We start from the raw sequence: 123559 nt of genomic DNA, 5'->3' as shown, positions 1-123559 counted from the left end.
GATCCCCGAGCAATCATGTTACGTTCACAGGAAGCAAAGATCTACAAAAACGCCAAGGAGAAGGATATTAAGGTAATTATTTTGAATAATCATGTAATGACTCTAATGATTATGCAGTCTGTGGAGTGCACTATCAGTAATACCACAATCATATTTTTATATACCCTGACGATGTTAGGCATTCAGAATACTGAAACTGAATTTCTTCTAGTGCGATATAAAGTTTTTGCTTCAAAGACAAATACCAATTACACGGACATGTTACATTAAACCACTAAACACATTTTTTGCACCTAGTGTATCAAAACTATTTGAATTTACCGACTGTCAAGCCAAAGTGAACGCAATGTGCGAGTGCGATGCGACGCGACTCAAAAGAATAACAATAACTCGGGTACTTATTCAAAAGGACGTATGTGATTTTGTAAACAAAAACTCAAACGTCGATTTATCCAATCTGATGCCACTCCCACGACTCCTACACTCAACTAAACTATATTAGATACATCATAAGACTCATCTTATGAAATGCGGGAAAATAATATTTTTCTATTTTCATTGAGTCTCTTATGATAATTAGTAGCCTACTTGGTAGCCTATTATAAAATTCATTGATATATCTTATGAAGTTCACAGAAGCTATCTATAGAAAAAATAAATCATAAGAGTTGTCTTATGATTTTCATCATTACTCTTGATGTGAAAAACTCATAAGACAAATCTTATGAAATCAGAAGTCAACATGGCGGAATATACGTATAGTGGACGAATTAGTTCTCATCGCAGATTTATAGAGTGCGGACAAGTATTTTATAAGCAGACTTGCAAACAGCAGACTTATTGACCAACAACCACCAAGGATAATTTTAAATATCCTTTGTCTCTGTTTCCTCACGATGTCCAGATCGGTCAGCTATGAGCTATGTCGAATTTCGGTTATTAAATGGATGATCAAAAATGTAAGTAAATGTATCCTCTTGTTAAAGTTTTATATATAAATCAGTTGAATCATAATTCACATATTACAGAACTTAGATGACGTCTGTATTATCAATAATACAAGAAATCTACAAGAATGCCGACGGTAATTCAACTCTCGAGTCTCCCATTTGGTGCGATGCAACCATCTCGACTAAATATCAATTAGATGGCTCCGGCGCGAGTCTTCAGAAGCAAATGTCGTTGATGAGTAAATAGTAAATATCACTTTACTGCTGCTAACCGCAAGTCGAGCACATCTGTATATGGACGCCATATACATATGTGCTCGACTTGGGGTCTGCGGCAGTTTAGGTTAGCTTATGTTCCATTTAACAAAATGTAATTGTACCAAAACGACCATTTGTACCAATTGTTTCAAGAGGAAAATAAAATATTATTATGTTGTAAAATGATTTGTGGCGATTTTTTTAGTATTCCCTTCTCTTTTGATCTCATGCGTGAGCACAACATATATAAAAATCGTACTTAAAATATCATGATCCTCATATGCAAGAATGTTTAACTTTCATAAGATTCACTGATGAATGTCTGTATGGGCTTTGGAAAACTTAATATTTTCATAAGACAACTTATGAAAATCATTCTCTGTTGAAGAACTCAAGTTCATAAGAAAATTGTAAAAAGTTTATAAGAAATTCTTATAGCAAAAAAACATAAGATATTCTTTTGATTATCAATAGTTTTCTTGGTTGAGTGTACGCAAACCATCACCACGGACAGGTAGGGAAAGACTTCGGCTACTTGTTGCTGATGTTGGTTTCCGTGGGAGTGCCATCCGATTGGACAAATCGGCGTTTGAATATTTGTTTACAAAATCACATACGTCCTTTTGAATAAGTACCCGAGAATTATTGCACACAAATTGCACTGTCGCATCCGTCCGTGGCCTCCCCCTTTTTGAGTAAATAACATTCGATTGCTTCGATTGCGATTGTCAAAAAAAGCCAACCTGTCTGGTGCGTCTGGTGAAAATACATAAATATAAACATTGCGCATGAAAATTGATTCTAACTTTCAAATTGAGGTGGAATCTAGTCGACCAACAGGTAAGTGAACCCATTAATTACAAACTAACTTGGTGGTCAACGTGAATTTACGTGTTTTTTTTACTTTGAAGGTGGAGAAATTTGCGGCTTCAAGTGGTCCACCGATGATAAACCTTTTCAGTGGAGACATTGGAGAGCTGCAGAAGGCAATGTTTTTCGGTGAAAGCACGCACAGTGGGCACTAAGTTGCCAGGAAGGATATGGATAATACGCTACTGTTCCCATTTCCAATGGACAGATACTCTGCTGACCGAAACCGAAAATTATATCGAAAGAAGAAAACAGAGCCTTGGAGTATCTGGTGAGTGTCTTGCTTTTTGCTTCTATACTTGTATTAAAGCCTATCAGTTACTTACCGTTACAGTTACCGTTTTCAGTCCAATTCCAAACATTGATTATTTGAAAACCAATGAAGGAAGCACACATTCTATTTCTTTTGTTAAATTAGCAAATGTAGCTGTAATTCGATTCCACTGATTTCACTATGACTGGAATTGGACAGAAAAACTACTACGGTAACCATATTTGATTTGTTTTTTTTTTGCCTTTTCACACAACTAAGATGTACCGGAGGCTATAATTTCCCTCCACAAAATAATTTTTAATTATTACTAACTAACATTTGGCGGTTTCCCCTACATATTTCGATACTTCGTTTTAAATTTGAATTAATGCAATGCTTTTTGCAGATATCATCACAAATATGGATATGAATAGAGATGAAGCGACGAGAATGAAACTTAAAGAGATGAAACATTATGTATTTACTCGTGCACATATTGGTATGAGAAATAAATATGAAAAACTCAACTGAAAATTTAACAGACTTGTTAAACTACATAACGATTGAGGAAGAATATGATGCTACCAACATCTGTTTCCAATTCCTTGCATATTCACAGCGATATTGCAGATTTATAACAATATCTACGATGCTTCAAACTATTCTTGAGTTCAGATCATTAAAGTCCTAATGCCAGGCCTAATGCTTAACGCAGCAAATTACGTATTTTTGCATTTATTCGTTCAGCCCGTGGTTTGGAAAACTTGGAACATCTTAGGGCATCTTTAGTATAAATTGTATGGGAGTTAGGAAATGAAATTGAAACTGTTAAAATGCCATCTTCAACAGACGTTATTAGTTCTAAAATTCGAACAGTTTCGTCGGGAAATTTATAACTGGAATACTGCTTAGTTGCATTTTTGCACGAATTTGCAACAGAATTTACTCGAGTTTTATTTTGTTCAAAACAATAGAAGACGACGTCATCAGCTACAAAAAATACTATTCCATCAACATCATAACAGCTTGACATTTGAATTGGCTTCGGAAGATTATTTTTTCGTTTTCCAGTATAAAACATGTGCAGCTTATAACTGCTACTGAAGATGCATTTGTTGTTTTATTTCTTTGATAGTTATAAAATGTAAAACTCGGGAAAGATGCCCTAAGCCAATACTGAATAGAAAATTATACGCATGGCCGCTAAGTGCCGGTATAGCAACACTGGGTTTTTATTGGTTTTGCACAGACCTGGTACAACAATTGGTTTGATATGCATGCATTGTTGATATCGGTTTTGTACCAAGCATAGTTGATGAGGTAATTCATTTGGTCTGAACTCCATGATGATTAGGAGAACCAAGAACATCTACAGAAGTATTCAATGCATCATGTTTTCCACCATCTCAGAAATAGCTTTCAGCACATTTTGAGGTCAGTTCAGGGAAATGTTTGAGCTAACAGTTATTTTGGGTATATAAACATGTGGATTTGGCGGCGGAGTGCCTGAGATATTGCTTATAGTCAAATCCGGGTCAATATGACCTGAACACCCTTAATTTGAATTATTTTGAGAATAGCAGGTAACTTTAAACACATATTTATTTACAGATATTCGAAAGTTTCCAATACGTGCCAATCATCGATTCTTTGAAGATGTTCTTGAGGGATAAACAGAACCGATCGATGGTGGCTAATGCTCACGTTGTTGAAGTGGTAGATAATTTGAATCCGAAAGTATACAGTTCGTATACTAGTGGGCAGTGTTTCGAAAACAGTCCCTATTTTCAAGTGAATCCTGAGGCATTACGAATTATTCTTTATGAGGATGATGCTGAGCCGTGCAATGCTCTGAGTTCTAGAGCTGGAAACAACAAGATTGCAGCAATGTACTTCAAGATTCAGAACATACCAACTCAATTCAATTCATCACAGAAAGCCGTGTTCCCTTTGATTTATGCCAAATCATCTGACGTCAAGCGGCATGGTTTCGGTAAAATATTAAACCCTCTCGTTGATGACCTAAAACGGTTGGAGCAAGGAGTATCAGTTTTCTTTGGATCTGAAAATACGTAATTAAAGCAGTTGTCATTGCAATGGCTGGGGATACGCTGGCAGTCCACGATCTGTTTGGCTTATTGGGACCATCTTCAAGTTTATTTTGTCGGCAATGCACCATCTCTCGAAACCTGTTCAAAGAAAATCCGTTCGAGCACAGGTTTCCACCAAAGGACAAACAGTGGTACAATTCAAACCTTGAGAAACTGAGAAAGAAAGAAATAAGTTCAAAGGATTGCGGATTGAAAATGGCGGGATGTGTTCTTAACGAACTGTCAATATTTCATGTATCGGAGAACCACACTTTTGACGTGATGCACGATTTGGCTGAAGGGATAATTCCTGTAACAATTCAGCTTGTCTTATCGTACTATTTGCGAGAGAAGAATCTAGGAATCAGTGTCGATTACATCAACCATCGCATCGCAACATTCAGTTATGGATTCCGAGACCGGAAAAATAAGCCGTCATCAAACATAACTGCACAAATGCTACTTCAACCAAATACTCATAGAATGAGGCAAACAGCATCCCAATATTTATTATTGCTGAGGGTATTCCCTTTCCTATTTGGACATAAAGTGGATGAAAACTGTCAATATATGAATTTGATCAGCGTTCTTATCAACATCACCAGAATAGCGTTTTCAACTTTTATTCCGGATTATCTATTGGCCGAGTTAGAAATGGATATACATGTATTCCATAATGTGTTTTTCCAGTTATTTAGTCGACGTCCAAACAAATTTCATCATCTGTACCATTATCCTGACTGCATCAAAAAGGATGACCTCTTGTACAATTTGACTGCCGAGTATTCGAAGGAAAGAATAAAAATATAAAAAATCAAATGAACAACGCTCGCAACTATAAAAATGTTTGCTTGAGCTTAGCCAAGCGTCAAGTATTTGCACAAGCTGTTGATATAGCGGAACGACCATTCCAAAACCGCTTGGAATACAAAACTGGAAAAATGATTCTTGTAAACGCATTGAAGTGCGCACGTTTGTTAGAAAATGATACAGATCTGGTTTTCTCGTGTAAAGGGATCGACTACAATGGTGTTCACTTCCGTCCCAACTGTATCATATCTATGAAAAACAAGATTTCGGAATTTCCATCTTTGGACTTATTCAAGAAATAATTCTAATCGACAAAAATCTTCTGTTTTATGTACAAGTCTGGGAAGTAGTTGGTTTCAATGACATTCTACAAGCATATGAAGTTCAGAAAACCAAAGAATATGTCTTGGCTGGTATGGACGAAGTCCATTGTTATACTACATTTTCATTTTGGAAGCAATATAATCAAGAACAGCGCTACATCTCCAGGAGGATATACAATAATGATTACTAAACACAGAATTAAACATTACTTGCAACAGACATTTATAGAGAAACAAACGTTAATATAAACTCAATTTTGTATGTATAGTCCACGAAGGCATTGCGGATATGGAAACTTTCATCGCATTGGACAACAATGATTTCTGTCGACTACAATTGAACACAGGCCAACGAAAAAAAATTCAAAAATACCAAACTCAGCTGCTTGAGAAATACAATGCTGTTCCTGTTGAAGAAGACACAGAAAAGCTAGAAGATATTATTGAAGAGGATTATCTGTCAGATTTTGAACAAGCTGGACCTTCTATTTCGTTAGAAAAGGTAACACAATATTAATTTCACTATAAGCTATTTTATTATCAAATAATTTTCTTTCTATTTCGCAGGAATTCGATATCGATTTAATTTTCAGGCAGTCTGCTGAAGGCTTGCGCATAATGGAGTTGCTCAGACAAGAAAATTCGGTCGACTCCAAATTGATCAAGTCTATTACAACGATTCTAAGTGAATACTTGGTCAAAAGATTCGGATAGTGAGTGAAATCATTTCAATTATCATCTTCATTATCATTATCATTATTTCAATTATCATCTAATTGCATATTGGAACTGTTTTAGTTCGTTTCAAGATTTTGAACAGTGTACCCTAATGACATTTCTATACCGTTTGTCACAGATCTAATTTAAGAATAGACCTATGTAGCCTTTGATATGCTTGTTCCCTTAGGGGCGATGTCCACATAGCGGTTTTTTAAGCTGCGTATACGCCGCGTCCACGCAAGGTACCCAGCATCAAATGTAGTAATGCACACGTATACGTGTGCACGACTACATTTGTTGCTGGGGACCTTGCGTGGATGCAGCGTGCACGCAGCTTGAAAAAAAAACGCTACGTGGGCATCGGCCCTTATCCATATACACAGATCTAAACTGATATGTACAGTATATTTAAGAGTTATATAGTTATATGACATTATGTACACTATTCAGTCTTCGATAATTCGGCACCAACATTTCAAAAGGGCGAAACTGCTATTGTAAACAAGAGCTTCTCACGTCCGTGGTAGACCGAGTTTGTGCCTATCCACATAATCCAGCCCCATTTAATGAAAGAAGGGGAATCGCTGCTTCTATCAGTGGTGTTGGATTGCGTGGGTGGGCTCATATTAGCCCATCAGGGACGTGAGCTCTTGTTTACAAAAGCAGTTTTGCCCTTTTGAAATGTTGGTACTGAATTGAGCTATTTAAACTAAAATGAATTAACTGATGTGCTTCAATTATCATTCTTGAAAAAGCTTTGTGCTCAAAAACAACAATTTTGTGTTAATGTATGTCTTTATGGATACATTCTCGATTGTTTAATTTATTCACACCAACACTGCCGTAATCTGAAAAAGTGACGTATACGCCATTTTCCAAAAAATGGTGTTAACGAGTACTACTCATCGAGCTCTTCAACAGAAAAATGGAAAACATGCATGTTGTCACTTTTCCAGATTACGGCAGAAAAGGCGCATTACCATTTAAAGTAATTTTGATTTTGTTTCAGCCACCCTAATGCGCATTACAAAGATGTAATTGCCAAATCCTTGGTACGAAGATATGAAATGTTGTCCACCAGTGCCGCCTGTCCTCAGGCATTATGGTTCTACCCTAACGGCCGAGGACCAGGCAAACATAGTGGGAAAATTCACTATCACATTGAGTACATGGTGAAAAAAGACAAACAACAAATTCATCAACCAAGGCGTCTCGGTGACGTGCATGATGGTGATGACATCGATGAGGCACAGGGCACTGCAAATCAGGATGACTCTTCAATAGTAAGAATACAACATAGATTAACAGACATAACACAACTCTTCGTACATTAATCTACCGGCAAATCCGATACCATTTTGACTCAAATTCCGAACATGACTCATATTCCAATCACTCACTTTTAAATGGCCAAATGGCTTTATTCGAGCAATCTTGAATTCATTTGTAGTCTTGATCCTCAGAACGGAAAACCGATGGAATTTTTAGTTTTAGGGTGCCAAAACGCCAGTGTTCGAAATATGAGTCGTTTTTGGGATTTGAGCCAGAAATGGTATATTATTTAGGCTTATTCTACGAGTGGAGTGACGTGAGATTGCTCGAATGACGTGAGAAGATAGCACCATTTGAATAACATGGTCACCTCACGTGAGAATTACTAAAATCGACTCACCTCACGTCACTCGACTCGTAGAATAAGCCCAATTATTTGGTTGAACTACCACTCTTAGCACACGACTTTTACTTCGCTTTGCCGAGTTATAAATGCCGATGTGATTCGTTGGCAATATGTCCATGTGTTGTGTTTAGTTTTCTAATAAAATAGCATTATTGTCTCACCATACATAATACTAAATCATTTATTTAATTTCAGATTGACAAGCTAAAGTACATTGTTCCAACTGACGCATCGCTGAATGCAATTATGAGCGACTGGGTAAAAACATTCGAAACCAGGAAGAAAATCAGGGACAGCGGTGACGATAGTAACATTGTTGACCAACTACTTGATGCTTTTCCTTTGATGACTGAATATAACGGATCGCTGGTAAACAATTTCAACCCATTTAAAAACATTTCAAACTAAACTGCACTAAATTTCATTTGGGGCGAATTTAATTTTCTTCACCAATTCTAATACAGTAGTAGAGTATATCATTATTATTGAACGTCGTAATCATTATTTCCAATGAAAACTCGATATACAAACATTGTTATTAATGTATGTGATGTTTAATATAAAGATACTGTTATCGTTAGTAATTACTTGTTTAATGTAGAATCAGAAAAGAAACTTTTTTGAAACGTATGAGCACATAGATTACTGCAACATGTAGGTAGTTTAGTAGGTGAATATACTATACTTATCGATATTATTTTCAACTTACAGATCACGGTGGATTTTGAACTGATGTTTCCCAAAGCTGTGGACTTCCATGAAACATGGGACAATTTTGAAACCAAAATTGTCACTAAACACCATAATCTGCACCCATACATCAAATCTCGTAAGTTAATTATAAATGAATCGCATAAATGTCGTTAAACAATCTTGAAATATTTTTATCATTACAGAATTTGTTCGAACACTTGTCATTGTGAAAAAGAAAAGTCCTTTACGTGGGGCCAAGTGATCAATCAAAGGACCACAGAGAAATCCGAACTTGCTTGATCATATCGCCGAAAGGATAAATGTATGTTCATAACGTACTATTGTGGAATTTAAGATATTTAGTATTTATGTGTTATTAAAATGAAGACGACATCGAACAATTTGCTTCCGGGTATTCGAAGACAAAGCAACCGATACTCGTCATCAAGGCACCAAAGTATGAAAATGGAGCATCATACTTCTTGTTCAACAGGTGTGTGTTTCCGACGGGGCATGACTTGCAGCGAGCTTTCTTGCTGATGGTCCAAACATACAGCATTGTTTTCAGTTTGAGCCTTCTTTGACCAATTATTAATTTTTTTTTGTCGAGGCCGTATTGGCCATCAATAACCTTACGACCACCGTGCATAACTTTATGTTTGCACTGAAGTGAATGTTTGATTTATAAATTCATTGTTTGGCTGTTTCTAATAAAAGATAAAGATTATAAATAATTGTTTTTTTTTACCATGAAAGAATAGCAATAATAATAACAATATGATCAATTATAATCAGCTGGTATTTCAGCAGTTTGGTATGTTTTGCTGAATTGATCCAGCTAAGTGCTGTCAATTAATACTACAATCCGAAATGCGGAATTTTCAGCACATGCTAGCAAAATACTGATAACTCAGTAAACATCTGTCAGATATGACAGCAGTTCAGATTGCTGAACACTTCGTTAATTTTATTTTGCTGAAAAGATTGCTGAGGTTTCAGTTCGGCAAAATTCAGTGAAACTTTGCTGAGTTTCAGTAGAAAAAAATTAGTGTGTATGGATTTTATTGTCAATAAAAAACAAAATTTCAAATATGCGAATGCCCAATTTTTAAAGCTTACATATTCATTGTGGGGAACAGCTCCTGGATTCCATCTCATGGCTTCGATGTTTATCTCATCTAAAACAAAGGAATGGAAAGGTATTCGATTTGTTTCTTATTTTTGTGATTTTTAGCAGTGAGCACGCATTTTGACAAAAACAAGCGATGAAATTGGTGCCGTTTTTCTTTGTTTCACGATGAGATGAAAATATGGTCAGTGAGATGGAGATCGGGTCATTTCCCTATTTATTGATTTCTTTGTTTAAGTGTTCGAGAAACTTGTAGCGGAAACATTATAATAGAAACATTTGTTTTTAGCCATTCGGTTGGCCATAGTGCGAAGTTCAACATAAACATTATGTTCTTGTATAATCCTATTATAAACCTATGAAAAAAAACACTAAGTTTTATGGAGGTTATGCGTAAGACAACTCTATGACCAAAATATCCGGTTTTATTACAGTTTTCAGAATTGGTTTTATTGGAGTCCTCAAGATAATCATTAGCCCACTCATAAGTTTATGAAGCTTTTGACATTTGCGGTTTTATTAGACGTTTTATTATGGGTTTGGAGATAACTATAAGTCTTCAAACAAAGCTAATCTTGCAGCATTGAACAAAGCAGCGATAGAACCGTAAAAAAACTTAAATAAATCCATGAAGCCTTGAAATTGTTACGTGGGAACCTACGCTGTTAAGTGAATACATACTCCTATTATTTTGCTAAAAAAGATAAAAACGTCCAAAGCTAAATAAGTTCAAATGAAATAAAATATATACAGAAATATAAAATAATAAAATAATTTACAATAATTAAGCTTTAATTCAATCTAAATCAGTGTTTCCCAACCGGTGAGACCGCCCTAATAAAAATTCCCAAAAGAATTACAATAGAAGTTATTGTGACAGTACGCTGAAATTAATAGTAATTACATTAAACTCTATTGTGGCTCACAATAGAATTACATTGAAGCCTATTGTTTTCCACCATAAAGTCTATTGTAAATGGCAGTTTTACAATAGAAAATAGGGGTTGTTATGTATCTTTACAATAAAAAAATCGATTTTTCTCGAACAAATTTTTGCCATTACAATTGAATTTATTGTAATTCTATTGCCGAAATTTCACTGGCAATAGAATTTATTGTACGTCTATTTGAATAACAAAATGGCACTTTAATTGGTATGATATAAAAACAATAGAATTTAATGCTCATCAATAAAATCTATTGTATTTTTATGATATTTTATTGCAACTCTATTGTATTTTTTATCCGGGCGTATCAAGGGGTCCGTGAGACATTTGCTCCAAATTTACTCATTTTGTGGTTTCACTATCATAAACATGTTTTTTTGTACAAAAATATGAGTTTCTTTGCTTTACTCAGAATCGGACTTTTTTTTGGACTTTTTCGGACCGCAACCATTACAAACTGGGCTGGATAATTTGAAAGAATCTTGAGCTATATCGAATCTATAGATCTCAACATACGTTTGTTTAAAGATCTCTTGTAAGAAAGTAGATGCTTAAAAAGATAAAAACGTCTAAAGCTTTTGAATTTCTTTTCAAATTTAATTCAAAATATTCGCCCAACGTTACAAGATACACCCAATTCTTTTTTTACACGGGTGGGTTTTAGTTGATTAAGACCTTTAGCGTTAATGCAACTATGAGTTAACCCCATGAAAAAATTCACAAAAAAATCAAAGAAAATTCAGGTGGTATTTAAAAAGCTGTGAAAGATCAGGGTAACCGGGAAATTAAAGAATACCCTGTAAACAAAATTGGATATAGTCAATTTGGTACGGCGGTGAACTTTATTTTATTGGAGCGTCAGCCACCTCGATTTCGTCGCCACCAATACAAACTCATGGTGGGTGGCTTACGTTGTTCTCTCAAGAGCCTCTTCCTATCATGTACTTTGACTTCGACGTGACGTGTTGATGACTAGTCCAATCCGTTTAGCTTCGCTTTTCAGTCGGATATAGGATTCCTCCATCCTCTTAAAGTTACTAACCATAATATCAATGTCGAAATCAAATAACTCAACGGACTTCATGAAAATCATACCGCTCGAGTCAATCCTTGCCCTTCGAATTACTCCCTCCAAAGCGATGTTGAATGGCAGCCACGGCATCACCTTGCCGTAACCCTCTGCGCGTTTGAAGGGACTCGAGAATTCCCTGAAGCTTGAACTACGCACATCACCCGATCGATGGAGGTAGAGAGTGACTTCCAAGTTCCTTGAATTGGGGCTTCCAAGCTTCCTGAAAGGCGGCTTTCGAGTCATTTAAGGGAGGCCTCTGACTATCTTGAAAAGACAATTCTAAGCCTCTTGAAAGAAGAATTCCGAGCCTTTTGAAGGAAAGCTTAAAAGCCTTTTTAAAAGTCTTCCGAGCCTCCTGAAAGGAGCCTTCCGAGCCTCTTGAAAGGCGCCTTTCGAGCCTCTTCAAAAGAGCCTACAGAGCCTCTTCAAAAGAGTCTACAGAGCCTTATTAAAGAAGCATACCAAGCAAGAGGCTTTTCCAAGCCTCTTAGAAGGAGGCTTCTGGGCCTCTTTATAGGAGGCTTCCAAGCCTCTTAGAAGGAGGCTTCTGGGCCTCTTTAAAGGAGGCTTCCGGGCCTCTTGAAAGGAGGCTTCCGGGCCTCTTGAAAGGAGGCTTCCGGGCCTCTTGAAAGGAGGCTTCCGGGCCTCTTGAAAGGAGGCTTCCGGGCCTCTTTAAAGGAAGCTCCCCGGCCTCTTGAAAGGAGGCTTTCGGGCCTCTTGAAAGGAGGCTTCCGGGCCTCTTGAAAGGAGGCTTCCGGGCCTCTTGAAAGGAGGCTTCCGGGCCTCTTGAAAGGAGGCTTCCGGGCCTCTTGGACGGGGCTTTCCGGGCCTCTTGAAAGGAGGCTTCCGGGCCTCTTGAAAGGAGGCTTCCGGGCCTCTTGAAAGGAGGCTTCCGGGCCTCTTGAATGGAGGCTTCCGGGCCTCTTGAAAGCAGTAATGCAATTTATCAACAATGCCTGCTGAGTGTGATTCTTTTGTTTTGTATTTTTCTATGCTCCTCTTTGTCTATGACGGTGCCTTTCAGTCAGAACGACAAAGCAGGAATAGCTTAGCAAACTCGGTTTGCCAACAGCGGGCTGAAGCTGATGATCATTCGGCGCAAATCTCCTGTCATTGTCTTTCAAGTGATAGTATTCATCCATGCATTTATATAGGGCCGTCGCATTCACACAGCAGCGTGTGAACTGAATAGACTGTCATTGCGGGCTGCGTGTGCAATGAGAAGAGAGGTCTTTTGTTTACTTTATCTTTGATTGTTGCTGCTCAGTTCTCACTGCTAGGAAGTGAGTGTGAAGAGGGAATGGTATCAATATCCAACAAATTTCAGTCACTGAGATTGAGAATTCGCACCTCTGCTTGAAAGGAGGCTTCCGGGCCTCTTCAAAGGAGGCTTTCGGGCCTCTCGTAAGTGAAGTAGGAGACACTGAGGACAGCCTTACTGTTGAGGTCGGAATACATATTTGTCAAAGGTACAATAAAGTGGTGGAATCAAATGGAATTGTACGAACTCGACTTATGACAAGTTTATCAATAAGTTATGATTGGAATTGTAATACATTCGCCGCCATTACGCATTATTATCCGAGGTACCCCCTGGGGCCAGCGAAGGTACCCGCAGGGGTACATGTACCCCAGGTTGAGAAACGCTGGTTTAGACGATTGACGTCGCTAGCTCCACGGCCAAGAATTCTCCTTCTATGAATCGGGAGGAATTAGGGACAAGTACGTGGCACTGATTTTTGACGCTCTTAGAATCATTCGTTCAACTTCGGTTGAACCAGAGAGGCATTCTCAGCAGCTGGCAATATTGCCAACGAAATCCGATATGGATTGGGAGATTATTCATTTAGTATGCTATGTCTACCTATGTTTTATTTTGCCCGAATCAACAAGCAATATTTTCTTCTTCTTCTTCTTCTTCTTCTTCTTCTTCTTCTTCTTCTTATTGGCATTACATCCCCACACTGGAGCAGAGCTTCCTCGCAGCTTAGTGTTCATTAAGCACTTCCACAGTTATTAACCGCGAGGTTTCTAAGTCAAGTTACCATTTTTGCATTTGTATATCATGAGGCTAGCACGATGATACTTTTATGCCCAGGGAAGTCGAGACAATTTCCAATCCGAAAATTGTCTAGACCGGCACCGGGAATCGAACCGAGCCACCCTCAGCATGGTTTTGCTTTGTAGCCGAATGTTATGTAACCAATGTTATGAAAACTCATATGTGAATATGTACATTATGTAGAAGATATTGATTTGAAAAATGTATTGGAGGTAACCACTTTCACTTCGATGGGACTCGAACCCATGACCCTACAGTACGCTAGACTGGTGCTTTAACCAACTAAGCTACGAAGGACCTCCGTCGGCCTTCGCAACCTAGCGGCTACTGAACGAGCTCGAGATTCCCAAATTGGACGCATAGTCAAATCACTCGCAATCCATTTCTCAAGCCAATACTTCCACATGTGTATAGTACACGTCCACATTAAAGGAGCGTGAGTATTTAGAATGTCTGTCTGTTATTACTGAAATTTTCACAAATACCGGTATTTCGCCGGTACTAACGGTATTGACTCCGCCAAATACCACATACCGGTATTTGTCAAAAATGGTCAATACCGACCACCGAAGTTGGTTCACAACAAATGAAAATGTTAAATAAATCCCAACAACTTATGTGGATCATCTAAGATTTATTCTATATCATTTAAAACTCATTATCAAAGTTCGAAGCAAAAAAAACAGCTTTGTAGAACAAAGAAACCAAACCCGTTTTTCTCAAAAAACTGGACTAGTTTTACCGGAGGACCATTCCCCCTTAAATTCTAGAGCTCCATGGTGCATAGTTTTGCATAGAGTTCCTCGCTGACACTCGGACGATGATCAGTCGCTTTTACCCTGGGGAACCAACGCTGTTTTGAGACGCACCTCCTTGTTGGATAGACCCTCAATCAGATTTGCATTTGCGAAGGAGCAAACACCCCCTGTCAGCATACGACCAAAATTTCCACTGGGGTTGGTGACCCAAATTTTCCTGAGATTACCCTTACCCCGGCTTGCACCACGAGGAGGTAGATTTAGGAGGTACTAGCCTAGAAGTTAAGGACTCAATAGGTCTTTTTAATTTCTTACGTTACACGAAGTATCAATGGTAGCTACAGAAAAGCTACATAGAAAAATCTACTTCTCCACTCATCGCAATCGAAAAACTCGGTCGCAACGAAAATTACGCGCCATTCATTCAAATAGCACGTGCTCTTTGTACTGCGGAGAAAATTTGCACATCTATGAGAGCCTTGGAACATGATCACGAAAGTTGTCATTTTGTTACAAGGCACAATACATGTAGATTTTTAAAGAAGTTCAGCAGAGGCCACTGTCAAATCTCATACCACATCCTAGGCAGGAATTACACTTTACAGCAAAAATTTTACACACGCCTTCTGCAAATGTCCACCAAGGTATGTAGTTAACAAGGTTTTGAGTACCAACTGGATCATCCACATAATGTGCATATCATCGTTCAATCATAAACTGTCCACCACCTGCAGTCAGTAGGCGCACAGCTGTAAACATGAAGAGCCAACCAACCTCGTCTAGCCTGTTTTCAAGTTCAATGCTGCTGGCGTTATGTACATTAGGGTGTTTCAGAAACAGACAAGAAACATTCCTAAAGAGATAAGAATAAGATGACTATTCCGGATTTCATCTCATATTATTTTAAGGTATTTAAGGATTAATTTTGAAGCCATAATTTTTTCCTACCTTTGATTTTCAAGAACATTGAAGCTCTCCAACTCTCCCGCAACAGCATGGGAAAAAGTAGTCGGTTGTCGGAACTTGACGTAAATTTTGATATAAAACAGTTGCGGTCAAAAGTTACGTCGATCCTTTTGTGTCGTTTATCACCGAAGCAAACAAACGTGTCTGTTTTACTTTACAAATAAGGTACACTGGGGGAAGTGGAAAAGGAAAAATCGATAGTGCATGTTTGAAATAGTGTAAAACCAGTTTAAATGATCTAAATGCGTTCAATCAAAATGGGCTATCAAAAACAGTCAATTTTGCACCAACTGTGCGGTAATTCATACCATTTTGGTCGCTTGAAATTTATGGAAATAGATTTCAAAATTAGGAGTTGTTTTTCCACTTACCCTAGTGGGATGGGGCAAGTGGAAAACCCATGTTACCTTGACCTTCAATAGTGATGAGTAGTTACACATAACTAAAATCAATACGATAATTACTCTGAGTATCTTTTGTGGAAGAATTTAATTACTTTTACGGAATAGATCCTCAAGGAATTCTCGTAATAGCTAGGGTGGGTTGATTAGGGCTTCTGGAACATCAAGTGTACGTAAAATTTATAGGTTCGCCCCAAAGATGAACTTTTTATTGGAAAAATGGGGCTTACAGGTTTATAAACTAATCAACTTAGTTTAACGAATTGAGATTATGTCTGTATGTGCATATTCGTATGTATGTGTGTGCGCAAAGCACGTACAAAATTATCAGCTATTCTTGAGCACTTGTCCTTAACCAATTTGTTCGCAAAAAAAATACATTCAACGGCGAAACTTGTTATAAATAAAAATAAATGTGAATTATAGAATATATTTACCTATCAGTGCTATTTTTAACTTTCTTATACATTTTTTTCATATGCAAAACATGTGAAAGGCATGAATACCGATAGGTGGATTAATCAGGCATTTTCTCATTTATATTAGTCCAATCACCACTGGAATCACAATGATAACAAAGAAGGAACATATTAAGATTCACAGCTATCGAAATAAACCCTGGAGGGAAGAAAAAAATTGCGTGATCCGAACATTATCCACTTCCCCCGCAGTGTTTCATACCAGGGGTAAGTGTAAAATCTTTGAATTATTTGCTTTCTTGGTACAAACCACTACCAATTAAATGGGATTAGTTTAATTGTATTATAATGGTCACCTGTTGTATAAATTCACTTGAAAAAGGGACAATTGGTGCAAATAAGAATTGATTTTATGAATGCAAAAATCAACTTTTTGCGAAACCTAAAATTATAGCTCAAGCGTTAATCGTGTTAGTGTATGTATTATACAAATTTTCACATAGTATTAGTGTGAGCATCAAAGTATATTCTTGCCTAATGTTATGATGTGGTAAAAACTGTAAAGTATGTACAATTTCAATTTTTCGAGTCGATTTTTACACTTACCCCCTTTTTCCACTTCCCCCAGTGTACCTTACAATATTTATTAATAAGTAAAAAGCTACTAAAGTTTTTTTTTGCATGGAGACCGTCAAGTTGCACATTTGAGCTTGAGCTTGATTGACTGCCCGTAGTTGCTACTCCATTATGACCAGATCAGCTATTCTTGCACAGAGAACCAACAGATATTTGCTTGAGACTAGCATTCATCTTCAATGTACAGTACGGGTGATCTCATTTGTTAGGTCACACTGGCGCCTGCCACGTCAGAATGCAAGTCAATGTAGGGAAAGGGAAGGAAATGATGATGCAATCATTCGCCTACTGCTAGTCGAATATAACTCTGCACTTGCCACGAGTTCATGCGGAATTTGTTGGAATATTTGGGATATGTTTGAGAGGCAGAGGTTCGTCTTGGTTAACGAACTGCCAATGTGACAGATAGGGCAACTGACAGAATTCCTTATTGGATGTAGGAAACGAGCTTTTTCGTTCATTTCCAAAATTCTAGCAGCTACTACTAGAATAGTCAAGTCGAGTATAGTATTGAAATGGAAACGGTATGGAAGTCCATTTCCAGTTCTAGCGATTGCTAGAACATGAGAAATATTGAGAAAGATACAAAGTAGAAGAATGGAACGGACCTGGGATTGAACCCATGACCTCCTGCGTATGAGGCAGAAGCAGTAGCCATATGACTATCAAGCCCGTCCGAGACCGTCAAGTTGCACATTTTTAGACAAACCAGATTGAGATATTTGCATAATTTTCTGTATCGCTAATAGGAAAATTCAGTCAACGGTTGATGATACTTTTCCACGCCAGTGTATATGATTTCCTGGCGGATATGCATTGGTTCCGAAGAATTCTCGATAACCACTTGACAGATTGAGATAAATTCTGTAAGTGAAAACATGTACGACTAACAACTTTCAGTGAAACCCAACATGGATTAAATTAAAACATGCGCTGAGAAGCTATAAACTAATCAATGTGACTTACTTTTTCGTGCGCATAATTTATTGATTGTATTTCATTGATTATTGTTAAACACGAGCACACATTTTTATTTTTCATAATGATGTTAGCAAAAACTATAATTGTTTGATACGTATGCCATCCGTTGCATGAATATCATTTGGCACTCTCAAGAAACCATTCTCGAATCGCAATATCTGGAAGCAATTCAGTAATGTTGTTAATAAGATTCAAAGCTTGAGCAGTATTGAAACACCCTAATCTGCATAAGCAAGTATGTAGCTATGTATCAAACAACTGGTGTAGCTGCTTTTCTATCACGCATTTCTTCACATACTGTACCCTGTGTGCCCGGGCAACTTTAGTCTAGTGCCAGTCAAGTGTGAATTGAAATTATAATGCTGCCGGCATAGTGCCTCACTTGGTTGGCATGACCGGTTTCCGGTATATGCCAAGGCAATGTGTGAGACGCTCTATCGATAACCTCGGCTTGTTAACGTTTGGGTTCCATCGATCTCTCAAATGAACGTCATCCTCAGAATTGTGGTTCCTTAATTGGTCAATATGATGTTTTGTGCAAAATGTCACAACTGTTAACATATATTGATTAAATTAATTGCGGCAGGTTAGTCTGCAGTCAACAGCCTACCAATTGACTTTGATGAGCTTGTATTCTGAATTTTATTTTGAGGTAGCCGCCAAATAGTCCATCATCGACAGAATATTCACTAGTTGAGGTTAGTAATTTTATACTTCTGTTTTGAGCCTGGTCCATTTAAACAAATATTTCGTATCGAAACATAAAATGTATCAATGACAAAGCAAGATTTTTTTTTCGCAATTATTCAAGCATGTTATCACAATGTAACGCTTATAGTGGGGGTGTGGACTCGGGAAGCATCAAAGCTCTTACACAAAAATTAGGAATTTAATTCCAGAAGCATGACAAAGAGGTAGGGGCGGGGGTTGAAAATAGTTATTTTCTATGTGACTTACTTCATGGATCTTTCCATATATTTATATTTCCTGTACAATACAATGCATTTGGAACCCTCAATTCATCGGAGTGCATTTGGAATACTTTATTAAAAGCTTTTGGCATTTTTTATTAAAATCTTTCGAAGGTACGACAATCAAACTATTTGACTCCAGTTCTTTCTGCTAAAATGGTAATAATTTCGGGTTTGAAAAGGTTTTCGGAAACACCATCAATCCTTATTTGCAGATTCCTCCACTTGTGCTGAATCTGCCTTCGTCCACTGTTCCGCCATTTCATATTCCGAGAAAATACCGTCAGGATGGGACTCTATTTTTAGTTTGTTACGTTCTGAAGCTTCTTTGATGTTTGCGTTAATTGGTGTCCAGGGGAACGGGTTCCGCTGGTCTCGGTTGGGGCTTGTTGCTGTTCGAGATCGGCTTCGGTTTGCATCGTCTTTTTGTACATACATACGTGCCTACATATGTCCAGCCCATGTGAGCTGAGCACTCCCTCCTCGCCTGTCACTGTGACTTTGGGCTCTGGTTGCGATCGTTTATTCAGGTTCCACCACGATATGATATTTTTGGGTACGATCGTTATTTTTTTATTCTCTCCACTCGGTCATGATGGGGTGTGCCCGCGTGCGCAAATTTGTGAAAGTTGAAATTAACTTAATAAAAAGTAGAGGGGATTATGGATCCCGCCAATCCGGTACATCGGGTCGATAATTTGGATAGTAAGTGGCAAAGTTCGTTTGTCGTTTCCTGTTTTGAATTTTGTTTTGCCTTGGCTCTTGGATCGAAGTGTTTCGAAAAGTCATTCGGTCAGACCAGGTAACGGTGCACCGTTCAGATTAACATTACGAACTTTAAAGCCCATTTTGACTTCAAATGGCAGTTATTTAATTATAACCAATTTATCAATCTGTAAAGTGACGGCATTACCGGAAGAGACCCCGTTTCCAGTACAGGTTCAAAACCAATGACAGAAATATTATTGGCAAGAACTTCTGCACTATTCAAAATTAAACATCTTTTCCAAAAAAAGAGAAAATCTGACTTCCCTCACAAGTCATCAATCAAGAAAAATTCCATTTAACTCCACTACATTATTGTACCTTTGACAGATACCTATTTCGACCTCAACAGTAAGGCCGTCTTCAATGTCTCGTACTTGACTCATACTAAAGTCGAGTCAAGTACGAGACACTGAAAACGGCCTTACTGTTGAGGTCGAAATAGGTACTTCTGCGTAGTATGGATAGTTTTAATCATTGTGTCAGAATTTGACTCATTTGCCATTAAATTATATTGAAATTGACGCGTTTAGCGCCAGATTGTTTTCGGAGTTGGCAGCACCCTTTCAGATTCCAATGAAACTTTCTGCAAATGTAGACTTTATCCACTTTTCAAAACCACATGAGCACTATTTTCATACATTCTATTTTTAATTTTACAATATTCGACATTTGAAGAGAGACCAGAGTAATTCAATCAAGGCAAATATTTTTAATTCTTATTCAAAATAAGAATACTACTATGCCTCTACTTTGACATCAGGAATAGGCACAAAACTGTGAAATTTCTCAGTATTTGCGTTATACGGGTTCATTCGAACATTGCGTAACGAAAAATTGATCCCTCTCGTACATTTTTGTTTGAATGATTTCCTAAATGTATATGTCAATCCTAAGTCCAATCCAAATCCATTCCAAATCCAATTTAAATCCAATTCCAATGCCAATCCCATCCAAATCCATTTCATTTCCAATTAAAATTCGATCCAAATCAATTCCGAATCCAATCCAAATCCAATCCAGATCCAATCCAAATCCCATCCAAATCAAAATTCAATCGAAATTTAATCCAAATCCAATCCAGACCAAATCACAAATCACAGTCCAATAGAGTACGCTAGACTGGTGCTTTAACCAACTTAGCTACGAAGGACCTCCGTCGGCCTTCGCAACCTAGCGGCTACGGAACGAGCTCGAGATTCCCAAATTGGACACATAGTCAAATCACTCACAATCCATTTCTTAAGTTAACACTTACACATGTGTGTAGTACACTTTCACATTAGAGGAGCGTGAGTATTTAGAATGTCTCACGGCTGTACACATTCTTCATCAGCAACTGTATTGATCCAGTGAGGTTGTGTGAGCTATTTACCAGTCGGTCGTCAAGCTCAGACCCGACCACAATGTTGGCGTTCAGGGTCCGCAGGTCCGATTCCACCGCGTGCAGCCAGCGTGTTCGTGGCCTTCCACGAAGTCGCCTGGTCCTCTGTTGAATATTGTTTTCGCTATTCTTTCTTCCGACATTCGCACTAAGTGACTGGAGTCTGCCGTATTTTATACGATTCACAATACTTTCTTCTTTGTATACTTGATACAGCTCATGATTCATGCGTCTACGCCACACACAATTTTCTAGTTACCCTTCGAGTATTGTATACAGGACTTTTCGCTGGAAACCCCCGAAAGCTCTCCGGTTCGCCTCTTTTAATGTCCATGCTTCATGTCCATAAAGGGCCACTGGTAGAATCAGAGTTTTGTGTAGAGCAAATTTCGTTTCCGTCGTTCCCCATGTACTTTGTCTTGGTAGAGTTAATGGTTAAGCCTATCTTCGCCGTCTCCCTCTTCAGTGGGACAAAAGCCTCCACTACTGCTCTGCGATCGATTCCAATAAGGTCGATGTCGTCAGCAAAACCCAGGAGCATATGCGACCGTGTGATGATAGTGCTTTAATCCGTCTAAGGACACAAACGAGGTTGACACTTCGTCTGCAATCCGAATACAGGTCGGACTCGATTATCCGGGATTCGATTATCCGGAATTTTAGACTCGATTATCCGGAGATTTTTTTTCTCAGATTTCTTTTATTTCAATTTTTTAATTTCGATGCTGTAATATACAATATGATTATTTTCACAATATCGGATGTATCTAGGTTGTGGGAGAGGGGTTGAAAAAGGGGTTGTTTTGTATATTGAAATTTAACTATAGGCTTATATATATATATATATATATATATATATATATATATATATATATATATATATATCAAATTCATGAATTCAAATGAATATATTACTGTTATATTAATACAAAATATGATTATTAGAAGAAATATGAACGTAGCTGGAATGGGAGGGACTGAAGTAGGGATGTTCTATTTATGTAATTTATGGACGTTCCATTCAGGAAAGCTGAGTTTAGGTTGGTTATGACTAAGGCGACCCCTTCCAGCTACCAGAGTAAATCTTCCAAATTTTCTTTATTTTTTTTTCTGAATAGCTTGGAAAAATGTTCTGAATTTCCATTGGAAGATTCTCTAAATTTCCAGGAAAAAAATCCTCATATTTCCTATTAAGAAGTTCGTCTGAATTTCTTGAATTTTTTTTTAATTCCACTGGAGATGTATCTGCATTTTTAAGGAATTTCTTCTGAATTTCTGCAAAATTTTCTTTTGAGTTTCCACCGTAAATATTTTTGAAGCTACACGGAAGTTCTTATGAATTTCCACGGAAAAATCTTCAGCAACAAACGGATACTGGGTTTATTATAAACCGACCCTCTAGGGTCGTCGAATTGAGGTGATGTCTGTGTGTTTGGGTGCAAAAAATCTAATCATTTTCTTTTGTTAATTATCCTTATCGGATTTACTTGCAATTGGTTCAATCCCCCTCCCCCCGTCAAACTTCTTGTATTGAACCTCTAAAAATTTTGTATGAGACGTCATGCTGCTCCGAATATCCCCCCCCCATAGGAGCGTAACGTACCTTGTGGATAGCCCCTAACAAGTTGCATCGAAATGGGAATCCTGTCCTATCATTCCATATTGAAAAATGACTGGATCGGACTATGGGCTCAGAAGCTATGGCAAAAATACTATTTTACCAGAACTATAATACCAGAAAGTCACCGATACCGCTAGGGGGATTAATCAGTGTTTTTCCTAAATAATTTCTTACTACACCACTGCAAACAAAATAAATCTTTTTTTTTTCGTTATTTAATTGTTGATTTTATTTCTTTGTTAGTGGTTCGATTATCCGCAGTGAAATAAAAATCGATACTCCGGATAATCGAGTCCGACCTGTACTTGATTTCGAGCCATCCAGCGTTGCACATATCAGCCTAATCAGTTTCGCCGGTCTGATATACATGGATACAATTGCGTTGCCTGCTCCATGACTAAAGAGTAGACTGGCCCAGGAAACAAAAAGTTGTCTAATTCCACGGGGCACCCCTCAGGATTGTGTCTTTGGGTGAGAAAATCAATCTCTGAAAATTTCAGCTCAATCGCTTGTTGCATAAGCTGGCGCATTTGATTTGAAGTTTGTATGGGGATTTCAGCCAAAATGTATAGGAAAATACACCTCCGTCACTCATTCGAACTGGAAATTGGTTCTGATTGCTCAATTGACCTCAGAATTGCAAAAACGGCAGTTGGTATGCTACAGAACAATTTCACAGAACATTGTATGATTATTGAATGAACTTTTATATGGGTTTCGGCTGATGCGATTCGATCAAAAAACCCAAAAATACACAAATCAGCTCCTAATAATTCAGCCGAAAATTATATAAAAGTTCATTTAATCATCATGCAATGTTCTGTGAAATTGTTCTGTAGCATACCAACTGCCGTTTTTGCAATTCTGAGGTCAATTGAGCAATCAGAACCAATTTCCAGTTCGAATGAGTGACGGAGGTGTATTTTCCTATACATTTTGGCTGAAATCCCCATACAAACTTCAAATCAAATGCGCCAGCTTATGCAACAAGCGATTGAGCTGAAATTTTCAGAGATTGATTTTCTCACCCAAAGACACAATTCTGGGGGGTGCCCCGTGGAATTCGACAACATTTTTTTCTCCCCATAGTAATCTGGGCCAGTCTACTAAAGAGTCATGATTTCATAAAACTTGTTACTTCTTGATATCATGACTACAATTCATGATATCATGACAGAAACTTATAGCATTTTTTCTTGAACTATTGTATTAACCACCAGAGGCGTTATCAAAATGCTATTCGCATTTTAAAAAATAAAATATCACGATTTGAAGCCATGTTTTCATGACTTTGAGTCACGATATCGACATTGAATCTTAAAAACATGATTCAGAGAAATGAAAACATGACTCAAAAACATGAAAATATGTCAAAAAAAATCCGAAATCAGCGCTACGCAAACTTGTTAAATTGTTTTTTTTTTCATATCTGTCTAGTTCTTCGTCGGGTATTTTGGAATGCAGTTGAGTGTCAACGAAGCAGCTAGAAAGAAAAAAGTTTCTTTCGAAAAAAAACCCAGATTAATCCACCTAGCTTTGGTGGTGCCTTTCTCGCATTTAGTTAAGGGCTTATATGATTCGATGTACCATTTTCTTCATAACTTTCAAACGCAATGATCGATCGTTATCAAATTCAATAGTGATCAACTTTGTCCCCTGTCGAATAAAACTTGTTGCGAGAAAATCGGTTAAGGATTACTATACGAAAAGTTGTCTAATGTTTTATTTAGCTTTTGTGCACACACACACACACACATACACACATACATACACACGGAAAAACAGACATGTGCTCAGTTCATCGATCTGAGTCGTTTGGTATATATAACACTATGGGTCTCAGAGGCTTCTATAAAAAGTTCGTTTTCAGAGTGAAATGATAGCCTTTCGGTACAACTTTGTTGTACGAGAAAGGCAAAAAGGTAAAATTTGTGTGCTGGCAATCCGCCGTCGCCATGCAGCCCAGTTTCGCAAAATAAAATTCTCCCGGTGGAATCCGAACCGGATAGGGATTAAAACGTTTTAATTTCACGTTTGTGTAATCAAATTGACTTCCTGTACGTGAATATAAAGTGTGATTATTTTGTCTTCGGTCTGAAATTGAATCGCGGAAGTGTCCGCTCCCGAGCCATCATTTTGTGTTAGTAAAAAGGGAGTGACACAGCAGAAAACGACGGGAAGGATGGTTAGGGAGCTTTCTTCACTGTACAGGGTGTTCAATAAGTTCGAATACACTTTCAAAAAATGTTTAAAAATTGAGATTAAATTATTTCTTTTTCCAGTTGCATTTCATTGAAAGTATTGTTTATAAGGAACGTTTGTAACATTTCTTTTGGAATGACCTCTATGTTGTACTTCTTCACGAGCTTCAAACGTTCCTAAAACCCATCGCAAGCGGCACGCACGGTCTGAATGGGCATTTCGTTCCAGATTTTGAGAATTACGTCTTGAACTGGTCCAAGCTACTGACCTTGTATTCGTACAGCTTTAACATAATAAAGGACCAAACAAAAAAGCTAAGAGGGTTCAAATCCGGGAAGCTGGGTGGTCGCAATCTTTTGTCCAAAAAGTCGATGAAATTGTCCCCACATTAGGCTAAAATCGCAATTTTCCTGTATAAAGAGTTATCGTCCTATTAGAATACGTAGGGCTCATCTCCGTCTTATCACCGGGCCACTGGGGGCATGAATCGTCCACAAAACCTCAGTTTTGAAGTACACAGCAATGATTTTGAACTTCAAAAACGGCTATTTATGATGCCCTAATCCATTTTCAACGCGCGTAATAAACAAACAACAAGTGACAGAATGTCGGCACCACACACACCCGATAGCTTATATATACCGCTAACGCTGACACACATACTTATACAGAATATCTACATTGGGCTTACAAACACAATGATCAAACAGTTGTATTCGAACTTATTGAACACCCTGTACAGTTCCTACTTGCTGACCTATGTACCGAACCTTATTTATTTATTTATCATCAGACTAAGTCGTCTTCCACCTGATCGATCCACCTTGCCCGCTGTGCACCTCGCCTTCTTGTTCCCGTCGGATTGTTGTCGAGAACGTTTTCATCGGTTTACTATCCGACATTCTGGCTACGTGCCCTGCCCACCACAGTCTAATTTTCGCAGTGTGAACGATGAATGGTTCTCCCAACGGCTGATGCAACTTGTAGTTTATTCGCCTCCTCCATGTACCGTCTTCCATCTGCACCCCACCATAGATAGTACGCAACACTTTCCTCTCGAAAACTCCAAGTGCGCGTTGATCCTCCACGAGCATTGTCCAGGTCTCGTGTCCGTAGATAACTACCGGTCTTATAAGCGTTTTGTAGATAGTCAGTTTGGTACGGCGGCGAACTCTATTCGATCGAAGCGTCTTGCGGAGTCCAAAGTACGTACGATTTCCAGCCACTATGCGCCTCCGAATTTCTCTGCTGGCATCGTTATCGGCGGTCACCAGTGAGCCCAAGTACACGAATTCTTCAACCACCTCGATTTCGTCACCACCGCTAGAAACTCGTGGTGAGTGGCTTACATTGACCTCTCTTGAGCCTCTTCCTATCATGTACTTCGTCTTCGACGTGTTGATGACTAGTCCAATCCGTTTAGCTCCGTGCCGAACCTGGATTACACAATTTCTAGAAAAATGAGCACCGTAGTCAATTCACGAATGCTGCCGACGCGACTCGACGGCGTACTGACAAGCGTCTTGGAACAGATGTGCAACCACAATTCACTCAAACATACTCTCGAAGCGTCTCCAAGCAACCAGAAGTTCGGATAAGAAGGGCTATTTTGGCTTAATCAGCTCTCATTTTAAGTAATTTTTTGTATGGTGGGAGCGTAAAAGTGAACTTTAAAGTTTCGTTAAAGATGCTTGGAACTTGATGTGAACCATAGTGAACTTTAAAGTTTCGTTAAGGATGCTTGGAACTTGATGTGAACCATAGTGAACCAATTAGTTCGGTTAAGAGTAAATTTAAGTAAAATCTGAACTTCTGGTTGCTTGGGATATAATCGAAATCAACACCTTACAAATGGTTATCCGACAGGCGTCCCTCAAGCAGATCATGTTCAAGTGCGTTCAAACACTGATGACGGCCCGGGAGCTCGTCGTCAAACTAGTGTGTACTATCAGGAGAACGAGCACGTTCCGGCACTGAAGGAGGCACGCCTGGAGGACTTTCTCGGTGCTCGCGGTAAGGTGTTGCACGTTGAATGGATGGGGTACATCTGCATGGACAGCCGTCAGTTCACGGCTGCCTTTCTCCAACAGGCTGACAATGGCCTTCGGATGGGGTCGTTCCTGTGCAAGTCTGGTTGACAGTGACTGTACGTGTTCAAAACCACACTCGCTGTTGAGGGCGAGCTATTTGCGATCATTACTAGAACTGGATTGATTACAGTGTACTCTTGCTTCAAGGAAGCGAATATCACATGTGCCCTAGCCCTGAACATTATCGATAAGTTGACGCAGGACCGTCAACAGGCAAACAGGTTGCAGAGCTCGGAATAGGACGATGCCAGTGCGAGTAGCAGTAACATAGCAATAGTAGCGGGATAAACTATTGGTGTAGCGGCAGCTTCCTCACGAGTAGCAGCACGTGTGCTCTGGCCGGTGGTGATAACGAGAGGCTTAGTAACATACCAAACAGTTTGCTCGCTAATATTTACCTGCAGATTTCGGTGCTGCACTTCCACCGGAGCGAGTACGACCTGAGCTACCAGAACACTCCTGACAAAATCATCGTAGTTCTCCGACAGGTGGCGAAATCCTGCGTCGTCAAGCGTCAATTCCAACTCGCCAGTATGCTAATGAAGCAAGCGGTCTGTCGAGCACGGACTTGCTTCGGAACGAATCACCAAAAGTACGTCGATGCCTTGCTCCATTATGGGTTCTTCCTGTTGAATCCAGGCTCGATAGCAAAGAGTGTAGCCGTTTACACAGAAGCGCACGGGGAACTGTTCCGACCTCCATCTCACTGAACATATATTCACCTCATCGCGTAACAAAGAAATACGGCACCAATTTCGTCGCTTCTTTATGTTAACATGCGTGTCCAAAGATGTAAAAAAAAATCACAAAAATAAAAAAACAATTCAACTACCTTTCCAATGCTTTGTTTTTGATTGAATGAACATCGGAGCCATGAGATAAGATCTTGGAAAGTTAGGGATTCTTTTTCTGAGATTTGAATATTTGAATATGGAATCGTGAATAACATATACCAGATTCGTAAATTATTTGTCTACTTTCAAGACCTTAGTTCATGATACCAGTAAGCATGCGTCATGATATCATGACCTACAAACTCAGTTTTTATTTCTGCAGCTCGGCAAAATCCGCACAGCCGTTTGCCCAGCAAAATTAAAATCTGATATCCTGGCAAAAATGGCGTTTGTTTGCTGGTTTTCGGCAATTATTTGCTGATTTTCAGTAATTTTGACAGAAATCTCGGCAAAAAACACCTTTGCTGGGGCTCGGCTGTGCGAATTTCGGTAAAAGTTCAATAAATGGCTTAGATCCCGGTAAAAAAAGTATGTAGATGGCAACTTTTCGTCAAATAAATCGGAATCATAACGCCAGATGCCAGATTCATGAATAATGATTTTGTTTTCATAACTTTGACTCATGGTTCCGGAGTGCATGGTTCATGATATCATGGCTCAGTTTGTTACTTTTCGTCATCAAATATCGATGCGTTACAGCAAAAAGAGTCATGATTTCATAACATAAAAACACACACTTTTCTCGAAATCATGACTCATTTGGCCACTTTCCAGTTAGTTCCAGATTTTTCCCGTGTATTTACGGACATTTTAATTAATTTTTGGAAATCTGTTTACTCACACCATGATTTTTTAATGATAATTTTTCATTTTTCAATGGAAAATATCTTATTTCCTATTAGGCTTTTCTATTTTAACCTTTTTCAAAAATCAAAATAACAAAGAACAAATCTGATTACATCTTAAAAAGAAACAATTACAATTACCAAACATTTTCAAAATTGCCAAACAAAGTACGTTAGTAAGAAATTTCAACAACAATTCGCTAATACAGATTGAAAACATATGATGTCAGGCGCAAACATTCAAATGAAAACGAAGGTTATTCTCACATCATACAGCTAAAAACGCCATTACGTTTGAATCGAAGTTACACAATCCTAAGCATTCCTAACAACTTATCGACCTAGTATCATCATCAACCTACAAAACCAAGCGCCACACTACATTGCCAACTGTCTGGAAGTGGACTGACCACATCCAATCTGCATCCACGAAGTTACGGCATCGATCGTGCGCGCGCTTTGACACTTCCTTCTGCAGCGTCATCATCGCTATTCATAGATTTTAGGCTCCGGTTTGGAGCACCTATCAAGTATCATCACCCCATTCGAGGAACCGCAAGCATATCTGCACAATTCAAAGAAGAGGAAGTTAACAAAGTACTACAGTGAAAAGCGTCTTTTGGAGAAATAACAAGTTCTGTTAAAAGAAGCAATGTCTAATTAGCAATAAAGCTTGCAGTTTGTCACCATAAATGAGAAAATATGTAATAAAGTAGCACTTTATAAAGAGGGTTACAATAAGTGACATACGTGGGATAATAAAACCAAATTCACGCGCGTACTTCATTTGACATTTGGAGAAAGTACGAGCTGTGCCCAAATTGGGTCATAATTGAAAAGCACATATGAGGCGCTGAATTTTATGCATCCATAATGTGATGAACCGACAACGCAGGATAAACCGACGAAGGTAGGGCCACAACACAATCGACATTGAAAAATGTGACAAACAGTCTGAGTAAGTTTCAAAGAGAAAACTGGTTGTTATCTATGTTTCTTTCTCTTTGTTGAAGTGACGAATATCCGCTTCGTGACGAATGTCCGCTCAACTGGGAATTCTTCAATATTTACAATATGTCATGGACCGGTGCGCCAAATGACGAAAGTGTCAAGTTCATTTGTCTGTGATAAAAACTTCGTAACTTCAGTTATTAGAATTTCATGAGCTTAATAACCGTATCATATTTCAATAGGTGATATAACACCATTCAAAAGAAATTTTCAGACGTTCAGCTTCGAAATGTTATTCATAGTGGTTTGTCGTATGTCTTCTGAAGATATGTACATATCAACAAGTTGATTCACCAAACAGTTCCTCGAACCACGTCGATCACATCACCCCCAATCTCGTCTAGCGAGCACACGTGATGTCGCCGATTCGCTGCAGGAGAAAGTACTGACGAATGCGCTCGCATCTGGTCTTTCGTTTTCTTGTCTCAGCCCATCCTACGCCTACCTTATCGCTAATAAACACCCTCTGACCACGCGGGCGGCCGCGGTTTCTGCGAGCAGCGAGAGAAAGAAATGAACATGTTTGGAAATCGGCGGAATTCTTCTCGCTTGGCTCGCCACCAGGCATTCGAATGTGCACGCAAGCTTGTTTGCATGCCGGTGTTTTTCGGGGTCTCCTTAATATTCCGTGCACTCACTCTCTGAAGTCTATTTAGTGAAGTTTTTTCATGCTCTCAGATTTTTTTTTCGTCGGTCATTGATTACACCTGATGTTGAATTCAGGGGTTCTCATGTCCGTCGAAAAAAAATTTTACATGCGGTAAATGTTTTGTCATTGCCTGAATACACTGGATTCTGTTTTTACACGATTTACATTGGATTTTCTTTATTTATTAAATTTTCATGAAACAGACTACAACAATATGGTTGGTTTTCACTTCATTGCTTTCAACTGTCTTTTTGGCAAAAGTATGGGATACTTCTTTCGATACTTTTGCCGACTGTTCCTTCAAATCTAACTCGTTCTCCAACACTTGTGGCGTTTCCTTCTCGATTAGGTGAGTTCGATGGATTGACGTCTTTTCGTTACTTTGTTACCTCTGTACAGCCCATGCTCGCATATCAGTCCCATATGTATTCAAGTCAGTTTCGAGTAAAGTTCGCCAAGAATTTGGTTCACATTTTAATATATTGTTACTTATAGAAGAATCGCAGCAAGCATTGAACGCGTGCGGATGTGTTTTTAATTTTTGTCCGTCTAATTTGTTTGTTCCTTTTTTACCATTCGGCTGCAAAAGGACTTGTAGAAATAAAGTTCAGAGTAGGGTATCAGGAAAGTGATAGTTTTAGGTTCCATTAAAGTGATTCGGCTGAAGTAAAGTGAAGTTCGCAAACCGTTAGTGTCCACAAGTGCTCTTTTGTTTGTCCGAAACTTGAATGATCTGTGCTGAAAAGAAACGAGGTATTTCGGTAGAACCGATTCCTTTTTGCTTGGCAACCATTACCAAGAAAGAGTCATCTGACTTTGAATGCTGACCAAAAAGAAACAACATGAATTTGGTGAGATCTTTCAATTATACCTCTAATATTCCGGGCTGAGCCGAGATTCAGAGCGCTCCTGGAGTGGTAATCCTGTTGATGTCGATCAAAAATCGCAGCACGTATTGCTTGTCTTTTTTCAAGGGTCCCTAGTCCAAGCAGATGCCATTTTTTTCGTAGAGAGCAATGTTTATTCGTGTGAGATAACCGAACCAAATTTTAAATAATATTGAACAAACTAGCTTGCAATACAAAAAGTACCAGAACTTTTTTTTTAATTTCGGCCTATTGTTTTACAACATATTTGAACCGTTTGTTTGAGAAACTGCATATGTAACGTTTTTGGCCAAAATGAGATTTCTATATATTCTGAATCCTCTTCCAAAAATACGTATTCTGGCAAAAAATACGAGAAAAAAAATTTGTTCAGGAATGTATGAATTTTTTTTTCGTTTGTTTGAGAAACTACATATGTCCACGTACTTTGAAGAGCAATTATGGAGTACTGCTTACTGTTTTTGCACTGGAAGTGCCCCAGGGTGTTGAGTTTTGCCAAAAACTATTAATCTGTATCGAAGAAATAGAAAGGTTCGGTGCCATTTTGCTCAAAAACAGTTTTTGTTGTTTTCTCTAAATTGTGTTAAATGGACTTATGCAGTTTCTCAAACAAATGATTCATTTAAGCCATGCATGGCAAAAGATGTGTGGAGGGAGGGAACATTTAATATATTTTACTTTTTTTCTAGTTTCAGAGAGCGAACAATGGCGCTTAAACCTAGGCTTATTAGCCAGGGCAAGTTTAATAACTTCGCCCCTTCCCAGACAAATCACCAATGGAGTGACATAATTTTTTTAGCATGGTCACTCCCAACATCTATTTAAACTTGTCATATCATTTGCTTATGATGATACTCCTAAACTATATTCCCTACCAACCATCCAACTCCTTGACATCTATGGGGGCGTCGGTGAGTCGCTGGCCTCCCGTTAACCAGATGTCATATCATCATTTCCTTCCAGGCTTGGCATTGGTCATGACAGTCATTAGTATGCTTAGTTTTTACTCCTGTTGATCCTCGTTACTAAACGTTATGTTAGCAACCAATGCTTCTACCCATAAGCCATCACATCGTGACCAAGAAACTACAGGTAACCATTCTTCTTCTTCTTATTGGCATTACATCCCCACACTGGGACAGAGCCGCCTCGCAGCTTAGTGTTCATTAAGCACTTCCACAGTTATTAACTGCGAGGTTTCTAAGCCAGGTTACCATTTTTGCATTCGTATATCATGAGGCTAGCACGATGATACTTTTATGCCCAGGGAAGTCGAGACAATTTCCAATCCGAAAATTGCCTAGACCGGCACCGGGAATCGAACCCAGCCACCCTCAGCATGGTCTTGCTTTGTAGCCGCGCGTCTTACCGCACGGCTAAGGAGGGCCCTAACACAGGTAACCATAGCAAGTGTTTTCACCCATTGACCTTCAGTGGCTCTAACCGTTGTTAATTTGATGGTCGCGACTCAAATGTTCTCGAGCTTTTATTAATATATTTAAGACGATATGTAATTGCAACAAAAAAAAACTTAATAAAACATATACTGAAGGATCGAACTCAGAACCTTACGATCTGCTGGCGTAAACGCTAACCTTTGCACAAAGTGTGATCCGTGACGATTGTTCCCTAACACACGATGATATGACAGATAAATCACAGGTAACTTTGGCTTCATGCTTCATGTAGGTAACTTGAACACAACAACGAGCTTCATGACTGTCTTTGCTCTATCTAGAGCATCTAGAGCATCTCCGCTAGCAATGATGGTTCGCTGTAGTTGCATGTCCGAAAGATTGTGAAACTATTGAGAACTTGAGCTACAGGTCCTAAGCCCTGGTAAAGGAGGAAGGTTGCGATGGCTGTTATTCATGGCCATCGTGTAAAGCAAAAATGGATAAACCCCAATGCCAAGGTGTCATGCGACCCGTGCCGAGGGCTGAATGGTTGAGGGGGTTCTAAACATGCTCAACCGCGAACGGAGCCTGGGGTGCACCAGGGCGAACACTCCAGTAAGCAGCCCTTACTGCACTACGGCGGGGCACTGGTGCAGCGGACATTTATTTCCCTAGCTACTCGTGGGACCAAAAATGAGTACAAATTCTACAAACAACCCTCAAGGTGACGACTGCCTCTCTCAGTCGTGTGAGAGCGAAGTGGAGAATACTCTGAGTCAGCTTGGCCTTACCGAAGACCAGCTACTCAGTAGTTCGCAGGAGAAGATGGAAATATCCTGCCCCTCAACGCCTATCTCCCGGAGCAGCACATGTTTCGACAAAGCTGATCCAGATCTACAACCCCCCTCATCGACCGACTCCAACCTGTTGGACATGGAAGATAACGAAGATGATGGTATAAGGATCATCATCAACCCCCAAAAATCTTTAGCAAGTAGCAAAGGATCCGAAGATAACAAGGGTTCTACGGAAGCCAAGGGTGCTCCGAGAAAGAAAATCCCCACACTCACACGCTCGCAGAGGAAGCAGCTTAGAACTCTCCGGGAGAAGGGAAAAGACCGGAATGAGGCCTTGTCCATAATCCTGAATAAGGAGAGCGAGCCCACTTCCTCAAAACGCTCGAGAAACGACCTAGACAAATCCGCCACAGAGGACCCCAAACAAAAAAGGGTGAAGCACCATCTGGATCCGAGAGAGCGCGCCCAACAGTCCTCAAACCGCGCGCCTCAGAAAAACGTGTCTGGACAACAAAACCCATGAGGAAAACAGCTGGTATCAGCTACAGTGATATGGCCAAAAGCGTGAAGGTCGGGATAATACCCAAAGACTTTCCCACCGTCCAACTCACTACAGCCCAGCTAGACCTTCTACAAGAAACACTCCTGCTCAGAGTAGTTCAACAGCGAAACGAGCCAATAAAACCCAAATTCAACAACCTCATCTACAAGTCCGGTTACATGGTTCTAATCTGTAAGGATCAAGAGACTGCTGAGTGGTTAAAGAGAATATCCCCATCCATGAAACCCTGGGAAGGTGCAGAGCTGATGGCAATGGACGAAGTGGCGATTCCACGTCCAGAGATGGTCCGAGCATTCTTCCCACAAAGCTCCAGCTATGATGACGACCGAATAAAGGCTCTCATAGAAAGCCAAAATGACATCACAACAACTAATTGGCGTATTGTGAAACGATCCATTCTGAAAGATATTCATGTTGAATGGATCTTCACAGTAGAGGGTGCGTCGATGGAAAAGTTGAAGAAGTCCAAATACACCCTCAACTACCGATTTGGTGAAATCCAACTAAGGAAGATTACAGATCAACCGACTGCCGCTACCGCCAATCCGACTGGAAGGCCGACCCAAGAGCAATCTGAGGAGGCCTCCTGTTCAGGCGAGGTTCGGCTAACTGGAAGGCCGACCCAAGAGAAATCTGAGGAAGCCTCCGGTTCGGGCGAGGTTAGTAAATCTCACCCCAAAAGCACCATAAAGGCTAGTCTGTCCGCCTCGAAAGGAAAAGCTCGAAGCTTACATGCGACCCCTGCTCTAGTGGTACCAAACCAAAGGTATCTAAACAGGGCAAAGGGGGTGCAAAAAGCGACAGTTTGACCACAGAGGCGAAACTGGCGGGCCAGGTTGCTACAGGGAAGAGAGAAAACCCAGACTGTAATACCAAACGACATCCTGATGATCCGCAACATCCAAAGCCGGACAGTCGTCGTCCGGAAAAAAGCGGGAACCCCGGAAATGGCGACTAAAGTTCTGCAAGCTCTGTCGGAGGTTCACCAAAGAGAATTTAACCGTGGCCCTCATTCAAGAGCCATGGGTCAATAAATCCAGAATACAAGGTATTCCACAACACTCATGTAAGTTGGTATATGATGACAGCCAGCTTTCTCCTAGAGCGGCTATTTTATTACATAACAACTGTAAATACTTTCCAATCTCAGAATTCATAAAAGGGACATCATGGCGGTCAGGATGGAGGTACCTTCCGCCAGAGGGAGTAGAGAGATCTTGGTGGTCTCGGCATACTTCCCAGGTGACGTGGACGAAATCCCTCCTCCAGAAATAGCTGCGCTCGTAGCCTACAGCCACCGACACAACATCCCCTTCGTCATAGGGTGCGACGCATATGCACATCACACCGTATGGGGAAGTACCAATATAAACACCAGAGGTGAGTACCTGTTACAGTTTCTCTCTTCCAAGAACATTGACATTTGTAATGTTGGTGACAAGCCCACGTTTGAAAACTCCATTCGTCAGGAAGTTTTGGACTTGACTCTATGTAGTCGGTCTATCTCTGATAAAATAAAAAACTGGCATGTTTCTGAAGAAATATCAATGTCAGACCATAAACACATCATCTTCGAATGGGAAGGGGGTCTAACGATGGAAAAAACGTTTAAAGATCCTAAGAAAACTGATTGGGAATCCTACTCAGCTATCCTACGATCCGAAGAGTACATCATAGAAAGTCACATCAAGTCCATAACACAATTGGAAGATGCGTCCAAATCCATTAAAAACAAAATCCTTAACGCCTACCAAGAGAGCTGTCCAACTAAATCAACTAGTTCGAGTAGAGACGTTCCATGGTGGAATAAAACTCTTGAGAAGCTTAGGAAAACTGCGCGTAGGGAGTTCAATCGTGCTAAGCGAACCGGCGATTGGAGCCTATACAGAAAGGCCCTGACGAACTACAACAAAGAAATAAGGTCAGCCAAACGGAAATCGTGGATTCTAATGTGTGAAAGCATAGAGAATACACCCGTAGTGGCCAGACTCCAAAAACTCTTTCAAAAGACCACTCCAATGGTGTGGGTAGCCTCCGAAAGACGGATGGTTCGCTCACTGTAGAGCCTAGCGATACACTGAGCGAATTGTTAAAGATCCACTTCCTGATTCAATCCCTGAGTCGAGCATCGGCGACCAAGGCACTGGAATTGCTGTCTCAGATCCACAAGAGATCCAATCATGGGTTTCTGGGTCTAAAAAGACGCAATAAAGGTTGCAAAGGAAGCTTTCACTCGGGTCAGGGTTGAGAGGGCTGTGAGATCTTTCGAGCCATTTAAGTCTCCTGGCATGGATGGAATATTTCCAGCGTTGATCCAAAGAGGAGAAAACACTGGTTCCACCCTTGGTTGAGATTTTTAAGGCGAGTCTGATTTTGGGGCACATACCTAACGATTGGCGTCAAATCCGGGCTGTCTTCATTCCGAAGGCAGGCAAGAGAGATAAACGAACCCCAAAGCATTCAGGCCGATAAGTTTATCCTCTGTAATGCTCAAAATTATGGAAAAGGTACTATGCGAGTACATAAATCACAAATTTATGAAAGCAATGCCTTTGTCAAAAAACCAATTCGCTTATCAAAGTGGAAAATCTACGATCTCGGCACTACATACGGTAGTTCAAAAATCGAAAAACACTTAATGCAAAAGAAATTGCTCTTGTAGCATTTCTTGATATTGAGGGCGCATTCGATAACGCTTCTTATTCGTCTATAGGGTCAGCAATGTTGAGGAGAAAATTCGACCCATGCATTGTTACCTGGGTACATGCTATGCTAGCTAATCGGAAAATCTCCTCTGAGCTTAGCGGTTCATACATCACTGTTAAAGCAACAAGGGGGTGTCCGCAAGGCGGAGTGCTTTCTCCTTTGTTGTGGTCACTGGTGGTGGATGAGCTTCTAGACAGCTTAGAGAGAAGAGGCTTCGAAGTGGTTGGATATGCTGATGACGTTGTCATTATTGTACGAGGCAAATTCGAAAGTGTTATCGTGGAAAGAATGCAATCTGCCCTAAATCACACTTTTTCCTGGTGTCAAAAGTATCAACTAGGCATAAATCCTACAAAACTTCCATTATCCCTTTCACCAAACGGAGAAAGGTACAACTGAAACCCTTTTCTTGAATCAAACACAATTAGTTTATTCAAGTGAAGTAAAATATCTAGGTGTCATACTCGACGCAAAGCTTAATTGGAACTCTCATCTCCAATCAGTTGTGCAGAAAGGTCTCAATACACTTTGTGTTTGTTCAAAAACCCTTGGTAAAAGATGGGGCCTAACACCAAGTATGATCATGTGGATATATAAAACCATTGTCCGTCCCAGGACAACTTACGCTTCCCTTGTCTGGTGGCCTAAAACTAATGAGGCTGCTGCAAGGGCTAAGCTCAACAAAATCCAACGCACCGCTTGCATAGCCATCACTGGTGCAGTTTGTAGTACACCCACTTTGGCCCTAGACGCAATGCTTCACCTGCCCCGGTTAGATCAATTCATAAAGCTGGAAGCGGAAAAAAGTGCTCTAAGGTTAAAGAGAACAAAAACACTGCTGTCGGGAGACCTTACGGGTCACCTCAGCATATTAAATGAATTTGCCATAAATCCCGCAATATGAATTTGTAGTGACTGGATGGAAACGGTAGTCAATTATGACTTACCTTACGATGTGTTCATTCCTTCCCGCCAGGAGTGGGAAGGAGGTGGACCCAGCGTTCCAACAGACTCTATAAATTTCTTCACAGATGGTTCGAAAATGAATAATCTGACAGGATCCGGAATCTATGGCCCTACAACAAAATTTCTGTCCACTTAGGACAGTGGCCCTGATATTTCAGGCGGAAATATATGCAATATTAGAATGCGTGTTATTATGCCTGAGGAGAAAGTATAGATTTGCAAAAATATGTATTTTCTCTGACAGCCAAGCAACACTTAAGTCGCTTAATAACTACACTTGTAACTCAAAGCTAGTGTGGGAATGCATTCTGGCTTTGAAAAACTTATCCATACGCAATCGAGTCTACCTATATTGGATCCCAGGACATACGGGTCTAGAGGGAAACGAGATTGCTGATGAGCTAGCCAGGAATGGATCTAATGAAAGGTTCATTGGCCCTGAGCCCTTCTGCGGGATCTCAGACTGCTCTGTAAAATGGAACTGAACAAATATATGGTCAGTCAAATCACATCAAACTGGAATGCACTTCCCCATACGAGCCAATCCAAAAGGCTCGTAACGATTAACCCCAAGAAAACCCAACAACTATTAGGTCTCAACAAAAGGGATCTCAACATCTACACCGGTCTAATAACTGGACACTGCCCCTGCAGATACCATCTACAAAAGATCGGAGCAATCCAAACCTCAAATTGCCGCTTCTGTGACGAGGAGAGAGAAACATCAGAACACATCCTCTGCTATTGCAGTGCACTCACCCAACGTAGGTTCAAAGTTCTCAGCAAGCCCTTTTAGGGCCTGCTGACATATGGATCTTATCCCCCAAGGACGTGGTTGGCTTCATAAAGCTAGTCTCGCCAGAATGGGGGAGTCACATACTGTAACTCAGGATCTCTATTCATCAATAATAGATGGTCTTGAGTTCAGTCGATACCAAGGTATCTCAGTGACAAACATGTTACTGAGATAACTTGCGTATTTCACAGTAAAAGGGTATATCACAATAGTCCTAAAATCTGGACGCAGTGATCTTCACCCGACAAACGAGGATAGGATCTAGAGAGGGTCATTTTCTGGAAAACATCGTTCGCGTTATCCATGGTAACGAGACGTACTCATTCAATGAAAAGTTGTACCCCACATGGCCTTAGATGTAACTAAAATAAATGACAAGCAAATTATGCCCTCGTCCTGACAACGCGGCTTTGCGATTTGATGAGCCTATTACGATTGATTTATACTGCAAGTCAAACGTTGCTCTATATTACTTGACTATGACTATGGACGGTGTGACCAATGACAAGCCTGTTTCCTTTTCCTTTCCTAGTAACGGAGAAGATGGGCGTGCCGGCAACGGTAGCTTTCACGCTTTATCATTTGGACCTCCAATTAGATTGCTAATAAACCCCAAATATAGATCCATAAGCAGTTGAAGTAAGAATGTTAAAGAATATATATCAGTATGCAATCTACGAAATACTCTGTTACAACGCAACGCAACGTAACACATTTTAATATATTGTTATAAAATAAGTCAATTCATATTAGAAAGCATGTAAAAATGTGAGGCCATTTTGTCCCGCTTATGAGTCCATCTAGGAAATGTCCGTATATGAGTATCATCTTTGGGTACCCAGAGCAAAGCAAAAGAGCATAAGCAAAGGACTGCCAATCCGTAGACGACTAGTTTAATTCTCGGTCCGGTCTAGTAATGTAATTTGCTTAACGAATCATATAATCATAGTGAATGTGAAAAGTGTGAAGTGTTTTATGATGATTGAGGCGTGAGAAGTAAGAAAAGAGAAATGAGACGTCTATCCCACTACTGATTTTTCGCTTCTCATTTTTCACTTCGCACTTTCCAAGGTTATAAATGAGAAGCAAAAATGTACAGTGAGAAGTGGGGAGTAGAACGTCTTATTTGTCACTTATTTTATACCTTATTTCCCGCTTCGCACTTTTTACTTTTCACAAAAGTGAGACGCGTTATTCTTCTCTTTTCACTATTCACGCATCATTTCTCACTTCTCAATTATCGCTTCTTATTTCTCACTGCCCACTTCTCACTTTTCACAGTGAGAAGTGAGATGTCTCATTTCTCGCTTTTCTAAACTCAGTTTTTGCTTCTCACTTCTTACTGTGAAGAGTGCGAAGTGGGCAGTGATAAGTGAGAAATAAGAAGCGAGAATTGAGAATGAGTGCATAAAGAAAAAAGAAGCATAACGCTTCTCACTTTTCATTTCTCACTTCTCGCTTCGCACTGTGAAAAGTAAAAAGGGCGAAGCGAGAAATAAGGAATAAGAAGTGAGACGCCCATCATAATTTCTCATTTCTCTCATTTTTTTCGTCCCACTTCCTTTCTGGTGAACAGATGTTTTGGGCCAAACGCTATGTTCGGTCAAACTACTTTTACGACCAAATGACAAGTTCTCGTCTGAAGGACCGTATGCCTGCCTTTGTCGGTCAAATGATATTTTTGGCCGAATGCTTTCGATCAGATGGGTTTCAGACTAATGGTTTGTTCGTCTAAACAATTTTCGGTCTAGTGGCTTTCGGACAAATGACTTTCGGCTGAATGACTTTCGATCAAACGGTTCTTACCCATGTATAAATCTAGGCAAGATTTTGTAGAAATTTAAATTAGCGTAACTTTGTTTGAGATAATCCGATTATAACAAAACTAAGACCATTATTCAGTTAGTTATTTCAGTCAGTCATTTCAGGCGATAATTTGAGTCAGTCTATGATTACCAGAGATGTTTCGGGTTTTTGATGGTATGTTGCGAATGCATTTTGTTTCCTCTGCCTGTCAATGTTTACGATGTGAACTTTTCTTTTATTTCCTCAGAATCTGGAACTTATTTATTACCCATGGTGGCTTCATATCTAGAATTCGTTCAAAGTATGCAAAGATGTTGCCATTTTTGTAAAAATGGTTCCGGAAATATGATCAATAGGGATACCATTTCCTCGGAAACAGACATATCTCTGCGGATTTTTGGTGGTTTATCCTTCAGCAGACAACATTGATCGAAAAATTAGTACTGGATTCTGGGGAAAGCTTGATTAAAGATAAAAGTCCACGCCACAAATAATGTCAAGCACAGGAAAAATGTATTTTCAATCAGAGCATTAGTGATTTATCATAGATATAATCATGATTAATGAATAATGGGTTATTTAATCATTATTCATTAATAATAATCATACACAAAATATGATTTATTCATGATTCATTAATCGTTAATCACAGAATTTTACATTTAATCATTACTCACTAATCATATTTATAATTGTTTTGAATTTATGCATTATTCATCAATCTTAATCATTGAATACATCGTTTTCATTCATTAATCTTTGATCATAATCATATAACTTTTATACATTTGAAAAACCCAATTTGGTGGCCTTAGAGAAAGATTACTTGATTAGCGATCACTAAGCTTACTTATTATTAATCGTATCGGTCATTAATCATTAATCATACACATATTACAATATTAATCACGATTTGTAATCGTTGTTCATATTCCAACCGTTTTATTCATTAATCAGAATCGTTAATCGTTGCAACTAAAATAGCAAAAAGTTAACCGCTCCGTTGGCTGCAGGGTCTATGAACCTCTTTCAAATACCATCAATTGCTAAGAAATATCATTCTTCGTCAAACAACTGCACGGTCAGGTGTTACATTCCGATAGATAAGCGAATTCTTGTTATGTTCAATCTCATGGAGTAGCTGCATAGGCATCTGCGAAAGGTTTGTTTACATCCGATGCACCGCAAGAAGCGGATAGATCGCTGCCCATTTTCCAGAGTCGCAGAGAAAGAGAGTCGCGCACATGATAGGCAAGGAGTGAGAGTCTCGAAAGCCACAAGACCAATTTTTCCTACCCAGCAACCAGTCGATACTGCGAGGCCCCAGTTCCTGGCAAACAGAGATCTACCGCGGAGAAAAGCCCGCTCAGTACCACATTGTCGCTAGAGCGGTTTGGAGTACGTGCGCGCGCGTGTTACGTCGTCTTATCATAGCGCCCAGTTGGTGAACACAAAGTGGTAAAACCTCGTCGTAGGTTTCGATGATCTAAAAGTGATCGGTAATTCGTCGGTATCTTATTACCCAATTTGGGTAGTTCAAAGGTATCGAAAAGTAACGTTGCGAAGAGCTAACAGCGACTCAACTGACGGAGGTAAAAGTGAGTGTGGTTAATTGAATCAGTGGCGGACGAAATCCATAAATGACAAAACTGTAGAAACCCGTTCAGATGTTCCGGTTTGGTGTTTTTTGTTTTGATCCCTCTGGTTGGGTAGCGATGGGCTTAAAGCTTGAGCTGAAGCAGCTGTTCCGCACCATAGATAACCATCACCCCTCTGCAACGTAACTGTGTTTAATATTATGCCCACATCTGTCCACATGGTTGAGATTTGTTAATTCAATGTGCAAAACATTCGGAAGTTTGATAATGGTAGGAGTTGTGAGAAATTTGTTAAATCAGGATTTATCAACATAAAGACAAAATTTACGTAGGACAAGTTGTTGAGCTAATTAATATGCCAACGATCTCTTCGATCGGTACTGGGAGAAATTACTTAAACAAAACTTTTTGAATGGTTCCAAATGACAAATGACATTGACATTAAATGGAGATTATATGCGCCTTTAATGATGTAACAGCAGTTAACATGATATGTACTGAAAATATTCTTTACAAATTAACATTTAATTTGTATTTATTTTCTTTTTTCTGGTGTACAGTTATTTTACATAGATGGTCGGCCACATGGTCCTTCATCTTTGGATTTTTTTTGTAATTAGGTTTAAGTTTTGTACTTGAGAAGTTGATCCTACAAAGTAGCCTGAGCAAATTTTTGTATAATTTGAATGACATATTTAAGTGAACTGCAGTATTTACACTAAAAAGATTCTATAACCGAATTGGGTACTAACGTCCCAACGGATGCCTGTTCACTGTAAAAGCAACGAACCCTGCACTTCTCTTTATACTCACTAATGCGTTCATGTAAGGTTTTTATCCCGGCCCGACGGGGGACCTCAGAAGTTCGTGTCCTGGGAGGAATGTTGAGGATTATCATCAGGAACTTGTTTCGAACTCGTTCACAGGGAAAATGATTTGCTTGTTTACCGCGAGCTTATTTTTCAGGGACAATGACGACCAACGGTTGATCAAGGGTACAGTAGTTTCAACAAAAAGTTACATTTATTCTAGACCTGTGCGCCGGTCATATAATCGACGGATATTTTTCCCAGGCGGCGGCGGCGTGAATCGGCGTGGATGAAAAAATCAATTACTGAAAAAATCAATTTCAACGCGGATTATTGATTTGACACGGTACGAATCACCCGTACAAACATCGACTTCAGTTGAAATTGCCGATCATCAAACAGCACATTCAATAGTCAATTGCTGACGACACTAATCAGAACCTGGATGCAAAATGTAATTTAAATTAAAACTATTTCATTTTCCCTGATTTTGATGAATTACATTTTACAAATACATTTTGCTTCACTTTTCGTAACCTCTGAGCAGTGTTGGGAATGAGATTTCGGTATCACAAGACTAATTTGCTATTACCTTCTTTCAAAAGTTATTTCCAATTCAAGATTTTGATACACTCCAGTCGTTTTACTTCTCAATACATATATCTAAATTTGAAATTCGAACTACTATTTTAAAAAATGGATATAGAATTGGATCCTAAGGCCTTATCTTGTTTATGGTTGTAAACGATAGTGCATCGGTCAAGAATACTTGAACCGATGTTATAAAAAAATCTGGTAAGGTACACTGGGGAAAGTGGAAAAAGGGGGTAAGTGTAACAATCGACTCGAAAAATTGTAATTGTACATACTTTACAATTTTTACCACACCATAACATTGTGCAAGCATATACTTTGATGCTCACACTAATACTATATTAAAATTTGTATAACACAGTTAACGCTTGAGCTGTCATTTGAGGTTTCGAGAAAAGTTAATTTTTGCATTCATAAAATCAATTCTTATTTGCACACATTGTCTTTTTTTCAGTGAATTTACCATGTACCATGAAAGCAAATAATTTAAAGATTTTACACTTACCCCTGGTATCGAACACTGCGGGGGAAGTGGAAAATGTTCTGATCACGCAATTAGTTCCTTCCCTCCAAGGTTTATTTTGATGGCTGTTAATCTTAATATGTTCCTTCTTTTATATCATTGCGATTTCAGTGGTGATTGGACTAATGTACATAAGAAAAAGCCTGATTAGTCCACCTATCAGTATTTCTGCCTTTCACATGTTTTACATGTGAAAAAAATGTATAAGAGAGGAAAAAATAGCACCGGTAAGTGAATATATTCCATAATTCACATTTATTTATATTTATAGCAAGTTTTGCCCTCCTTAGTCGTGCGGTAAGATGCGCGGCTACAAAGCAAGACCATGCTGAGGGTGGCTGGGTTCGATTCCCGGTGCCGGTCTAGACAATTTTCGGATTGGAAATTGTCTCGACTTCCCTGGGCATAAAAGTATCATCGTGTTAGCCTCATGATATACGAATGCAGAAATGGTAACTTGGCTTAGAAACCTCGCAGTTAATAACTGTGGAAGTGCTTAATGAACACTAAGCTGCGAGGCGGCAATGTCCCAATGGGGGATGTAATGCCAACGAAGAAGAAGAAGAAGAGCAAGTTTTGCCGTTGAATGCATTTTTTTGTGCGAACAAATTGGTTAAGGACAAGTGCTTAAAAGTAGGAGATAATTTTGTCCTTGTTTTCCGCACAGACATACATACAAACACGCACACACAGACATGTTATCAATTCGTTAAACTTAGTTGATTAGTTTATAACCCTTTGGGGCGAACCTATAAATTTTACGTACACTTAATGTTCGAGAAGGCAAAACCAGCCCTTCACTAGCTATTACGAGAATTCCTTGGGGATCTATTCCGTTAAGCCAATGAAATTATTCGACGAAAGATACTCAGAGCAATTATCGTTTTGACTTTAGTTATATGTAACTACACATCACAATTGAAGATCAAGGTATCATGGGTTTTCCACTTACCCCATCCCACTGAGTTAAGTGGAAAAACAGCTCCTTATTTTAAAATCTTTTTCCATAAATTTCAAGCAACCAAAATGGTATGAATTACCACACAGTTGGTGCTAAATTGACTGTTTTTGATAGCCCATTTTGATTGAATGCATTTAGATCATTTAAACTGGTTTTACACTAATTCAAACATGCACTATCGATTTTTCCTCTTCCACTTCCCCCAGTGTACCTTAAAAGTTTAAATCAGTAAAAAATAATATTTTTGTGTTTAAGACATTATAAGGCAAAATTTGGGCTGTGCAACATTTCATAACGAATGAACATTCAGCCCAAAACGTCAGGCCCATATATTAACTGTCAAAGGTTGAGTCAAGTGCCCTGCTAGTGCGTTTGAATCATATTATTCCGTACGTCAAACAAGACTGAAAATGTCGTGGAAGCCTTTTTCATCTATTTTTAAATTTCAAATTAAACAATGTTCCTTTCGATTTTTGAGTCGAAAGAAAAACTGACGCGTTCAGGATGACCCAAATGAGCAATGTTTGAGGGGCTGCATATCTAGTTTATTTAGATAATTTGCATAGCTACTTCGCTTAGCTGGTGTGCCCCATGGATCCTGGATTTTTTTCTTTTATTCTTTATTGTTGCTTCTTATTATTTGTTCAGAAAACCGGCAAACAACCTGCATCTTATAAGTAAAATACAACAATTAACATTCAGCGAACACTTAAGTCTAATTAAACGTATACTAAATATTCCTTATTCTATTTCTAATCATTTACTAGTATCTCGAAGAACATTGAATAACTATTGAATCTGGCGTTGTACGGATTCAATGCGAGAAATTCAGGTAGTATAGAACTGGGACCAAACAACAGACGAAAATTCAAGAATAGAACGGACTAAGGACGCAGACAGTAAGGGTTCCGAAAAGATTGACAAACTCTGGAAATGAATCCCAATTGTTGATTTTCCTTGCTGATAATAGTAGTCATATGTTCATTAAAGTTCAATTTAGAATCTAATATAACTCCGAGACCCTCTGTCTGCACGAGTGATAGATCGACCAGATAACGAGTAATCATGTAAGACGGTTATTTTTTTGCGAGAAAACCACTCACACCAGTTATAAAAACAATTAATTAAACATTGGAATTTTGCAGCATCTTGAGGTTTATTTATTGGAAAAAATATCTTCAAAATCGTCTGCGTACAAAAGCCTGCATCGATGAGGTAATCACTTGACTGTATCATTGAAGAATATCGAAAAAAAAATGGAGACCCAAGATTACTGCCTTGGGGAACATCGGAGGTACTGCTAAAAGAGGAGGATGTAGAAGATCCTATCTTAACTTTTAGTGTCCTTCCACGTAAATAAGAATTAAACCAGCTTAAGAACCATGAATTCCAAGCTTTTCTAGTTTTGCCATATGTCCCAGGGGGGATGTAATGCCAATGAAGGAGAAGTTCTTGTACAAATCTCAATAGATGATCAACTGAAAATGAGCACTGGCTCAGTAAGACTGGTACACGATTTCCAACCAAATTGAATATTTTCCCTGTGATTTGGTTGAATATGCCAAAAAAAAATTCTTGGTGGAGTTCCTGAAAGAATTTCTGGAGGAAACTAGGATTTTTTTTCTGAAATTTTTACAGGGATAACTTAGGAAATTTCATTCCTTGATAAAATCCTATGAGACTTTAGCATTAGCATTGGAATAAGCATTGAGCAATCCGCACAAATTCATGGATGGTACAAAAGTAGCTTTTCGTAATGCAACGTACATACCAGTCAAGCAGTTTGACAAACATTGACTGCGCCCCCAAGAAAACGCTTCGGTTGCTGCTTTGTTTGAACGTGTGTGATGTTGTTCGAACAACCATTTGACAGTTGGCGGCTCGGTTGGAAAAAATTAAAACGGTTTGATTTTGGTTTGAGTTGTCGGGGGTGGAGTCAAGATTCGCCGAACATGTTTGAGCATTTGTAGTGAAGTTGCACAAACCGCCATATATTTTTTGATGGTTGGTGCTCAAGTTGGCGCTTCGGTCGTTCGTGTGTGATATTGTTGGTCGAATAAATTGATTGTTCGTGCCGCTGTTGGTAAAACTTGATGGATGTTTGAATAAACGAGAGGTGGAGTCACCGTGTGTACGTTCCATAAGAGAGAAGCATTACTTTCATCCATTACCACAGATATTGATTTGGGACTGATCACTATCTTTTAGATGGAAGCAAGGCACTCTTCAACAGGTGAGATCTGCCCTGGCCACAGTCGTGACCCGGACGAGATATCTAGTCTCGACCGTTCGTCTTAACAATACTCAGCAAACGGAATCTCACTCTGTTTTGACACTGTTTCCATGGAGGCTAAAATCTAAGGTAGCGTATTACACGCTTGAAAGAAATACACTACAATGAGGTATATTTCAAATTGAAATTGAATGATTGCTAATAAATGATTATTTTATTTCCAATATTTCATAGACCTGATCCAATTCTAACTCAATTTAAATCTAATCCATCCGATCCAAATGTTATCCAAAATCCAAACCATATTCAAAACCAATCCGAATCCAATACAATTCCATATTCAAAACCAATCCAAATTCAATTGATCCAATCCAAATCCTTCAAAATCCAATCCAATGCAAATGCAATACAAATCCAATCTAAATCCATTCCAAATCCAAAACAAATTCAATCCATATCCAATCCAAATCGAGTCAAGTGAAATCCAAATCTAATCCAAATTCAATCCAAATCCAAATCCATTCAAACCCAATCCAATTCAAATCCAATCCAAATCAAATCCTAATCTAATCCAATCCAAATCCTATCCAATCCAAATCCATTCCAAATCCAATACGAATCCAATCTAAATCCAATCAAAATCCAATCCATCATAAATCCAAATCCAATCTAAATCCAATTCAAATCTGATCCAAATCCAATCCAAGTCCATTTCAAATCCAATCCAACTCAAATCCAAGCCTAATCCAATTTCAAGTTTCATCCAAATCTTATCTAGTTCCAACCCATTTCCATCTTCTATGCAAATTCAATTCAACTCCAATCCAAATCCTATCCAAATTCAATTCAAATCCAATCCAAATCCAATCATATTCCAATCCTAATCCAATCCAATTTAAATCTAATCCAAATCCAAACGATATACACTCTTAGTTTTTATTTCTGCAGCTCGGCAAAAATCCGCACAGCCGTGCGCCAGCAAAATAAAAAACTGATATTTCAGAAAAAATATATAAAGCTCTTTTAGTGGAATGTATTCAACCGTCCAAGACGAATTAAGTACTCTCCATTTAATTCCACCAATTATTTTCGATATCTTTGCAGATACATATTTCGACCACAACTGTGTGGTCGTCTTCAGTGTCTCGTACTTGACCACACAGTTGTGGTCGAAATACGTATCTGCAAAGATATCAAAAATAATTGGTAAGATTGAATGTGGAGTACATAATTCGTCTTGGACGGTTGATATTTCGGCAAAAATGACGTTTGTTAGCTGATTTTCGGCAAAATATTTGCCGATTTTCAGCAATTTTGACAGAAATCTCGGCAAAAAACATGTTTGCTGGGGCACGGCTGTGCGAATCTCGGTAAAAGTTAAACATTTAGCTGAGATCCCGGTAAAAAAAATTAGGTGTGTACGATCCAAATCCAATCTAAATACAATTGAAATTCAATCATATTCCAATCCTTATCCAGTCCAATCCAAATCCAATCCAGATTCAATTAAACTCCTAATCCAAATCTCATCCAAATCTAGTCTTATCCAACCCATTTTCATCTTCTATGCAAATTCAATTCAAATCCAATCCACATACAATCCAAATCCAATCCTATTGCAATCCAATCCAAATCCAATCTAAATACTATTCAAATCCAATCAAAATCCAATCCAATTCCAGTCCTAATCCAATGCAATTCAAATCCTATTTAAATCCAATCCAAAACCAATCAAAGTCCAATATAAATCCAATCCAAATTCAATCTAATCCAAATCCTATCCAAATTCAAATACCATCCAAAACCAATCCGTCCAATTAAAATTCAATCCAAATCCAGCTCAAATCCAATTCAAATCTGATCCAAATCCAATCCAAGTCCATTTCAAATCCAATCCAACTCATATCCAAGCCAAATCCAATTCCAAATCTCATCCAAATCTAATCTAGTTCCAACCCATTTCCATCTTCTATGCAAATTCAATTCAACACCAATCCAAATCCTATCCAAATCTAACCCAAATACTATCTACATCCTATCCAAATCCAATTCATATACAATCCAAATCCAATCCTATTCCAAACCAATCAAAATCCAATCTAAATCATATTCAAATCCAATCAAAATCCAATCCAAATCTAGTCATAATCCAATCCAATCCAAATCATATTTCAATTATAATCAAGTCCAAACCAAATCCAATCCATATCCAATTCAAACCCAATCCAATCCAGATTCAATCAGAATCCAGTCCAAAACCAATCTAATCCAATCCAAATCTAATCTAAATCAATTCCTATCCAAATTCAAATGCCATCCAAAACCAATCCAAGTCCATTTTTAATCTAATCTAAGTCCATTTTAAATCCAATCCAAGCCCATTTTAAATTCAATCCAATTTGAATCCAAGCCTAATCCAATTCCAAACCTCGTCCAATCCAGTTTCAATCCATTTCCATCTCTTATGCAAATTCAATTTAACTCCAATTTAAAAGTGCAAACACTAAAATCTAAGGTAGCGTGTTACACGCTTGAAAGAAATACACTACAATGAGGTATATTTCAAATCGAAATTGAATGATTGCTAATAACACAAATGATTATTTTATTTCCAATATTTCATAGACCTGATCTTATATACTACAGCCACGTCCTTGTGAATGCTGGGGAAGGAGACGGATTATTATTTGAACACCTACTTAAGAAAGATGCAGAGAACTCTACGATTTCTCATCACAGTAACTTTCGATCACCGAACTAGGTAAAATTTGACTGATTGGGAAAGTTTTTTTTGATCACCGTACATGACTCAATTATTATTGATTTATTGGAATTTATCGGTGAGTACAACATCTAAAGCTCAAAGTAAGAGGGAGCGCAACAATGAAGAACAGTATGGATAGGTGTCACAAGCGAGCGACGAGTATGAAGCGAACAGAAATTGAAATTTTAGTAGAGGGCCAGTTGTGAGAACAACATTGTTGAAATCGCTGTTATTCTGCCTAACGTCCACCCAGGAACGGCTTGGGTAGTAGCATGGTGACTACTCTTACCAAGACAGGCTCTTACTTTGAGCTTTAGATGTTGTACTCACCGATAAATGCCAATAAATCAATAATGATTAAAATTTGACTGAGTTTTTGAACAGCTGACTTAAGTCGGTAATTAGTTCAATTACTGAAAAATGGTCCGGAGTTGTCAAAAAGTATCAAAGTATCAAAAAGTAAAAGTCAGTACATGTTATTACTGAGTTATTCGGTCAACTTTTTGTTTACTTTTCGTTTGCTGAGTTTTTCAGTGAACAATATTTTCTAAGTTATGATCCAAAGCTCTTCGCAGCAATTTTCCGGTGCGCCATTCTAACAGTTTCTACTGGCACATAACTTTTTCCACTTTCTTGGCAAACAATAAGCATATAAATAATCCCAGATCGGCTAAATTTTTCGTTTCAGCAGTGTAGATAAACTGTGAAACATGATGCCGTCGTGATGAACTTCAAAACGCGATAAAAATGTTTTGAAGTTGTCATTCTTTTTTGATGAAAACTCAGTAAAAAATGTATATGTCGAACACTCAGTAATTACTTTTACTGACTCCTGGTGCAATGTCAGTAAACATCAAGCATCACCGAAACCCAGTTTACTAAAAATTACTGTAGAGTGTGAACAATTACAGAAAATCAGTCATATCCAATGGAATTGCTGATGTTCTTGGCTTTTTTCTGATTTATGAGCCCGACTAGAAAAGCATAACTAAAACTTAACACAATTTTAACATATTGTGATCTTTATAACTTATTTTGATACAATTTTGTTCTTAGTAGCCATTATCTTTCAAATGTTGTAACAGGATTTTAACATAATAAGATTTAAAAATGCTTAATACCGAATTGCCCAACAGTAGGCAATTAAAATAGATGTAGCAAAGTCTACTGCCATAGATGTCACAAACGCTGATATAATTTGAAAAAGTTGTCTAATTTGTAATGTTCTTAGTTTCATGTTCTTGAACAATATTTTTGTTCAGAAAAAACTATTATTTCTGAATGTCGATCACAATCTGGAGAGCTATCACGACCTGTAACTGCACAGTAAACAATATATTTTGTATCTGATTCTGTTATAAATTTTTAACAAAATATGATATTTTTATGATAAAATTGTAACAAAATTTGCAAGTTTTTTGTTTTGAGTAGTGTAATTTTTGATAGAAATTTTGATATTTTAACAACATCCTGCACCATATTTCTAACAAATTTTGTTATAAAATTTTTGTGTAACATAATAACATATGATGATATAATTTTGATATGACCTTCTAGTCGTCCTACCTAATTGAGCGTAAAGCGTACGTGCGCATTAACGGAACCTGCTTGGATTTTTTCGCTATCTCATCCGGCGTTCCACAAGGAAGTAACCTATGTCCACTCATATTTGTGCTTTTTGTGAATGATCTTTGCACCATAATTAAATCCCCGAAAGCGATGTTCGCTGATGACTTGAATTTCTTTCGAGTTGTGTCATCATTGGTAGAATCCCGACTAGAATAGCATAACTAAAACTTAACACAATTTTAACATATTGTGATCTTTATGACTTATTTTGATACAATTTTGTTCTTAGTAGCCATTATCTTTCAAATGCTGTAACTGGATTTTAACATAATAAGATTTAAAAAATGCTTAATATCTAATTGCCCAACATTAGGCAATTAAAGTAGATGTAGCAAAGTCTCCTGCAATATATATCACAAACGCTGATATAATTTGGAAAAGTTGTCTAATTTGTAATGTTCTTAGTTTCATGTTCTTGAAAAATATTCTTGTGCAGAAAGAAAGTAATATTTCTGAATGTTGATCACAGTCTGGAGACCTATCACGACCTGTAACTGCACAGTAAACAATATATTTTGTATCTGATTCTGTTTTAAGTTTCTAACAAAATATGTTATTTTTATGATAAAATTGTAACAAAATTTTATAGTTTTTTGTTTCGAGTAGTGTAATTTTTGATAGAAATTTTGATATTTTAACAACATCCTGCACCATATTTCTAACGAATTTTGTTAGAATAATTTTGTATAACATAATAACATATGAGGATATAACTTTGATATGACCTTATAGTCGGGAGGCTAAACCGAAAAAAAATATTAACGAACATAGCAACGAGAATAAGTGTGTAAGTGCCACGGGTGGTTTTGGAATTGTTAGTGTGAAAAGGAATCGTTTTGGTAGAACGTGAAACACAGAAAAAACTAAGATAGAAACACAATGTAGGAAAGGGACGAGTCTGGGATTGAAACCACGATGTCCTCCTTATTAAGGCAGAAGCGATAGCCACTGAACCACCGAGCAAGTTCGGTAATATCCTATGAGAATTTCTACGGAAATTAATATACGTTTTCTTTCGAAAATCTATTCATGTTCTCTTTCGGAAATTCCTTTAGCAAAATCATACAATATTCCTGTTGGAATTCATTCGGAAATTTATTAGGGAATGAAATAGTTTCCGATGGGATTTCTAAAAGAATTTCCGAGGGAATATCTTGAAGAATTTTCAAAGAGATTCCTAAAGAAGTTTCCGTGAGAATTTCCGAAGTAATGTTAATAATGCGAAACAGTTTTTAAAGGCATTTCCGAAAAACGTTTCGAAGAAATTTCCGAAGGAACTTAGGGAATCAAAGGAATTCCCGAAGAAAAATCAGAAGGAACCTTTCAAGGAAACTTCGAAGAAATCCCTACAGACATTTGCAAAAATCCGAATGTATTACTGAAAGATTTTCGGAAAGAACTGAAGGCATTTTTGAAGGAATCCCTGCAGGAAGTCCTGAAGAAATTCCCGGAGAATGTTTCAATGGAATTGCCGGAAAAAGTTCTGAAGAAATTTCTTAGCCATCCCGACTAGAAGGTCATATCAAAATTATATCAACATATGTTACTATCCCGACAAAATTTGTAAGAAACATGGTGCAGGATGTTGCTAAAATATCTAAATTTCTATCAAAAATTACACGCCTGGAAACAAAAAATTATCAAGTTTTGTTACAATTTTAAAAAAAAAAACATATTTTGTTAGAAATTTATAACAGAATCAGATACAAAATATATTGTTTTGTGGAGTTGAAAATTTTCACAGGTCGTGAAAAGGTCCCCGACTAGGAAGGCAAAACAAGATTATAACATGATTGTAACAACATCAGTTATTTATAACAACCTTTGATATAATCGAGTTATGATACATCATTATCACATTTTTTTATTAACAAAATTATAACAGAATTAGTTATGTTTCATTGTTTTGTTAGAAAATTTAGTTATTTTAACAACATCATGAACCAAGTTTATAACAGTCTATGTTAGAAAACTGTTGAACTTAGTAACACAATATGATATAAATATGTTATTCTCCCCTGATTGGGTCTCCAGATCAACTAGTAGAAAATTTGTTTTTGTCTGAACAACAATATTTCTTAAGAACATAAAACTAACAACAATACAAATTAGGCAACCTTTTCAAATTATATCAGCGTTGTGATATCTATGGCTGGGAGAGTTTGCTGCATCTATTTTTATTGCCTATTGTTAGGCAATTCGGTATTGAGCATTTTTTAAATCATATTATGATAAAAACCTGTTACAACATTTGAAAAATAATGGCTACTAAGAACAAAATTGTTTTTTTTTTACCAGTTCATTTATTTGGTAGGCTCAGTCGTGTGTGACACTTTGCGGAGCCGCAGTTCTTAAGTATGATATTTTTACATGGTATATCATCTTATCTTAACAATTAGTTGGGAGGGGACATAGACCATAATACTCGTGGCGACTCAAGGTTAAAAAACTTAATACAGGACGGACGGGGTAGGGATTTGGGTTTAGGTTATTTCAGCTGCTCATCCGGGCGGTTGACGTTGAACGTTGAAAACGATTTTGCGTAGCGTCGTGCTCGATTTTGGTTCGTCAGGGAGCATCTTCCGGATGGCCAGAGCTTCGGAGTACATGGTACAGAGAAACAGAATCGGACAAGAAAAAAAAAACTGAGAAAGAGAAGAATATAGGCTTTGATATCAGCCAAGCAAAGGAAGGCTTAGATGGCCTGCATATATATCACATCGCGATCTCCCAAAACACCTCTTATATCCCGGAAGGGTTGTTTACCTCGGGCCACAAGGGTATCCAATAGTTGCTCTCTGGAGGCGTCATTTTCCGAGCAATACCAAACTACGTGATCGATGTCATCGTAACCGGCTCCGCACCTACATAGGTTGCTATCGACCAGGTTTATTCTGTAGAGATGTGTGTTTAGTGAATAGTGATTGGACATAAGCCTCGACATCGTGCGAATGAAGCCTCGACTTAAGTCTTCACTTCTGAACCACGCTCGCGCAGAAACTTTTGGGAACTATGGAAAATAGCCACCGTCCAAGTTCATTGTGTGACCACAAATTTTTTGCCAATTTTGAAGAGTACTCTGACGGACTAATGGGAAAAACTCGTTCGAGATTTGTCTATCATAAACTTCACCTTCCTGTGCGCCCACCTTTGCTAGCGAGTCCGCCATCTCATTGCCATAGATTAGGCAATGGGATGGGACCCATACAAAGGTAATCTTGAATGATCTTTCGACCATATCACGCATCTGCTCTCTTATAGTTGTAAGAAAGTAAGATGCGTGCTTAACAGGTTTCATCGACCGGAGTGCCTCGATAGAACTAAGACTTTCCGAGAAGATGAAATAATGGTCTACGGGCTGATTGGAAATTATCCCCAAAGCGAAGTTAATTGCTGCCAGCTCAGCAACATAAACCGAACACGGTTCCTGAAGTTTTCGGAAGGTGGTTGAACTTACGTTGAAAACACCGAAGCCAGTGGATCCGTTAATGCGAGAACCATCAGTGAAATATCTGTTATTGCAATTGACATTAGCATTAGCATTGCATTAGCATTGAGCAATTCGCACAAATTCGTAGGTGGTACAAGCCAAGACTATTGTATGAGAGTAGCATCATTTTCATCCGTTACCACAGATATTGATTTGGGACTAATAACTATCTCTTAGATGGAAGCAATGCACTCTCCAATAGTCGAGATCTGTCCTGGCCACGTCCTTGCGAATGCTGAGGAAGGGGAAGGATGGTTTGTTGGACACCTACTTAAAGCAACGTACACACCAGTCAAGCAGTTCGACGAACATTGACTCCGCCCCCAAGAAAACGCTTCGGTTGCTGCTTTGTTTGAACGTGTGTGAAGTTGTTCGAACAACCATTTGACAGAAATGGACAAATTGATATGAAATTTGCGAAAAAGAATCCACGTGTCTTGGAGGGACTCGAACCCTCAACCTCCTACTCTCTAGATAGGCGTGATAACCCCTACACAACAAGACCACTTAAAGGTCACGTTTGCGGAAAAGCCATCAGAATCCGAGTACCAACCTCCACCGCGGTTAGCTCTCTTTTTTGCAAATTGAATATCTTTCGGATGCTTGATTTGCCCAATCTCCACATTTGCTTTACTGTTGTATATCCACAGCCAAGCGAGTGCACATTGTTTATTAAACGAGAGGATCGCACTCCATGCCCCCAGCAACGGACTGGGCAGGACGGTATAGAATGCGAATTCAATCGCACTCTGCTGTGCCAAAGGCTTGCTTGGCTAAAGCATTTGATGAGTTTGATTGCCTTTACGTAAACGGTCGCGTGTACTCAGACGACTAATGACGGTGAAAGACCGACACTTGATTACAATTAATTGCATATTATTCGGCAACTCGGCCGTACGAAAACCATTTTTTGTTAAATATCATGGCTGCGGATATGCACAGAACATGTTTTGTAATGAACAAATTGGAATTTGCGAAAAAGAATCCACGTGTCTTGGAGGGACTCGAACCCTCAACCTCCTACTCACAAGATAATCTCTACACAACAAGATCACAAGGTCACGATTGCGGAAAATCCATCAGAATCCAAGTACCAACCTCCATCGTAGTTAGGTTTTTTTTTGCAAATTGTATATCTTTCGGATGCTTGATCTGCCCAATTATCATATGTGCTTTCCTGTTGTATATCCATTGCCAAGCGAGCACACATTGTTTATTAAACGAGAGGATCGCACTCCATGCCCCCAGCAACGGACTGGGCGGGACGGTATAGAATGCGAATTCAATCGCACTCTGCTGTGCCAAAGGCTTGCTTGGCTAAAGCATTTGATGAGTTTGATTGCCTTTACGTAAACGGTCGCGTGTACTCAGACGACTAATGACGGTGAAAGACCGACACTTGATTACAATTAATTGCATATTATTCGGCAACTCGGCCGTACGAAAACCATTTTTTGTTAAATATCTTGGCTGTGCATATGCACAGCATATGTTTCGAAATGGACAAATTGATATGAAATTTGCGAAAAAGAATCCACGTGTCTTGGAGGGACTCAGACCCTCAACCTCCTACTCTCTAGATAGGCGTGATAACCCCTACACAACAAGACCATAAAGGTCACGTTTGCGGAAAAGCCATCAGAATCCGAGTACCAACCTCCACCGCGGTTAGCTCTCTTTTTGCAAATTGAATATCTTTCGGATGCTTGATTTGCCCAATCTCCACATTTGCTTTACTGTTGTATATCCACAGCCAAGCGAGTGCACATTGTTTATTAAACGAGAGAGGATCGCACTCCATGCCCCCAACAACGGACTGGGCAGGACGGTATAGAATGCGAATTCAATCGCACTCTGCTGTGCCAAAGGCTTGCTTGGCTAAAGCATTTGATGAGTTTGATTGCCTTTACGTAAACGGTCGCGTGTACTCAGACGACTAATGACGGTGAAAGACCGACACTTGATTACAATTAATTGCATATTATTCGGCAACTCGGCCGTACGAAAACCATTTTTTGTTAAATATCTTGGCTGTGCATATGCACAGGCTATGTTTCGAAATGGACAAATTGATATGAGATTTGCGAAAAAGAATCTACGTGCCTTGGAGGACCCTCAACCTCCTACTCTCTAGATAGGCGTGGTAACCCCTACACAACAAGACCACTTAAAGGTCACGTTTGCGGAAAAGCCATCAGAATCCGAGTACCAACCTCCACCGCGGTTAGCTCTCTTTTTTGCAAATTGAATATCTTTCGGATGCTTGAGAGTAGGAGGTTGAGGGTTCGAGTCCCTCCAAGACACGTGGATTCTTTTTCGCAAATTTCATATCAATTTGTCCATTTCGAAACATATGCTGTGCATATGCACAGCCAAGATATTTAACAAAAAAATGGTTTTCGTACGGCCGAGTTGCCGAATAATATGCAATTAATTGTAATCAAGTGTCGGTCTTTCACCGTCATTAGTCGTCTGAGTACACGCGACCGTTTACGTAAAGGCAATCAAACTCATCAAATGCTTTAGCCAAGCAAGCCTTTGGCACAGCAGAGTGCGATTGAATTCGCATTCTATACCGTCCCGCCCAGTCCGTTGCTGGGGCATGGAGTGCGATCCTCTCGTTTAATAAACAATGTGCACTCGCTTGGCTGTGGATATACAACAGTAAAGCAAATGTGGAGATTGGGCAAATCAAGCATCCGAAAGATATTCAATTTGCAAAAAGAGAGCTAACCGCGGTGGAGGTTGGTACTGGATTCTGATGGCTTTTCCGCAAACGTGACCTTTAAGTGGTCTTGTTGTGTAGGGGTTATCACGCCTATCTAGAGAGTAGGAGGTTGAGGGTTCGAGTCCTCCAAGACACGTGGATTCTTTTCGCAAATTTCATATCAATTTGTCCATTTCGAAACATATGCTGTGCATATGCACAGCCAAGATATTTAACAAAAAAATGGTTTTCGTACGGCCGAGTTGCTGAATAATATGCAATTAATTGTAATCAAGTGTCGGTCTTTCACCGTCATTAGTCGTCTGAGTACACGCGACCGTTTACGTAAAGGCAATCAAACTCATCAAATGCTTTAGCCAAGCAAGCCTTTGGCACAGCAGAGTGCGATTGAATTCGCATTCTATACCGTCCCGCCCAGTCCGTTGCTGGGGGGCATGGAGTGCGATCCTCTCGTTTAATAAACAATGTGCACTCGCTTGGCTGTGGATATACAACAGTAAAGCAAATGTGGAGATTGGGCAAATCAAGCATCCGAAAGATATTCAATTTGCAAAAAGAGAGCTAACCGCGGTGGAGGTTGGTACTGGATTCTGATGGCTTTTCCGCAAACGTGACCTTTAAGTGGTCTTGTTGTGTAGGGGTTATCACGCCTATCTAGAGAGTAGGAGGTTGAGGGTTCGAGTCCCTCCAAGACACGTGGATTCTTTTTCGCAAATTTCATATCAATTTGTCCATTTCGAAACATATGCTGTGCATATGCACAGCCAAGATATTTAACAAAAATGGTTTTCGTACGGCCGAGTTGCCGAATAATATGCAATTAATTGTAATCAAGTGTCGGTCTTTCACCGTCATTAGTCGTCTGAGTACACGCGACCGTTTACGTAAAGGCAATCAAACTCATCAAATGCTTTAGCCAAGCAAGCCTTTGGCACAGCAGAGTGCGATTGAATTCGCATTCTATACCGTCCCGCCCAGTCCGTTGCTGGGGGGCATGGAGTGCGATCCTCTCGTTTAATAAACAATGTGCACTCGCTTGGCTGTGGATATACAACAGTAAAGCAAATGTGGAGATTGGGCAAATCAAGCATCCGAAAGATATTCAATTTGCCAAAAAGAGAGCTAACCGCGGTGGAGGTTGGTACTCGGATTCTGATGGCTTTTCCGCAAACGTGACCTTTAAGAGGTCTTGTTGTGTAGGGGGTTATCACGCCTTCCTAGAGAGAAGGAGGTTGAGGGTTCGAGTCCCTCCAAGACACGTGGATTCTTTTTCGCAAATTTCATATCAATTTGTCCATATGCTGTGCATATGCACAGCCAAGATATTTAACAAAAAAAATGGTTTTCGTACGGCCGAGTTGCCGAATAATATGCAATTAATTTTAACCATTTGACAGTTGGCGGCTCGGTTGGAAAAAATTAAAACGTTTTGATTTTGGTTTGAGTTGTGGGGGGTGGAGTCAAGGTTCGCCGAACATGTTTGAGCATTTGTAGTGAAGTTGCACAAACCCCCATATATTTTTTGATGGTTGGTGCTCAAGTTGGCGCTTCGGTCGTTCGTGTGTGATATTGTTGGTCAAATAAATTGATTGTTCGTGCCGCTGTTGGTAAAACTTGATGGATGTTTGAATAAACGAGAGGTGGAGTCAATGTTGGTCAAACTGCTTGACCGTGTGTACGTTCCATAAGAAAGATGCAGAGAACTCTACGACCTCTCATAGGTGCCACGGGAGGTTTTGGGATTGCGTGGAAGGTTATAACAGTAGGAATCGTTTTGGTAGAACGTGAAACACAGAAAGAACTAAGATAGAAATACAAAGCAGGAAAGGGACGAGCCTGGAATTGAACCCACGACCTCCTGCTTATAAGGCAGAAGCGGTAGCCACTAGACCACCGAGCTCGTTATCTGTTATTGCAATTGACATGTTCATATTTTTCAGAAAAAATGGAAGGGATAGATATTTGTCGAAGATGATCTGGTATTCCTTGAATAGCGTGTTTCATGGACAGATCGTATTCAATTGAGGAACTGTCGTTGGTGAAGTGAACTCGAGGTGGATTATAACATGGAAGACAGAGATCTGACGATATGTAGTTGAGATAGACTCGCAGGTATCTTGAACGATGAGCCAGTTCAAGCATATTATCGAAGTTTTCTAATACAAGTGTGCTACTTGTTCCACATTTGATCAGTATTCTAAGTGAGAGCTCCCAGTAACGGTGCTTTAAAGGAGTGACTCCAGCAAGTACCTCCAGGCTCATGTTATGCGTTGAATGCATACAGCCAAGAGCAATACGCAAACAGCGAAACAAAATGGTATTAAAATAAGTTATAAATATCACAATATGTTAAAATTGTGTTTAGTTTCTGTTATGCTCTTCTAGTCGGTTCTCCAGATTGTGAGCAACAATCAGAAATTTTTGGTTTTGTATAAAAAAGAGTATTTTTCAAAGACATGAAAGTAACAACATTACAAATTGAGCAACCTTTTCAAATTTTATATATTGTGTTATATATGGCTTGGAGACTTTACTACATCTATTTTAATTGCCTACTGTTAGGCAATTCGGTGTTAAGCATTATTTAAATCATATTCTGATAAAATCCTTTTACAACCTGTGAGAGATAATGGCTACTACGAACAAAATTATATCAAAATAAGTTATAAATATCACAATATGTTAAAATTGTGTTCAGTTTTTGTTTTGCTCTTCTAGTCGGGATTCCTTATGCAATATCTTGAAGAATTTATTTAAGGAATTCATGGAATAATTGCCAAAGAAATTTCAAAAACGAGGAATTTCGGAGAGAGTCCTCAAAGAAATTTCCAAAGGTAGTGCTTAAAAAGATGAAGGATTTTCTAAGCAATTTTTTGGAGAAACTTCTTACGGAATTTCTTAAGTAATTTCCGGATGAATTGATGGTGCGTTGGGACCAGGTATTCACGGCATTTTTGAAGGATTTGCCGTACAGTAGAGATCTGGTCCGTTGTAAAGCGGCCATCAACGAAGCCGACTTGATAACTTCCCACGAACTCATTCACTAATGGTGACAGAAGACGGAAGATGATCTGGGATATCACTTTTTAGGCGGCATTAAGGATGGTGATCGCTCGAAAGTTCTCACACTCCAGCGACATTCTTGTAGATGAGGCATATAACCCCTTCTTTCCACTCCTCCGGTAGCTGTTCAGTTTCCCAGATTCTGACTATCTGTTTGTGCAGGCAAGTGGCTAGCTTTTCCGGGCCCATCTTGATGAGCTCAGCTCCGATACCATCCTTTTATTTTTTATTTATTATCAGACTAAGGCCGGAGTGGCCTGTGCTGCACATAAAAGTCTTCTCCATTCAGCTCGGTCCATGGCTGCACTTCGCCAACCACGCAGTCTGCGGAGGGTCCGCAAATCGTCCTCCACCTGATCGATCCACCTTGCCCGCTGTGCCTTCTTGTTCCCGTCGGATCGTTGATACCATCGACGGTCGGATCGTTGATCTTCTTCTTCTTCTAATTGGCATTACATCCCCACACTGGGACAGAGCCGCCTCACAGCTTAGTGTTCATTAGGCACTTCCACAGTTATTAACTGCGAGGTTTCTAAGCCAGGTTACAATTTTTGCATTCGTATATCATGAGGCTAGCATAGGGTGGTCTAATAGGTAGTACCGAAACCGGTAATACCGCTATTACCGCCCAATTTTGAGCACCGAAAATACCGATATTAGTAACTGAAAAAACCGGTATTTTCGGTATTTAAAATTTTGCTGTCAGTATAAAAAATCTTGAATAGTTTCTCAGCAACATGTGTCAGCTAAAGACAGCGCGCATGAATGTACCTTTGCACAAGTAAGCATCATTGAAGACGTTCACGCTACAGTAAAAATCTTCATTAATCATACGTGATGCTTCATTCTCTTAGGCATCTGTCAAATTGCCAATGACTTTATTCTTCAACGAACATTGTCGAGAATCGTCGAAATTGTGAAAAAGGTTGGTGTTGTAGTAGTTCTCTAACGGGGAACACTTATGAAAAATGATTTGCAGCAAAAATATGTCCGTTCAGAAGACATGCTGGAATAGCATGTTATCCATGCTCAAACAGCTTCAATCCAAATTCAACTTCAGTGATGACGATTTTTTGGCGGTAAGTGAAGTAATTCAAGCCCTCGAACTTGTTCAAGCTGCTGTGAAACTGCTCTGCCGTGAGTTCTGCACTCTATATGAAGCCGACGTGGCGCTCCAATTTATATTGGAGCAATTTTCAAACCAAGCCACAGAACTTGCCGTCAACTTATTCTATGCTCTTAAAGAACGAATCCAAGGGAAACGATGAGAATACGTCGATCTTTTTCCTTTTTTGGCCGTAAAGCAATTGATCAGACACAATTTGGGCATTTTATTCAAGACATCTAGAGCTATTTTGATTAAGCAAGCGGACGAGATCTTGAAACGTCTAATTATTCCTGATGCGATCGTTGAAACTGAGACAACGACCACACCTGAGATCGATAAGAAAAAGATGGCTTCCGTTTTGAATGGGATTCTCTTGAAAACGCGAGTGCATTTAATTTTGGATTCCGAGAGGCTTGTCCTTAAGAGTCACTTGACAACTCGTCAAACTTCGGTTGATGCGGATTAGGAAATAAATCACACAGCAAGACAAAATTTTCAAAACGACTTATCTGCTTTTGTAAACAAAGATTCAAACGACGATTTGACGAATCTGAAGGCTCTCCCACGCAAACCAACACCATCAACAGGTAGCGGAAACCTTCACCTACCTATTGATGGTGTTAGTTTGCGTGGGAGAGCTATCAGATTCGTCAAATCGTCGTTTGAATCTTTGTTTACAAAAGCAGATAAGTCGTTTTGAAAATTTTGTCTTGACAGTATGTTTTGTCTACTTAAATTTTCTTTTTCCCATCCCTACAAGCAATGACTGACATTTAAAGTTTGTCAAAACATATTGTTTTTCACCCAAAAGTCAAAATAAAAAGATTTTTTTAAACATTTCTGAAATTTTCACAAATACCGGTATTATACCGGTTTTACCGGTATTATACCGGTTTTACCGGTATTGGCTCCACCAAATACCGAAAACCGGTATTCGTTAAAAATGGTCAATACCCTAGGCTAGCACGATGATACTTTTATGGCCAGGGAAGTCGAGACAATTTCCAATCCGAAAATTGCCTAGACCGGCACCGGGAATCGAACCCAGCCACCCTCAGCATGGTCTTGCTTTGTAGCCGCACGGCTAAGGAGGGCCCCGATCGTTGATACCATGACCGATTACCAGCTGCTTTGTTGGTCTGTAGCTGTTGGATGGCATCCTTAACTTCCCTCGAGGTGGGGCTGGTTGGCTTCCATCGTCAGCTGATCTGACGTAGTCATCTCTTCCGCTGCCTTGACTTTCACAGCCTGTACTCTCAGCGCCATTCAAATGTTCCTCGTAGTTCTACTTCCACCTTTCGATCATCACACGTTGGTCCGTCAAGATGCTCCCATCCATATCCGTGCACATTTCGGCTCGCGGCACGAAACCTTTGCGGGATGCGATGAGCTTCTGGTAGAACTTGCGTGTTTCTTGAGAACGGCACAGCTGTTCCATCTCCTCGCACTCCGCTCCTTTCAGGCGACGTTTTCTTCTCCTGAAAAAGGCAGGTCTACTGTCTCCGCTTCCGTCTTTAACGTTCCACGTTCTGCCGGGTACCTTGCTGCAACGCGACCGCCCGCGCTGCGTACTTCTCCTCCAGAATCTGTCTGCACTCTTTGTCGAACCATTCGTTCCGTCGAATTCGCCCCACATACCCGACGTTGTTCTCCGCTGCGTCGTTTCTGGCTGCTTTGACTGTATTCCAGCAGTCCCCAAGAGGGGCCCCATCGAGCTCACCCTCTTCCGGCAACGCTGCCTCGAGATGCTGCGCGTATGCAGTGGCGACATCAGGTTGCTTCAGTCGATTTAGGTCGTACCGCGGCTGTCGTCGGCACCGAACGTTGTTGATCACAAATAGTTTTAAGCGCATTTTAGGCATCACCAGATAGTGGTCAGAGTCGATGTTAGCTGTCGTACTCACGTTCCAGCTGCGCGTAGAATGCGTCCTTATCATCATCAGTGCTTCAGGAGTGTGGGCTATGGACGTTGATTATGCTGAAGTTGAAGAACCGGCCTTTGATTCTCGACCTGCTCATTCTCTCATTGATCGGCCACCACCCGAACACGCGCCTTTGCATATCGCCCATCACTATGATAGCTGTTCCTAGCTCGCGTGTGTTGTCGCAGCTCTGGTAGATGGTATGCTTACCTCTAAACGTTCGCACCATTGATCCTTTCCAACAAACCTCCTGCAGCGCTACGATGCCGGTGTGCATGGTGTGCTCCCAATGAAATTGAGAGATTTGCAGATCCACGAACCGAGTTTTCAATCGCTAGTCCCTTTTCGTCGCGGTGGTCTTCGCCGATGGTTCCGGTCCGTACTCTCTTGTTGATTGTTCGTTACGTGAATTTTTTTAAAGGGCCTTAAAGGGCCTGACAACAAACCATCTCAATTTCCGAAGGACCATTCTTCCTTATTTCCGGTGAACAATGGTGCACAGTTTCACTTAGAGTCCCTCGCTGGCAGTGTTTCAAGAGCATCCTTTCACTCTGAGATTTAATCAAGCGTGCTTTGAAGTCATCCCTTTTTTCAAGATCGTTTTAAATCCTATTATTTTTCAATCTCAGCATGCATGATTGATGCCGGGATTCAATCCCGAAAATCGATCTTTAGAAAACGGTCTTACACAATTGAGTGGAAAAATAAACTGAATACCTATATCTACACAGAAATTGTAAATGTGTTTTGGATAAATCCTACAGTCGGGTCTAGGATATTTTTGAAGCTATTTTTGAGATACTGTAGACGAAAAAGATCCTCTATCCGTTGAATTTCATCGATGAACACACTTAGTTCTGCTCGGCATTTTTTGATTCTTTTGCCGAGATCCGCACAGCCGAGCGCTCGGTTTGTGACTTTCTGCTGTTATCTCAGCTGAAAAAGCAATTTGTTTACTGCGGCACTCAAAGGAGCCACCGTAATCATACGTTCATTCAGCCGTTATTTCAGCTAACGAACTTTAACCGAGATTTGCACAGCCGAGATCGGTGAAAAAATTTAAGTGTGAATAACATGTAGCGCTGCACGATTTGATTAAACTTTATATAAACAAACTAACAGTGCTAAGGAAATCACTTAAATAAGAATTAGTAGAAGCATAAACAAACTTTTTAGTAGTATTTCCGGGAGATACTGTGTCAGATGTTTAGAGAGCGTTATTTGTTTATATTATTTTGTTGTGGTTTTTGAGGCTAACTGAGCTGATCTGAGCTGATCCAGGAAAATGTCAAAAAATACAGTAAGCCCTTAACCCTCTCCCGCCCATGGTGTCTGTGCAGCACCATCAAATTTTGCACCTTCTCACCTTAATCGATTTGTTTCAACAACAAATAGGAATATTTGACACATCTTTATGGTTCTATTAGCCTGCAAATATAATCAATTTCGAATACAAATAGTGATACTATTGAAAACAATCAAATAACTATTGATTTAATCAATCTTTTTTTTTCGTTTTCCACTAATTTTGGCTATGCCAAATAACTTTTGTTTTAGCATTTTTTCAAAGGTGATTCCTTTCTATTGAAATCTTTGAAAAAAGTCGTGGGCGGGAAAGGGTTAACGAGCGTAAGAAGCTTGAGCTTAGCTTAGCTTAGCTTAGACTGACTGTACATATCAATGGTTGCTACTCCGTGATTGATCAGAACTGGTGCAAATTGCACTACGATCCAAGTAAATAGTGGTTGGGATTTACCAACTATTCTCGAAGTGCACGTTTCAGCAGCTAGCAAATATTGATCAATAACGGCGCCGGCCAAGTCCTTACAGTCAGTTGGGAAAGGGAGGGAATGTGAATGTGTGGTAATTGTTGCTACTAGAGACCGAGAATACCTCTGCATCTCCACATTTACCACGGGAAGGAAGTAGTGTTAGTTGGGTGGGTTAATCAGTAACATAGATCGGGATTCACCATGGAAAGTGATGTGACCTATGAAACTTCTACACAGCAGTATTAGCATTTCCTTAATTGTTCAATTGTTCATTCTTCGCGAGAATAAACAATCAATCGCTCAAAGTGAGCGATTGTTCATTTGAATTTCGGATTAGGCGCCCGCGTTATCATTTCATTAACGTAAGAAAAGTAAAAAAGAAACGGGATTGAAAATAATTGATAGTAATCGGAAAGCTAATGTTATTCAGCAACCCTTATTTTATCTCTATTTGACGTTAAGTAAGAATGTAAATTTACGTTCATTTCACATGTCGTTTATTTTGCATTACTTTCGCGCGCGCGTGTGTGTCACTTGCCTTGACCAGTATACCGTTATCAGGATCTCACTGGTATTAATCCTGATGTGCCGGTTGGCACTAGTGTTGGGCTTGTGCGCTTTGAGCGGCACACGGTCGCTTCCCAGTCTACATAAAATCGCACATGGTGCAATACAAGATGCTAAATTGGAGACGATATACATACATGTTGTGTGGAAAAGTACCTCTATCGCCTGCACTTCAGCATCCTACACGACACCATATACGTTCATGTGTTGACTGCGTTTGATAGGGCCTGCTTATGGACACATGCAGCTTTTTGTAGAGGTTTAACAGAGCCCACTGTCAAACCCCACCACATCCTAGACAGGCCCCCTAACTCGCAGTGGCCATGGGGAGGGGTCGTCAAGCCCTTGGACATAGTCCCTGCTGCCCCTATTAACGAGCGTAAGAAGCTTGATAGAATAAACCTGAACAAAACATTAATATAACATATGGTGGTAGAAAAAAAAAATCATTCTGTGATTGAAGTACATTTTCGGAAAGATTTCAACATCGAAAAAAAATCGTCAAATTGCCCACGTCAGGCTTTCAATTTTTAATTTTCTTTACTTTTTTAAACAGCTTTATTAGTGTAATTTTTTATGTGTAATAAGTTCATTGCCATTTTCTAACAAATATTAGTATTTTTTTTAAATAAAATATAATAATGGTTTTCAAGACCGCCAAGTTCTGATTGTTTTCGAAGGCGCAGTATCGTCTTAGGTTGGTTTCACCTTTGAATCGATTGGCTTCTTACCAAGCCTTATTGATAAAGACAGTACTCAACGAAACAGTACGGTGTACGATCCTACGAAAACAAACTTCATATTTTCAGCCCGTGCTTCTTTGGATCTCTATCTGCAACAAATAATAATTGACTATTTTCTAACAAGTTTGTATTTGTAGCTTTGAAGTTACGGAAGCTTTGTACTGTACCTACAAGCTGGACGTAGTAGATTTATATTATTCTCTCAAACTCTTCTTATATGATCACAGCAAAATTCGAGTGCGGTTTTGTGCTGCTTTCGTCTGGATGGAGATATGATTCAAAGCCTTCTTCTAAACCCATTGAGTGTGATATCCTTACGACAGCAACAGACCAACGCTTCGTAAATATAAATATCTATTTGGTGAAAAAAAAAAGTCCCAATTGACACTTTGATGTGAATTACGTCGCATAGATTACTTGATTGTAAAAAAAAACAAATAATTTAGGATTGATTCCTAGGATTCAATCCTCCCATACAATGTGTACAAAGACAATGCATGCCTGGATCGGGATCGTTTGTAAGATTGGGATTCATCTTACTCCCATTTTTTGAATCTCAGCAGCTTTCAGAGTGGGATTTTTTGAAGACTGCTCGCTGGCACTCGGACGATGATCAGCCGCCCCTAACATGGAGAACAGACGTTGTTGTTAGCCGCTCCTAGCCTCCAGAGAGAAGGAAACTCCCCCTTCCCTGTCAGAATACGACCATAGTTCCCACCGGAGTTGATTTCTCGATCTTCCCTAAGGTAACTCGTATCCCGGCCAGCGCTAGGAGGAGGTAGGGATAGGAGTGGCTGGGTAAGAGGCTAAGGACCTCGAGATGGAGTACGCTTTACTAAGCATTTGCCCAACTACACGCAATAAAGGTCAAAATAACTGGCTTGAAAATCGTGCACTTATGAGAAGTACGCATATAACACCTTCACGTAAAAAGCGTTTTCGCGACAGGTAAGCGATGTTTACTACCGGCTTGCCAGGTTTCGATAACATGACCAAACGCTGTTTTTTAGCATATATTCGGGAATGTCCGATCATCCAGGAATTTGTGAACATGTCCTGATTTGTCACCCTCGTCACCTCTTCGTCGTCTGTTTCTACCCTCGCTGCTGACGGCCAACGGGTTGGGCCGTGGTGCGGGAATAGTACTTCAATTATCGGCTTCAGCCTTATTGGACATCGCTCAAGGGAGTCACTGCTCCTTTTGGTTTGGCCATCATCACCTGACAAAGGCTGTCGAACCAGGTTTTCTTGCTCTCTTTGATGGCTAGCCTCGCCGCTTTGAATAGCACGAGGCGTTCATCTCTCACTTCCGCCGAGCGTGCCCTTTGCATCCATCTTCTAGCTCTGAGGCAACTTGTTCCAAGGGCTGCAATTTCGAGGTCGCGCTTTTCTAGTCATGGTAAATGTCTGTTTTTAATTTTGATTTTACGTAATTGAACAAGTTTTTTGAGCATGACTTTATTTCGTTCTCTGTTTTTGTGTTGTGTTCTTCAAATACTTCATCAATTGCTAGTTCTAATTGATCGCAAGTGTCTAAATATTTTTTTCAAATTTTCATTCGTATTGTCTAGCTTGTAAGTTTTATGTAATTTTTGTTTGCGATTCTTTAAATTTTTTATTTGCCTGTTGTACCAAATTGGATATTTTGAATTTCCGCTCCGTCGTTTTCTTTTTTTTTGGAACCTCGTCAATAATAATATCAAAAATGATGTTATAGAAGACATCAACGGAAGATTCAATATTACCTTCATTCTCTAAAATTTGCTTCCAGTTAAATCTACTTAGCTTATGTCTTATGTTGTCATAGTTTGCTTTATGGTATTCAAGGACTTCTTCAAAGTCACAGTCGCTGGGTTTTTGATACTCATGAACGATCAATGAGTATTCGATTGCCGTGTGGAATGATTCGTTTTTCCATAAAGGGATTCAATGATTCAGACACACAGAAATCTTCTTGAATATTCGTTTGTAGGAGATCAAGGTAACAGTTCTATTGATTTTTAATGTTTGATTTGGTTAAGCCCTAAGCTAGCAGTTTGTCAAATATAAACATCAGTGTTTCATTTTCCCCAGCGACTTTAAGTAAAATTTGTTCGTTCTCTGAATCTGGAATAAAGTCAGCGGGTAAGATGTTATTTGCGCATGTTCCGGTGGAAAATACATAGAAGAAATCACATGGGTTTCTCCTGCAATGTTAGATTTCACCCAAACATGCTCAAAGTTTTTATATTTTTAGGTAGTTATTATTTTTGAATCAACATTGGTAGAGATTGCGATTAGAACTCCATCGCCAGACTTTTTTTAGATTCTGAGAAATCGTGGTCGTCTGAATACATTAAAGCTGCTTCCAAAAAGTTCTTCACTATTCACGCTTTCTACTCTCGACCCACCAGGTCTGATGTCAACCATCTGAGTGAAATGATCTATCAGCCATCTTGGTGGAGCATAGCAGCTGCAGTCCATTTATTTTCGCTATAACTGCGCCCTCGGCTCTTGTGTTCACCACTTCCTGGATCTTCTCGTCGTACAAACCTCCACTGATCTGGATCCGTCAGCATTTTTTTCAACTACTGTATATTTTTCCAAAAACTACTACAATGCATTTAAATAAGCACAAATAAATGTAAATGATGGAAATAATTTAATTAATCTCCCTAAAGTACACGAGAAAGGCATCATCACCAATAGATGGATTATTCTGGGTTTTAATTATAAAGACATGCAGCATAAATATATTTTTTTAATTTTTGTCACATTACAAAGAGATAACTGAACACACCTACTCTCATTTTCAATGAGGCAAATGGCATAAGCGTTATTCCTCATCAACGCACGCTAATCATAATTATCAGCTATTTGTCGCAATAACTGTCTTGCTCTAGGTGTATGATCATTACCTGCTATACTAAAAAGTGTGCCTTGTGGAACTCAACGGAAAGGCGGACACGGATAAGAGTGCTAATTGAGCGACGTGAACTTGTTGCCGTCGTCGTCGGTTCGATCGAAGCGGATACACAAGAAAGGTAACATCAACCAACCGCCGTGTGGCATCGACATCACTCATCTCGTCATCACCACTCCATTTCACTTTCGGTGACCTTCATTTAAATCACCAAGTTGGCATTTTCTTGCTTTTGCCGTGCACAATATTTTTCTCTTATTTTGATCCAGAGCACGATGACCCCAGTACTGAGCTCTGTAGAGGCTACCGGGGGCACTTGTATGGCCGACGTTGCTTTTATGCGCATTGATTTGAATTTTTATCATGCTTCGGAAGAAGTTTCCTTTACATTGGCTCCGCACTACGCTGTTTTACAAGTAGTTAAATGGAAATATGTACTCATCAATAACGAAATCGAGAACGATTTCACGCAATACGTGCCTTGAATGTATGATACTGCCGGAACACAAAAAACAAGGCAACGAACCGCGTAGGAGTTGTTTTGGGCTTTCTACCGAAAAGCGTCGAACAAATGGTGGAGCATCGCTCAGTGGTCCCTCGATGAAGCGAAGCGACGTTGAATCAGCCATGGACCCTTATGAAATCCGGCTGCTGAATAGCAATTATAAATAAGTCGCAAAAAGAGTAATTGCTGCTAGCTGCTTTTCTGAGATACGAATTCCTTGGATTTTTGTTGTTCCGTTGCCGTTAGCTGAGTAAATTACATCCAATGTATATGGGTTATCCATTGATCATTGATGGAGACGACGACGAATCGCTTACACAACTGTGGGGAATGATGCTACAGTCTTACGTGGGTGCTCCTCTAGTTTCGGCAGCTGTTGATACAAGAAGACTTCAATAAAGCTATTCAGTCAATGTAGACCGTGTAGACTAGTTGTCAAAAAACATAATGCTATGACGAATTTGAAAATTTTATCTCGTAGCGGAAAGAATTGATTGAAAGGATGGATATCAAATTTATTGGATCGAAAAATTATGCTAATGTAGGTTCTTCCGGTTCTGGTTCTGATCATCTCAATCATGTCTAATGACTACGTAGGTGTAAGCAAAATTATGTACATGTGAAGAATGAAAACAATCTTATGGACCAACTTGAAATTTAAAAGATTGAAAATAGACAAATAAAGCGTTTGTAATAAATTTAACAGTTCAAACTCGTATTCTATATTTAGCAATTAAAACATATTTTACTAGCAAACACTGTTACTGATAGGTGCCTTTCTTAGCCATGCGGTAAGATGCGCGGCTACAAAGCAATTAAGACCATGCTGAAGATGGCTGCGTTGGATTCCCGGTCTGGGAAATTTTTGGGTTGGAAATTTTCTTGACTTCCCTGGGCATAAATGTATTATCCTGATTCCTGGGCATACGAATGCTAAAATGGTAAATCGGCTTAGAAACCTCGCAGTTAACAATTGTAGCTGCAAGGCGGCAATATCCCAGTGGGGGATGTACTACCAATAAGAAGAAGAAGAAGACTAAAGAATCGAACCCAGTCTGTGTATCTCATCCCTGTGCTAAGAGGCCCTTTCGATCGATTGTCCAATGAATATTTTACACCCTGAAGAATTTATTCTCTTTGTTTAGATATTCGCCTAGAAAGTTTTAAGACGAACTATTTCATTATTTAACTCACAACTGTTGTTCGTTGCCTTACTCTAGGATATGACTCCCATAAAGCACATATTAAATTTAACGAACAAAAGAAGTTTTATTGACGTAAGTGAAATCCAATCATGTATTATCACCAGAGCTGTTAATTCAATCAGCCGTTTCTGCTCGTTACTTCCCACATCAGCCCAAAACCAATATTTAGTGCCACCTTAATCTCTCTATGTCTGATTTATATCACCCACTGACTAACAAACGGTGACTCCTTCAGTAAGTTGTTTTTACCTAGATAGTAGCTCTTCAATCAGCCCATTCGCCAGCAGTCGCCACCGCAGAAGTAAAACAGAGGGCTTCATTTAAAATTTAATTTTCCTCACCACACATTTACTTAGTCGATATTTCTCTTTATTGGCAGGCTATCAGGCTCCGGTCTGGCAGAGGAATTCGCTTCTCTCACCCACAACATCCATCTCACATTGCGCTGGGAAGCAGAAAGTGCAGCAACCATCAGTCAGTCGGTCGGTGTGGAACCGCGTGGTCCCCAGAAGCAGTCTCGAAGCCTTCGTTCGGTATGGCATCAATCAGAAGAGCATCATCATCATCTTCCTCGTGGTACCTCGTGGTGACAATTACCCTAGTGCTGATAGTGCTGACAATTTGCGGTGAAATTCAATCGACAGCAGCCGCTGCTTTGGAGGATGCGCAGTCTTTCGCAGTGGAGGATCGTTCGGACGGCGAGATCTCGGGTATTTATATTGCAGTTGGAATGGGTGCGAGATAATTAATACGTTTGTAACTGCACTAATAACAAATAATCGATATGTACTAAATTTCGCTTTGGTATGAGGTACGAGATTGTAACAATTTATTGATTTCCATAACTTGTTTGTCAAACACTTCAAACTCGAGACACCAAGCCGACCTTTTAATTTCTTAAATATGCATATTGCATATCTCCCCTAATAATGATGGAATTAACCCGTAAAATCCTGAACGACACTCACCTCGTTCAAAGTCTTCGTTCTCAGTAATGCGTAGACCGATTTTCATAACCTCGGGCTTTCCTTAAAGGGGATTAGTAGAGCTTTCTTTTGACCTATGTACCGGTAGACGCCTCCCGTGTTCATGAGCTTTGAGAATGTCTTTGTTTTTTCGTTATTTGTTTGCTATTACGGGCAAATTTCTTCAGGTATCAAGTGCAATCAAGTTCTGGCGTCTGTCTAGATATATGCAATATATTAACTACCCGAGCAGGAGCGACGACCTCGATAACAGAAATTGGTATGAACTAGCCTTGCATAAGAGGTAAAATACCAAAAAATAATACCAAAAATGTATATGCAGAATACTTGAGGTACTTAGGTATTTCAATACCAAACGAATAACAATTGGTTATGCATTTGGTATTAAAATTTAATTTTAGAACTGAGTATGTTATGGCTTAAGTATTCTGCATATACATTTTTGATATTATTTTTTGGTATTTTACCTCTTATGCAGGGCTGGTTCATAACAGAGTATGGTATCAATAACAGAATAAGGTAATATTGGGCCAATTTCTCCTGCTCGGGTATAAGTGAATTTGAACATTTTTCAGTTATATTATTACTGTGATTATCAATATTGAAAGTCATATATTCCTTATCTAAGAGGTAAGGGCATACTTCTGGAAATCTTGCCACGTGATATACCAAATCGTGGCAGACAGGTAGGAAAAATATCGCAAATAACTGTAGACACATATGCAATCAAATTTTATTTGTTGAGGATACTATTGGGGCCATATCAATTCATCTAAAAGATTCATGAGTTCAGGTCTTGAATTCTTCTATAGAAGAGACAAAATATCACAGATATCCAATGATTCATGTGACATTTCTCGGCGTGTCCCATAGTAATATTCTAGAATTCGCGATATATTCTGAAGCTCAGCTCGTAAGGCATATGCAGCAACGGCCTTCAAAATGTCCTCGGCATTAATAAAAATTCCTCTCAACAGACCCTTAGATGCCTGTCAAGATGTGCAAGACCCACTATTGTGCATTTCAGTGCATTCATTGCCATCCAAAACGTTCTTGAGTTCAGGTCATCAGATCTACAAGCATGAAAAAGCGTAATGTGTGTTTTAAACCAAGCTAAGGTCAAGCTAAGCTAAGGACTCTATTCAAAAATATCAGTTCATTCATTCAAAATGTTCATGGCATCTTTCAAAACTCTTCCCAACATATCCTTAGTATGGGGAAATATTATTTTTCAAAAATCAGTATCTCTGAAACACCCACCACGCGAAAGTATTTGCTCTCCTCTTTCATATAGTGGGTGAACTAAAATGTTCTATCGGGGGTCCAGAACATTTTTTTTTTTCACTGTTTGCACCAAGCAAACTTCATAGAAAGCTCAAACGATAGCCGATTCAACCCCCCAAAAATGTATGGAAAAATGACCCCCGATAGAACATTTTAAAAATGCACCTACGGGAATGAGGAAAACCTATACTTTCATGTAATGGATGTTTAGAGATACTGATTTTTTTAAATAAGCCTCTTCGGACAAAGACACCTTGTGCAGTGTCGAGTAGTCCGGTAGTCAGAAAATTCGCACTAAATAGGCTCTCCGAAAATTGTAAGTTTTCTTTCATAATGAACTTAGAAACGACATATAAACCAAAATAAAACTTTCAGCTTAAAGCTGTAGTAATTCACACCCACAAATTGCGTTGGAGTCAGTGAGCTGCTAAAAGGATCGGAAAGCCCCTCCTTTGTTCCCTGAACAAATTTTGAAAATTTTCGACATGTCAAATCCGGATCAGTCGGCCAATGTCCACAGCCCCCCATCACCCGATGAGAAGGAGCAAACAACAAGTTGTATATGTTGTGCTCATCGGATGATTGCGTTCAATGCGATCAATGCAACGGTTGGTGGCATATGATGTGCGCGAGCGTGACAGCATCAGTAGCTGATCGCTCGTTTACCTGTTTCCACTGGATGCCACTGAGTGTCACCTCCCAAACAACCACTTCCAGCATTCGAATGGCGCGGTTGGCACTGAAAAAGAAGCAGCTTGAAGAGCAACAAGCAATGGAACAACGTCATCTATCAGAAAAGTATAAGCTTTTGGTCAAAAACCCCACTCAGTGCCGTAAGTGCCACAAGTGGAGTCCCGGAACTAAACATTGCCACATAGATGCTAAATACATGATTTGTGGTGGAACCTCTCACGCCAAGGACGTCTGTCCTGTGGGAGAAGATTCCAATAAATTTTAATTTGCCAATTGTGGGGGCAATCATAAATCCAATTTCTGGGAATGCCCTTCACGCAAAAAAGTTTTGACTTCCCGTGCAAAATTGATGACGGGAAATTCCAATAGGATCCCAGATTCGCCGGGTAAACATTTTTCAAACACTCAAAATCCGCAATCATTTGCCGGTCGAGCAATTCATACCTACCACAATCAACGAACAGATTTTGCTCCTACCTCTCACCGAGTAACGAGCAGTTCGTCGAATTCTAATTTTTCAAACACATATAAATGCCCACCTATGCAAGCATCGCTGCAGGCAGACAAAATTTCATTTCTGAAAATTTACCGACGATGAATGATTTTCATAATCATTCTTCAACGGAAAATAACGTTCGTTCTGACGACTCAGGTAGCATCCCTGCTTCCGACTTTGATTTTCTAAATGAACAAATGCATCACATGATTGATGCAATCTTCTTCTTCTTCTTATTGGCATTACATCCCCACACTGGGACAGAGCCGCCTCGCAACTTAATGTTCATTAAGCACTTCCACAGTTATTAACTGCGAGGTTTCTAAGCCAGGTTACCATTCTTGCATTCGTATATCATGAGGCTAGCACGATGATACTTTTATGCCCAGGGAAGTCGAGACAACTTCCAATCCGAAAATTTCCTAGACCGGCACCGGGAATCGAACCCAGCCACCCTCAGCATGGTCTTGCATGGTAGCCGCGCGTCTTACCGCTGATTGATGCAATGTTCAAAGCAAATATCAAAACTGAAGATGTTCAGGATGGTATCAAATTTACTCAAAGGACTTCGTTTTAATGGATCCAAATAATTCTTTGAAAATCTTAAATTGGAATGCCCGCTCTTTAAAGGGTAAGGAAGATGAATTATTCAACTTCCTATCAGTTCATAATGTGCACATTGTCATTATAACTGAAACATATTTAAAACCTGCCCTTTTTATCAAAAGAGAACCAAACTATTTTATTTACCGAAATGATTGTCTTGACAGCGCCTGTGGTGGGGTCGCCATTGTCATTAATAGACGTATCAAATATAAATTATATTCTTCGTTTGAAATCGAAGTTTTCGAAACCTTGGGAGTTTCTGTTGAAACAAATTTTGGACAATTCTCTTATATTGCTGCCTACATGCCTTTCCAATGCAATGGGCAGCAAAGGAATTTGTTGAAAGCTGATCTTCAAATTCTAACTCGCAACAAATCTATTTTTTTTTAATAATTGGTGACTTCAATGCCAAACACCATTCATGGAATAATGTTCAAAGCAATTCCAATGGTAAAATTTTATTTGAAGATTGTTCAGCGGGATACTATACTATTCAATATCCCAATGGCCCAACTTTTTTTTCATCCACTCGAAATCCTTCGACAATTGATTTGGTTTTAACTGATTCAAGTCAGCTGTGTGGCCAATTGGTAACTCATGCTGACTTTTTGACTCTGATCACCTTCCTGTGACGTTTGAAATCTCTCAAGAAGCCATTTATAATCCAATCAGCTCTACTTTCAATTATCATAGAACTGGTTTGGATTTATATACAACGTATATCGATACGAATTTTTATGGTGATATTCCTCTCGATACCAAAAGTGATATTGATAATGCTCTCGTATCTTTGACCAATTTAATTGTTGAAGCCAGAGGCATTGCAATTCCTAAATGTGAAATTAAATTCAACTCCATTATTATTGACGACGATCTTCAGCTACTGATCCGTCTTAAAAATGTGAGGCGAAGGCAATACCAAAGAACTCGCGATCCCGCGTTGAAAGTTATTTGGCGAGATTTGCAAAATGAAATTAAAAAACGTTTCGTTATTCTGAGAAATACCAACTTCTAGAATAATGTCTCAAAGTTGGATCCCAGTTTGAAACCCTTTTGGAAACTAACGAAATTTAAAAAAAAACCTCAAGTTTTACTTCTAGACATTTCTTCGGCTATTCTTCCAGCAAAATCTCCGGCATTTCTTCTGGAATGTATTCGAGAGTTCCTTCAAGAATACATACGGAATTGCCACCAGAAGTTTCTTTAAAAATTTATGACAGAAATTCTACGATTTTGCTCCATAATTTCACTTGTAAATCTATAAGGAATTCCTTCGGAAATTCTTCAAGGATCTTCTTCAGGCATTTCTCCATAAACTTAATAGCGAAATCCTCTAGGATTTCATTCTAGAATTCTTTTTGCAATTACTTCAGAATATCCTTCAAGAATTCCTCTACAAATTTCTTTGAGAATTTCTCCAGGAGTTCGTCCAAGTATTTCCCCGGAAATTCTTTCAGGTATTTTCCGGGAATTCCTTCAAGTACTTATCCTGTAATTCCCTCAGGAATTACTCCTGGAATTTTTTCGCAGAATTGTCCTAGAATTCTTTCCGGACTTCACTCGGAATATACTCCAGAATTTCATTCGGAAATTAATTTGAGAGTTCCTCCAGGACATCTTCCATTGAGTTCTTCCAGGAATTTCTTCAGAGCAAACGCCCGGGAATGCATCCAGTATTTTCATCAGCAATTCATCTGGGAATACTTTCAGGATTTCATCTGGGAATTTCGGTATTAATTCCTCCTGGTATTTTATCCGGGAATTACTTCTGATATTTCTCCGAAAATTCCTTCAGGAACTTCCCCAAGAATTATTTCAGGACTTCCTTGTGGGAATTCCTCCGGAAGTGCTTGTGGGAGTACCTCCGGGAGCTCATCCAGGAGTTTTACCAAGAGTTCCTCCGGGAATCCCTCCAGGAAGTTCACAGGGAATTCCTGGATTCGAGGTGAGCCAGCCTTGGACTGAAAACTTCCCAAATAAAGATAATAATAATATTTGAGGTTATGGCTTTCAGTCTTTTTATGCTCAAAAACGGGTTTTACGTTTTTACCCGACGTTTCGGTTACATATATTGTACCTTTATCAAGGAGTTAACTAAGTCCGGTTTTATTGTTACATTGTCTTAGCTCTTAGCATTTCCTAATAAAACGGGACTTAGTTAACTTAGCGACTTAGATTCCTACAGGAATTCCTCCGGATGTTCCTCCGGAAATTACTCTAGGAATTCCTCTTCTGAGGTGTTGTATCTCCCGGAGGAGTTCTCCAAGGAACTGCCGGAGGAGCTCCCGTAAGAACTCTCGAAATAATTTCAGGAGGAACTCTTAGAAGAATTCCTAGAGGACCTCCCGGAGGAACTCCCACAGAAACTATCGGAAGAACTTCAGGAGGAATTTGCATTTAAATTTCTGAAAGAAGCCTTAATGATTTCCTGAAAAAAGCCTGAATGAGTTCCTGGCAGAGCCACTGGTGGAATTCCCGAAGGAGCTCTCGGAGGAATTCTCGTAGGAACTTCCGGAGGAATTTCTGACGAAACACTCGGGAGAATTCCCGGAGGAAATGCCAGTGAAACTATCAGAAGAATCCTCGGGAAAAATCGTGGAAAATTCATCTTATAGACAAATCTCGTCTAGCTGAAACCTTTGTAGGGGAGCTGTTTATCCTTTTTGGTTGATTTATTACAAATGTTTTCATTTGGCATACTTTCCAGATAAATGGAAAAACGCCAAAGTTGTTCCAATTTTGAAACCGGACCAAAATCCAGCTGAGGCTTCTAGTTATCGTCCAATCAGTTTGTTTTCTTCAATAAGCAAACTGTTTGAAAAGATTATTTTAAATAGGATGATGGTTCATATTAATGGCAATTCTATTTTTGCTGATGAGCAATTTGGTTTTCGCCATGGGCATTCAACCACCCATCAGTTATTAAGAGTTACGAATTTGATTCGGCTCAACAAATCTGAAGGATATTCGACTGGAGTTGCTCTTCTTGATATAGAGAAAGCGTTTGACAGTGTTTGGCATGAAGGTTTGATTGTTTGGTTTGGTTTTAACAGTATATTCAAGTCACAGACAAATTGACGCAACACAGTTTTCCTAAAATAATCAAAAAAGCACTATTAACTTCTGGTGTTGAAAACTCACTGAGTAGAACTTAATAAACTAACAAAGGAAGGTAGAACAGGTTTAATAAGCATAATATTGTGACATCGAAAAAAAAAAATTCATTTATTTGATATTTCATAATAATTTCTTTTATAATCACAAAAGGTATTGTGGCAAGGATTTATTCAACATACTATTCATACAACACGTTATGGTTAAATCTATAGTTCGTTTCTATTATGTAGTAATGTCAAAAATGTAAATTTTGAACCCTGCTTTGCAAGATGACTTTTTTTTTCTTGAACGCAACGTTAAGACATAACCCTCCCCCTCAAAATGTTATGCAAATTGTGTTCTTTGACAAATTTAATTAAAGTGGCATTATTGAAGTGTATCGCGGTATTGAACTTCCTCAGTAACTCAAATGAAATTAGAAAAAAAAGAAGTATACCAAAAAAACCTGAATAATCCTCCAAGCGGTAATGTTGTCTTTCTCGTGCATTATAAGGAAATGTATTTTGGTCATAACTTTTGAGCCTATAGTCCGATACAGCTCATTTTCAATAGGGAACAATTGAACAATATTCTTACTTGTTGCGAGTAAATCGATTTAGGATAAGTGTCTAAAAAAGAGTTGGGATCATTTTTACTCACACACATACAGACATTCACACACTCGTACACCCAGACACCAAGTCGTCGATCGGTATACAACGCTATGGGTGTTCGGGCATTCTTTTGAATGTTCTTGGGGCGTTCATATAGCTTCCAATTATAGTTACGTATACGAGTTAGTATACGAGAAAGGCAAAAAAGGGCATTTTTTCAAATTCGTGTATCTCACAAAATGGTGAATAAAATTCTGCCCAAGTTTTATTCATGGTCCTCAAAGCTTAAAGGTTCAACAGTGTAGTGCATGATGTTTTACTGCGTTAAATATTGCTTAAAATATGCTTTTACAAAACTAGTAATAACTAAATTCTGGACGGAGCTATTATAACATAATCAAGCCTATTGTGTAGATCTGTTCAAGAGCTTTGTAACGGTATATAATTATGTTACTTTCGAGACGAAAATATGGCAAAGCTGTCCGTTTTCCCATAAAACGTAAAAATGTCATTCCCAGGAGGAGTCAGAGGAGTCTAAAAAATCAAAACCTTCCTGATTATAAAAATATAGGTTATATTTTATTTATTTATTTACAGTCTTCGACATATGTACATCGTACAGACTAAAACTTAAATGCTGTACTTAAATATGCTGTGTACTCATCACATTTTACAGGCCTAAATCGAAAATTCCCCTTTTGGTTGTTTTGCCCACTCGTTTATAAGGGGCTGTCCTATTGTGCGATGGTACCATTTTGATTCTGCGTTCCGTTCCACGATGTTCCGTTTTCTCGATTCCACGTGCTAAATTACGTTTGAACCAAATCAAATTAAAGAACGATGTTCAAACGAACGGGGTTCAAATTAAAAAGTGTTCAGATTAAAAACGGTCATATTACCGGGGGTCCACGGTATCATGTTACTTTTATGCCAAGGGAAATCGAGACAATTTCCAATCCGAAAATTTCCTAGACCGGCACCGGGAATCGAACCCAGTCACCCTCAGCATGGTCTTGCTTTATAGACGCGCGTCTTACCGCTAGGTGAAGAATTATAACAGAACTAAACTAATACATGGAGCTGAATTCTACGGCTCTACTGCATCTCTGAACGAAATGTGTAGGGCCCGTTTTGGAGTTACGCCCTTTTTAAGACGAAACTGCACACTGAGGAAAATGGACGTATTATTTTCAATCAAACGCCTTATGAAAATTTGTCACAAGGAATCGGTATGAATTTCAAAATATTGCCTTATGAATGATGATTTTCATTTAAAAAAAGTATAGTGCAGCAGACTGGGTTCGAACCATGGACGTCGGGGATGGGAGGCCGGTATGTAGACACGCCCATCGACGATTGAATACTCGAGAAGGTAACTGCGCATAAGAAGCACTGCTGGAGGAATAATCAGTCGAAGATTCATAAGGCGCCAGTTATGAATTTCGCTTTTATTCAATGTATTAAAAACAGTAGGCTTATCCTCGACGAAAATGTTTCTATTAAAATTGGTATCGATAACGGAGAGAGATTATCAAAATAACACTCTCAATGGTTTTGAAAATTCCAGATCAAACCAAAACTTCAAAATCTAAAACTCGTACATTTAAGGCTAGTGGCGGCAATGGGCTACAAGTGCGGCTTCACTGGGCATATCACGCACATTTTTGTAAAATAATGCGGATTTGAGACATTTTGTTAGCGTAAGTATGGATGAAGCGTTAGTAAAGAACAAATTGGGTTAATGCTCCTTGAATTCATTACATGTACCCTTATCAATATCAATCAATAACAAATATTGAAGTTTGTTTATCATTTGTTTTTTCAGCTGTAAGCATGCACGAGAGCATTAAAACATGACACAGTTCAAGTCGAAATCATCAATTTCGCGAAAGTTATTGGTATATGAACAGTGACGGGAAATGTCTTTTCGATGTCATGGGACCAACGTGTTAATAACTTTTTTCACATGTTATGTACAATTTTGTTTCTATATACACATGTAGCCCTTAAATGACCATACATTTTTTTCTAATAGGTCATTAAATCTTAAACTGGCGGCGTTATTGGAGCTTGTCGTTAATAATGGAACAAAAACCCAATGTGAATAACATCTGTAGTTTTTGTTTAAAGGTTTTTTTTTCAAAATATTTGCCATTCTTGCGTTTCATATAAACCTTCACCTGGATTCTATGTCGCAATTGATAAGTTCTCCTGGAAAAGTTTCGATCTTCCGAAACCTCCAAATATCATATCACAAAGTTTCATATAAAAGGATTTTTTAACACATTCGGCCATGGGCAGGAATAGTATAGGGTGTCCCAGAAAGTATAAGCACGATTTTGATGCGCTCCTATTTTTTTCTGATGAAATTTTAATGACAGGTAATTACTGAACATCATTGTTTACCTTATAATCTGTCGTTCTGTGATTCAAAAGTGCCATTTGGTTATGTTTTTATGGAAATGCGCAAACGGACCTTGCACGAGTGGCAATATTTCCAACATTCATCAGTCAGATGGCGAAAATAGAAGGTAAGAGCATCGGAGCAGTTTGCAATGCGATTCGGAAACATGATTTGGAGAATTAATTTCAGGACAAGAAAAAAATCTTGACGTGAATCGGTCTCTATGAGCTATTTGCTCGATCGGAAAATTGTTCAACCTTTTCTCTTAAAAATGGTTCGTCTATTCAAGATTTGAAAAAATCTGAAAACATCGAAGAATAAAGTCGACCGAACAAGACACAAAATGAGCTACGGACTTTCAGGAAACAGAAGAAGAATAAGAGAAATCAATGACATGCCGCTTATGTCAGAGCCTGGGCCCATAAGTTATACGATATACTTTTGTGTGGAAGATCGTTATGCAAGGTGGTGATGATGATGAACCATGAGTGTAATTCGATTATAAGACGCTTCCACGGGACCAGTTCAACATGATCCATGCTGGTAAATAATTGACAATGTTGATAAGCAAGTTTATTTAGGAAAATTCTGTAAAAAAGCAATGATTTTGTAAGAAATTTGTAACTGTGGAATGTTCTCAAAACCATTTGCAGCGATCGATACAATAACAGTTGATGTGTACGTTCAAGAATACTTGTAGCGGCGGTTACTGTCCATTATCCGAAAGCATCATAACCCAGTAATATTTTGGCTTGTTTTGATATAAGTCTATTACGCGATGGATACGGCAATCTGGTACAAAGCAAAAGGAGTCGAATCTGTACTCAAGTAGATGGATTCTCTAAACCATTCCCAGGAAATTTCTATTGAAACTTTTTGGGCTTTGACAAAAACACATTTGTGAAAGAACTTTAAGGAAGCGGACTCAATCATAACTTTTTGAAAAAGATTGAAAATGTAGCCTAAATCGTTGACAAACGATCCGTGCAAAAGCTAATGAGTACCATCTTATCAAAATCCCACTCCTTGGCGTACGATAAAAAGGATCTCGGATAAGCAAAGCATAATAAAGGACATGATAGTGAAAGAATAATGAATTATTTTTTAAAAACAAAGTCGTAATGTTATTTTTAAATCGTGCTTATACTTTCTGGGATACCCTATACATTGAGCCTATTTATCATCCCGACTAGAAGGTCATATCAAAATTATATCATCATATGTTATTATGTTATACAAAATTTTTATAACAAAATTAGTTAGAAATATGGTGCAGGATGTTGTTAAAATATCTAAATTTCTATCAAAAATTACACTACTCGAAACAAAAAACTATCAAATTTTGTTACAATTTTATCATGAAAATAACATATTTTGTTAGAAATTTATAACAGAATCAGATACAAAATATATTGTTTACTGTGCAGTTACAGGTCGTGATAGGTCTCCAGATTGTAATCAACATTCAGTAATATTAGTTTTTTTTCTGAACAAGAATATTTTTCAAGAACATGAAACTAAAAGCATTAGAAATTAGACAACTTTTACAAATTAAGGGAAGTGGGGGTAGCACGCCCATAGGGGTTAAAACGCGCCACCCCTGAATAAGGTTAAATATCCCCATTTTGATTATTTTCAATAGTCTATACGATAAAGCAATGAAAAATATTGCCATTGGATACATACATTTCATGATTTTTCTCTAGTTATACATGAAAAACTCGAAAAAACGATTTTTGCGTGTTTTGATGCAATTCTAGCTCGGTGGAATTTAGTCTTTCTGTCGCTGTTATACATTGATAAATTAATATTTGAGCCATGAGCCATGCTGCTTACTCGTGTTCTTTATGTTCCACACGAAATCGTCGTCAAAAATGGTTTTAAAACGATTTTATGGGCCTTCAAACTTCTGAGGTCGGTGTGGGGCATTACGCCCATGCTCATTTCGTATGACCGAAACAGCTGAAACATTCGGTTAATTGCCTTAATGTAGGCAATTAAAATGAAAATCAGTACGATAAGCACATGCGCGTTTTAACCCATCCACTGGCGCATCTCCTGGTTTCAAAATCATTTTTTTTCGGGTGCCTTTTAAAAATCAAATTTCTGTGCAATAAAATGGACAATTAGATATCTGTTATCGGTAGTCAGTCGCAGATATGCTGTTCTTCAGTATGCGCTGATGAAAACTGGCTGAAATGGTGGTTTTCATTGATAAAAATGGCATTTTCCTTAACGTGGGCGTCCTACCCCCAGTTCCCCTATATCAGCGTTGTGATATCTATATGGCTGGAAGACTTTGCTACATCTATTTTAATTGCCTACTGTTGGGCAATTCGGTGTTAAGCATTTTTTTGACGTAAACTACGTCTAAGGGGAAGACTCGGATACAGGGTGTAAAATGAAAATTTCAAAATTGGAGACCGTCACGAAATCATGTAAGATTTGTAACATTAATAGGTCCTTTATCTTTCGATGGATTTCAAAGATTTATATATCAATCGATTTGCAAACTCTCCACCAATTTGCCAGTGGTATTGAAACTATTGATTATCAACGCTAAACTATTGAAAATTTTAGTTCTTTCAAGCATCATGCAACCCCTATACAGCGCGTTCCAATCCTTGGTAATTGCCTACTTTTAGGGTATTATCTATTATTGAACTGGGTTGTATGAATGGGGTGGCCCAGCCGCTAGACAGTGGAGTCCCTACTCATAGATTGGAGATGCTGCTAAAGCTGGGTAATAGTGTTGTGGGATGGTTTCTTTTCTTCTATATAGAGCGGAATAATTGGTTCATTGTACTATATTTGGTTTTACGTAGTTTACGTCGAGCGGTCGTATCTTGTTTACAACCCAAACATTTTTAAATCTTATTATGTTAAAATCTTGTTACAACATTTGAAAGATAATGGCTACTAAGAACAAAATTGTATCAAAATAAGTTATAAAGATCACAATATGTTAAAATTGTGTTAAGTTTTAGTTATGCTCTTCTAGTCGGGATACTTAATTGGTTAGAATTGAATGTAGCAAAAGATGAAGCTAATCTTAATTTTAAAATGTTCATAGATAAATCTCATTTTAATTATCGTCATAGTTAACACTTTTGAATAGAATTCTATTGGCTGTAGCAAAAAAAAACTATTTTTATCGATAACGACACCTTGGAAGATGAGAAATATGTCTTTGACGAGATGTTATACGCAGAATTATGTTTTTATACGATTTTGTTTCGGTCGTATTTTTGATAGTGTGGCTTCAATTTACGACCAAAATCTATACAACATATTCCTAAAACCCCTAAAAATTCAGAGCATAATTAGATGGTTATACATATACGATAAACATTTTAGATAGGGGCAAAAGTTAGAAAATGTTGAAACAGAATCCTGTGCATTTATTCGATATATATCAGTTACGGCTTAAAAAAAGGCGTAACTCCAGAACGGACCCTACGTTTTTTTTTCAAATTCCACCCAGAGACGCATTATAGCTCAAGAGTTCAGCTCCATGTATAAGTTTTGATAGATTTTTTCTAATAATGATCAGAAGAGCACCGTGCCAACATCACTGTGAGCAGTGTCGAATATCTTATAATTCAATGCTGAAACGAATGAAAATGGTTTCTAAAACGGAAATTCGGCCGTTACAAATGTTATATTAAAATGTTCTAACCGCCTTCGAAAGGTATAGGAGGGGAGGGGGAGAGATAATAAAAAATAAATATTAATAGGAAAAAAAACCAAAACACTCCCCGGATTTGTTAAAGAAGTTTTTAAAAATCCTCAAAATTTTCCGATTTTTTGTTGTTGCCTCCTCAAAATACTATTTTGAGCAAAAAAAAATCCGAAGGGAGAGACGTAATTGTTCTTTTTTAAATATTTGTATCGGCCTTACTAAATAGCAATTGATAATATTAATAAAAGCTCATAGTTCTCTTCCACAGATCATTTTCTAACGAAAACAAATTCTTTATTTAGTTTGCTCTTTTTTTAATTTGGAACACCCATTTTATTCCAAAAACTGTCTAAATATATGATCAATGGAATAGGTTTGTACTCCAAAATCATAAAAATATCCTGGTTTTCAACTTTCATTCTAAAATAACATTAATAGCTAACGTTGTCTGTTTTACTTAAATCAGATAAGCCTGGTGATCTAGTGGCTATCGCTTCTGCCTTATAAGCAGGAGGTCGTGCGTTCAGACTTACACCTTTCCGACTTTGTGTTTCTATCTTAGTTCTTCCTGTGTTTCACGTTTTACCATAACGATTCCTACTGTTATATATTTTACACTAACAATTCCAAAAGGTCGTAGAGTTCCCTGCATCTTTCTTAAGTAACTAACCACCCTTCCCCTTCCTCAGCGTTTGCAAAGACGTGGCCAGAACAGATCTCGACTATTGGAGAGTATTGCTTACATCCCAAGTCAATATCTGTGGTAACGGATCTCGTACAATAGTAAAGGATTGTAACACCTACGAATTTCTGCGAATTGCTTAATGCTAATGCTAACGTTCTCTGTTTTGCTTGAATCGTTAATTATTTGAGAAAATGAGATCAAAACCCACTAATAGCGTTTTATTTAATATCTTCTAGAGCCGAGAACATTTGGCCGGATACGAATGCTCAAGAACGTAATGCTGCCTGTGATGTTTCTGCTAGGTGGCGTCAAAACTCTTCTGATATTCCTAGTAGCCATCTCCCTGAAGACGCTCTTCATTGCCGCGTCTATCTTCATAGTAAACCTCAGCCTGGGATTGGCCAAAGTGATCAACTTCTTCAAGCATGGCTACGGAGGTCATCACGTGAAAGAAGGTTGGTCTCCTGGGCTAGAGAAAAATATCCACATTCACATCCACTCGGATCCAAGTCATCAACTGGCCCTGGAAGGGCCTCCACCCTCTCTCTCTTCAGTCCACAGCAGTGCCTCCCCGACCATCCACAGCGGTGTCTGGAGTCCGTACTCCAGGAGTGACGTCATCGAGCCGATCTACACTTCTCCGGCGCAAATCAACCCGTACAGCAAGTTCTACGGATTACCCACGGCACTGACCAAACAGCAGACTCTGCCGTATTCCGGCTGGCAGCAAACCAGTAGGAAGCTTCAGAGTTGAATACACAATTTGATATCAAAGATTTTTTAGGGGGTACTAATACCAAAATAACCAATCGAAATTTAGACTGCGGTGAGCGGACAATGCGAGATTAGGATGCATGTAGAGATGAGATTCATCACAGGTTTAAGTTATTTATTTCACTCAAGAAGGTGGCGACTTTTTTGCCCCCCTCTTGAGCAGCTTAGCTCAGTAAGATTTCCAATTAAGACTTGACGAATTTGCAAGCGAAAAACAGTGTTAGGATAATTAGACGTTAATTGACCACACGGAGGAAGAAGTTTTTGTACGATTCAGCAAATAGCGTGTGTGAGTTAAAAGTAAAAGTGAAGAGGCAGCCCTATGCTGCTGGCATAGCACATACCAAATGGGCGATTTAACGGATGCGCGAGCGCTAACTTAACTATTTGTAGTGAAAATAAAGAAGCTCTAAACTCATGTAAATTACCGAATCAAAAATGCAGTTTTCTTTTGAATCCATCAGTGCGTAACGATTAATGGGCTGTATGTTGGCGAGCGAAATTGCGATGCGTATGAGCTGGAAATATTAAACCAGTTCCGAATCCAATACAGTGAGTGATGTTAGTCGAATAATGGTTTGAATGTCCATTCGTATGAACGAATGAGTGATAGACGCGATGTATTTTTGTTTTGAGTCAAGTGGTTCGTCTGAAACATCCATGGTAGATCATTATCGCTTGTAAGATGCTGAAAATAACATGAATGAAATTGTGCGAACATAAACTAGGTCTGGGCCAACTGCATAATAACAAAGCTTTCCAACTCAACGTATTTTCGTACATATGGTTTTTTGAACCAACGATCATCTTACCTCAACAAACTTTACTTTACAATAGGTTTTCAATTATGTAATACTTTTGTTTTTCATTTTGGAAGTACTAATTTTATTATACCAAGAAATTAATCTAATAGCAAAATTTGAGCGAGGTGTCACATAAATTGTAAATATGTGGAATAATGAGATGAGTGTATTACATGTCCTGTGTGAAGTTAAATAAACGCATTTTACAATTATATGGAAATGCGTATAGGGGTCGTGCAACAATGATGTCACAGGTTTTAGGGGGGGTCTAAGATTTTGTGACAGTACATATACAAGGTATACAAAAAAGCGTGACAGAGGGGGGAGGGGAGTCTAGAAATCTCAAAAAGTAGCGGACGTCATATTTGAATCGTCCCATATGATAGAATTGAAGGCGACAGTGTAGATTTGATAGTTCCCGTTAGGATACGGTAGGCATCAAGAATCTAGTTTGAATTAAAGGCATCAAGAATGTTTATATGAAAGTAGATATTTTGAAGCGAGTCGAGGGCAAATTTGATGGCGAGTGGAGGACAAAACATTCTTTCTTATGCAAGGCTTCCATATGAGCAGGAAAGAAAGTTTATCAGCCTGGGAATTGATCTCTTCCCACTGGCAAAAAGAAGGCGGTTTGATTTTATTGTTGCATTCAGAAGGGTTTTCTATCGACGAGTACTGGCTGTAAGTTTCTAATCGGACTTCAGATTCTAGTCGAATACGACGTTGACAAATCCAAATCTTTGTATGTTAATAAAATAACCCTTTTACAACCTATTTATCACATCCGACTGTTAAACCTCTATAAAAAGCTGCATGTATCCGCAAGTAGGCTCCGCCAAAGCGACCGTGTGCCGCTCAAAGCGCACAAGCCCAAGTCCTGGTGTTAGGTGGGACGCTAAACAGCCCTGACACGACGGCCCTCCGACGAGACAGGAGGTTTGCGCAGGCCCAATAAGCCGCCTTTAAAAACAACTATTACGAACGACATAGAAGATAATATGACTCGATACAATCGGCAACGACCTAGGCGACGAATAAAGGATCACGATTGGAAGCTTGGAACATGGAACTGCAAGTCGCTAGGCTTCGCAGGTTGCGATAGGATAATCTACGATGAATTACATCCCCGCAACTTCGATGTCGTAGCGCTGCAGGAAATCTGCTGGACAGGACAGAAAGTGTGGAAAAGCGGGCATCGAGCAGCTACCTTCTACCAAAGCTGTGGCACCACCAACGAGCTGGGAACCGGCTTCATAGTGCTGGGAAAGATGCGCCAACGCGTGATTGGGTGGCAGCCAATCAACGCAAGGATGTGCAAGCTGAGGATAAAAGGCCGTTTCTTCAACTATAGCATCACCAACGTGCACTGCCCACACGAAGGGAGATCCGACGACGAGAAAGAAGCGTTCTATGCGCAGCTGGAGCAGACATACGATGGATGCCCACTGCGGGACGTCAAAATCGTCATCGGTGACATGAACGCTCAGGTAGGAAGGGAGGAAATGTATAGACCGGTCATCGGACCGGATAGTCTGCATACCGTATCGAACGACAACGGCCAACGATGCATAAACTTTGCAGCCTCCCGCGGAATGGTAGTCCGAAGCACTTTCTTCCCCGTAAGAATATCCACAAGGCCACATGGAAATCACCTAATCAAGTAACGGAAAACCAAATCGACCACGTTCTAATCGACGGTAAATTCTTCTCCGACATCACGAACGTACGCACTTACCGCAGTGCGAATATTGAATCCGACCACTACCTCGTCGCAGTATGTCTGCGCTCAAAACTCTCGACGGTGATCAACACGCGTCGGAGTCGTCCGCCGCGGCTTAACATTGGGCGGCTACAAGACGGTAGACTAGCCCAAGACTACGCGCAGCAGCTGGAAGTGGCACTCCCAACGGAAGAGCAGCTAGGCGCAGCATCTCTTGAAGATGGCTGGAGAGATATTCGATCCGCCATTGGAAGCACCGCAACCGCTGCACTAGGCACGGTGGCTCCGGATCAGAGAAACGACTGGTATGACGGCGAATGTGAGCAGTTAGTTGAGGAGAAGAATGCAGCATGGGCGAGATTGCTGCAACACCGCACGAGGGCGAACGAGGCACGATACAAACGGGCGCGGAACAGACAAAACTCGATTTTCCGGAGGAAAAAGCGCCAGCAGGAAGATCGAGACCGTGAAGAGACGGAGGAACTGTACCGCGCTAATAACGCACGAAAGTTCTATGAGAAGTTGAACCGTTCACGTAAGGGCCACGTGCCACAGCCCGATATGTGTAAGGACATAAACGGGAACCTTCTTACGAACGAGCGTGAGGTGATCCAAAGGTGGCAGCAGCACTACGAAGAGCACCTGAATGGCGATATGGCAGACAACGGTGGCGGTATGGTAATGAACCTAGGAGCACGCGCGCAGGACATGCGACTTCCGGCTCCGAATCTCCAGGAAATCCAGGAGGAGATCGGCCGGCTGAAAAACAACAAAGCCCCTGGAGTTGACCAACTACCAGGAGAGCTGTTTAAACACGGTGGTGAAGCACTGGCTCGAGCGCTGCACTGGGTGATTACCAAGGTTTGGGAGGATGAGGTTCTGCCGCAGGAGTGGATGGAAGGTGTCGTGTGTCCCATCTACAAAAGGGCGATAAGCTGGATTGTAGCAACTACCGCGCAATCACATTGCTGAACGCCGCCTACAAGGTACTCTCCCAAATTTTATGCCGTCGACTAACACCAATTGCAAGAGAGTTCGTGGGGCAGTACCAGGCGGGATTTATGGGTGAACGCTCTACCACAGACCAGGTGTTCGCCATACGTCAGGTATTGCAGAAATGCCGCGAATACAACGTGCCCACACATCATCTATTTATCGACTTCAAAGCCGCATATGATACAATCGATCGGGACCAGCTATGGCAGCTAATGCACGAAAACGGATTTCCGGATAAACTGATACGGTTGATCAAGGCGACGATGGATCGGGTGATGTGCGTAGTTCGAGTTTCAGGGGCATTCTCGAGTCCCTTCGAAACCCGTAGAGGGTTACGGCAAGGCGATGGTCTTTCGTGTCTGCTATTCAACATCGCTTTGGAGGGAGTAATACGAAGGGCAGGGATTGACACGAGTGGTACGATTTTCACGAAGTCCGTCCAGTTATTTGGTTTCGCCGACGACATTGATATCATGGCACGTAACTTTGAGAGGATGGAGGAAGCCTACATCAGACTGAAAAGCGAAGCTAAACGGATTGGACTAGTCATCAACACGTCGAAGACGAAGTACATGATAGGAAGAGGCTCAAGAGAGGTCAATGTGAGCCACCCACCACGAGTTTCTATCGGTGGTGACGAAATCGAGGTGGTTGAAGAATTCGTGTACTTGGGCTCACTGGTGACCGCCGATAACGATACCAGCAGAGAAATTCGGAGACGCATAGTGGCTGGAAATCGTACGTACTTTGGACTCCGCAAGACGCTTCGATCGAATAGAGTTCGCCGCCGTACCAAACTGACTATCTACAAAACGCTTATAAGACCGGTAGTTCTCTACGGACACGAGACCTGGACGATGCTCGTGGAGGACCAACGCGCACTGGGAGTCTTCGAAAGGAAAGTGTTGCGTACCATCTATGGTGGGTTGCAGATGGCGGACGGTACGTGGAGGAGGCGAATGAACCACGAGTTGCATCAGCTGTTGGGAGAACCATCCATCGTTCACACCGCGAAAATCGGAAGACTGCGGTGGGCCGGGCACGTAGCCAGAATGTCGGACAGTAATCCGGTAAAAATGGTTCTCGACAACGATCCGACGGGAACAAGAAGGCGAGGTGCACAGCGGGCAAGGTGGATCGATCAGGTGGAGGACGACTTGCGGACCCTCCGCAGACTGCGTGGTTGGCGAAGTGCAGCCTTGAACCGAGCTGAATGGAGAAGTCTTTTATGTGCAGCACAGGCCACTCCGGCCTTAGTCTGATGATAAATAAATAAATAATAACATCCAATCAGATTGTTATGCATGAATCAAGAAGGCGAGGATTACTTATGCAAGTTGAAGGAACATTTGGGAAAAAACAGAAAAATAAGTAAACATACCAAAATCTATCTCTTTATTTCAACGTGAAATCTGTCCTTCTATAAATAAGTTAAATATCAAGGTATGCATCGGTGGAGAATATTCAACGTCTGTAGTATACAATCCGAGCCAGGATGCATTGATTTAATTAAAGCTATTGATTGATTTAAAGCTATTGAAATAAACAGATTTTGAATCTTTATCCTCTATTTTCGATTTTATTTAATCTGGTTAAATATTACTTCGGTCGTATTTCGATTACATTTCGATCCCGCATTTACACTATTTGTCCCGCGCTGAAAAGCGTCCCGCATTTAACTTACTGCTAGATAATGTCCCGCGAAATAAAAAAAAATAGAACACATATTTAGCATTCCTCAGTCAACATTTTCAACGAAATTATTAGGTTTTCAAAATTTATAATTTTGACTAAAGCAAATGTTTTGTCAATCATATGGATCAAAGAAGTCAAGATAAAAATATGTTTCAATGACTCAAGACAGAATTATCTTTGTTTTACCCAAGCTATGCAGCCAAAACCTTGCGAAAAATTGGAAGGGGTCCTTTAGAGTGTTGATATTGGATATCGATAGTAATATATCCGATAGTTACGTTGAATAACTTGATACTAAGAAGTGCTCTAAAATATGAATATCATATTTAATAGTACGTTCAGATTATGAGCTATATCACTTGATATAGCGAATCTTAACAAATGCCATATGCATTATTTCCAGTGAAAACTAGATGTACAAACACTGATGTCAAGATGCTCTATATCAAGTGATATAGCTCATAATCTGAACGTAGTATAAGGTAGCCTCACATTTCGGGAAAATTTTCCGCCGGATTCTGAAATGGGACGAAATTTTTGATTTTGTGAGCCGAAATTTATTTATTTCACATCCATTTGGAAATAAATTGGAACAAAAACCATGGACCATATTTCTAAAGGCGGAAGCTTTAACCAGATTAGACTTTAAGACTTGCTTTTATCGGACCGCAAAACTTCAAAACGATATAAAACTCAATGACAGCTACATTGCGCTGCACATTCAACGTTTGAAGCAAGCTTTGACTTCTAAAAGGAGTTGCCGTTTATCGATATTTCCACCCCTGATAAAGCTACAAAAAACGTCAGTACAGTTTTCCGCTTGAAATTTTGTGAAGATTTTACAAAAAATATTTCAGATGCAAAGCAGTGTTGCCAACTACATTATTTTTATTAAAAAAAAAGATAGCATTTTCTCAAAATACGTATAATTTTTTTTGATTTCTCAGCGGATTTGAGGTTATCAGGCAATTTCCTGTCAAAAGCACTTATCGACCCCCAGGGTAGTCGTGGGATAATCATTGATGTGCCGCGAAAGACAACTCTTGATTCATACTTAAGTCCCTTTTTTGTCTTAAAAATGTATACCAGCTTTTAGATATAAATCTTATAAGAAATGATTAGATTTGGATTACTAATAAACGAATGACTAAAGAACAACAAATTTTAAGAAGTAAATAGCCTTCTTTAGATTTCAAAAACAGGTGAAAATATGAATGCTGAACTGTGCTGGTCGTCAAAATCCATATCCAATCCAAAAACAATATAAATTACAACGGGTTAAATAGCTCTCCTGGTAGTTGGTCAACCCCAGGGGCTTTGTTGTTCTTCAGCCGGCCAATCTCCTCCTGGATTTCCTGGAGATCCGGAGCCGGTAGAATTATGTCCTGCGCGCGTTCTCCCAGGTCCATCACCATATCGCCATCTTCGCTTACCACTGGCCAGTGGAGATATATCAGCTTCCACACTGATATTCTTCCCTCCCCCTTCATACGGGAGTTTGGCGGAAGGAAGGTCGTGTGATATGTGCCACCACAAATATTGCCCTCCGCTCGCTTTCAAATCGACTTCTATAAAAACATTCTTCATGCCTGCCGTATCCTAACGGATCTATCAATTCTATACTTTCGCCTCTAATTCTATCATGAACATGTACGTCTAAGTTTGGAAGATGATACTAACATTTCCATATCATTGTAAATCGTTTAACTTCACGTATAAGTAACACATACAAAATCATTAATTTAAGATTTTAATCCTATTGATGTGACGGCTTTTCTCTGGCACCCGTAATGCTGGGTAGACACCTTTGCGTGGTGTGTTACGGGGTAAGATCTACCACGGTTACATTGCCAGCTACAGGCAAATCCTGACCCAACGATTACCTTCCTCATTATCCAACTCGGTAGTAGGTGGCCTCTCGTTAAGTAAGTACTACATCAACACTTCCTTCCTCTCCCTAGTTACGGTGAAGATGGGCGTGGCCAGGAGTAGTAATCCTCATGCTTTTGTTATTTTTGTTTAAGACTGGAATCAAGGACCACTCCCCTTCTTGATTTCTGATAGCATTCTAGATAAGGATCTCAAAAGTAAAACATGAGGATCACTAGTGTCCAATCTACGAATTACACCGTAACAATGCTAATGCTAATGCTAATGCTATTGATGTGACGGCTTTTCTCTGGCTCGAAATATACTGTTTTGAAAGCAGTGATCATTTTGCACAGCTTCAAAGCTAGAATATATTTTCCGTTAATAATTATTAAACTAATAATATTTATATAAGTAACTTACAATCTAGTTTGAATTCAATATTCCAACAACCGATTCCATCACAACTCTAAACTCGTCCAGCTAAATTTATTGCTTCCATGTGGAAGCATCACAACAACTTTCTGCCATCTCGATGGAAATTATACAAACTTTAAATACTTACCAAGAAAGTCCATTGATTTTCAGCAAACACTATATGTCTGGTCAAATGCTGATTTTCAGTAAACTGCTGAACGAAGTGCTGATTAACAGTAATCGACAGCAATAGTCATTTTGCTGGTCTTTGTACTCAGTAAAACGTAAAGCTGAAATTCAGTAAACTTCTAAAAGAAATGCTGTGAATCAGCAAAACACTGCTTTGCTCGTATCATTCCAGTAAACCATTTTGCTGGATGGTTGCAAGAAAATTTGGTGAGTACGCAAACGGTTGAATAGGGGATAGCGTGTTGCATATACACCAGGCGCTAAAGACTAAATGAAGCTCTTTTCTCTGATGCTACACGCTAATGTCGTTTTCGGTTATTGCTGGGTCGAACCTAGTTCTGCACCGGATCCGCTCTAACAGCTGTCAAAACGTTCGGTTATTCGTTCAGGTTGGATCGCGATCCGCACCAGATCCGACCCAAAATGAATGAGGTTCGCTCTGCCGATTTATCGAGATCCAACCTAGGTTCACCAATACATTCAAACACAAACTGTCAAACTGGTGTTTATGTTTACGCTAAAGGAAAATGAAAACGTAAAAGACTCGGATGGGTATTTGATTTTGTTTGTTTCATTTGTTAAATTTATCAATTCGGGACCGCTTTGCGATTTGGGCGTAACTTATTTTGTAAACAAACATTGGAAGGCGAATTTCTGCTAAAATAAGCATTTCATGAGGAAACCATGGTATGGATCCGACAGATTAAGCTTTCCTCTACTAGATAAGGGAATTAGTTTAGGATGAAAACGCTTGCATTCTCCGGAATCCATGAAGCAATGTTTGTTTACAAAATAAGTTACGCCCAAATCGCAAATCAGTCCCAAATTTTGTTGCTCTTCCATGCAAAAATGGATTATTTCAATTTTGTGCTGTCTTCAAGTTTCTCTGATGGTGAATCGGATTCAGATATCGACATATTTTTCGCTGATTACCTCAGATGATAGCTCCACTATAAACAAAATGAGGTTTGAAAATTTGGTTGAAAATGTGATTTATAAAATGCAGTGACTAGAAGGTAGCTGCTATTTATTCACTATTACGTTGTGTATTCGAACATATGCTTTAGGTATAATTGCTCTATCAATGGTAAAATAGCGTACCAGCATATCTGCCGCTATGAAGTTATGTATACCAAAATGTTCATACCATTATTTTATTCATTATTGCAGTCTGTGCATAATTTGTTCAAGGTTACGGATTTGAAGAATATAAACATAATGTATTTACCCTGGCATTAACCATTTATAAGACTTTGGCAACTATATTGCCATCAACAAATTTATTTTATTTATTTAAATATAAATGATTATTTATACATAAATTCAAATGTTTATTTAGGAACAGTTTTTATACGAATTGAGCATATTTTTTTAGTGGAAGGAAGGTTTTTAGTAATTCGTTAAAAAACCGACAAAGACATATTTAATCCCATTGATATTGATTATGTTGAATCTCCTGTTTAGATTATGTAATGAAAAATTATTTGCCTCTCTTGTATATTTGGTTTTTGCAGTTTTGACGAAATCGCAATTTATCCCAAAAGGCCCCTTTTTCTTGGGAGAAAAATAGCAAAAAAATGCAAATAACAAAAAATAATGCTGTCCAACTCTTGTACGATTTGATTCTTTGTTTTAAAATAATAGGCCCCAAATCTCAATAAATGTTGTATTGGATTTTTTACAAAGTGTTTCCATATTTTGTTGTTCTGTTCCATTTCAATGACATAATTGATAATTCAAATTTACTGTAACACAATCACTGTTACCCAAAAAGCCATATAGAATCAGCATAACAGTTTATCGGGAAACACGGATTGGCATAAATTCTTTCATGGCAATCCACATTGCCGTCGTCATTCATCACAAGCTCCTAATCATATTAATTTATTGATGAAATAATAGTCATTTTAGTCATTAAACAATTAACAGAAGAAACGTCTGACTTCCCCCATAATTCATAAAACAAGAAAAAAATAACACTAATAACAAAATTCAATAGATAAAATATGTCTGTTTCTGCCAGCTGATAAAAATGCGAATTGAAAACAAAACAGATGATAGGGATGAGTTCTCACTAATACCATCACACTGACTCGATCCCGATTCGTTTTTCGTTCGGTTATTCAGAGTCGGGGTCGGACCTGACCCAGGCTTAAAACCGTAAACGACATAAGAACCGATAAGGTGATTATACAATTTATCCAGTGGTGAGTTTTTAATTTATCACATTTTTTCTACTCTCGCCGCTAGTTTTGAGTGCTAAGCTAAGTTCAAGTCGATCGTTCAGCATAAATAAGTCAACGGATGGGCCCTCCTTAGCCGTGTGGTAAAACGCGCGGCTACAAAGCAAGACCATGCTGAGGGTGGCTGGGTTCGATTCCCGGTGCCGGTCTAGACAATTTTCGGATTGGAAATTGCCTCGACTTCCCTGGGCATAAAAGTATCATCGTGTTAGCTTCATGATATACGAATGCAAAAATGGTAACCTGGCTTAGAAACCTCGCAGTTAATAACTATGGAAGTGCTTAATGAACACTAAGCTGCGAGGCGGCTTTGTCCCAGTGTGGGGACGTAATGCCAATAAGAAAAAGAAGAAGTCAACGGATTCAGCATTGCTTCACTCTTATGCGCGTTCTAGTTCTCTTAACTCGTGCTGTTGGAAAATGTTTGGAAAAAGCACGTTGTTTCCATGATGGCCGATATGTGGCTTTGTCGTATAATCACCATAACCAAATTTTGTGTTTCATGCGTACAAAAAGGGTCTCTCCAGAAGTCTCCAGATACTTATACGAGTAACTGTCATATTACACATTTTCATTTTTCAATTCGGCTGATGGTGGCACGGTTTGTTATTTTTGTAAACCTACAAGTGAAATCCGGTGAAATTTGTGTATGAAGTTAACGCAAGTGATACGCAGTTCAATCAGCTGAGATTTAAATAAACATAACAATTTGACGGAGCTGACTGGAAGGGAATTATTCCGCTAGTTTTGAGTGTCAAGAACCTACGACTTGGATCAACCACTAACAATGGGTGAGCTCGTTTCATGCTACTTTTATTGTATCTTCAGAATTAGAGAAAATAAGGCCAAAAAATGCCCATTATCACAGTGACAAATCAAACGAAATGCTAATCATCGTCTGTCAAAAGCATTGCAAGCTTGTTACAACACAACGTGTTATTAAATTATCTTATTCATTATGTATTACATTTATTATAAATTAACTCTCTCTAGATGCTCTCTAAAGTGTCATATTCAAGAGTCATATTAATAAGAAGAGTTCACTGCATTGATTATTTTACTATTTGTTTGTCCAAACCAGGCTAAAGAAGGAGTGGTAAATAGAGGTTGTATCTATTCAGCTCGGTCCATGGCTACACATCACCAACCATAAACAGTCTACGGGAGTTCGAAAATCGTCTTTATCGTCGTCGACGATTATATTGAACATATTAATTTATTCCCTAAATCATATATCAGGAGGTCAAGTTGTTTCCTTTAAAAATATATTTGAAAAAAATTATATATATCACATCATATTAGTTTCATTTTCATTACGGATGTATAGACAGCTAAACATCCAAAGAAGTGTTCATCATAAAGGGATAATACAAAACAAGCAACTACATACAAAGAAAATCTAATAATATAAATATATATTGTATTCATCAAATGACATTTTACATTACTGTTTTTACTTTAACGTATGATAATTATTATTGTTATCCATTTAGCCATCAACAATTTTCAGGGTATGAACGAATAATCATCAGTTAATCGCATGCTCCTACTGTTCATTATATTTAATACGGTCGACTCTCCATTATTTGTTTCTACCAACTAACATCTAAGAAATCAAATCATGCCGCGCAAAACCGTATTTCTTGATTACAGCGTTAACAAAATTAGTGAACCGTTGAAATTTGGCTGATGGAGATTACTGTGATTTCATTATATAATAATTATTTTATATTTATTAATTATGTGTTCACTATACTGCCCAAAATCGCATAATTGTCACATATGAATAGGAATTCCAATTAAGATGGTACTGATATGCGATCATAGGCAGTAAAGTTATTGTATATTAATTTCATTTCATTTCATCATTCATCTATTCACGGTCCGTTTTTGACTATTTTTTCAATACAACCGAGTAAAAAGAGCATATACGTTATCTGTGCAGTAATAATGGTTACCAGTGTATATATTATTTATGATTTGGGATGTAATTGTTGTATTTGTTTTATTTCAAGACATTCATTAAAATATATTCATTTTAAGTCAATAACAATGTATTTCCATCAAATTCATTATATTTATCACATATATTAAATAGATCATGATCAATGTTTAATGATAACCAATTAATTTTATTTTATAGATCAAATTCTATGTATTTTATATATGAATTTACCTGCTTATAGCAATTTCACGTGGCGGACACAATGAAGCACTGTGTTGGGGAATCAAGAATGCTCCAAAATCGAAAGCATCTCGTACTGCACCTTTGGCAGACACATAACCTTCCGGACTGTACCAGAATCATTTTCTTCGGATTGACAATGCAGGACCTTTGTTGGCAAGGCTATTAGGGAGATAATATTTACTATATTAAATGTATAGATTATGTTTATCGCTGTTTTTTATATTTTAAATATGGATTACTATTTCATATTTCATATTTCATACTTATCACATTGCTTCTTATCCTGTATCCTGTATTTAGTATACACAAGCTGTATTATATATTGTATATATCTATAATCATTTTTCCATAGGAGTATTCTTCAAGTCATAAGGGTATTCGTCAACCGAAACACCACCGTATTACGTTGTGCTTACAGGAAGTAGTTATTTATAACCTAAATTTACAATGAAATTGATGTTACAGAGTAAAGTATCGGAGCACAGTACCTTTCCAGGATAATCTACCATATCAGTATTACATATATTTTGTACACATGCCTTAATTTCCCTTTATAATATTACTGATTTGACTGTGAATATATGAGATGGGGTTGGGAGGGTGCATCAGGGCATCAATGAAGTTACAACTGGACAATGAAGTGGTAGCCAATCGGAGTCGAGGAAGGAAAGTATTAGTCGTTCGCGTCTATCACTTTTATCTCCAACAGTTGTTAACCAGTTGACGCGCCCTTCTTCAAACAAACCATCCCGTGGAAAGCTTGACAAGTATTGCAAATTTCATTATTCTTTTTGTTGGATCATTTTGCTGGAAGGAGATTCTCATTTTCCCGTGGGTTTCGTGTAAGTCCACCACCAAGTTTCTGCTTACAGGTCCACCACCCCCATTTTTGGCCCTTCATACAGCAATATGTTGAATTCAAAATCATATTTAAATTTGGCCTTACTCTTAAGTGGAACCGCATGCAGAGCAAGACTCTAGCCAGGATGGTGGCTAACTACATACATACATACATACATACAACTGTCATATTACACATTTTAGTGAAATCGACGGCTAACGATTTTCAATGAGTTAATTTTAAGACAGTGAGAGAACAGTTAAAATTGGACACACTCAATCTCATTTAGGGGTCCTGTTCTCACTGAACATATAATCGGTTGTCACAAAAAATATACAGCCCCAATTTCGTCGTTCTTTTTGCTAACATGCGTGCTCACTGCTAAGAAAATAGAAAAAAATGATAAACAAATTCCTTTAGATTGCTTTCATTTTGATAGAACTACAAGATGACATCCAGGAGCAGTAACCCTATGTGTTTTCAAATAGAAGTGAAAATCAACATCAGTGGAATTAAAGGGGCAGGCCAGAGCTAACGCGACGCGATTCACGTAAATGATTAACAATTATGATTAGCGAATAAAGGTGAAGATGATGAAATCGAAAGATGATATTGAAAAAAATGTCCGGTGAAGCATACGGAAAAATATTTATAACAATTTAAAAAAAATCTAGGAGCAATTCAATTGAAATTTTTGAAAACTCAAAGGTGCAACCCAATCAGGTTGTACGCAAAGGTGACGTAGGACTACGTAGCTGTAGGTAATGAGTATTATTTCTAATTAAAGTTTGTGTTTTTTTAGTACATTGATATTTCATACTTAACAACCGCTTCACTATACAACCGCCAACGAGGGCATCGTAGCAAATAAAATTTCTGTAGCAATCACCTCCGACGACCGCAACCGATGCTGAAGGTTTACCGCTGCAACCATTACATAGGGGAACTGGGGGTAGGACGCCCACGTTAAGGAAAATGCCATTTTTATCAATGAAAACCACCATTTCAGCCAGTTTTCATCAGCGCATACTGAAGAACAGCATATCTGCGACTGACTACCGATAACAGATATCTAATTGTCCATTTTATTGCACAGAAATTTGATTTTTAAAAAGCACCCGAAAAAATGATTTTGAAACCATGCGGGGTGAGATGCGCCAGTGGATGGGTTAAAACGCGCATGTGCTTATCGTACTGATTTTCATTTTAATTGCCTACATTAAGGCAATTAACCGAATGTTTCAGCTGTTTCGGTCATACGAAATGAGCATGGGCGTAATGCCCCACACCGACCTCAGAAGTTTGAAGGCCCATAAAATCGTTTTAAAACCATTTTTGACGACGATTTCGTGTGGAACATAAAGAACACGAGTAAGCAGCATGGCTCATGGCTCAATTATTAATTTATCAATGTATAACAGCAACAGAAAGACTAAATTCCACCGAGCTAGAATTGCATCAAAACACGCAAAAATCGTTTTTTCGAGTTTTTCATGTATAACTAGAGAAAAATCATGAAATATATGTATCCAATGGCAATATTTTTCATTGCTTTATCGTATAGACTATTGAAAATAATCAAAATGGGGATATTTAACCTTATTCAGGGGTGGCGCGTTTTAACCCCTATGGGCGTGCTACCCCCACTTCCCCTACTGCATCGTTGTGTTGTTGTTTTTTCTTAATGCTATGAATACGTTATTGTAATGTATAAAAATAAAAATAGATTGGTTTAGTAATGTGATTGTTAGCAAATTTCTAATAGTTAATAGCTATAAACAAATATTTCAAAATATACCCACAAGCGTTGACACTTCCTTGACTTCCTTGGTCCAAAAGAATTGAAAATCCAGCGAGAAACGGCTGATATATTAAAGTTTAAAGTCTATCATATTTTCCTGGCGTCTTTTGATTTGTTTTGTCTGCAATCGCAAAGTGTACCCCAATATAGAAAACACAGAAGTAGCCCCACGTTAAAACGGTTAGCAGAACGGGATTGGACTTTTCTTTTTACCTTTCTCGTATACTAAAAATACTGCAATAAGAGATCGGCGATCGTATATTTTTGTTAAATATCTTGACTGGGCATATGCACAGAGCACAGCACACGTTTCTAAATGGACAAATTGATATGAAATTTTCGTAAAAGAATTCATGTGTCTTGGAGGGATTCGAACCGTCAACCTCCTACTCGAATCTGTGTCAAAAGGTCGAAGGTCAAAAGGTCGAAGGTCAAAAAGTCGAAGGACAAAAGGTCGAAAGGACAAAAGGTCGAAAGGACAAAAGGTCGAATGGTCAAAAAGTCGAACGGTCAAAAGGTCGAATATGTGTCATAACGTCAAAGGTCAAAAGGTCGAAAGAACAAAAAGACAAGAAATGAGATGGGAGTTGTGAATAGTGACAATTGAGATGCAAGATGGAAGTAGCGAGCATAAATAAATGAGAAGTGAAAATTGAAAAGTGAGAAGTGGAAAGAAAGAAATAAGAAGTAAAAAGTGACAAGGGTGAAATGTGATGAGAGAAGCATGGAACGGAGCAGTAAGAAGTGAGATGTAAATAAGAAGTGGAAAGGAAGAAAGATTTTTTTTAATTCTTTATTATAGTGATTTTTGAGTTATTTACACAGTTCATCACTTAGGAAGAAAGAAGAAAGGATTAAACAGTATATATAGTAAGAAAAAGAAAAGAAGAAAGGAAAAACAGAAGAGGAAAAAGAATAAAGAAAGAAAGAAAAAGGAAGATGGAAGAAGGAAAAAAGAAAGAAGAAAAAAGGAAATAGAAGCAGGGAGAAAGAAGGAAGGAAGAAGAAGGAGAGAAGGCACAATAAAGCAAAACAAAAGAAAGAAAGAGGAAGCAAGTAACAGGAAAAGAGAAGAAAGATGGAAGAAATTAGGAACAAAGAAGAGATAAATAAGGAAGAAAAAAGAAAGAAAGAAGAAATGAAGAAGGAAGATGGAAGAAATAAGGAACTAAGAAGAGAGAAATAACGAAGAAATAAGAAAGAATGAAGGATGAAAGAAGAAAGAAAGAAGGAAGAAGGGTGAAAGAAGGAAGAAAGAAGAAAAGAAGGAAGAAAGAAAAAAGAAAGTAGGAAGAAAAACAGGAAACAAGAAGGAAGAAGAAAGAAAGAAGGGAGAAAGAGAGAAGGAAGAAAGAAGGTAGAAAGGAGGAAAAAGGAAGGAAGAAATAAGGAAGAAAAGAGGTGGAAGGAAGGAAGACAGATGAAGGAAAAAGGAAGAAAAAAAGGAAAAGAAAGAAGTTAGAAATAAAGAAGATGAAATATGGAAGGAAGAAGGAAGAGAGAAGTTAGAAAGAAGAAAGGTAGAAAAAAATTGAAGGAAGGAAACATATGAAGTAAGAGGGAAAAAGGAAGAAGAAACAATACAAAAGAAAGACCTTTCGTTCTTTCGACCTTTTGTCCTTCGACCTTTTGACGCAGTTTTTTTGTTTCGACCTTTTGTCTCTTCGACCTTTTGACCCTTCGACCTTTTGTCCTTTCGACCTTTTGACCTTCAACCTTTTGACCTTCGACCTTTTGTCCTACAACCCTCCTACTCTCTAGATAGGCGCGATAACCTCTACACAACAAGACCATTTAATGGTCTCGTTTGTGGAAAAGCGATCAGAATCCGAATACCAACATCCAACGCGGTTAGCACTTTTTTGCAAATTGAATATATCTCGTATGCTTGATTTGCCCAATCGTTGGGCAAATTTCGTATGAATAATTTCATGTGACTAATTTCAAGTCAAATTACTTGACAAATACCTTCATCATAATTTAAATCTATTATAGCTTGAAAAAATTATTTTCATCTGTAATAATTGCATAGACTAAGTTTAAAAATTGGTTTTCTTCAGTAGTGCATTATGCACCATCCCCACTTGAAGCATTGTTTACATATTGAAGAAAAAAAATTCTTTGAGAGTATTGCACTGTGAGAGTAACACAACTGCCATGGTTCAACTACCGGTAAATCTCAAAATTAGGCAACAGTAAAAAAATAACCACACCTGATAATCTTTTTTTTTAGTGTATTACTTCTGCTTGAAGTTTTTCTTTCTTGCCAACTTGTTCTTGATCGACCGTTTATCCATTTCAACCTTTGTCCCATTCGACCTTTTGTTATTTCGACCTTCTGTACCTTTCGACGTTTTGTCCTCTCGACCTTTTGTCTTTCGACCTTTTGTCTTTCGGCCTTTTGTCTTTCGACCTTTTGTCATAGATTCGTGTGTGTGTGTGTGTGTGTTTTTTTTAATTGATATATGACATTTTCGTCTGCACACCATCTCCCCTCCACGGAGAAAAAAATGTGGTAGAATCAACCTGATTCTGCTTCAAATCAACAATATTTTTGCATTGATTTCTGAATAACAATATTTTTGGTTGATACAACCACAAATAGGATTGAATCAACTATACGCGATAGTTGTTTCAACTATCGGATATATTTGTTTCAACCATGCTTCTCAGCTGTCACTGTCAAATATTACATCAGAAAACAACAATATTTATGGTTGTTTTTACTTTCGAAAATGCTACGAAACTATTTATCGACACTACGATTACCGACAAACCGACGGGCCTCTCTGATTCCAAAATTGGCAAAAAAAATACAATCGTTTTACTCCGAGTGTAGTAACTCGTTCTGTCATTACTGACATTAACGTTCATTTGATAGAAAAAGTCAAGAAAAAGAAAAAGCAAAATGCGCGCAATCCACCAGCTGGTCGACGTAAACATTATATGCACGTTTCAAACAATCTACACAGCGATGAAGATAAAAATAACCAAGTAATAGAAAATCTTTTTCGATGCTTAAATCGACATTTAAGTCTTTGCGATCATTACACACATTTTTAAAAGTCGAATGTTTTTCATTTGGCTAACGAATCCTATCATAAAACTCTTGATATTTATAATATCGAATATTGATTATTATGTGGAAGCTGATGAAATAAATTAAAGAGTGCATGACCAAGTTTGCCCGCACATTTGTGAGAGCTGTTGTGTAAACCATCGCACAGATGGAGCTAGGTAATGAAAGGAGAGTAATTGCCAAGAAATTTGAAGAACTGTATATGGGAAGGCACGTCGGTTTGTCGGTGCTACGATGACATCAACAAAATAAGAAAATGTGACAGAAGCAGAATCGAACTAGTTACAAGCGGAGTAAGAGTCATCCACCTTACCTCTGCTCCATGCTTACTTCTTGTAGGCAGGATGATTTATGTTGATCAGTTTCTACAGTTTTTTCATATTACGAAATGGTATTATTATTGTTGCAATCATGCGATGCAGGGTTGAAACGATAATAATGTTCAATTGAAAGAAGCAATAAATAATCGTTGAAACAACAATGTTGAAGATTCAAACAACAATATGCACGTAGTTTGGTGCAACAATCGAAATACAGTCGCCTCTCCACATCTCGATATTGAAGGGACCATCGAGATAGGGAGAGATCGAGGAATGGAAGGATTCCATTCCACCGTGGTGGGAGGAAAAACCCTCGACTGAGGGAAAAACCCTCCTTTACTTGTTTTGTTACCTTGCTTCCCCTCGGACCGCAAGAAAAACTGTCTACGTCATGGATTCTGCCATTCGAACTTTGCATCTTTCCATCCTATCACACTAAGTTTTTCTTTCTCGAGCTCGGAATAATCTGGCATTCAGTAAATTTCAGAACTGAAATTCGGCAGAAAAATTGGTTTATTACTGATTTTCGGCAAAATGAAGGCACAATTTACGATCAAGAACCATGATACTCATTCAGTTCTTGAAGAATTAAATACAGAATGTTATGCTGAAAACAGCGAGAAGATTAGAGTTTATTACGCAAAGATATTAGCATTTTACTGGAGTGTTGTAGGGGTGAATTTATTTCTTTTCAAAGGTAAAAGAAACGAAATTTGTTCAAACCCCACTTCAGAGAAATGCTAATAACTTAGTCGGGCAAACTCTAATCTTCTCGCGGTTTTCTGCATAATATTCTGTATTAAATTCTCCAAGATCTGAATGAGTATCATAGTTCTTCATCGTAAGTTGTGTAGTCCAGGTGCAATTTACTGTTTTTGAATGTTTCTGCATACATTTTTGCATATAAACGTCCAACGAGTCTAGCACCTCCCAAACGTTGACCGATATGGCTGAAAGTGTGTGCAGAGCATTAGGGCATCAAGGAGAACCGAATAAGAGCCCATCCAAAAATTGAAAAAAGTTATTCCATACTAATTTGAGCCACCCTAGTACCCAGCCTTCACATTGAAGTGACTGGTGTTTCGGCGACTTAAGCAGCTCATTCTTCACAATCTACTCGGTCTCGTGCCAACGGGGAATCTAACTTACTCCGACAGAGCCCCGGCGAAGGAGGTTCTTCCGATACCGACGCCAACCAGCCGAGTGCCAAGGTCAGTCCAGCGATTCCGGGGGTCTGTAAGTCTCGATAATAAAGACAAAAAAAATCCAGGGGAGCAGGGCGTCCGGTTCACTGGTGCCCTGACGACCCGTAACTGGTTGTATTTCATCGCGAACTACTGATGATGATGATGATGATGATAGTCCCGCCACATACCCCTACAAAGGTTTGAGCTAGACGATTTATCTTTAAGATATTTAATTGTGATCAACTAAACAGATTTTTCAAAACAATAAACGATCCGGTTATTTTTACAGATATAAACAACAATACAAATTATCATCGCTAGCCAGCAAAAAAACATAAATAAGTAAAAAGAAACGTTGAGTTCTACTGCAGATGTTCGCAAGCATCATCAGTGATACAGCGAGTCCCAAAACCTAAAAAAAAAAAATCTTTCGATAACCCAGCAGAGGATCAACTGCAATTAAATGCAATTAAGATCTTGTTTCGCTACGTTAAATTGCGAACCAGATGGGCCTGAATTTCGTTTTGAAATAAAATTTGTATTTCTTATCCATTCTTATCTCGTCTTATCAATATCTTATCAAATACGCTTAGATATTCTATTTTTCAATACATTGAGAGATCCTTCCAATGTTTGTTTTGATTTTCGTTAAAACAAACGCGCCCATTCTCCTTTCCATAAAACGGTTTTAGTATCAATTAAAACATGTAATCGTAAACATCTCATACGCACGTGAAGCACAAAAAGCACCCTTCACTAAATAGTTTTCCTCAAGTCCACTTCAAGCATACCCACCGAAGATTCAGTCAACAACTCTAACCGCACCATAATCTTGATTGTCCCGCTAATGCTTATTAAATGAAGAAGCATCAAGCGTTCCAGTGGATGGTACCCAACTACACCTTCGCAACCGCGCGAAGATAGTCACCATTGGCACTGGATGGATCCATAGAAAACCGCAACACACGCGATCGGGGAACGAGAATCGTAACGTTGACGTTGTCACTATTGGCGCTTCGCGAAACCATCAGCATAATTTTTCCCTCCATTCGGAAGCATGGGTCCCATTCCGAGGCGGATGTGTTTACCTTAGCAGCACTACGAGGGAGCTCCCGGGAGGCACATTTTCCCTTCCGTACGTGGCAGCTAGCGCAAACATCCAGCGTCAATTGAGAGGAAAATTGGTTGGCCACGACTTCTGCGGTTTCACAAATGTACACCATATTAAAACACGTCGCAGCGTATGGAAATGGACGGTCGGGGGAGTTTCCCTTGAAAAGTTTATAAATGTAAGTTTAATGAACAGCCTACAGACAAGCTGGGTACATCTAGACTGATATTTCCAAAGAAATATTGAAGGAAATGTAGCTTTGTTTTATAACCTAGTCCGAATTCATCGCATTCGGTGATCCCAACAATGGAGCTCGTTATAAGAGATCCAATTGTGAGGCCATCAAGCTCGAATTACAAACCGCAGAGCACCTAAAGGGTAAACTTCAATGCTTTCAAAATCTCAGTTATTTATACGGTTCCTTCACAGAAATGGCCATATAACACTGATCGGATTTTCTTCAGGAATCAGTATCTTTAAGGGCTTCCTTGTATTACACATTTCTTCATGCAGAATTCGCCATTTCTTTGGATTTTTCAATTCCTTTTGTTATTTATTCAAAATTATTTTTATTTATTTAAAATTTGACATAAAATGTTTCCGTGGGTACCTACTATAGTACTCGATATAAGCTCCGAATCTTCTTCAAGGAAGATTTTGAAGTTCTTTATAAAAGATAAGTTTCTCCACAATTTTGTTCTAATGGTCCGCTGAGGATTCTTTGAATGCACCTTCCCTTCGCAGATTTTTCTAAACTTTTCGTACATTTTCTCTGAATCGGGAAAGAAATTCTTCGAGGTTTCTACAAAGTTTCAACAGATTATTGTCTGTAGATTCTCAAGAAATTCGTTTAGAGAAGAAAACATTGCAGAAAACATTTAACAGTGTATTCGTCGGTCTCATAAATTCCACTTTAAATTTTATTCTTGAAGAGATTTCACCCAAATGAACTCCAAGCACGATTCTATAGATTTCCCAATAATATAATGCTCTTGAATCTTCGCTGCAGAATTTGTCTGTCGAAGCTCATAAAAAAATCCCGGCAGCAAAATAAAATTTCCATAAAAAATAGAAATTTTCCATAAAAAATAAAAAATTATCAATAAATAAATCAGGGTGTAAGCAATAAATAAATATGAAATTTCCCTAAATAATGCAAAATTTAAATTTTTCTGAAAAAATCGATAAAAACATGGGACAAGATTCCGCGTTGAATGCAATTTGTTGCAAGCAAATCGGTTAATGATAAGTGCTTAAAAATGAGTGAGATTTGTTTGCACACACAGACATAACCTCAATTCGTTGCAGACTGGTAGACCCGACGAATTTCGTTTCGCCTAAAATTGATTTACTCTCTAATAAGTTCTCGAGTTATGCAGAAATTTCTGTTTCGTTTGTATGGGAGCCCCCCATCCCAAAGGGGGGATAGGTTTCGAACCATCTTAAGAACCTTCCCCGGCCCCAAAAACCTCTGCATACAAATTTTCACGTCGATCGATTCAGTATGTTCGGTTGGAGTCTATAAGGTTCAGACAGACAGAAATTCATGTTTATGTATATAGATTTATTAATTTTACCATGGTCTTTGATGAATGCTTAGTATGACTCTATAATATTTTAAGTATTTTTCGACGAGCGTGTCTTGTACACAACCCCTGATTTTTTGCTTAAACCACTACTCAGTAATAAATTGCATATTATTCGGCAACTCGGCCATACAAAAATCTTTTTGCCTTTCTCGTACAACCAAGTTGTATCGAAAGGCTGTATGTGTGTGTATTTTTTTACAAGAGTTAAAGGCCATCAAAAATCTGCGCGACACCTCAAGGGCGAACTGGGCTAGGCTTCTTCCCGACCTGCTAAAAGTGTGCCTCCGGGATAAATCCAAATCCCTCCTCTCCTCCTTGCGTTGATCCCCCCGGGACCACAAGATGCTGCGTCTACCTCAAGGGGGAGGGGGGGCTGTGCTCATGCACTTCTTCTAAAATTCCGGCCCCTAGCTTATGTTATGCTAGTTCGCCGACTGGCTGGCTGATCCACTGCTACTCGATCCCTCGGCGGTCGTGTCACAAATTTCCTAACTCGAATCCTCCTGACTCCCCCTGGCGTCGAGGGTGGTCCACCAGTTCCGGTGAAGGAAACTTCCGCACTGATGGTGCCCCGACGGCTATCGCAAGGGACGCTTTCGCGCATTACGCCTACTGCGTCTACGGGTTGCAGAGGAGGTTCAACAGTTCCGGTGGTGGATGACGTCCGCACTGGCGGTGCCCTACATGCCCGAAGCACTTTCTTCTTCTTTCTTCAGCAGGTTGCCTGTTCGAGTGCCGTGGTCGGTCCAACGATTCCGGTTGGCAGAAGACTTCAGGTTCGCCGGCGCCTCGACTACCCGAGGCCAAACACTGCTCTAGATTGTCCTCCTAGACTACGCTTATTCGTTGGTCACTTCTCCATCTACGCTGCAGCTCTGACAGTATTTGCGTCACGGCTCTGCTGACCACATTCTACGTGCCCTCTGCGTGACACATTCGCTCTGCGATGTTGTCCGCCCGTAGGGCAGGCATTCCTCTACGTACTTCCGCAAACCTTGGGCAATCGAATACTACGTGTTCTGGAGTCTCTTCATCATTCTCACACTCTGGACATAACGGTGAATTAGTATGTCCAAACCTCTTCCGGAAGCATCCGTGACCCGACAGAAACTGCGTCAGTTGTAAGTTTACTTTACTAGCTTTCTGTTCATCCACACCGACAGGTTTGGGATGAGCCGGTGGGTTCACCTCTTTTTCTCCGTACTGTCCCACTCGTGTTGTCATCTCGCCATCGAACGGATTCTCACCACCTTCCTTACGTTTCTAGAGTCTCTTCACCGATAACACTCGATGTCTTCCGCCAGGGTGATGCAAATGGGTACCATCCCGGCGATAACGCATAATGCCTCTGACGATATCGTTCTATACGCACTTGCAACCCGTATGGCCATCAGGCGGAACACACATTTCAGCTTTTTCCGGTTCCGCTTGGTTTGCAGTGTATTGCCCCAGGCAGGAGCCCCAATATCGATGACGAGCAGACGCCTCGTGCTACTTCTTGGGTCGCCAACGTTTGGCATGATCCTCGTTGGCATTCGTTGGCGTTCATTGCCTTTGCCAACTTTCACAAGCGTAGTCAACGTGACTGTTGAAATTTATGCCGGTCGTCGATCATCACTCCCAGGTGGTTCAGTGATCGCTTCGAAGCAATCGCATGTCCATTCGACGACGGTTTCCATCCACTGGATCGCCTTGCAGTTTCTGACTAATAGCACCTCCGATTTGTGGTGAGCTATCTGTAGCTTAACTTCATTCATCCAGCTCTTGATCGTGGATATCGCCTCTATCACCGACGCCTCCACTTTTTCGAGTGTCTCGCCCATCACTGTTAATAATACGTCGTCCGCAAAACCCACGATTTTCAATTTTCTGGGCAGCCGCAGTATCAGGACTCCATCCCGTTCCAAACGGTTGGGAAAAGTATGGAGCCTTGAGGAACCCCCGCTGTAACACGCATCAACGTTTGCCCTTCGTGTCGTACACTAGGACTCTGCTCTCGAAGTAGCTCTTTAGGATTTGACAAAGATATTCGGGAACCCGCTTTATGTGCAGCACAGCGGCAATAGCTTCAAAGCTGGCACTGTTGAACGCGTTCTTTACGTCTATCGTAACCACTGCGCAGTATCGATCTCCTCCTCGCTTCTGTTTGGACGCTTTCTAAATACTCTCGAGCACTGTCCGAATTGCATCCACTGTCGATACTCCTTTGCGGAATCCAAACTGCATGTTTGACAGTACAGGCTCACTCTCCATACACTTCGTCAGCCTGTTGAGAATGATCCTCTCCAGAAGTTTCCCAACTGTGTCTATCAGGCATATAGGCCTGTACGAAGCCGGATTTTTCGGCGGCTTCCCTGGTTTTGGCAGCAGTACCAGCTTCTGGGTCTTCCACGTTTCTAGAAAGTTACCCTTGTCTAGGCACTTCTGGAGTACCGTTCTAAACATATCCGGATATGCCAAAATCGTAGCTTTCATAGTCACGTTTGGTATTCCATCTGGACCGGGTGCTCTCTTCATTTTCAGGCGCTTCGCAGTTTCTGAGCTCGTCATTGGATTCTTGCCGACCCTCGGAAATTGCTTCTTCTTCTTCTTCGCCGTAAGGTATCGGTGGCCACCTAGTCAGATCGTGTTTCTGGAAGAGGCCCTCCTTCAGCATAACTGGGCACATTTCAGCTGGCGTCGACGGGCCTTTGATCTTCGCCATTAAAACGCACGCGTCACCCCCAGGGATTTGTGTCTGCTTCTCGGCATAGTTCTCTGTAGCAAATTGACTTACTAATCTTGATTGCCCGTTTCAATGCTGTTCTAGCTTCCCGGAACGCCGCCTTGCGCATCTCTCTCTCTGGTTCCGTCCTCGCTCTCTGTGCCCGCCTCCTGGATCTGAAACAAGCAGCGTGTAGCGCACTGAGCCTCTCGTTCCACCAGTAGGCTGGACGCCGATTGCTATTAGGCTCCAGTTTTCTCGGCATTACGGCATCACAAGCCGTTACCATCCTTCTAATCAGTTCGGCCGCATCAACGTTTTCGAAACTGTTGTCCGGTCGAAGTGCCTCAACAAAGAGGTCCTTGGCGAAGGCTTTCGTCTTCTGCTCAGCGGTCAGTCGATAATAGACTCCCTCCCGTCTCTCCGAAATGTGCTTACGGAGCCTTCATTGCACAGTCGCACATCTAGCTTGACCAGAACTTCCTGGAGATTATACCCTCTCGTTTTGGTGACTCTGCTGCCCCACTCCACAGCCCAGGCATTAAAATCACCACCCATAATTATCGGCCTTGCTTCGTCCAATCAGGTTGTCGGTTAACCGCTCTAGCATCTGGCTAAACTGCTCCACTGTCCACCTTGGAGGCGCATAGCAACTGCATACGTAAACGCCGTTGATTATTACGTTCACAAATCCCTCACATGAACTCTCTACCACTTCTTGGATAGGAAATCTGCCCATAACTTGTATTGCAGCCTTCCCGTTCTATCAGCCACCCAGTTGCCGTTATCAGGAGGAACTCGATGCGGCTCTTCAATTATCGCTACGTAACACATCGTTTCTGTTGTTGACTGCCATAACAGTTGCTGGGCGGTATCGCAGTGATTCAGATTAATCTGAATTATATCCACTACTGCTGACCTGCGATCGCCTTCTTATATGCAGGGCATTTTTAGCCACCCGTCTGATGGTCATTCCCGTCCTCTGGTGTGCAAAGCATGCACTCGAGTCTTTGCGTGCAGTCTTTTGCAAAATGACCTGTTTCTCCGCATTTCCAACACTTGTTGGATCTGTCCGGACCTTTACAAGATCCCTACACATTATTACCATCTCTGGAGTTAGGGATACAACTACCGCCTCTGCGCCCAGCGATTTTGCAACGTGCTCTTGCATAATCGAGCTATCAACCATAGGGTCCTTTTTTAGCTCGAAGAGTATCTCTTCGGTTTGTGTGCGCCTGGTCCTTACTACGTTCTCGCCCAAGTCCCTCAGCTCCGGATCCTCTCTAACCTTCTTCAGGAGCGCTGCATACGTCGTAGCGTCTTTGGCCTTGACGAGTACGGCTTCTCCCTTAGGTGGATTCTGACGCAACCAAGGCTTTTCTCTCTAGTGCTGCTCCGTTTTCTCGCCTCTTTTCACTTCAACTGTCTATTTCTTTTCTCCTTCTGGCCTACTACGGTACTCCATCCTTCTCCCTGTGAAGTAGCGCCTGTTCCTTCGACTGCGTCCTCCCGCATTTACCACGTTTGCCACGTTTGCCGCTTATTTAAGTCCGCCTGGCCTCCCGTCTCCGGGCGAGGTTCTGGCCCTTTTGGGAGTCATGGAGACTGATGTATTCCCCACTCCAGCCAGTTTCTCTTTTCCTTGCTTCTTAGAGTACGACGGAACTGTGCCGATATGGCCCTGTACCGGCGGAGCTAAGACAGCAGGAGCCTTAGTCAGCGCTAATGCGCGCCCGCTTCATCGGCCCTCTGTATCTGTCATGATTTTATTGCCCAGAAAATATTTTCCAGTATGGAATAATGTGCTTCCGTGAGCCGATATCGAGTCATAGAACATCGACTCATGGAGGGTTGACTGTATAGAAAGTTTACAGATGCTGTCGAAAACTGTAAAAAGACTTATGGATTTAAAACTAGAAAGTTATAATGAGACTTTCAACCAAATAGCCTGGAAATAAATGAACGAAATATTCCTGCTTTGTCGATAGAAAACCAGAAAACATTTTTTTAATAAATGTAATATACACGAAAAAAGGAAATCAAAATATCAGCAATGTATTAAAAGAAGCGACCGATATTTTTACCTTTTGTTTTAAGCATCTGTCATTTTGTCAACAGGCTTATACGATCCGCTATATCCGTTCAAAAAAGTAACTGCATATGATGTCGGTATGAATCAGTTCCTTAAATTCAAGAATAAACAAATTATAATTTAAAATGAATTAAAAAAAAACTTATTTGTGTAGATATGACAATAAAATGTTCATGGTGCCGATAAAAGCTGTGAATACCCTATATGAGTAAACGATAAGCTTCAAACAAGTTACAGGTACGGAGACGAGCCAGCCTAGGGCTGAAAGTCTCCTTAATAAAGACACAAAAAAAAGTTACAGGTATACCTGTGTTCAGAAGAATAGCAGCAGAGACCGACTCCCATATAAAATATCCAACTCTGACAAGCCACAAACCTGCTCCCCGACAATCACACCTACACCAAGTATTAAACCCCTCGATCCACCTGCCAAAAAATCACACACCTGGTCAAACTGTTCAAAATAATAGCAGTTTCTGTTTTGAAAATATCTGGAAAACAGTAAATTGAAATTTTATCAGTTGTATGTAGGTGCTGAGCCCCATTATGTAGTTGCGTGTTATATAAATAATACGAATAGTAGGACATGACATTTGGATTGGCCAGTATGTCATAATCCAAACAATCAGACTCAGAGGCCACTCGTTAGAAAAAACAATGACACTTTTAACATATCTGCAGTTCACATCCGATACGTTTCGATCTCAAACCTCAACTCAATCGGTCATTGGGGAGCAAATCATAGCATATCAAACCTGGCTACCCCGTACCAAAGACAGTCCCCGCCGCTAAATACACGATGGCGAGGCGACTCTGTCGCCGTTGATATGGAAGCGTAAGTGTCGCATCGACAATCGCTCAGCGACAGCAGCAGTTGCGCCACCCGTGTTTTGAGGAACCCTTACTCTGAGCACAGGTGTAGGTACCGTCAACTGGGGGGAAGATGATTATTTTTAAGACAAAACATGCAATAACAATGTGTGTTTACATTTTAAATCGAAACAAATATTTTCAAAACATGTACTGTTATACGTTGCAATAATCAACAACTTTAGTTTTCTGAAATGCGTTCGCATTTATTAAAATAAATTAAATTATCACACATTTTTTGAATAATCTGGTTTGGGGTGAAGTTGATCAAGACAGCTCTACTAAAACCATTATGACCTAGTAGTCAAAATACACAAGGTTATTTGTATGAATGTTGAATTTACTACGTAAAGAAGTCTAAGAAGTCAATATTTGAAACAAAAATAGCGTCATTTATGACCATCTCTCTCTTTCTTCCACAAAATACATTTTCATGATTACATATAATATATACTGCTTGTTCAATACATGTGCTCAGAACACCTCTTAAAAACCTCTCGAATAAAAAAAAAACAAATCATTTCAAAAGAAAAATGCAGAAGAAAATTCAACCGTCTAAGACGAATTAAGTACTCTCCATTTAAATCCATTTAATTAGGAATTAAATGGAGAGTACTTAATTCGTCTTGACGGTTGAATACATTCCACTAAAAGAGCTTTATATATTTTTCTGAGAAGAAAATTGTTAAAACATTTGGAATTTAAGTTTATGTTGTGGTTGGAAGTTAGGTTGATTTTGAAGAAAAATATATAATGCTTTTTAGTGGAATGTATTCAACCGTCTAAGACGAATTAAGTACTGTCCATTTAATTCCACCAGTTAATTTTCGTTATCTTTGCAGATACGTATTTCGACCACAACTGGGTGGTCGTCTTCAGTGTCTCGTACTTGACTCGAGCAGAAACATTGCCAGTCGAGTCAAGTACGAGACACTGAAGATGACCACACAGTTGTGGTCGAAATACGTATCTGCAAAGATAACGAAAATTAACTGGTGGAATTAAATTGACAGTACTTAATTCGTCTTAGACGGTTGATTTTGAAGATGAATGAAGATTGATGCATAGAGGAATATTGATGCACTAAGTATGCTATCTCCATAGTTTCACTTTCGCATGAGTGATTTCCAAATGAACGTGTTGAAACTTGCACGCTACATATAGCAAACGTTCTTTTGAATATGTTTTGGTTTATGAAAATAAAGATTTTTTAAGGTGATGTTTACTTCCCATTTTACTTAATAAACAACAAACTTACTATTGTGAAATCATTCTAATTTCTCACCCAGATAATTAGTTGGATTTCAAACTGATTTACTTCAGGGCTTTGATATATTTACGCGTTGTTTGTTATTACTTACCCAATAAAATTAGATGATGAGAATAAGGCGAAATAATCTTTTTTCCGAATGTTATTCATATGAGTCGCGATGCTATCCTTTAAAATCGCAAACGAGTTTGCTCGGTGAGCACAATTTGAAATCTAAGAATGATTTTATCATTGTATTCTCAGCTTCTCACGAATGCGAAAACTAATGATCATGCTTACAGACGCGTCAACGTGCCAAAACATGGGTGGGACAAAATGACAACTAGCGAAAATGACGTGGCGGGATTCCTAAGAAATATGAGGTACATCCTGCAGACTATTATCATGAATCAGAGAAAATCAAAGCAGCTGATTCCAAGAAATGATAATTGACTTTCAGAAATCCTTATAAATGTATATGGATCGTTACGAATTACTTAGAAATCTTATGACCGTTCAAGAATGCTCTGTTGTTCCGGGTCTTATTTCGGACAAGATGTGTGGACTTAGGAATGATTTTGGTTTTACAATGGACTTTCAACATTTTATTATTCATATAGAATTTCAAACACACTTTTAAAAAGAAGCTATTGCGTACTTCCTGAAAATATTTAATAATTTTAAGGAACCCCATAAAATCATCAAAACATTTAATTTCCTGGAAAGCCTCTAAACATTCTTTATTCTTGAGCCTCTAGACAATCTTGGATCAAAAATCATTCCGGACTGCCAGTAGCTATTTTGGAAAAGAATACTTTCTTTAAAATCACGGAAACCTCAACGATTATCAGTTTGACCTTAATTTAATGTTGAACTAATTAGTTTGAATAACTTTGTTACTAGTAAAACTTTGTGGAGAAGTTTTTCGAGGTGTGTAGCATATAAGTTTTACTTCATTTTAAAGCGGGAAATGAAACACTTTCATATTGTTGCGGAAAGAAAAAGTTGTTGAGTTTTAATATTGATACTACATTACCGACATTATATTATGCCTATAACAGACTACCATCACGATAACAGGAAAATCGGCGATGTGGCACCCAAGAGTTTCAAAATGTTCAGATTGCATGCTTCACCGTGTTTGATGTTAGAGCACTATATTTTTATTCACAAATTTAAGCACAAACATTCCGTCGATGTGACTAACTTGCGGTTACTTTTCTCATTGAGATGAAAAGTAATCGCAAGTCAGTCACATTGCGGTTTTCAACACGGAAAGTGAGTTTTTCACTTTCTAGCCACTATGATCCATTAAATATTCAAACAATCTTTGGTCTGTGACGTTTAGAGCTTATCAAAATTACTTATACACAATTTTTGACTGGAAAAATTTCAAAAACTTTGCAAGCAGTTTTCTCATTTGCACGTTTTTACAGATGTGCTCGACTTGCGGTTAGCGGCAGTATATATATATCGATTACTTATCGATTATTCGAGATTTTACGACATCTCTAGCAGCGTATGACGTGAGATTTGCATTGTGTGAAATGATTGGATGAAGAGAACAGAAAAATAGCTTCACGCTGCACTTCTTTTGACATTAACATTCAACAGCGTGGTATGCAGTGTGGTGAAATCTCAATTATTATATAAATATCAGTTGAAAATGTTGATTTATGAAATTTAGAAATACTTGTTTGGATACACGTGGAGACAGACATAATTATATGCATATGAAACTACAGACCAGATATTTTAAATCTTGTGGGGATTTCCTTGCCCCAAAATGCCCCTCAGTTGCATATGAAGTCTTCAAATATCACTATTTTCGACCTTAAATCGCCGATAACAAGTCATGTTTGCAAAAAACATCCCTGGTATCTTCCAGAAAGTGGTCTATTTTGATTATATATACATTTTTGTAGAACATTATATTGATCTGAAACTGTTAGTTTCAAAAATATTTTTTTTGCAATTCCTGATCATAATACCTGGTTTACAGTTGTCATTTGAGTGATAAAACGGCCTACTTTTCCATACCAACAGAATGGGTGCTTTAATGACCATTATGCAACTCAAATGGGTTGCATAATATTCATTATAGCACTCATTTGGGTGCTATAATGAAAAACCTACATCGGGACAGTAGTTACTTGACTACATTTAGCTGAATTAGTTTGGGTGAGTGTTTAAATAGTGTACTCTAAGCGTCTCGTAATAAATGAAATGGTTTGTTGGACATAACATCACAATTTTCCAAAGGCAATTGCATTCATCGCTTCATAGCTTTTCAAGCTATTCAATTTGGCACGATAAGATGGAATCTTATTGTTCTCTGCCGCAACATAATTTATTGGCATGAATGATCATGTGGAGTAAATTCGATTGCACAATTTTGGTATAGATTTATCATATTAAAGCCCATTTTTCGTCATTGCAAAAAATAGCGTGTGCAACTCGTTGCAAAACTCGATTTTTTCAGCACTCGTCAATGTTATCCAACTCGGCAAACCTCGTTGGATAAACGTACAACTCGTGCTGAAAAAATCATCTTTTTGCAACTAGTTGCACAAACTACTATTAAATACTGGTTTTTTAGAGTCTGTCCATAAAAAACGCCCGTATTTCAAAAACGATGATAGATGGACACTCGGTGTCTTCAGCAATAAAATTCATAATAAATTACACTACAACTTTGCCAAAGACACCATATTTAAAAATCGTTTATTAAAGAAGCTACATTTTGCAGCGCCACCTGTGGCAAAAATTGGAACTACAACTTTTCGTCATTCGATGTGCCATATTTTTCTAAAACTTATTCCCAAAGACACCGATGCCAAAAAATAACACACTGAAGTGGTAAAAAAAAAGTTCACGATTTTAGCCAAAGGCACCACTGTGCAATGTTTCTGCCAGCACTACCGGACGACCTGTAATTGTCAGAGGGCAAAACCCATTTTCCTTCTAGTCAGAATTTTTACTTTGTGAAATCATTCCAAATATCTCCCATTAGGTTCAAAGTCATATAAAATCAATAATTTTGAAATATCACTCAGTTAAATTATTGCCCCACGTAGTTCGGCAGTGCTGGCAGAATAAATGATTTTTTGCATATGGTTTGAACACTCAATCTTCGAAGCGTTATAACTTTTTTCGTGGACGTTCCAGCAACGTGCCTTCTTCAGCAAAGTTTTTCGGCATTCTTTGGGTTATACTTTAACGTAATGTGCCACTTGGTTTACGATGAACTGAAACCTCTAGTAGTAGAAATGCAAAAATATACTTTCATCCATACTAATTTCCATACAAACTTCAAACGCGATGCGGAAAGCGAGGAAGCAACCAATCGGTTCCAAATTCTGCACAGTTGTTCAGGACCCAGAATGGCTTCGAAAAACCATTGATTTGAAAAAATGACCATGACGCCCCACTCTAATGGATACACTATGCCCAGCCCAATAATCTCAATTTAGGTAGATCTTGATTAAACGAAATGAATCACCCTTCTCACTGTGTATTGCTACATTTTTCAAAAAAATATTTCCAACTCTGAATCGGTGGTGCATGTTATCTCAATTTCGCCTAAAATATTAAAAACAAAAACACCATATTATACAAATTTCAATTGCTCGCTAATCATCAATGTCATCTTCTTCTTTTTGGCATTAGATCCCCACACTGGGACTGAGCCGCCTCACTGCTTAGTTCATTAAGCACTTCCACAGTTATTAACTGCGAGGTTTCTAAGCCAGTTTACCATTTTTGCATTCGTATATCATGAGGCTAACACGATGATACTAAAATGCCCAGGGAAGTCGAGAAAATTTCTAATCCGAAAATTGGCCAGACCGGCACCAGGAATCGAACCAAGCCACCCTCAGCATGGTCTTGCTTTGTAGCCGCGCGTCTTACCGCGTCAATGTATTATTAGTAACAAATAGTGAAACGGACTATATAATTAGGTGGTCGAGGATTAAATCCCGGGATCGATCTTCATCCCTTCTATTTTGGAATCTTATATGCTTTGGTTCCACTTATACTAAACATCTCGTATTATACTCTTGATCACACAGGGGAACTGTTCCGTTGTCCATCTCACCATCTCTCATTGTAAAACAAAGAAATACAGCACCAATCTCGTCGCTTCTTTTTGCTAACACCCCAGTCAATGCAAAATCGTATATTATGCAACATAAGATGCTAAAATGGAGGCTATATACGTACATATTGTATGAGGCAGTACCTAGGAGGCAGTACCTCCACTATAGCATATTATGTGACATCATATACGATCTTGTATTGACTGGGACGCGTGCTCACTGGTGAAAAAAATCACAAAAATAAGAAACCAACCATATTCCTTTTCATTGCTTTGTTTTTGATTAGATGGAAATAGGAGCTATGGGATGACGTGCCGAACCGTTCCCCTACTTTTGATCAAGGATGTTATCGATCATTTAGTAATTTGCGTTCGATCATTTAGTAGTTTGTCAATAACTCATTCCAGAAGCAGAATTTCTAAATGTGTTGTATGGTGGACTTCTAGTGCGAAGGTTTTTCTACAACTCTGCCTAATGGTTCGTTGTTAGAATTCAAAGGATGACGGAGTTATAACGCTAGTTGCAGTAACTTCAACTAAATGATTGGAATTTTGTTATCATTTAGTCTAAGTTACTGAAACTATAGCTATAACTCCGTTACTAGTGGAATTCAAACAACGAACCATTTGGCAGAGTTGTAGAAAAACCTTGGCACTAGGATGTTATCGATCATTTAGTAATTCGCGTTCGATCATTTAGTAGTTTGTCAATAACTCATTCCAAAAACTGAATTTCAAAATGTGTTGTATGGTGGACTTCTAGTGCGAAGGTTTTTCTGCAACTCTGCCCTATGGTTCGTTGTTTGAATTTCACTAGTAACGGAGTTATAACTAAAGTTTCAGTAACTTGAAAGGAATGAACTTGAGCGATGCAACCAACAGCGGCTTTAGCGCCACTCTCCGACAGGAGAGACCACTGAGGCTTGTTAAATTTCCCGGCTGAGACCCTATCTAAGGGCGGTTAATAGAAAGCTCAAACACACACGCGATCAATAACACCATCCCAAACGTAGCTAAATCCTCAAGAGTTCTTCATCAATGAACCCGAACCTTCAATGATAGAGCAAGGATAGAATTTGTTGAGTGTTTGAATAGACGACTAAATAATAAAACCTCAAATGACGATCGGGTTTCATTATCAAGCAAAGCCAATAGGAACTTTAAGTATGGTACATTCTACGTGTATTCAATTTTGCTTTGTACATTAGGCCTAAGCTTTCATTCATAAAAGTCCCTATGGTGACGTCACTCCTATCGGTTTAGATCTTATAGACTAGACAATATTTTCAAAAAAATAACGGTCTGACCTTGTTTCTGGTACCAGTCTGCGGAGAGTCGGGATTCCGCGATTCCGCACATGCAGCTCGGTGGCCACGATGGATCGAAATTTATGCGCTGAATACTCGGTCGTTACCCCTATTGCAACGGTTCGCCTGTTGCGGTCATTCGACCCCTTCGGTAGCTCTCAACACGAGGTGGCAGCACGTGTCTTTCGATGACGTAGAGTGCGACTAGGGTCGGTGTAATGAGGCGATTCGCAGAGGTGGCGAACGGTTGATGATGACGCAGTTGTTGGTAACTAGATGACGCGATGCCACACCGCACGGTTGCGACGTTTCGTCTGCACGATTTTTCCGAAGGCGGTCTTACTGGGCGGATGCAACGTCACGCTAGCCGCTCGAGCACTAGAGTGTGCCAAAAAGGTTTTCCGCTCACTACTGCACACAAGATTAGGTGGTCATCGATTTTCTAAACCAAAGAAAAAACCCACGTTGAAAGGCGGGTTTGTGTACCTGTTCAACGATTGATTAGTCTCTAATCATGCTTTGTCCAATACGACTACTATTCTTACCTGTACTGGTTCTACTATCGGGCGCGAACCGAGAATAGTAAGCGTAATAACCGACTTAAAATTTTCCCTAAAGTAAGCAAAGCTATTAGGATCTATTTAACATTTGGGGTATTCGAAAACTAACCAAATACGGCAATATTTCCTCCACAATAATCCGCTATTTAGCTTGCCGTAGGAAATAGCTCTTAATTTTCACTTTTTAGGGCACAATGTCTAGCTTTAGGTCACAATGGTCTGCTTGGCTCGAAAACTAGCACAAAAGTGATTTGAGGTACGCGAAGGGCATTGATTCACCCGATTTTCCGTCACAATTACCTTCAAACAAAACTTTTTGAAGAACGCAATTTCTCATCCTTGCCATCTCACTTCGCACATAAGGTTCTTCTATGTTGTCTCTTTCCGCCTATATTAAAAATTTCCAATAGAAACTTAGTATAGTGGAGGACAAATAAAATTGAGTTTTTAACATTTTTGAAGCTAGAGTTATGAGATCTGAAGCATGGAGATCAAAACGATACTCAATTAGAAGCGCCCATGGGTCCTCTATCCGCCGCCAGATTGTACCAAAACCGTTTTGGAAGCTTCTTTTACTCGTGATGTTCAGACATTTGGTCAAAATGCACCAACGAGGAAGATAAAATCGTTACAAACTTAGACTAAATGATAACAAAATTCGAATCATTTAGTTTAAGTTACTGCAACTAGCGCTATAACTCCGTTACTAGTGGAATTCAAACAACGGACCATTGAGCAGATTTGTAGAAAAACCTTCGCACTAGAAGTCCACCATACAACACATTTTGAAATTCAGCTTCTGGAATGAGTTATTGACAAACTACTAAATGATCGAACGCAAATTACTAAATGATCGATAACATCCTTGTTTGATAATAATAGTTTTGGAGGTCATAGACTTCTGAGCACCTTTTCTTGTAGATCGCTCAATTCTATTGCTAGTTTAGGGTATGTCGCAACTCACATTGAACTCATAGCCTAAAACTAAAAAGTTATTTATTATTTACACCCAGGTTTTTTTTACACGGTTTGGTTTTAGTCGTTTAAGACCTTCAGCGTCAATGAAACAATGAGTAACTGTTAAACCCCATGAAAAAATTCACAAAAAATCAAAGAAAAATCAGGTGGTATTTAAAAACCTCTAAAAGTTCGAGTTAACCGAGAATTTAATGAACTCCAACCGCGTAAAAAAAAATCTGGGTGTATAAGCAGGGTTTCCAGATATCGCTCTCAATAGATAACGAACAACGATAAAAGAGAGGCAAAAACTGTTCCGAATCATAACAAGCCATGATAACAAATTTATTAAACTTGTACACAAGTGCGAAAAAACAGAATCGGATAGGCAGCCCCCACAGAAAAATGGCGATTCTCGCTTTGTTTTCGCTCCTTTCGTGTTGGTTACTGCACAGCTGTGTAGAACAAGTTGAAATGCATCATCAGAGCCAGTGCTCCTCGCGTTTGGAGCTTTCTAAAAGAAATTTATAATGCGGTATAACATCCCGAATCAGTTCTCTATCATGACAGCTTGTGAAAAAAGTTTCTCGCGGTATGCTACATATCGTATATGTATACAGAGATGATAAGTAAGAGACTTGCTCTTTCTCTTTAGGATTCAATCCCTGTTTATAAGTAATCATGTCACTTTCAAGTTTAGAATATGAACACTAATAGTGTTTAGAGTAGGGAACATCCATAAATTACGTAACGCTCAGAGGGGGAGGGGCAGTTGAGTGAAGTGTGACAGTCCATACAAAAAGTGGGACATAGGGGGAGGGGTGGTTGAAAATGGTCGATTTTTGCGTTACGTAATTAATGGATCGTCCCGTATGGAAATAGTCGTAATTCTACGATCTTGAAAAACTCAAATTCATTTGTATTTTCAGAGAGGATTTTGCATTAAATTTGTTTTTTTAAAGCTCAAGATTTCTTAACTTTTGAAGATGTATGTCGTTCAAGACACCCCAACATCACTGTTTTCTGCTCAAC

General features: G+C 39.1%; 1 protein-coding gene, 2 long non-coding RNA genes and 1 pseudogene across 7 annotated transcripts; 3 read left to right on the top strand and 1 right to left on the bottom strand.

The window, feature by feature from the left end:
* Positions 1-1947: 1947 nt before the first annotated feature.
* Positions 1948-2799, top strand: LOC134214746 (uncharacterized). Its single transcript, XR_009979889.1, has 3 exons — positions 1948-2048; positions 2120-2349; positions 2738-2799. It is a non-coding gene; the product is annotated as an uncharacterized LOC134214746 (long non-coding RNA).
* Positions 2800-5586: 2787 nt separating this feature from the next.
* LOC134209091 (uncharacterized) lies at positions 5587-27759 on the top strand (annotated as a pseudogene).
* A 13780-nt stretch (positions 27760-41539) lies between these two features.
* On the top strand, positions 41540-87080 carry LOC134214745 (uncharacterized). Of its 5 annotated transcripts, XM_062694072.1 has the most exons (4): positions 41540-41797; positions 71701-72031; positions 86104-86322; positions 86422-87080. In XM_062694072.1, exons 2-4 carry the CDS (start codon positions 71857-71859, stop codon positions 86619-86621), a joined length of 594 nt encoding a protein of 197 aa, XP_062550056.1. In that variant the 5' UTR covers positions 41540-41797; positions 71701-71856; the 3' UTR covers positions 86622-87080. The 5 variants fall into 5 exon arrangements, with proteins under 5 accessions (XP_062550056.1, XP_062550055.1, XP_062550052.1 ...); XM_062694071.1 differs by having other exon boundaries at positions 41544-41797; positions 71709-72031; positions 86104-87080; XM_062694068.1 differs by having other exon boundaries at positions 41544-41797; positions 86104-87080.
* A 34092-nt stretch (positions 87081-121172) lies between these two features.
* Positions 121173-121806, bottom strand: LOC134214744 (uncharacterized). The gene is made up of 3 exons (XR_009979888.1): positions 121680-121806; positions 121556-121622; positions 121173-121496 (listed from the first exon to the last, which is right to left on the bottom strand). It is a non-coding gene; the product is annotated as an uncharacterized LOC134214744 (long non-coding RNA).
* Positions 121807-123559: the final 1753 nt, after the last annotated feature.

This window comes from Armigeres subalbatus, chromosome 2 (genome assembly GCF_024139115.2).
Source record: "Armigeres subalbatus isolate Guangzhou_Male chromosome 2, GZ_Asu_2, whole genome shotgun sequence".
Lineage (NCBI taxonomy): Eukaryota > Metazoa > Arthropoda > Insecta > Diptera > Culicidae > Armigeres > Armigeres subalbatus.
This window is presented reverse-complemented; position numbering and strand designations above follow the sequence as displayed.

Coding starts and splice junctions, on each gene's coding strand:
- LOC134214745 (XM_062694071.1), top strand. CDS start 71,857: ATGGCATCAATCAGAAGAGCATCATCATCATCTTCCTCGTGGTACCTC. Junction 72,032..86,103: donor TTCGGACGGCGAGATCTCGG/GTATTTATATTG, acceptor AATATCTTCTAG/AGCCGAGAACATTTGGCCGG.